The 144,179-nt window shown below is 43.6% G+C and overlaps 7 protein-coding genes and 1 pseudogene across 15 annotated transcripts; 3 read left to right on the forward strand and 5 right to left on the reverse strand.

The window, feature by feature from the left end:
- Nucleotides 1-27,156: 27,156 nt before the first annotated feature.
- Nucleotides 27,157-28,704, reverse strand: cenpx (centromere protein X). The gene is made up of 5 exons (XM_029645379.2): nt 28,620-28,704; nt 28,300-28,351; nt 28,110-28,163; nt 27,687-27,775; nt 27,157-27,581 (listed from the first exon to the last, which is right to left on the reverse strand). The coding sequence occupies exons 1-5, from the start codon at nt 28,653-28,655 to the stop codon at nt 27,567-27,569; spliced, it is 246 nt and encodes an 81-aa protein (XP_029501239.1). The 5' UTR covers nt 28,656-28,704; the 3' UTR covers nt 27,157-27,566.
- A 6,436-nt stretch (nt 28,705-35,140) lies between these two features.
- LOC115115696 (heterogeneous nuclear ribonucleoproteins A2/B1-like) lies at nt 35,141-37,484 on the reverse strand. The gene is made up of 5 exons (XM_029644186.2): nt 37,245-37,484; nt 36,891-36,976; nt 36,462-36,557; nt 35,935-36,090; nt 35,141-35,332 (listed from the first exon to the last, which is right to left on the reverse strand). The coding sequence occupies exons 2-5, from the start codon at nt 36,963-36,965 to the stop codon at nt 35,312-35,314; spliced, it is 348 nt and encodes a 115-aa protein (XP_029500046.1). The 5' UTR covers nt 36,966-36,976; nt 37,245-37,484; the 3' UTR covers nt 35,141-35,311.
- A 2,608-nt stretch (nt 37,485-40,092) lies between these two features.
- Nucleotides 40,093-103,859, reverse strand: LOC115128027 (transmembrane channel-like protein 6; annotated as a pseudogene).
- Nucleotides 74,117-78,981, reverse strand: LOC135564728 (heterogeneous nuclear ribonucleoproteins A2/B1). The gene is made up of 5 exons (XM_065010660.1): nt 76,222-78,981; nt 75,868-75,953; nt 75,439-75,534; nt 74,911-75,066; nt 74,117-74,308 (listed from the first exon to the last, which is right to left on the reverse strand). Exons 2-5 carry the CDS (start codon nt 75,940-75,942, stop codon nt 74,288-74,290), a joined length of 348 nt encoding a protein of 115 aa, XP_064866732.1. The 5' UTR covers nt 75,943-75,953; nt 76,222-78,981; the 3' UTR covers nt 74,117-74,287.
- Nucleotides 79,071-95,213, reverse strand: LOC115117786 (transmembrane channel-like protein 6). 6 transcript variants are annotated; one of them, XM_065010655.1, is made up of 10 exons: nt 94,900-95,210; nt 88,965-89,055; nt 84,133-84,230; nt 82,040-82,135; nt 81,783-81,858; nt 81,012-81,145; nt 80,330-80,506; nt 80,086-80,164; nt 79,804-79,984; nt 79,071-79,573 (listed from the first exon to the last, which is right to left on the reverse strand). In XM_065010655.1, exons 1-10 carry the CDS (start codon nt 95,094-95,096, stop codon nt 79,455-79,457), a joined length of 1,248 nt encoding a protein of 415 aa, XP_064866727.1. In that variant the 5' UTR covers nt 95,097-95,210; the 3' UTR covers nt 79,071-79,454. The 6 variants fall into 6 exon arrangements, 5 of the variants coding, with proteins under 5 accessions (XP_064866727.1, XP_064866728.1, XP_064866730.1 ...); XM_065010656.1 differs by having other exon boundaries at nt 94,926-95,209; XM_065010657.1 differs by having other exon boundaries at nt 79,481-79,573; nt 79,880-79,984; nt 94,900-95,206.
- A 1,189-nt stretch (nt 103,860-105,048) lies between the features above and the next one.
- syngr2a (synaptogyrin 2a) lies at nt 105,049-111,138 on the forward strand. The gene is made up of 4 exons (XM_065010663.1): nt 105,049-105,270; nt 107,665-107,902; nt 108,246-108,382; nt 109,061-111,138. The coding sequence occupies exons 1-4, from the start codon at nt 105,172-105,174 to the stop codon at nt 109,274-109,276; spliced, it is 690 nt and encodes a 229-aa protein (XP_064866735.1). The 5' UTR covers nt 105,049-105,171; the 3' UTR covers nt 109,277-111,138.
- Nucleotides 111,139-111,812: 674 nt separating this feature from the next.
- cant1a (calcium activated nucleotidase 1a) lies at nt 111,813-124,714 on the forward strand. 4 transcript variants are annotated; one of them, XM_065010661.1, is made up of 4 exons: nt 111,813-111,933; nt 121,489-122,151; nt 123,075-123,278; nt 123,432-124,714. In XM_065010661.1, exons 2-4 carry the CDS (start codon nt 121,500-121,502, stop codon nt 123,800-123,802), a joined length of 1,227 nt encoding a protein of 408 aa, XP_064866733.1. In that variant the 5' UTR covers nt 111,813-111,933; nt 121,489-121,499; the 3' UTR covers nt 123,803-124,714. The 4 variants fall into 4 exon arrangements, with proteins under 4 accessions (XP_064866733.1, XP_029513635.1, XP_064866734.1 ...); XM_029657775.2 differs by lacking the exon at nt 111,813-111,933 and adding an exon at nt 118,929-119,106; XM_065010662.1 differs by lacking the exon at nt 111,813-111,933 and adding an exon at nt 119,189-119,209.
- Nucleotides 124,715-131,874: 7,160 nt separating this feature from the next.
- Nucleotides 131,875-141,324, forward strand: LOC115117915 (cell adhesion molecule DSCAM-like). Its single transcript, XM_065010664.1, has 9 exons — nt 131,875-131,947; nt 132,138-132,198; nt 132,705-133,016; nt 133,293-133,604; nt 136,961-137,065; nt 137,321-137,464; nt 137,569-137,624; nt 140,627-140,710; nt 140,993-141,324. The coding sequence occupies exons 2-9, from the start codon at nt 132,150-132,152 to the stop codon at nt 141,113-141,115; spliced, it is 1,185 nt and encodes a 394-aa protein (XP_064866736.1). The 5' UTR covers nt 131,875-131,947; nt 132,138-132,149; the 3' UTR covers nt 141,116-141,324.
- The last annotated feature ends 2,855 nt before the right edge of the window (nt 141,325-144,179 follow it).

A 144,179-nucleotide genomic window follows, 5' to 3' on the forward strand; every position in this document is an offset into this window, starting at 1 on the left:
TGATAGTGCAGTGTGTTCATTAAAGGTAGACAGCGATATGATGTAGATGCATACAGGTGATGATCGTGCAGTGTGTTCATGCATTAAAGGTAGACAGCGATATGACGTAGATACATACAGGTGATGATCGTGCAGTGTGTTCATGCATTAAAGGTAGACAGCGATATGACGTAGATACATACAGGTGATGATAGTGCAGTGTGTTCATGCATTAAAGGTAGACAGCGATATGACGTAGATACATACAGGTGATGATCGTGCAGTGTGTTCATGCATTAAAGGTAGACAGCGATATGACGTAGATGCATACAGGTGATGATAGTGCAGTGTGTTCATTAAAGGTAGACAGCGATATGACGTAGATGCATACAGGTGATGATCGTGCAGTGTGTTCATTAAAGGTAGACAGCGATATGACGTAGATGCATACAGGTGATGATAGTGCAGTGTGTTCATGCATTAAAGGTAGACAGCGATATGACGTAGATGCATACAGGTGATGATAGTGCAGTGTGTTCATGCATTAAAGGTAGACAGCGATATGACGTAGATACATACAGGTGATGATAGTGCAGTGTGTTCATGCATTAAAGGTAGACAGCGATATGACGTAGATGCATACAGGTGATGATAGTGCAGTGTGTTCATGCATTAAAGGTAGACAGCGATATGACGTAGATACATACAGGTGATGATAGTGCAGTGTGTTCATGCATTAAAGGTAGACAGCGATATGACGTAGATGCAGAAAGTAAACAACATAGAGCGTCATTTTCTGCAACAACTGAGATCATTGAAGCGTGAGGCTCAACTTCTCCACTGTTTTGGTGCCCTGGCTACCAAGCGAACCTGTGCACATGCGCAGATACTGTGTGTGACTGTGCTAGAGCGAAGTCTTGCGTCTCGCTCATCTCAATATGTGCAGTGCTGCTTGTGTCAATGTCATTTCGCTGAGACTACCTTTAATGCAAACATCCACAACATTAATTGCTCTCAGGCATCTGCAATGTTTCCCCTATTAACCTGAACCCTGATATAGAGCTGGCATGTTACTCTAGTCAGGCATCCTGGTCTCAGCATTTCGTATCATTATTATTATTTGTTTACTATGTTACGTCTAGTCTATGAGACCAGGCTGAGTCAGGGGGGAAACTTTGATTTGAAGAAATATTGTAAAAGCCTGAAAGCACGGCATGACATTTTCCAATAGTGATAGACATCTGTCAGTCAGCTTCAAGCCATGTGTCCTTTTGCCCCTGAAATGAAAAGAGTGAGATATGACTGTTGTTTTGAACCATTCTTCTGGACACTGTAGCTTGTTAGGGTGAAAGTCTGACTTATTAGAAAGTCTGACTTCACTCAGATGCTCATGTCAAATTGTAAAATGTCCAAAATATTAAAAGGAGCTGGGTTGTTTTGCATATCCTTTTCTTCAAAGCACCGTGTCTGTGCTGACATGCAAATCGTCACCCAATGCGGAGACATTAGTTTCTGTCAGGATATGTTACGTATATGGGAAGGAACCTGACCACATCTACACAATACATCCACTGATGTCCTAACTTTATTATAAGGCCTATATCTGCATGTCTGATAGTTTGGATGTTCAGGAGGATCCGAAGGTGCAGATAGACAACCAGTCATGAATAATCTGGGAAAACCCAGAACAAACATGTTGCGTAATCACATCAGATGCTCAATTAGATTCTGGGAGGAGAGGTTGAGAGAAACATACTTATGCAACTAGCAAAGTCTGGACCCACCTAAACGGAAACTAACAGCTAAAGCTTATCCCCCCACCCCCTTCCAAAAACAACATTCTGCTTGAAATCATTGTTTGAAAGCCCCGCCCCCACTTTAAGAACCACCTTCACCCAATCATGATTGGTCCAAATGAACCAGTGATGGAAAATGTTTCTCAAAATGTGTCCTCCCTACTGACCACTACCCTGGTCCTGGTGTCTCTGACAGGTGGAGTGCTCAGACCAGGGTTCATATTCACAAGACATCTCAGTGTAGGAGTGCTGATCTAGGATCAGTTTGGCTTTTTATATCAAAATGAACAAGATCATAGATGACCAGCAGAAGAGGACTGGCCACCCCTCAGAGCCTGGTTCCTCTCTAGGTTTCTTCCTAGGTTCCTGCCTTTACTAGGGAGTTTTTCCTAGCCACCGTGCTTCCTCATCTGTATTGCTTGCTGTTTGGGGTTTTAGTATGGGTTTCTGTATAGCACTTTGTGACATCGGCTAATGTAAAAAGGGCATTATAACTACATTTGATTAAATTTGATTGATTACATAGACGCTCGTTCTGTTCCTTCTTTGAACACACAACACAGTGGGATTACTGCAGTGCGTTTGTAGAACTCACCACACAGGAAACCCTGAATGACACGACCACAACACTATGGTGTGACCTCTGACCCTTAAACCCCTGCTCTCTGACCTCTCCTGCAATCTCACATCAGCCCTCCTTGTCCACATGAAAGCTGTCCTAATGACTCACCACCAGGGCTAATCTAGAGTTCCGGTGCCACCCCCCCATCTCCCCCTCACCTCTCCACCCCCTTCATCCCCCCGTCAGCTCTCCACTTTGAAACCCCATCACCTCTCACCCCCTCATCTCCCCCTAACCTTTAAACTGTAGCTGCACCATCCCACATTATTGGGACCCCATCACCTCTCCACCCCCTCACCTCTCCAACCCTTCATCTCTCAACTCCCTTATCTCCCCCTCACCTCTCCACCCCCTCACCTCTCCAACCCTTCACCACTCCCTTATCTCCCCCTCACCTCTCCAACCCTTCACCTCTCCCTCATCTCTCCACTCCCTTATCTCCCCTCACCTCTCCAACCCTTCACCTCTCCCTCATCTCTCCACTCCCTTATCTTCCCCTCAGTTCTCCACCACCGCTCATCTCCCCTGACCTCTCATTTACATTTACATTTAAGTCATTTAGCAGACGCTCTTATCCCCAGAGCGACTTACAAATTGGTGCTTTCCCCTTATGACATCCAGTGGAACAGCCACTTTACAATAGTGCATCTAGGTCTTTTAAGGGGGGAAGGGGAGAAGGATTACTTTATCCTATCCTAGGTATTCCTTAAAGAGGTGGGGTTTCAGGTGTCTCCGGAAGGTGGTGATTGACCCACTGTCCTGGCGTCGTGAAAATAGGGAGTTTGTTCCACCATTGGGGGCCAGAGCAGCGAACAGTTTTGACTGGGCTGAGCGGGAACTGTACTTCCTCAGTGGTAGGGAGGCGAGCAGGCCAGAGGTGGATGAACTCAGTGCCCTTGTTTGGGTGTAGGGCCTGATCAGAGCCTGGAGGTAGTGAGGTGCCGTTCCCCTCACAGCTCCGTTGGCAAGCACCATGGTCTTCAGCGGATGCGAGCTTCAACTGGAAGCCAGTGGATTTAGCGGAGGAGCGGGGTGACGTGAGAGAACTTGGGAAGGTTGAACACCAGATGGGCTGCGGCGTTCTGGATGAGTTGTAGGGGTTTAATGGCACAGGCAGGAGCCCAGCCAACAGCGAGTTGCAGTAATCCAGACGGGAGATGACAAGTGCCTGGATTAGGACCTGCGCCGCTTCCTGTGTGAGGCAGGGTCGTACTCTGCGGATGTTGTAGAGCATGAACCTACAGGAACGGGCCACCGCCATTGATGTTATTTGAGAACGACAGGGTGTTGTCCAGGATCACGCCAAGGTTCTTAGCGCTCTGGGACGAGGACACAATGGAGTTGTCAACCGTGATGGCGAGATCATGGAACGGGCAGTCCAACCCCGGGAGGAAGAGCAGCTCCGTCTTGCCGAGGTTCAGCTTGAGGTGATGATCCGTCATCCACACTGATATGTCTGCCAGACATGCAGAGATGCGATTCGCCACCTGGTCGTCAGAAGGGGGAAAGGAGAAGATTAATTGTGTGTCGTCTGCATAGCAATGATAGGAGAGACCATGTGAGGTTATGACAGAGCCAAGTGACTTGGTGTATAGCGAGAATAGGAGAGGGCCTAGAACAGAGCCCTGGGGGACACCAGTGGTGAGAGCACGTGGTGAGGAGACGGATTCTCGCCACGCCACCTGGTAGGAGCGACCTGTCAGGTAGGACGCAATCCAAGCGTGGGCCGCGCCGGAGATGCCCAACTCGGAGAGGGTGGAGAGGAGGATCTGATGGTTCACAGTATCGAAGGCAGCCGATAGGTCTAGAAGGATGAGAGCAGAGGAGAGAGAGTTAGCTTTAGCAGTGCGGAGCGCCTCCGTGATACAGAGAAGAGCAGTCTCAGTTGAATGACTAGTCTTGAAACCTGACTGATTTGGATCAAGAAGGTCATTCTGAGAGAGATAGCGGGAGAGCTGGCCAAGGACGGCACGTTCAAGAGTTTTGGAGAGAAAAGAAAGAAGGGATACTGGTCTGTAGTTGTTGACATCGGAGGGATCGAGTGTAGGTTTTTTCAGAAGGGGTGCAACTCTCGCTCTCTTGAAGACGGGAGGGACGTAGCCAGCGGTCAGGGATGTGTTGATGAGCGAGGTGAGGTAAGGGAGAAGGTCACCGGAGATGGTCTGGAGAAGAGAGGAGGGGATAGGGTCAAGCGGGCAGGTTGTTGGGCGGCCGGCCGTCACAAGACGCGAGATGTCATCTGGAGAGAGAGGGAGAAAGAGGTCAGAGCACAGGGTAGGGCAGTGTGAGCAGAACCAGCGGTGTCGTTTGACTTAGCAACGAGGATCGGATGTCGTCGACCTTCTTTTCAAAATGGTTGACGAAGTCATCTGCAGAGAGGAGGGGGGGGAGGGGGAGGAGGATTCAAGAGGGAGGAGAAGGTGGCAAAGAGCTTCCTAGGGTTAGAGGCAGATGCTTGGAATTTAGAGTGGTAGAAAGTGGCTTTAGGCAGCAGAGACAGAGGAGGAAAATGTAGAGAGGAGGGAGTGAAAGGATGCCAGGTCCGCAGGGAGGGTTTTCCTCCATTTCCGCTCGGCTGCCCGGAGCCCTGTTCTGTGAGCTCGCAATGAGTCGTCGAGCCACGGAGCGGTAGGGGAGGACCGAGCCGGCCTGGAGGATAGGGGACATAGAGAGTCAAAGGATGCAGAAAGGGAGGAGAGGAGGGTTGAGGAGGCAGAATCAGGAGATAGGTTGGAGAAGGTTTGAGCAGAGGGAAGAGATGATAGGATGGAAGAGGAGAGAGTAGCGGGGGAGAGAGAGCGAAGGTTGGGACGGCGCGATACCATCCAGTAGGGGCAGTGTGGGAAGTGTTGGATGAGAGCGAGAGGGAAAAGGATACAAGGTAGTGGTCGGAGACTTGGAGGGGAGTTGCAATGAGGTTAGTGGAGGAACAGCATCTAGTAAAGATGAGGTCGGCGTATTGCCTGCCTTGTGAGTAGGGGGAAGGTGAGAGGGTGAGGTCAAGAGGAGAGGGTGGAAAGAAGGAGGCAGAGAGGAATGAGTCAAAGGTAGACGTGGGGAGGTTAAAGTCGCCCAGAACTGTGAGAGGTGAGCCGTCCTCAGGAAAGGAGCTTATCAAGGCATCAAGCTCATTGATGAACACTCCGAGGGAACCTGGAGGGCGATAAATGATAAGGATGTTAAGCTTGAAAGGGCTGGTAACTGTGACAGCATGGAATTCAAAGGTACACCCTCTCTCCTCAACACTAGGTTCAGGCGATAGACAGATGGGTAAGGGGAGAAAGAGAGAATGACCACTTGGGAGAGATGAGGATCCCGGTGCCACCACCCCGCTGACCAGAAGCTCTCGGGGTGTGCGAGAGCACGTGGGCGGACTCAAGAGAGAGCAGTAGGAGTACAGCGGTGTTGTCTGTGGTGATCCATGTTTCCGTCAGAGCCAAGAAGTCGAGGGACTGGAGGGAGGCATAGGCTGAGATGAACTCTGCCTTGTTGGCCGCAGATCGGCAGTTCCAGAGGCTACCGGAGACCTGGAACTCCACGTGGGTCGTAGGGCGCGCTGGGACCACCAGATTAGGGTGGCTGCGGCCATGCGGTGTGGAGCGTTTGTATGGTCTGTGCAGAGAGGAGAGAACAGGGATAGACAGACACATAGTTGACAGGCTAGAGAAGAGGCTACGCTAATGCAGAGGAGATTGGAATGACAAGTGGACTACACGTCTCGAATGTTCAGAAAGTTAAGCTTACGTAGCAAGAATCTAATTGACTAAAATGATTAAAATGATAGAGTACTGCTGGGGTAGGCTAGCTGCGTTGTTGACACTACCCTAATCAAGTCGTACCGTTGAGTGTGAAGTTTCTACAATGCTGCTTATCGGGAGCTAGCTGGCTAGCTAGCAGTGTTGGTTACGTTACGTTGCGTTAGGAGAACGACAATAGCTGGCTAGCTAACCTAGAAAATCGCTCTAGACTACACAATTATCTTTGAAACAAAGACGGCTATGTAGCTAGCTATGTAGCTAGCTCTCCACCCCCTTATCTCCCCCTCAGTTCCCCACCACCCTCATCTCTCCACCCCTCCCCCTCATCTCTCCACCTCATCCCCCTGGGGTGGCAGGGTGGCCTAGTGGTTAGAGCGTTGGACTAGTAACCGGAAGGTTGCAAGTTCAAATCCCCAAGCTGACAAGGTATCTGACAAATCTGTCGTTCTGCCCCTGAACAGGCAGTAAACCCACTGTTCCTAGGCCATCATTGAAAATAAGAATGTGTTCTTAACTGACTTGCCTAGTTAAATAAAGGTAAAATAAATTAAAAAATACCTCTCCATCCTCTTGTCCCTCATCTCTCCACCCCCCCATCTCCACCTCTCCAACCTCTCATCCTCCTCATCTCTCCAATCTCTCCACCACTGTGGAGGAGACCGTAAAGAACTGATTCTGAACCTCTTGTGTTGTTGGACAGATCATTTCACTCAGGGTTGTTTGGCGCATTACGAATTCTGTGAATATATTTATCTTAGTCCAGCAGATTGGTGATAACTTTGAAGTGTATGATACAAAATGAATGAATTCTGTCTGTGGGCTTGTCTGCCTCATGTGAATTGGGCCGGACAACGTCTTAAGATCTTGAAAAGTAACTGAAGAGTGAAAATTCTCAAATGTATTTCCTTATTTAAAGTTGTGTTTAGCCCTAGTCTCTGTTGCCACTGCTAGCCAAAGCCAAATTCCATTATGTCAGTGGAAGCAAGTGTGAGATCTGCTCCCATTCACCAATCTGCTGGACTATTCACAGAATTCACAATGTGCCAAACAAACCTGAGTGAAATGATCTGTCACAAGAGGTTCAGAATCAGTTCTTTACGGTCTCCTGCACAGTGGTGGAGAGATGAGGGGGTGGAACAATGGAGAATTGAGCTGCACCATCCCACATTATTGGGACAGTAGATCCCTAATATGTTACCGTAGTAGTAGCCCTTAGACTAGTCCTTCACTTACTGGTCCAGTGAACAGCAGCCACGCGCAGGGGATAACCATGACACCTGTGGATGCCAATCCTCTCCGCAGCCTAACCAAAGGCCAAACATCACACTGTGTCCGCCCCCCTGGCAGCTAAAGACATTTCGGTCATTACTTGCTCCTTTCGAAATATCATCAAACGTTTCCCCTGCTCATATTCCCAGCCCGCTATAAGCCTGATAGACAGGTACCCAGAGGGCCCGTGCAGCACTATTTTTATTTCAGGCCCTTTGATCGTTCCTAAAAATAGGTTGATCCGCTGACCTCTGGTCCCGCAGGGCCAATCAGCTCGTTTGGAGTACGACTTGATCCCCCCTTTTGACGTCATTTTAGACAAAGCAGCACTTTATTATTAGAGGGAGGCTTCCCGACATTAATTGAATGGTCTGCTCCCATTCAGTTTGTGCACTATGTGTGTTATGTAAGTGGATTTACTCTTGTTATCGTCGACCTGTACCCTGGCCATGCAGGCCACAGTACTGTGTGTGTGTGTGTGTGTGTGTGTGTGTGTGTGTGTGTGTGTGTGTGCACGCCAGTTCACAGTAGAGTGTATGTGCAGTGTCTACGATAGAATCCATGGCTCCCGAAATAGCCCCAGTCCTCCACCTAATTGTACATCCCTCCTCCTTCTGCTCCCCTCTTTCCCTCCTCTGCTGCATGCCAAGGTCGCTGACCCCATCATCCACCTCACTGGTTCCGGAAGAGTCCTTTCCGCCCCCTGCGTCGTTCAAAACCCCAGCCAATAGGGAGGGCACAGCAGCAGCCCATCCCCGGCCCAGGCCTAACAGCAAAGCGCCAAAACCAGTTAGGAGTGATCCCAGGCCGGCCCAGCCCAAGTAGCTCAAACTGCCAGGTATGTTCTAATCAGAACCACCCAGTGGGCCCAGTGGCTCCCTAACAAAGCCTGGCCTCAGGATGAGGGTCCTTCAGAGAGGCTCCGTCCGGGGCCCGTGGAACCCCCCACTGTGTTTGTGTCACGGCCGTGGAAACTGCAGGCAGAGCACACCGTCTGGGTATTTACATTCAGTGCACACACGCTAGGGCTAGGGTACACCCTCTCTCCTCAACACTAGGGTAGGGTACACCCTCTCTCCTCAACACTAGGGTTAGGGTACACCCTCTCTCCTCAACACTAGGTAGGGTACACCCTCTCTCCTCAACACTAGGGTTAGGGTACACCCTCTCTCCTCAACACTAGGGTAGGGTACACCCTCTCTCCTCAACACTAGGGTAGGGTACACCCTCTCTCCTCAACATTAGGGTTAGGGTACACCCTCTCTCCTCAACACTAGGGTTAGGGTACACCCTCTCTCCTCAACACTAGGGTTAGGGTACACCCTCTCTCCTCAACACTAGGGTTAGGTACACCTCTCCTCAACACTAGGGTAGGGTACACCCTCTCTCCTCAACACTAGGGTTAGGGTACACCCTCTCTCCTCATCACTAGGGTTAGGGTACACCCTCTCTCCTCAACACTAGGGTTAGGGTACACCCTCTCTCCTCAACACTAGGGTTAGGGTACACCCTCTCTCCTCAACACTAGGGTTAGGGTACACCCTCTCTCCTCAACACTAGGGTTAGGGTACACCCTCTCTCCTCAAAACTAGGGTTAGGGTACACCCTCTCTCCTCAAAAATAGGGTTAGGGTACACCCTCTCTCCTCAACACTAGGGTTAGGGTACACCCTCTCTCCTCAACACTAGGGTTAGGGTACACCCTCTCTCCTCAACACTAGGGTTAGGGTACACCCTCTCTCCTCAACACTAGGGTAGGGTACACCCTCTCTCCTCAACACTAGGGTTAGGGTACACCCTCTCTCCTCAACACTAGGGTTAGGGTACACCCTCTCTCCTCAACACTAGGGTAGGGTACACCCTCTCTCCTCACCACTAGGGCTAGGGTACACCCTCTCTCCTCAACACTAGGGCTAGGGTACACCCTCTCTCCTCAACACTAGGGTTAGGGTACACCCTCTCTCCTCAACACTAGGGTTAGGGTACCCCCTCTCTCCTCAACACTAGGGTAGGGTACACCCTCTCTCCTCAACACTAGGGTTAGGGTACACCCTCTCTCCTACACACTAGGGTTAGGGTACACCCTCTCTCCTCAACACTAGGGTTAGGGTACACCCTCTCTCCTCAACAGTAGGGTAGGGTCACCCTCTCTCTCCTCAACAGTAGGGTAGGGTACAACCTCTCTCCTCAACACTAGGGTTAGGGTACACCCTCTCTCCTCAACACTAGGGTTAGGGTACACCCTCTATCCTCAACACTAGGGTTAGGGTACACCCTCTATCCTCAATACTAGGGTTATGGTACACCCTCTCTCCTCAACACTAGGGTTAGGGTACACCCTCTCTCCTCAACACTAGGGTTAGGGTACCCCCTCTCTCCTCAACACTAGGGTTAGGGTACACCCTCTCTCCTCAACACTAGGGTTAGGGTACACCCTCTCTCCTCAACAGTAGGGTAGGGTACACCCTCTCTCCTCAACACTAGGGTTAGGGTACACCCTCTCTCCTCAACACTAGGGTTAGGGTACACCCTCTCTCCTCAACACTAGGGTTAGGGTACACCCTCTCTCCTCAACAGTAGGGTAGGGTACACCCTCTCTCCTCAACACTAGGGTTAGGGTACACCCTCTCTCCTCAACACTAGGGTTAGGGTACACCCTCTCTCCTCAACAGTAGGGTAGGGTACCCTCTCTCTCCTCAACAGTAGGGTAGGGTACACCCTCTCTCCTCAACACTAGTTCCAGAGGGGTACACCCTCTCTCCTCAACACTAGGGTTAGGGTACACCCTCTCTCCTCAACACTAGGTTAGGGTACACCCTCTCTCCACAACAGTAGGGTAGGGTACCCTCTCTCTCCTCAACAGTAGGGTAGGGTACACCCTCTCTCCTCAACACTAGGGTTAGGGTACACCCTCTCTCCTCAACAGTAGGGTAGGGTAGCCTCTCTCTCCTCAACAGTAGGGTAGGGTACACCCTCTCTCCTCAACACTAGGTTTAGGGTACACCCTCTCTCCTCAACACTAGGGTCAGGGTACACCCTCTCTCCTCAACAGTAGGGTAGGGTACCCTCTCTCTCCTCAACAGTAGGGTAGGGTACACCCTCTCTCCTCAACACTAGGGTTAGGGTACACCCTCTCTCCTCAACACTAGGGTTAGGGTACCCTCTCTCTCCTCAACAGTAGGGTAGGGTACCCTCTCTCTCCTCAACAGTAGGGTAGGGTACACCCTTTCTCCTCAACCCTAGGGTTAGGGTACACCCTCTCTCCTCAACAGTAGGGTTAGGGTGCACCCTCTCTCCTCAACACTAGGGTTAGGTTACACCCTCTCCTCAACACTAGGGTTAGGGTACACCCTCTCTCCTCAACACTAGGGTTAGGATACACCCTCTCTCCTCAACACTAGGGTTAGGGTACACCCTCTCTCCTCAACACTAGGGTTAGGGTACACCCTCTCTCCTCAACACTAGGGTTAGAGTACACCCTCTCTCCTCAACACTAGAGTTAGGGTACACCCTCTCTCCTCAACACTAGGGTTAGGGTACCCTCTCTCTCCTCAACAGTATGGTAGGGTACACCCTCTCTCCTCAACACTAGGGTTAGGGTACCCTCTCTCTCCTCAACAGTAGGGTAGGGTACACCCTTTCTCCTCAACCCTAGGGTTAGGGTACACCCTCTCCCCTCAACAGTAGTGTTAGGGTGCACCCTCTCTCCTCAACACTAGGGTTAGGTTACACCCTCTCCTCAACACTAGGGTTAGGGTACACCCTCTCTCCTCAACAGTAGGGTAGGGTACACCCTCTCTCCTCAACACTAGGTTTAGGGTACACCCTCTCTCCTCAACACTAGGGTCAGGGTACACCCTCTCTCCTCAACACTAGGGTAGGGTACCCTCTCTCTCCTCAACACTAGGGTAGGGTACACCCTCTCTCCTCAACACTAGGGTTAGGGTACACCCTCTCTCCTCAACACTATGGTTAGAGTACACCCTCTCTCCTCAACACTAGGGTTAGGGTACCCTCTCTCTCCTCAACAGTAGGGTAGGGTACCCTCTCTCTCCTCAACAGTAGGGTAGGGTACACCCTTTCTCCTCAACCCTAGGGTTAGGGTACACCCTCTCTCCTCAACAGTAGGGTTAGGGTGCACCCTCTCTCCTCAACACTAGGGTTAGGTTACACCCTCTCCTCAACACTAGGGTTAGGGTACACCCTCTCTCCTCAACACTAGGGTTAGGGTACACCCTCTCTCCTCAACACTAGGGTTAGGGTACACCCTCTCTCCTCAACACTAGAGTTAGGGTACACCCTCTCTCCTCAACACTAGGGTTAGGGTACCCTCTCTCTCCTCAACAGTATGGTAGGGTACACCCTCTCTCCTCAACACTAGGGTTAGGGTACCCTCTCTCTCCTCAACAGTAGGGTAGGGTACACCCTTTCTCCTCAACCCTAGGGTTAGGGTACACCCTCTCCCCTCAACAGTAGTGTTAGGGTGCACCCTCTCTCCTCAACACTAGGGTTAGGTTACACCCTCTCCTCAACACTAGGGTTAGGGTACACCCTCTCTCCTCAACACTAGGGTTAGGGTACACCCTCTCTCCTCAACTCTAGGGTTAGGGTACACCCTCTCTCCTCAACACTAGGGTTAGGATACACCCTCTCTCCTCAACACTAGGGTTAGGGTACACCCTCTCTCCTCAACACTAGGGTCAGGGTACACCCTCTCTCCTCAACACTAGGGTAGGGTACCCTCTCTCTCCTCAACACTAGGGTAGGGTACACCCTCTCTCCTCAACACTAGGGTTAGGGTACACCCTCTCTCCTCAACACTATGGTTAGAGTACACCCTCTCTCCTCAACACTAGGGTTAGGGTACCCTCTCTCTCCTCAACAGTAGGGTAGGGTACCCTCTCTCTCCTCAACAGTAGGGTAGGGTACACCCTTTCTCCTCAACCCTAGGGTTAGGGTACACCCTCTCTCCTCAACAGTAGGGTTAGGGTGCACCCTCTCTCCTCAACACTAGGGTTAGGTTACACCCTCTCCTCAACACTAGGGTTAGGGTACACCCTCTCTCCTCAACACTAGGGTTAGGATACACCCTCTCTCCTCAACACTAGGGTTAGGGTACACCCTCTCTCCTCAACACTAGGGTTAGGGTACACCCTCTCTCCTCAACACTAGAGTTAGGGTACACCCTCTCTCCTCAACACTAGGGTTAGGGTACCCTCTCTCCTCAACAGTATGGTAGGGTACACCCTCTCTCCTCAACACTAGGGTTAGGGTGGCCCCTCTCTCCTCAACAGTAGGGTAGGGTACACCCTTTCTCCTCAACCCTAGGGTTAGGGTACACCCTCTCCCCTCAACAGTAGTGTTAGGGTGCACCCTCTCTCCTCAACACTAGGGTTAGGTTACACCCTCTCCTCAACACTAGGGTTAGGGTACACCCTCTCTCCTCAACACTAGGGTTAGGGTACACCCTCTCTCCTCAACTCTAGGGTTAGGGTACACCCTCTCTCCTCAACACTAGGGTTAGGATACACCCTCTCTCCTCAACACTAGGGTTAGGGTACACCCTCTCTCCTCAACACTAGGGTTAGGGTACACCCTCTCTCCTCAACACTAGGGTTAGAGTACACCCTCTCTCCTCAACACTAGAGTTAGGGTACACCCTCTCTCCTCAACACTAGGGTTAGGGTACCCTCTCTCTCCTCAACAGTATGGTAGGGTACACCCTCTCTCCTCAACACTAGGGTTAGGGTACCCTCTCTCTCCTCAACAGTAGGGTAGGGTACACCCTTTCTCCTCAACCCTAGGGTTAGGGTACACCCTCTCCCCTCAACAGTAGTGTTAGGGTGCACCCTCTCTCCTCAACACTAGGGTTAGGTTACACCCTCTCCTCAACACTAGGGTTAGGGTACACCCTCTCTCCTCAACACTAGGGTTAGGGTACACCCTCTCTCCTCAACTCTAGGGTTAGGGTACACCCTCTCTCCTCAACACTAGGGTTAGAGTACACCCTCTCTCCTCAACACTAGGGTTAGTTTACACCCTCTCTCCTCAACACTAGGGTTAGGGTACACCCTCTCTCCTCAACTCTAGGGTTAGGGTACACCCTCTCTCCTCAACACTAGGGTTAGGATACACCCTCTCTCCTCGAGACATACGAGCTAGGTTATGTTAGGGGCATACACAAACATACACACACGTCCATGCGACTGTGTACAGTATGTATGAAGTGTACATGTTTGTTATACAGTGTTGTTCATGTTTGTGAGTAGCATATGTGTTTGTGAGTCTTCATTTACATTTACATTTAAGTCATTTAGCAGACGCTCTTATCCAGAGCGACTTACAAATTGGTGCATTCACCTTATGATTTGTGATTGACTGTTAGCATGTATTGCTAGTGTTTATGAAAATCCTACACACTATGAAGTGACCTATCAGATAGTGTTAATATTTTGAAATGGAAAAATACTCCATGTTTTATGTGCCTCCTAAACTGTATGTGGTACATCCAGTGGTTCAGCTACAGTACTGTTACAGCAGGCCAGACAGTCTGAGACAGAATCCTACAGGGTGTAGAACTGTAGCTCAAACTTATAGTCTGGGCCTGTGAAGAAAATAGTTGGAGGAGTGAAGACAGAATATTGGGAGGCTGAGTACAAGCTGACATGATCCTGACGTACCCTCAAAGGGACAATAAAGTGATGCTGACGTCCAGACTCACTCCACCCTAAAAACTGACATGATCCTGACCTCAAAGGGACAACACAGATTGATGCTGAAGTCCAGACTCACTCCACCCTAAAAAAGCGACATCAGCCAAGGCCCAACTCCATCACCCACTGTCACCACCACTATTATCACCAACGACACCTGTCGTTGATAGTCTTAGATTTGTGCATGCTGGCATAGGGTGTTACCATTATTCATTATTCTCTCAATGTGTTTTTATTTGCTGTTGTTTACAGAAAATGAGTGTTACTATCAAATTGTGTGTGTGTGTGTGTGTGTGTGTGTGTGTGTGTGTGTGTGTGTGTGTGTGTGTGTGTGTGTGTGTGTGTGTGTCAAACCTTGGTTACAATGAAGATTCTGTTTTGTTTGTTTCCTTTCAGGTAAGACAAGAGAAGACTAGCAGCCCAAGCATTAGAGTACGTGATGTACTCTAATGCTTGGGCTGCTAGTCTTCTCTTGTCTGAATATTGGATGAATATGAAGGAGACAACCTTAACTCAGAACCAGAACATACAGCATCACACATCAGAAGAACTTTCCAAGTGTCTCTTTACTGACCTCAACCCTTTTAACACAGTCAGAATGACTACCTTAATGATACGAAGGACAACATATTGTAGTGACCTCAACCATTGTAATTTCTGACTCTGTTGAAACAACATCCATCCTACCTTACTGAATGACATCAACCCTACCTTAATGAATGACATCAACCCTTCCTTAATGAATGACACCAACCCTTCCTTAATGAATGACATCAACAGTACCTTAATGAATGACATCAACCCTTCCTTAATGAATGACATCAACCCTTCCTTAATGAATTACATCAACAGTACCTTAATGAATGACATCAACAGTACCTTAATGAATGACATCAACCCTTCCTTAATGAATTACATCAACAGTACCTTAATGAACGACATTAACTCTACCTTAATGAATGACATCAACAGTACCTTAATGAATGACATCAAACCTACCTTACTGAATGACATCAACAGTACCTTAATGAATGACATCAACAGTACCTTAATGAATGACATCAACCCTACCTTAATGACTGACATAATACCTACCTTACTGAACGACATCAACCCTACCTTATTGAATGACATCAACAGTACCTAAATGAATGACATCAACAGTACCTTAATGAACGACATCAACAGTACCTTAATGAACGACATCAACCCTGCCTTAATGAATGACATCAACCCTGCCTGAATGAATGACATCAACAGTACCTTAATGAATGACATCAACCCTTCCTTAATGAAAGACACCAACCCTTCCTTAATGAATGACATCAACAGTACCTTAATGAATGACATCAACCCTTCCTTAATGAATGACATCAACCCTTCCTTAATGAATTACATCAACAGTACCTTAATGAATGACATCAACAGTACCTTAATGAATGACATCAACCCTTCCTTAATGAATTACATCAACAGTACCTTAATGAACGACATCAACCCTACCTTAATGAATGACATCAACAGTACCTTAATGAATGACATCAAACCTACCTTACTGAATGACATCAACAGTACCTTAATGAATGACATCAACAGTACCTTAATGAATGACATCAACCCTACCTTAATGACTGACATAATACCTACCTTACTGAACGACATCAACCCTACCTTATTGAATGACATCAACAGTACCTAAATGAATGACATCAACAGTACCTTAATGAACGACATCAACAGTACCTTAATGAACGACATCAACCCTGCCTTAATGAATGACATCAACCCTGCCTGAATGAATGACATCAACAGTACCTTAATGAATGACATCAAACCTACCTTACTGAATGACATCAACAGTACCTTAATGAATGACATCAACAGTACCTTAATGAATGATGTCAACAGTACCTTAATGACTGACATCAACAATACCTTAATGAATGATATCAACAGTACCTTAATGAATGATATCGAGCCTACCTTAATGAATGACATCAACCCTTCCTTACTGAATGACATCAACAGTACCTTAATGAATGATATCGAGCCTACCTTAATGAATGACATCAACCCTACCTTAATGAATGACATCAACAGTACCTTAATGAATGATATCGAGCCTACCTTAATGAATGACATCAACCCTTCCTTACTGAATGACATCAACAGTACCTTAATGAATGATATCGAGCCTACCTTAATGAATGACATCAACCCTTCCTTACTGAATGACATCAACAGTACCTTAATGAATGATATCGAGCCTACCTTAATGAATGACATCAACCCTACCTTGCTGAATGACATCAACCCTACCTTAATGAATGACACTGCATCTCAGTGCAAGAGGTGTCACTGCAGTACCTGATTTGAATTCAGGCTGCATCCGGCCATGATTGGGAGTCACATAGGGCGGTGCACTATTGGCCCAGCGTCGCCCGGGTTCGGCCAGGGTAGGCTGTCATTGTAAATAAGAATTTGTTCTTAACTCACTTGCCTAGTTAAATAAAGGTTCAATAAAAAAATAACTTAATAAATGACATCAACCCTACCTTAATGATACAAAGGACAACATATTGTAGCGACCTCAACCCAATGCCTAACAACCTCATCAAGAGGCTTGGATATCTTGGCGTGACAGCTAAGGTGTTGAGTTGACAGTTGCTGAACCTGGGTTTGTATCTTGGTCGGTCTACCCCCACATTCACTATAATATTTATTTAGTTATTATCATAGATATTGGATTTTGAGTACGTTATTCTGGAAAAAGCTTATTGAAATTCCTGTCTTTAAAGGCCCCTCTTGGGCCGGAGAAGAGGCCCTCAAACATAGCAGTCTGACGTTATCTCACTTAATATATATATCTCTCTCTGTCTCTCTTTCTCTTTCGCTACTTGTTTCTGTAGAGAACAGAGCTCGAGGAGAGGCCAGGCATGGCTACTGCTGCTTCCATAACGTCAGTACAGTTCATGACGACCACCATCACACCAATAGCCACAGCCACGAGCAGGTCCTTTATCTCACGTGTGTCCAAGAGCAGTCATCGGGATTGGAGACGGATCCGTGTGTGTCTCCTGGTAAAAGCCTCCTTGCTCCGGAGCTTCTCCAATGCGTCTGGAATGGGCTGTGTCTCAAATGGCACCACCTTATTCCCTACATAGTGCACTACTTTTGACCAGGGCCCAGTAGTGCACTGTGGAGGAAAGGGTGCCATTTGGGATACAGACATGGGCTGTCGACACTCCCTAGCCTTTAATGTACGATCTTGAAAACCTTCAACTCATTACTCTCTTCCACGATCCTCCCCAGTCTCGTCCTAACTGCTTTCAGATGTTTAGTAATGCTGCCTTCAGATGTCATTAGTTCCACTAAGATGCAGAAGGAGAAAAGTGGTGGGGTAGCGCCACTACTTCACTACCATTACAGAGCTCTTCCAAGAATACTTCAGTGGAGATTTGCAATAGTACTCAGTATTGGAGGTTGACCACAGTTAATGTTTATGCATCTCAAACATCTCTGGACAGTAGGCACAATCATTATATCAAAGGGAACTGTAAAGTTAACTGTCTCTGTGGAATCATGTCTTCTCATATAATACACACATTGTGAATTGACATCTTTATGATTAGTTACAGTATCTTTGTGACATATGTAATGCAATACTTTGAAATTGTTCAGTTACTTACACATTAGGAAACTAAATCATTAGTTTTACATATGCAGTGCATTGGGAAAGTACTCAGATCCCTTGACTTTTCCCACATTTTGTTTCGTTACAGCCTTATTCGAGTGGCTATAGAGTTACTCCCAGCGTCTGCCGACGTAACTCCCTCCGTTGTGCCCTCAACCGGCCTTTGCCGGACGTCGGAGCAGACGCTTCTACTAGCCCCGACCCTGCTAACATTCAACACCATGTCTCCTGCTTGCTAGCGTAGCAACGACTACCCTGTTTCATCTATTGCTGTTCACTGGACCCTATGATCACTTGGCTACATAGCTGATGCCTGCTGGACTGTTCATTAATCACGGTACTCTATTTAGTTTATTTTTTGTTTATCTGTTGGCCCCAGCCTCGAACTCAAGTCCTGTGTGTAGTTAACTGACACTCTCTGCCCATTGATCGCCATTTTACCTGTTGTTGTTGTCTTAGCTGATTAGATGTTGTTGTCTTACCCATTGTCTTAGCTAGCTCTCCCAATCAACACCTGTGATTGCCTTATGCCTCGCTTCATGTCTCTCAAATGTCAATATGCCTTGTATACTGTGGTTTAAGATAGTTATCATTGCTTTAGTTTACTGCGGAGCCCCTAGTCCCACTCAACATGCCCCAGATACCTCCTTTGTACCACCTCCCACACATGCGGTGACCTCACCCAGCATGACTAGTGCATCCAGAGATGCAATCTCTCTTATCGTCACTCAATGCCTGGGCTTACCTCCACTGTACCCACACCCTACCATACCACTGTCTGTACATTATGCCCTGAATCTATCCTACCACGCCCAGAAATCTACTCCTTTTATTCTCTGTCCCCAATGTACTAGATGACCAGTTTTGATAGCCTTTAGCCGTACCCTCATCCTACTCCTCCTTTGTTCCTCGGAAGATGTGGAGGTAAACCCAGACCCTGCGTGTCCCCATGCACTCTCATTTGTTGACTTCTGTAACCTAAAAAGCCTTGGCTTCATGCATGTTAACATCAGAAGCCTCCTCCCTAAGTTTGTTTTACTCACTGCTTTAGCACACTCCTCCAACCCCGATGTCCTTTCTGCGTCTGAATCCTGGTTCAGAAGGGCCACCAAAAATTCTGAGATTTCCATCCCCAACTACAACATTTTCCGTCAAGATAGAACTGCCAAAGGGGGAGGAGTTAGCCTGCAAAGTTCTGTGATACTTTCCAGGTCTATGCCCAAACAGTTCGAGCTTCTAATTAAAACAATTAATCTCTCCTGAAATAAGTCTCTCACTGTTTCCATCTGTTATAGACCCCCCTCAGCTCCCAGCTGTGCCCTGGACACCATATGTGAATTGATTGCCCCCCCATCTAACTTCAGAATTCGTTCTGTTAGGTGACCTAAACTGGGATATGCTTAATACCCCGGCAGTCCTACAATCTAAGCTAGATGCCCTCAATCTCACACAAATTATCAAGGAACCCACCAGCTACAACCTTAAATCCATAAACATGGGCACCCTCATAGATATTATCCTGACCAACTTGCCTTCCAAATACACCTTCGCTGTTTTCAATCAGGATCTCAGCGATCACTGCCTCATTGCCTGCATCTGCTATGGGTCCACGGTCAAACGACCACACCTCATCACTGTCAAACGCTCCCTAAAACACTTCTGCGAGCAGGCCTTTCTAATCGACCTGGCCCGGGTATCCTGGAAGGATATTGACCTCATCCTGTCAGTCGAGGATGCCTGGTCGTTCTTTAAATGTAATTTCTTTACCATCTAAAATAAGCATGCCCCTTTCAAAAAATGTAGAACTAAGAACTGATATAGCCCTTGGTTCACTCCAGACCTGACTTCCCTCAACCAGCACAAAAACAGCCTGTGGCGGACTACACTCGCATCAAATAGTCCCAGCGATACGCAACTTTTCAGGGAAGTTAGGAACCAAGCAAAGGCTAGCTTTTTCAAACAGAAATTTGCAACTTGTAGCTCTACTTCCAAAATGTTTTGGGACACTGTAAAGTCCATGGAGAATAAGAGCACCTCATCCCAGCTGCCCACTGCACTGAGGCTAGGAAACACTGTCACCACCAATAAATCCACGATAATCGAGAATTTCAATAAGCATTTATTTACGGCTGGCCATGCTTTCCTCCTGGCTAGCCCAAAAAAAGCCAACAACTCCGCAGCCCCGCAGCTACTTGCCCAAGCCTCCCAGCTTCTCCTTCACCCAAATCCAGATAGCAGATGTTCTGAAAGAGCTACAAAACCTGGACCCGTACAAATCAGCGGGGCTAGACAATCTGGACCCTCTCTTTCTAAAATGATCTGCCGCCATTGTTGCAACCACTATTACCGGGTTGTTCAACCTCTCTTTCATATCGTCCGAGATCCCTAAAGATTGGAAAGCTGCCGTGGTCATCCCTCTCTTCAAAGGGGGTGACACTCTAGACCCAAACTATTACAGAACTATATACATCCTGCCCTGCCTTTCTAAAGTCTTCGAAAGCCAAGTTAATAAAAAGATCACTGACCATTTCAAATCCCACCGTACCTTCTCCACTGTGCAATCCAGTTTCTGAGCTGGTCACAGGTGCACCTCAGCCACGCTCAAGGTACTAAACGATATCATTACCACCACCGATATAAGACAGTACTGTGCAGCCGTCTTCATCAACCTGGCCAAGGCTTTCGACTCTGTAAATCACCGTATTCTTATCGGCAGACTCAACAGCCTTGGTTTCTAAAATGACTGCCTCGCCTGGTTCACCAGCTACTTCTCAGACAGAGTTCAGTGTGTCAAATCGGAGGGCCTGTTGTCCAGACCTCTGGCAGTCTCTATGGGGGTACCACAGGGTTCAATTCTCGGGCCGACTCTTTTCTCTGTATATATCAACAATGTCGCTCTTGCTGCGGGTGATTTCCCTGATCCACCTCTACGCAGACGACACCATTCTGTATACATCTGGCCCTTCTTTGGACACTGTGTTAAAAACTTATTCGGGATAGGGGGCAGTATTCGGATGTTCGGGTGACTGAGGTGCCCAAAGTAAACTGCCTGTTAGGATATGCATATAATGGTATTGGATACAAAACACTCTGAAGTTTCTGAAACCGTTAAAATCATGTCTGTGAGTATAACAGAACTGATATGGCCGGTGTAAACCCGAGGAGAATCCATCTGGAATCTTTTTTTTTGAGCTGTCTGCCCATTAAAATGCTTGTTTATGGGAAAATCAAAGGAATACCTCCCAGATTGCAGTTCCTAGGGCTTCCACTAGATGTCAACAGTCTTTAGAAAGACTTTCAGGCTTGTTTTTTTTTTAAATGAGCTAGAATTTGTAGTTTTTCTAGGTGGCTTTCATTTTGACTGTAGTCTTGTGGCGCGCGTGGATGAGGGCGCGCTCTTCTTTATTTATCTCCGGTAATGTACATACTATTCTCCGTCTTAAATTTGATCGCTTATTTACATATTAGAGTACCTGAGGATTGATTAGAAACGTTGTTTGACTTGTTTGGATGAAGTTTATTGGTAACTTTTGGGATTCCTTTGTATGCATTTTGAACGAGGGGAACAGGTGGATTACTGAATCAAGCGCACCAACTTAACTTACTTTTTTGGGATATAAAGACGGACTTTATCGAGCAAAACGACCATTGTAGATGGGACCCCTGGGATTGCAAACAGAGGAAGATCTTCAAAGGTAAGTGATTTATTTTATCGCTATTTCTGACTTTCGTGACACCTCTGCTTGTTTGGAAAATGTTTTAATGCTTTTGTACGCGGGGCTCTGTCCTCAGATAATCGCATGGTGTGCTTTTGCCGAAGAGCCCTTTTGAAAAAACGGCTGGATTAAAAAGAAGTTAAGCTTTTAAACAATGTAAAACACTGATATTTTCATGAATGTTTAATATTACGATTTTTGTATTTTAAATTTCATTAGCGCCCCACCTATTCCAAAAAGGTTTTAACCTTTTCATTTTTGGAAAAATAACGTTCCCATAGTAAACGGGATATTTTGTCAGGACAAAATGCTAGAATATGCATATAATTGACAGCTTAGGATAGAAAACACTCTAAAGTTTCCAAAACTGTAATCCAAACGAGCTTCAATGCCATACAACACTCCTTCTGTGGCCTCCAACTCCTCTTAAATGCTAGTAAAACTCAACGCATGCTTTTCAACTGTTCGCCGCCCGCACCCCCGCCAAACATACCCTCGTAAAACTGACTATCCTACTGATCCTCGACTTCGGCGATGTCATTTACAAAATAGCCTCCAACACCCTACTCAGCAAACTGGATGCAGTCTATCACAGTGCCCTCCGTTTTGTCACCAAAACTCCATATACCACCCACCACTGCGACCTGTATGCTCTCGTCGGCTGGCCCTCGCTACATATTCGTCACCAGACCCACTGGCTCCAGGTCATCTATAAGTCTTTGCTAGGTAAAGCTCTGCCTTATCTCACCTCACTGGTCATGATAACAACACCCACCCGTAGCATGCACTCCAGCAGGTATATCTCACTGGTCATCCCCAAAGCCAACACCTTCTTTGGCCGCCTTTCCTTCCAGTTCTCTGCTGCCAATGAAGGGAACAAATTGCAAAAATTGCTGAAGCCTTATATTTCCCTCACTAACTTTAAACATCAGCTATCTGAGCAGCTAACCTTTTGCTACAGCTGTACATAGCCCATCTGTAAATAGCCCATCCAATCTACCTACCTCATCCCCATATTATTTTTATTTACTTTTCTGCTCTTTTGCACACCAGTATTTCTACTTGCACACTCCAGTGTTAATCTGCTCAATTGTAATTACTTCGCTACGATGGCATATTTATTGCCTTACTCCTCAATTGCACACATTATATAGACTTAATTTTTTTCTATTGTGTTATTGACTGTACATTTGTTTATCCCATGTGTGACTCTGTGTTGTTGTTTGTGTCGCACTGCTTTGCTTTATCTTGGCCAGGTCGCAGTTGTAAATGAGAACTTGTTCTCAACTAGCCTACCTGGTTAAATAAAGGTGAGATTTAAAAATTATATTCTAAAAGGTTTGCAGAAATTTTTGCAATTAAAGGAATAAGTGGTTTTGGGTGGATTTTTTCCTTTGACTAATCAATCAGGTGCAAGGAAGGAGTGAAAACCAACATACACTGCCTTCCATGGAATGAGTTGGACACCTGCACTTTAGGAGGATTGTCACCTATACCTACCAAAATGTGTGTGGCTGACCCTTTTCATCGTTTAGTTTAGTCTCTGCTGTGTGGTGCGCTGCAGACATACACTCAATAAACGCATCACCGGGGGCAAACTACCTGCCCTCCAGGACACCTACACCACCCGATGTTACAGGAAGGCCATAAAGATCATCAAGGACATCAACCACCCGAACCACTGCCTGTTCACCCCGCTATCATCCAGAAGGCGAGGTCAGTACAGGTGCACCAAAGCTGGGACCGAGAGACTGAAAAACAGCTTCTATCTCAAGGCCATCAGACTGTTAAACAGCCACCACTAACATTGAGTGGCTGCTGCCAACACACTGTCATTGACACTGACCCAACTCCAGCCACTTTAATAATGGGAATTGATGGGAAATGTTGTAAATATATCACTAGCCACTTTAAACAATGCTACCTTATATAATGTTACTTACCCTACATTATTCATCTCATATGCATACGTATATACTGTACTCTACATCATCGACTGCATCCTTATGTAATACATGTATCACTAGCCACTTTAACTATGCCACTTTGTTTACATTCTCATCTCATATGTATATACTGTACTCGATACCATCTACTGTATGCTGCTCTGTACCATCACTCATTCATATATCCTTATGTACATATTCTTTATCCCCTTACACTGTGTATAAGACAGTAGTTTTGGAATTGTTAGTTAGATTACTTGTTGGTTATCACTGCATTGTCGGAACTAGAAGCACAAGCATTTCGCTACACTCGCATTAACATCTGCTAACCATGTGTATGTGACAAATAAAATTTGATTTGATTTTTAAGTTGCTAAGTAAAAATGGTTCCATAAATGTGCAGTGCTGGACATGGAATTGTCTAGATCTAATTCACTACCTAAAAGGGGCTGGGTCATGTTATGTTCTATTAATTACTGATGCCCCTTTAAGAATGGAGCACCCATGGTCATGCCCAGTGTTGTTCTGTTATTCTGGTACTAACTTGCTTTAGTAAATGTGAAGCTCCAGTTCAACTCCTGGTATTCAGATTCTTTCTTATTATATAAATAAGTAATAAGAGCTAAGACACTACAGGTCAAATTCCAGGTGTTGTATCCTTGAGCACCCAGCAGGACTAGCTATGTCTCAAATCCCCCCACTTTACATCCAGCTGTATATGTTAGCAGCAGTTGTAAGCCCAGTGAGTCATTCATCAGCTCCATAAATAAAGTGTGAGGTGCTGTACAGCTATGCTGACTCACAGTGAAACCATGCTGGCTAGGGCCTGTCCCAAATGGCACCCTATAAAGCTCTCTCAGGTTAGAAAAACCCAGTCATCAGGCTCTCTCAGGTTAGAATAACCCAGTCATCAGGCTCTCTCAGGTAAGAATAACCTTAGTCATCAGACACTCTCAGGTTAGAATAACCCACAGTCATCAGGCTCTCAGGTTAGAATAACCCACAGTCATCAGGCTCTCTCAGGGTAAAATAACCCAGTCATCAGGCTCTCTCAGGTTAGAATAACCCACAGTCATCAGACACTCTCAGGGTAAAATAACCCAGCCCCCCCCCCATGCCTAATTTATTTACCATCACAATTACACCCTGCTCTTCCCCTGTGGGCCATGTCCCAATTCCTTCTGTTTTGCTTCTTCTTTTCAAATGGAAGATCTATGCGTGTGGTCTCTGCAATGGTTTGGCTGACACACACACACACACAGACAAAAACACACTGATGCACGCACACTCCATTCAACTTTCCCCTGGCCTGTACCTCGAAGTCCCATTCCTCCCCTCCTAACTAAACATCGCAGGACAGCAGAAGGGAACTTCAAAGTGTCCGGAGGGGGTACTCCTTTTTTCCTGCCACTTGTCATCATCCAAGGGCTTGGCTGCTCCCCTTATTACTCTAATTGCTTCCAACTGCTCCAGGATCCTTTGATGGGGGGGGGGGGGGGGGGGGGTGAAGCCAGCCAGAGAGCATGCTGCAACCACCTGTTGTTGCAGAGCCAGACACAGGTGGGCTGTAGTGTGGTGGCGGTGCTGTATAGAAGAGGACTGCACCACTGGGGTGTATTCATTTATGCAAAACTTTCTGGGGTGAAGGTTCCCAAAAACATAAAGATCATCTTTAGAGCTAAGATCATCTGAATTCAATTGATATGCAATGTACAAACAATGACCTTAATGCATAAGACAATCATATCTGTTCCGCATAGTTTCTATCTAAATGTTCTGTGATGTTTCTTAGTCCTGAACATGGCCCCTGGTTTCTGTTTCTATTGTATTAAATATAAACATATTCAATACACTCCGTAATTATTGTTGTTTTGGCTTTGTACTCCATCACTCTGAATTTGAAATGATACAATGACTACGAGGTTAAAGTGCAGACTGTCAGCTTTAATTTGAGGGTATTTTCCACATTAATGTGGACAATACCATGATTACGGATAGTCCTGAATGAATAGTGAATAATGATGAGTGAGAAAGCTGCACAAATATCACAACCCCCAAAAATGCTAACCTGCCATTATTGTAACGGTGTCGTATTATTATTGTTAGCATTTTTTGGGGGGGTTTATGATATTTGTGCAGCTTTCTCACTCATTATTCATGATTAATTCAGGACTATACGTAATCATGGTATCATCCACATTAATATGGAAAATACCCTCAAATGAAAGCTGACAGTCTGCACTTTAACCTCATTACTCACGATTCATTCAGGACCGTTGCATAATCATGGTCGCATCCATTAAAGTGTTAAGAAACATTCTATTCTTATTTACAATTAAAGGGACTCCAAATTAACCATTAAAGCGGCCCGTCTGCACCTTAACATTTACATTACATTTAAGTCATTTAGCAGACGCTCTTATCCAGAGCAACTTACAAATTGGTGCATTCACCTTATGACATCCAGTGGAACAGCCACTTTACAATAGTGCATCTAAATCTTTTAAGGGGGGGGGTGAGAAGGATTACTTTATCCTATCCTAGGTATTCCTTAAAGAGGTGGGGTTTCAGGTGTCTCCGGAAGGTGGTGATTGACTCCGCTGTCCTGGCGTCGTGAGGGAGTTTGTTCCACCATTGGGGGGCCAGAGCAGCGAACAGTTTTGACTGGGCTGAGCGGGAACTGTACTTCCTCAGTGGTAGGGAGGCGAGCAGGCCAGAGGTGGATGAACGCAGTGCCCTTGTTTGGGTGTAGGGCCTGATCAGAGCCTGGAGGTACTGAGGTGCTGTTCCCCTCACAGCTCCGTAGGCAAGCACCATGGTCTTGTAGCGGATGCGAGCTTCAACTGGAAGCCAGTGGAGAGAGCGGAGGAGCCCCTCTGCACCTTAACCATTAAAGCAGCCCGTCTGCACTTTAACCATTAAAGCAGCCCCTCTGCACCTTAACCATTAAAGCGGCCCCTCTGCACTTTAACCATTAAAGCGGCCCCTCTGCACCTTAACCATTAAAGCGGCCCGTCTGCACTTTAACCATTAAAGCGGCCCCTCTGCACCTTAACCATTAAAGCGGCCCCTCTGCACCTTAACCATTAAAGCGGCCCCTCTGCACCTTAACCATTAAAGCGGCCCCTCTGCACCTTAACCATTAAAGCGGCCCCTCTGCACCTTAACCATTAAAGCAGCCCGTCTGCACTTTAACCATTAAAGCGGCCCCTCTGCACCTTAACCATTAAAGCGGCCCCTCTGCACCTTAACCATTAAAGCGGCCCCTCTGCACCTTAACCATTAAAGCGGCCCCTCTGCACCTTAACCATTAAAGCAGCCCCTCTGCACCTTAACCATTAAAGCGGCCCCTCTGCACCTTAACCATTAAAGCAGCCCCTCTGCACCTTAACCATTAAAGCAGCCCCTCTGCACCTTAACCATTAAAGCAGCCCCTCTGCACCTTAACCATTAAAGCAGCCCCTCTGCACCTTAACCATTGTATAATTTCAATCCAAAGTGTCCCAATAAGGTCACCGTATATGTTTTATTGTCAAACACCAGATCCTCCCCCAATGCTGCTGGGGTACTAGGTGTGAATTCCTATCACACAACTGATTACAATAAAGTGCTTTTAGGTTTACAATACATGTTTCCCCAAGAAAATAGGTGTCACAGACTGATGTAATTAAAAAAAAAGAGCACACAACAGCTTTTATTAGTTAGCAATGGATTCAAATCATTTCAAACAACAAACGGAGGCAAAACCACAGGGCAAAATGTACAGAGTTCATTAGAGACCGTGTGCAATGTAACTGAAATAAAGGACTAATTACAATAGAATATCCTACATGGGGTGAGGTAGGACCGGTGGAAGGAATCCCTCCCTCTCTCCAACCAAGGTGCATGAATTAAGAAGTAGATTCAGGCACTCTTGGAGGCCAATAAAAGTAAATAAAGTGCTTATTTACATTTACAAACAAAACAGAAGTATTTTTCTTTATTTCCATTGTCCTCCAAGAGTTGGTCAATCTCTCGAATTCTGAATTGAGGACTGGATGGCTCTCTACCGCCATCTTCTGGCCTGAAGTCATACTAGAAATCCAACAGCTGGGGAAGAAATGAAATATGTTATGACTGTTGATTCTTATACTGTCATTCCTTGACAATAATAGGAGAGGATATTTAATAGAATTCATGGGTATATTTACACACCAGTTGAGGCAGGATCTTCTCAAAGTGTTCTATGTCCATTCTGTCACAGTCCTCTGCCTCAGCCTGTTTTATCGTTCTTTGTGCAGCTTCTGAGAAACAAAGAGTCAGGGTCTGTATTCCTAAAGCAACTCGGAGTAAAGACTGCTGATCTAGGCACAGTTTTGCATTCAGCATTTTAGATCATAATGAATAATATTATATGGATAGGGGGACACATCTGATCCTAGATCAGTATTCCTACTCTAAGATGCTTTACGAATCCTGGCCCTGATATCTTCATCTCATATTGAAGTTATATAAACACCATCTTCTCAGCCTGTATAAACACCTCCATTGATTTCCATGTACATTACAGCCACAATCAATCGTTTGAACTTACCTTGAACAAACACATGTAGCATCTCTGCCATAAGGTGAACTTACCTTGAACAAACACATGTAGCATCTCTGCCATAAGGAGGACAGCATCGGCACCGACTTGAGAAAAACAAAGGTCAAATGGCGATGACTTAGTTAACAGCCTACAACTGCTGCTTCATTTGACTAAACATGATCAGGTCCAACTCCTTTCCAGGATAGTTACATTAAACAACTCCACTAGCTAGCAACTCGCCTTTAGTTTTCTCGTCCTTGAAGAAGCTTGACAGGAGTTTGCTTACCGTCTCCTAAAAAGAAAGAGAAAACCCATGATTCTGAATAACAGTATGCACGACAACAGTACGTTAAAGTTACTGTAGTGAACTGCTTCCAAAAACAACTGCCAGTGTTGTCAAAAGTATCCAGTAGGCTGATGATTTAGCGCGCTACCCCGCTGAATTAGCTCCATACAGTCTGCTCAGTCTAATTTGAAAATGTGGCTTGTGATCTTGCTTTGGTCGACATTATGTGACTCACAACATATAACAATTAATAGTATTGGCTACTTTCTCTTACCTTTTTGAATGTGACTTCCGCGCTGCTTTCCGCCATTTTCAGTTTTTGTCGATCAACGCGCTCTCAGCAGTGATTGGCTGCATCGAGTCCGTGATTATTTACGTAAAACGCATCGCGCAACGCTTCTATTCCAAAGGAAAAATAGTACCAAATACAAATGTGGAAAATAGTAAATGTCTTAAGAAAATGTGTGTGCTTGCTAGTTTAAAGTGCATTTACAGTTTTAACAGATGAAACTATCCAAGCAGAAGATTAATCTCCTTCAACCAAACTCAATATCACTTTTGAAATACAATGAATAGCCTATTTTTATTTATTTTTTATAAATAGCCTATTAACTTTTCGACAAGTTAACAAATGACATGTTGGATTAACGTCTCCAACTCAACCAACAATAAAAGTTAAAGAATGCTATTAGTGGCTCAGATGGAACTATCCATGCAGTAGACACATCTCTTTCATATGTTGATATGTGGTTGCCTTGTCAACCAAACACAATTCAATAATACTTTTGTAATACAGTAAAGAGCCTAAAGTTAAGGCTATCTTCCAAACTAATGTAACAATAAACCTTAAATGAGTAACACACCCATAGTTATTGTAACTATACATTTCTTCTTATGTAATCATATAAAGCGTGCAGGTTGAAGATAGCATACATACAGTAGGTCGTTGAAGGTTTGTGGAGATCTTCACAAATGTGAAAAAAATCTGTGGAAATTTCAAATGGCATTGATCACGTGCACTTTTAATGTCATTTCAACTGCAATCCAGGTAATTTGGTTCTGCTAATAAATGAAGCACAGTGATAACACATTAATCTGTTGTATAAATTAATAAAATATCATTGTATTCCCATTTGAACTTTGCTGTGGTTTTAAATGGTTGAAAGCGCAGTGATAGATATTTGGGTGACAACTACACCAAAAATCAGACATTGTTTTTCCATTGGAATTTTGTTGTGCTTTTCGATGGTTGAAAGCAGTGATACAACATTGGAAATTCAACCCATTTTTAGCTGTCTTTTTGAGTGGGTAATCACATTGATTAACGTCTCAACCCAATACTACCCAATTATCCACATTGAAAATATGTGGTGATACCAGTGGGATACAGAAGTGAGTGTGTTTCAGTGTGTGTGTGTGTGTGTGTGTTACAGCAGCGGTTTTACCAGGTAGGTGTGACAGGGTTTGAATTGTATGTTTGCCCTTGACACCTCTTCTGACAGGTGAACCTTGTAGTGAAAGATCTTCATATCCACCTTCAGAGACACAGAAAAGTCACAGGGTTAGAGAAGAGAGAAAGAAAAGATGAGAGAGAGAGAGAGAGAGAGAGAGAGAGAGAGAGAGAGAGAGAGAGAGAGAGAGAGAGAGAGAGAGAGGCGAGGGATGGTTGAGTTTCATTTTACAGCCAGTAGGGGGTACAATGTCTCTACTCCTGTAAAGTCATAAAATAATCCACAAGACAGCTTTCCCAAGGACAACCAGTCAGATAAACATGCTGTATTAGAGGTAGGGAATTACACTGGCCAAAGAGATCACAGCAATCACAGCCACCAATTATCATACACCATCTAAAATATACACAGGAATCTAATTGTTTCTTGTTGTATTTGTTGCAAATTCATCAACTCAAAGTTCTCTCAACGTCCAAACTATTTTTTGTATGTAGCCTAGTTTTAATGTAGGCCCATGAAGCACTGTTGGCCGACTGGTAAGATATTTTGAGGATATTATAGCCTAGTGAAAATGGAATTCATTAGCTAATAACCCGCTAATTGTGTTGACTGGTGAATATCCCATGCATGTTGCGCTAAACAACCAGACAAGCAAATGACTGCTATAGTGGAGTTTCAGCACCATGGATAGAGGTCAATCAATTCCCCGCTAATCTGACTACAGTTAGACCTGTGCTCTCGCTTTTATTGGTAAATGTCTATTTCCTATTGTAGAGGAGAGTGGGGTAAGTCGAGCAACGTTTTTTGCATTCAGCATCACCCCATCAAGGGAAACATAGTATTCTTTCTAACAAATATATTTGCATATTTTTCAGGATGATGTGTATCCCTGGAAATAATCAGAATTATTGTAAATATTACAGTTTTGAAAATATAGCTTGTTGAGAGGGATAGGATGAAGTAATCCCTCTCACCCCCCTTAAAAGATTTAGATGCACTACTGTTCCACTGGATGTCATAAGGTGAAAGCACCAATTTGTAAGTCGCTCTGGATAAGAGCGTCTGCTAAATGACTTAAATGTTAAATGTAAATGTAAAAGTTATCGTGGCACAATATACCCCTTACCCAGGGAAAATTGACAGGGTAAATTGAGCTGCGGGACAGGGTAAATTGAGCTGCGGGACAGGGTAAATTGAGCTGCGGGACAGGGTAAATTGAGCTGCGGGACAGGGTAAATTAAGCTGCTTACTTGGTGAAAATCTGTTTTTAGGACACAATGTAAAAACAGAGCGCTGGAGCTCATCTGAGCGGTTGGTTTCTGTTTGATGTCATATTGATATGTTAAATAAATGTGTAATTAGTGATTCCGTCAAACCTACACATGAACCTGTTTTTAATTTGTTTTGTTTATTGTATATTAGCTGTGTTCTCCTTCACTTTAACCAGGCTAAAAATAGAGAATCTTGAATGATTAAGGTTTTATACTAATGGTGAAGGAGAAATAAAACATGTCAACTGTTATAGACTTGTTTATTTTGCCACTCAACCCAAACTTTAACAACCTGTATGTGTGTTAGGCAGAGCACCCCATGCTCTTGTATAAACCTGGGGTGGCGTAGTGTGGCAGTTTGACTTATGCATTTGGTCTTTCAAATTAGCCAACAGTGGCATTTTCTGATGTTTTCAACGTGATTCTTCTTTGCTTTCACCACAAATGGGAAGAGAACAAAAACATCTCTGCATGAACCAGAGAGCGCACATTGTTCAAAATAAATCTGGCTCTGCCCAAGTACACACAGGTGTGAAGAACTACATGTTAAGCTGTATCGGCCCTTACCCAGAATCACCAACCCACATGTTTAATGATCATGGTCACAGTATGGATAAGGTCCACATGGGGCAAAATACATTGATCCTTAGTGGTTTTGGAACAGTCAGCATTTCATTTAAACAAACATCTAGTAACATCTGAAAGCTAATATGCCCTTTCAACCAAAGCAGTAGAGCAGAGCTTCATATTTCACTACCTAACCAGTTTGTCCAGAACCCATAGCCTATGAAAACCCAATTAGTATCATGAGCATACCACCGTGCATCCCGCTGCTGGCTTGCCTATGAAGCCAAGCAGGGTCTTTCCTGGTCGGTCCCTGGATGCTGCTGAAAGTGGTGTTGGAGGGCCAGTAGGGGGCACTCTTCCTTCTAGTCTCAAAATCCCAATGCCCTAGGGGAAGTGATGGGGACATTTCCCTGCGTAGGAGGCTCTCTTTCGGATGAAACGTTAACGTGTGACCATACTCTCTGTCACTACATATCCCATGGCACTTATCGTAAGAGTGTTAACTCTGGTGTCCTGGCTAAATCCGGGCGGCAGTTAGCCTAGCGGTTAAGAACGTTGGGCCAGTAACTGAAAGGTTGCTGGTTTGAATCCCTGATGTTATATCTGTTGATGTGCCCTTGAGCAAGGCACTTAACCCTATTTGCGCCTGTTCTGGATAAGGGCATCTGCTAACATGTACATTTCCATCATGGCACACCTAACCTTCCCCTCATTTCTAGTTGGCATGTATCACCCCTCACCTCTCCAGCTGTGGTGAGCGTTCTGTCACAAATTATTGTCATCATCTGGAAAGGCACTATATAAATGTTGGGCCCTGTAAAATCTGTATTTTTTTGTTGTTGCCTGATTCCGATTGGTCTTTTTCCAAATTCCGTTTCCTCCATTTTGTTTAAGGTTTCCATTCTCCCGTTTTTTCCCTTCAGTTTATCAAGAAGAAAAAAACAACGTTTTAATAGAAGACAACTACATTGGACATGGTCCAAGCACACCAAGAGAGTCGTTAAGAGGGCACGACAAAACCTATCCCCCCTCAGGAGACTGAAAATATTTGTCATGGGTCCTCAGATCCTCAAAAGGTTCTACAGCTGTACCATCGAGAGCTGACTGGTTGCATCACTGCCTGGTATGGCAACTGCTCGGCCTCCATCCACAAGGGTAGTGCAAACGGCCCGGTACATCACTGGGGCCAAGCATCCTGTCATCCAGGACCTCTATACCAGATGGTGTCAGAGGAAGGTCCTAAAAATTGTCAAAGACTGTTCTCTCTGCTACCGCATGGCAAGCAGTACCGGAGCGCCAAGTCTAGGTCCAAGAAGCTTCTAAACAGCTTCTACACCCAAGCCATAAGACTCCTTAACATCTATTCAAATGGCTACCCAGACTATTTTCATTGCCCCCCCCCCTCTCTATACCACTGCTACTCTCTGTTGTCATCTATGCATAGTCACTTTAATAACTCTACCTACATGTACATACTACCTCAACTAACCGGTGCCGCCGCACGTTGACTCTGTACCGGTATACCCCTGTATATAGTCTCGCGTTTGTTATTTTACTGCTGCTCTTTAATTACTTGTTACTTATTTCTTATCTGTATTTTTTAAACTGCATTGTTGGTTAGGGGCTCGTAAGTAAGAATTTCACTCAAAGGACTACAACTGTTGAATTCGGCGCATGTGACTAATATAATTTGATGTTCTAAGTCCAAAGCAAAACAACATCAAGAGACCACTTTTGAGGTCTGGATTTCTTTTGCAAATGTTTGATTTTGGGGTGCGTTTACCCTTTAATTCCAGTGTGCACCTACAGTAGCAAGAGGCAGTTTAGAAGTGTTTTTGTAGTGCACACGTGATGGCAGAGTTTGCAAAACAAATACCCACTGATTGATTAGTAAGGTAAGCATAGGCTACTTTGTAGTTAACATCTAATTGCAAAGGTTTATGGGAAAGCCTTTCCATCTACCAGAATACTTTTCATTAGAATCCTCACTAACAGCTACACAAAGTGGCAGGCTTGCGCACCACACATACAGACAAGGAATTCAAATCAAATCAAATGTTATTGGTCACATACACATGGTTAGCAGATGTTATTGTGAAATGCTTGTGCTTCTAGTTACGACAGTGAAGCAATATCTGCAATAACAAGTAATCTAACAATTCCACAACAACTACCTTATGCACACAAATCTAAATAAAGGAATGGAATAAGAATATATAAATATATGGATGAGCAATGACAGAGCGGCATAGGCTAAGATGCAATAGATGGTATAGAATACAGTATATACATATGAGATGAGTAATGCAAGAGATGTAAACATTAAAGTGCCATTATTAAAGTGACTAGTGATCCATTTATTAAAAGTGGCCAATGATACCAAGTCTGCAGGTAGGCAGCAGCCTCTCTGTGCTAGTGATGGCTGTTTAACAGTCTGATGGCCTTGAGAAATAGCTTCTGTCTCCCAGTCCCAGCTGTGATGCACCTGTACTGACCTCGCCTTCTGGATGGTAGCGGGGGAACAGGCAGTAGCTCGGGTGGTTGTTGTCTTTGATGATCTTTTTGGCAAACCTGTGATATCGGGTGCTGTAGGTGGTGTCCTGGAGGGCAGGTAGTTTTCCCCCGGTAATGCATTGTACAGACCGCACCACCCTCTGGAGAGCCCTGCGGTTATGGGCGGTGCAGTTGCCGTACCAGGCGGTGATACAGCCAGACAGGATGCTCTCAATGGTGCATCTGTAAGAGTTTGTGAGGGTTTTAGGTAACAAGCCAAATTTCTTCAGCCTCCTGAGGTTGAAGAGGTGCTGTTGCGCCTTCTCACCCCACTGTCTGTGTGCATGGACCATTTCAGTTTGTCCGTGATGTGTACGCAGAAGAACTTTTAAAAACTTTACACCTTCTCCACTGTGGTCCCGTCGACCCAGGGCCTCAAGCTTAATGATGGGCTTGTAGAGTACCATGGTGTTGAATGCTGAGCTGTAGTCAATGAACAGCATTCTTACATAGGTATTTATCTTGTCCAGATTGGATAGGGCAGTGTGATGGCGAATTGCAATTCTCATTGCCCTCTAGAAGTTTGCAGAAAATATGAATCACTGATGCATTGTGTTAATTTCTTATGACATGATAAACTTGGGCAAATGTATACATTTTCAATAAGCAACATTTTGTGGATACTTACTAAGCTATATAAATTCTGTTTTAATGTCTGGATTCCGTCAGCGTTCTGCATATCACAGATTTACAGGGTCCTATAAATGCAATCAATCAATCAATCATTACTACTATTGCTGTCACTATCATAAATACTTCTAGCAAACACACATTTTCTTTAGGAAATGTCCCTTTCTAGTAATATCTTCAGTTATTCTACTAAAAGTTCATGCAACATAGGCCTTATAATGTTCACAGAATTGAAAACAATTGGCATTTCATTACAAATCAGTAAATCAAGGTACATAAGACATCTGAAAACAAATTGTTACAATCAAACCAAATCACAGAAAGAAATTATAATCTACATTTATTTTTCAACAAATAATCCATGTATCCCATCCAAAATTGCTTTAAAAATAACGTAGGTACAGTATCATCCGGCCTCTGATACATTCTCCAAGATGCTCAATTGATGAACAGACCCATGGTCACGTCTGCGGATAGACCTGGCTGGGATGACCTCAACCTTCTGGGTCATCCATCTATATGAAAGATTAGATTTTAGCATGGTAAAAGAGTTGCAAAAACAGTGACACTTCTGTTGGACTCTTTCTTGCATATGACTTTAGACTTGACTCTGTGTTTTAATAGTCAAGTATTGAATCAAAGTATATATATTTTTAAACAAATTGACCTTTGACCTAGAAGAGTCTAACCTGCAATGCAATGTTACCCTGCATGGATCAGAACACACATTTGTTTATGAAGAGAGAGACTTAAGATTAGACTCAGACTCGCCCTGTTGAGACTTAAGACTTGACTGGTGCTGAAAGACCTGTGACCCAGACAGTGACATATCGACCACACTGGCTGCATGTGCTGGATAAAAGCAGCCTACACACACAACCATGTCAACACAACACTCATTAAAACATGTTTCCAATGTGTAATCACAACAACAACAAAACGTCAGCGGATTGAAGTGAATAAATATGATATTCTCTTATGTTGATGACTTTTTGTAAATCCAATCAGTTTTCCACATTGATTCAACATCATCATATTTACTTTTTTGGTTGATATGACATAGAAACATTGCTGATTCATTCAACAAGTCTTTGCCCAATGCTCTGTTTTGATTTACCTTCAGACTGACAACTCTCTTGGCCTCCACTTCCATGCCTCCTATATAGTGAGGACCCGCCCAGTCTGCTGTATCTGCCTCCTCCTCAGAGGAAAAACTCACGTATCCCAACGCACTGGCACTCTTTGAGTCAGAGTCCTGTGGAGTCTTCTTGATCTGTTTTCAAAGGATGGACCATCACCATAACCAATACAAACACCATTAATCCAAGAAAATACGTTGTTTTAAAGGGGTCAATCTGTAATAGCATCCATTTATGCACTTTTAAATTACTGATATACAGCCATTGACTCTTGAGGAATATAACTTATAAATACCTTGTGAGATTAGTTCAACTGTCTTACTGTCTTGTCCCATTAGAATGCAAAATATAAGCTTGTTTTACTCCACTGACTGCAGTGTAAAAAAGGTGGAGGGGTGGATGCTATGTTGTTTAAAACTACAGATTGCCCCTTTAAAAGGTATAGTTTAGGCCTTATCCACGTGAGGCTAATATTACAATAATTGATATGACTTAATCAGCCTACCGTGCATGCTGTAATGCTGCCCCACTGTCGGAAGTAAGCTTGTAGGTATCCTTCATTTATGTTAGTGCTGAGATCCTTAATGACAAGCCCGTGATCCTGTCCAACAGATACAAAATAAAGACATTCATATTTTAAAATGTAATCATGGTAAAGTAACTATATTGTGTGTCTGTAATAGGAATACTATGAAAAATACACTACATCCATTCATAGGCTACTAAAAACTACAGATATCGAACCTTAATTTGATAACCCTGTTGTTGCAACAAATCAAAGACTTGATTTGGCATAACTAAAAATGTCCATTAATTATAATCCACATTTCCTGTTGCTGCAGGATTATTTTCATACTGTGATAAACAGGTCAAATTAAGATCCTACACCTGTAAGTGTGTTTTAGGATGGTCAGAAAAATAAGTTGTTGTTTACCAGTTTACACTTTTCGGCCAAAGCGGTCCTGTGTTTTTTAGGGAGAGATATGTACACTCTCCTTTGAGGCTCCATTTTCTCCAGAACTAGAGGGAAACAGAATAAATCAATATTTCATTTAATTTAACCCTGTGAAATGCTGTAGTCTTTGGATATTTGCTTCAGACAAAAACAAAATCGATCAGTGTAACTTCTTCTATGTTTTATAAAATATATTAAAAAATGTATCAGTCATAATTAACTTAAAATGAAAATGAAAATAACCTGAGAAGACTTTATTTTCTGCAATAAAAAGGCCAAAATGTGATCTTTCACTAGTAGTATAATGATATATATATATATCGTCTTACATACCAACAGAGGTCGTAGAGATGTTCTTCCACCTGTTCGTTTGGTAGCCCTAAGAGCATTGCATAGGAAAACCCATCATAAGATATAAATCAACAGGTGGATTCGGGGTGGGTACAAGGTTTCTCTTCCTGCTTCACAAGAAGATGATGCAATCCTACTCTTGGCTTTCTACAACTTCCATGTTACTCATCCTGCAGCATAACTCACATATTACTGGATTGAGTTCCACAGAAATGTCTGAGTAAAGGGCATTGTTCACCCCTCCTTCCCTTTGTGATATGTCGCCTCCTAGCAATGAATGTTAAGTAACAATCTAGGCAATGATGCGCGTCATCTTGGGGTCATGATAGGGGCTGCACAAAATTATTGATGTATTCTAATAATTGATAATGCTTATAGTGTTAATAGAAGGGGAAGGGCTATAAGACCCTCCCCCACTACATTTATAGGGTCCTGGACCACAGATTAGCAATATATGCATTGTAAGGTTTAACTTCTTATGGCTGGGGCAGTGTAGAGTATAACTTGGATGAATAAGGTGCCCAGAGTAAACGGCCTGCTCCTCAGTCCCAGTTGCTAATATATGCATATTAGCATTAGTACATTTGGATAGAAAACACTGAAGTTTCTAAAACTGTTTGAATGATGTCTGTGCGTATAACAATTGATGTGGCTCTCTGCAAAATCACTGTGTATGTTTTGGAACTACTGAACATAACACGCAAATGTAAAATGAGATTTTTGGATATAAAAATGCACTGTAGCGAACAAAACATACATGTATTGTGTAACTTGAAGTCCTATGAGTCATCTGTGAGTCATCTGATGAAGATCATCAAAGGTTAGTGATTAATTTTATTTCTGCTTTTTGTTACTCCTCTCTTTGGCTGGAAAAATGGCTGTGTTTTTCTGTGACTTGGTGGTGACCTAACAATCGTTTATGGTGCTTTCGCTGTAAAGTCTTTTGAAATCAGACACTGTGGCTGGATTAATGAGAATTTTATCTTTAAAATGGTGTAAAATACTTGTATGCTTGAGGAATTTTAATTATGAGATTTTTGTTGTTTTGAATTTGGCGCCCTGCACTTTCACTGGCTGTTGGCGGGGTGGGACGCTACCGTCACACATTTCCCAGAGAGGTTAAACTGATTAATCATATAACTGTAATTAACTAGGAAGTAGGGGCACCAAGGAAAATATTCAGATTACAAAGTTATAATTTTCCAAATATAACTTTTAGATATTTTAATATCTGATCAATCAGTCTTGATTAATGAATCATTATTTACCTCACGTTAGTCTCATTCCAAACGTCGTAAATTGTTGGTTATCTACACGAACCCAGTCTTCACTATGAGTCATCCATACATCAATTGTCTTCAAATATTTATTTACTAACTAAGTAATTCACAGAAATGCATAAACAAACAGTAGATCGTTACAAGGAAATAACGGAGGTTCCCTAGTGGGATAAACCGGTATCGCAGCTTGGTGTACAAAAGGGAAGTGGGGGTCAACTGAGACGAGACACTGCAAAGTAAAATATTATAACAATTGAAATGCTAATCCTTTGCACATGAACGCTCACTCATTCGGGAACAATTGCGATCAATATATAGATTTACGCTCAGTGTGTCGTCTTGATCTCTGTTAAAAAGTTTGTTTCTGTTGGAGAGTATGTCCGCCTTCTCTCTCTCTATCTGTCGTGGTTAGAATGGATAGTTCAGAGTGACATTCATTCATGTCGTTATAGAATAGATGTTTCGGCGGTTGTCGGTCTTCGTGTTCAATGATACCGAATTCCTAGCTGCAGACTAGTAATTAATATCAAAGACTTGTTCTTATTCTGTTGGTATCGATAGTCTTAAGAGTTTAATGTACTGTACTCGATACCATCTACTGCATCTTGCCTATGCTGCTCTGTACCATCACTCATTCATATATCCTTATGTACATATTCTTTATCCCCTTACACTGTGTATAAGACAGTAGTTTAGGAATTGTTAGTTCGATTACTTGTTGGTTATTACTGCATTGTCGGAACTAGAAGCACAAGCATTTCGCTACACTCGCATTAACATCTGCTAACCATGTGTATGTGACAAATAAAATAAAATTTGATTTAATGACGTGGGATGGTTAAAAGATTCAGTAGTCTGGTCTCAAACCTTGGCCCTCTTGTTATCGAGGTAAACTGGTCTGCAACCTTTGTCCTCTCGTAATTGAGAGAAATAGGGTCTGTTGAGAATTCTCAAGGTGGAGGTTTTATTCGGAAGAGCAGAAAAGGGCTGTCTCATGATGCCAGGTCCCAACTGTGTTCATGGGGGCGTGCCAGTGACTTAAGTGAAACTTTACACAAAAATACAATTCTCTCACATTACATCATTACATAGCATCCCACAAATAGTTTAATCTTTCCTCATTCATCCTGTACAGCAATTAGATGCAAGCCTCATAACTGAGGCTATTATATAAACGGCGTTATGGTAATGTGGCCGTATTGTCTCCCATGAGTTTCACAAAATTGTACCAAACAGACCAATTCATAGTTGGATTCTTCACCAATCTTTTATACCTTCTCCAGAACATAAATGTTGTTTGGACCTCAAGTTCTGTGAGGTGGAAGAAATTCCTTTGTTCTCTCTATGAAAACTCACTCTGTCTCTATACTGTGGCCATGAGGAGATAATCTCCTCCAGGAATTTACAACCTCTCTCTGACCACAGCAGCCTGGGTGTAGGAGACAGGGGGGTAGGGGGATGGTGGATAGAAAAGGGCTGGTGCAGAGGGAGGGGTGCTCTCTGTACCCAAAAAGGGCAACGTCATGACAAACTGTAACTCAGTAAAATCGTTGAAATTGTTGCATGTTGCGTTTATATTTTTGTTCAGTATACATTGAAGCTTGAAAGCGGTGACAGACAGCCCAGAGACAATAAATATATTTAAAAATATATAAACAAAAGGCAAATTAGACAGTTATGGCCCACATTGGAAATACCATACTAGTATAAAACAGACCTCGGATGGTCTTGAATATATATCAGTCTCAGTTACTTCACATTTTGATGGTCTAGAATACATATCAGTCTCAGTTACTTCACATTTTGATGGTCCAGAATACATATCAGTCTCAGTTACTTCACATTCTGATAGTCTTGAACACATATCAGTCATAGTTACATTCTACAAGAAATGGCTCAATGTCCTTCACCACACACATCACTCCACTTGGAGTTCACTTTGACTGGTTGATAGCAGCCAAATATCCTTGATGTGATGGGAGTCCAAAATGTAACATGCAGCATCCAATGAATACTCTGGAATAATTGAATCTTCCACTAAAACATATTAAACCTGAAATGACATAAGGGAAACCAATGTAACATTTAACAGAAATGACCTCAATCTGTTTAGACTAACACATCAACCTGAATCTGTGTTTGCAGAACAAGCCAGATCTGTCAGAAGACAACACCATGGTTTTGGTACAGACTAATCACAGCAGCAGCTCTTGGAGGTCATACAACAGGGTCATGTTCATTACGTACCAAACAGAAGAAAGCACACAAACAGGGAGGGCCTACCTGGACTTCCTTTTCTGTTGCTGAACATTTTCCTGTTGCGTCCGCTAATGAATACGGCGCAGTCAGGGTCACTCACCTCACTGCCCTGTGGCTGAGGCCTGGAGGAAGGGGACAGTGGATAATGTCTCTTCTCATGGATGGCCTGCAGACTAGTAATTAAGAACTTCTTGTCCTTCCCCTCCTGGTGATGAAAAAGAACAGATGAGTAACTATCAACACACAGATCAATCTTTGTAAGAATATTCAATGAAACAGAAGTGTTTTGTCTATACCTATACACACATTTTCTATTTGCTCCTGTAGCAGACTGATTATTTTCCTTTGGCCGTCTAAAACTTGGGTGTGAATGTAAATGACCATTCTGAAAAAAAAGAGAGGAAAAATGAACTGCCAGGTAGGTGAACATAACATACTTAAAACATACACTGTACTGTTAGTGGCTTTGCATAATAGTGTCAGCCAAACGGCACACAACAAGAAATATCCAGAGCAGTCCAAAGAATGTCCTTGTTGGATGCTGACTCACAGAAAGACACCTGCCAACAGGAACAGGAAGAAGGGGTTCTCCACCAAGCAGCTGTGTACCCAGTTGAGCCAGGCCAGCTTGGGGTTGGTACTCTTCAGCTCCTGGGCCCACTGTTTGCCTGAGTGGAACATGAAGGGAGGTTCCTGAAAGGACCACAGCCAGAGGAGGGCTTAATCCTATGGGGGGAGGCGAAGGGAAGAGTGGAAGAAACGTTAGGACCACAGCCAGAGGAGGGCTTAATCCTATGGGGGGAGGCGAAGGGAAGAGTGGAAGAAACATTAGGACCACAGCCAGAGGAGGGCTTAATCCTATGGGGGGAGGCGAAGGGAAGAGTAGAAGAAACATTAGGACCACAGCCAAAGGAGGGCTTAATCCTATGGGGGAAGGCGAAGGGAAGAGTGGAAGAAACATTTGGACCACAACATCCTTTTCATACTGCAGTGTCAACATGAAGAGTACTGTTCTGGCTGAAATATATTTTCTGTTCATGTTGTCCTTCCCAGCACAATTCCAGAGATGTGTACTTTTCAAGGGATGTTACATAGCAACATAGACTCAAAAGTGAAAAGGTGCATGTACTGTATGCATGCATACTTGCGCATACATTGGTATAGGTTGATATATTTGTGTGTGTGTGTGTGTGTGTCAGACACCGCTCGTGTGTGTGTTGGACAGACTCACGTCCATATGGTGTAGGTCACAGACACGATGGCCCCGAGGAAAGAGGGGAAACACAGCAGAGAGATGAAGAGGGTGCTCATCTGACTGGCTCTCCACGGCTTCCTGGATGCCTGGCAGTTCACCAGTAGGCTGCTCTGAGGAGGGAGAAAAGCAACAAGAGAGTTCACCAGTAGACTGCTCTGAGGAGGGAGAAAAGCAACAAGAGAGTTCACCAGTAGACTGCTCTGAGGAGGGAGAAAAGCAACAAGAGAGTTCACCAGTAGACTGCTCTGAGGAGGGAGAAAAGCAACAAGAGAGTTCACCAGTAGACTGCTCTGAGGGAGAAAAGCAACAAGAGAGTTCACCAGTAGACTGCTCTGAGGAGGGCAAACAGCAACAAAAGAAGAAAGACTAATGAGTCTAACACCGCTGGGGTTTCCACTGAGTGCGATAGCTGGCAACAAAATGGCGGATCCTATTCATTTTCAATTGAAGGAAGTGCCTCGGGTCAAAGTGAACAAGGTCAGAGAAGGCAGGCGAACAGAGCATGAGCGGGTGGGAATTAAGTTGGGGACCTTAAGTTTCTGGACGGGACCTTTACTTACCTAATCGTTTGTCAACACTTATTGGGCCTCTGGTTATGACAAGTGCAGAGTTTGGACATGATAGTTTGACCTCTTAAGGAGTGTACCACTGTCACTGAAATAGTCACACTGGTTGAGCTCTGAGCTGGGACCTACCTTTACTGTGTAATGGTTACATTGGTGGAGCTCTGAGCTGGGACCTACCTACCTTTTTCATATGGAACAACAACAACAGCTTGAGGATCTGCACAGCTGGCAGTAAAGGAGTGAAGAACAAGCCTAGCCTGTGGGAAACGATGACAGAGAAGGAGACATAAATACCACAGAAACCTCAATGACATTATCATCAAAAGAAAGACGACCCAGGGCTGACGGCACCTGCAGCATCTAACGAAGCATGACAAAACAATTATGTCACAGAGATACTAGGTGAGACGACTCGTGGCATGCGAACAGGCATTTTACCAGGTGAGGGTTTGCCCATAGATGAGCTCGAGTACGTTACGGGCGATATCAAACACTGGCTTCCTCCTTCTCCTCAGCACTCCTTGAGAAAACCGCCTATGGGGGAAACGGAGTGGAGTATCAGTACATTTTACAGGAATTCTAAAACAACATGTTCAGCAGGTCTGCCACGTACAACTTCTATTAAAAAAAGCTTATTTACACATTTCCATTTCACAAATACACTTTGGCAGTTACCACTTGAACATACTATACAGAATGACTGCTGATTTGACAAGAACAGAAATACAATCACATACAAATATTACAAAAACCTTTATTGGTTACTGTTGAGCTGTCTGACTAATGAAGGTAATGGACTCTAGAACCATCCTTCAAAAGACTGTAGAACACAGTCAACATTAAAATAGTAGTGTCAGTACCTCTCACAGTGAATGTGAAACAAACAAATGCTCAAGCAGTTCTGGCACTCACAACTTCACTACCGACTTCCTCACAAATTACCCAGAGAGCATGTCAAGCACAGTGAAAATAGAATACCAGTTACACTGCACATGAATTATCTACACAAACATCTTCAAAATATGCTCAGCTGGTTAGTCACTCAAATATTTCCAGATAGAATCTCCAAAGAGCAAGTAGAGTGAATATGAAAATAGTAGAATACACAGTACCAGTCAAAAGTTTAGACACACTCATTCTAAACCGACTCATTCAAGGTTTTTCTTTATTTTTACTAATTTTCTACATTGCATAATAATATTTTTTATTTTACATTTATTTAACTAGGCAAGTCAGTTAAGAACAAATTCTTATTTTCAATGACGGCCTAGGAACAATGGGTTAACTGCCTGTTCAGGGGCAGAACGACAGATTAGTACCTTGTCGGCTCGGGGGTTTGTTACTAGTCCAACGCTCTAACCACTAGGCTACCCTGCCACAACTATGAAATAAACACATATGGAATCATACAGTAATCAAAAAGTGTTTTAGATTCTTCAAAGCAGCCATCCTTTTTCTTGACAGCTTTGCACACTCTTGTTATTCTCTCACCCAGCTTCACCTGGAATGCTTTTCCAACAGTCCTGGAGGTGTTCCCACATATGCTGAGCACTTGTTGGCTGCTTTTCCTTCACTCCATGGTCCAACTCATCCCAAACCATCTCAATTGGGTTGAGGTTGGGTGATTGTGGAGTCCAGATCATCTGATGCAGCACTCCATCACTGTCCTCCTTGGCCAAATAGCCCTTACACAGCCTAGAGGTGTGTTGGGTCATTGTCCCACTAAGCGTAAACCAGATGGGATAGTATATCGCTGCAGAATGCTGTGGTAGCAATGCTGTTTAAGTTTATTTGGGCTGCAATTTCTGAGGCTGGTAACTCTCATGAACTTATTCTCTGCAGCAGAGGTAACTCTGGGTCTTCCATTCCTGTGGCGGTCCTCATGAGAGCCAGTTTCATCATAGCGCTTGATTGTTTTTGCGACTGCACTTGAAGAAACTTTCAAAGTTCTTAAAATTGACTGACCTTAATGTCTTAAAAAGTAATGATGGACTGTCGTTTCTCTTTGCTTATTTGAGCTGTTTTTGCAATAATATGGACTTAGTATTTTACCAAATAGGGCTATCTTCTGTATACGTCCCCCTACCTTGTCACAACACAACTGATTGGCTCAAACACACTAAGAAAATAAATTACAGAAATTAACTTTTTAATTGAAATGCATTCCAGATGACGACATATAGAATGCCAAGAGTGTGCAAAGCTGTAATCAAGGCAAAGGGTGGCTAAATATATTTAGATTTGTTTAACATTTTTTGGGTTACTACATGATTCCATATGTGTTATTGCATTGTTTTGATGTCTTCACTCTTATTCTACAATGTAGAAAATAGTCAAAATAAAGAAAAACGTGTCCAAAGTGGTAGGCGTGTCCAAACTTTACATTTACATTTAAGTCATTTAGCAGACGCTCTTATCCAGAGCGACTGACTGGTACTGTAGGTTAACACATACAAATCTCCACAACATGGGGTTACAGAGGGAGTGTCAGTACATCTTAAAGGAATTATTACCATAAAACACTTCTTACTTCCATATAAATTCTCCGAAGACTGTGTAGAGAACCGTGAATATGAAATCCACGAGCAGGAAACGATACAGCTCCTGACCAACAAAGCTCTCCCAGCACTGTAGCGACAGACCAAGATACCAAAGTCAAAATATACATTACAACAACTGTGGTGGGAACTCATTAACAGACTAATTGACATCTGAAAAGAGTCTATACTATCCCACTCATTTTGTGGGAGAGCAAAATTGCTCCACTTGCAAGGCCTATGGGGGGGGGGTCCAAAATAAGGGAGGGTTTTCCAACAAAAATAAAAAAGTGCTTTGGGGAGGGTTATGCATTTTATTTTGTATTGGGCACAGGGCGGGGTAGTGTGTTTTTTAAATATATTTTTGTATTGAGCACAGGGCGGGGTAGTGTGTTTTTTATACAGTGGGGCAAAAAAGTATTTAGTCAGCCACCAATTGTGCAAGTTCTCCCACTTTAAAAGATGAGAGAGGCCTGTTTCATCATAGGTACACCAACTATGACAGACAAAATGAGAAAAAAAAATCCAGAAAAATCACATGTAGGATTTTTTATTTATTTATTTCCAAATGATGGTGGAAAATAAGTATTTGGTCACCTACAAACAAGCAAGATTTCTGGCTCTCACAGACCTGTAACTTCTTCTTTAAGAGCCTCCTCTGTCCTCCACTCATTACCTGTATTAATGGCACCTGTTTGAACTTGTTATCAGTATAAAAGACACCTGTCCACAACCTCAAACAGTCACACTCCAAACTCCACTATGGCCCAGACCAAAGAGCTGTCAAAGGACACCAGAAACAAAATTGTAGACCTGCACCAGGCTGGGAAGACTGAATCTGCAATAGGTAAGCAGCTTGGTTTGAAGAAATCAACTGTGGGAGCAATTATTAGGAAATGGAAGACATACAAGACCACTGATAATCTCCCTCGATCTGGGGCTCCACGCAAGATCTCACCCCGTGGGGTCAAAATGATCACAAGAACGGTGAGCAAAAATCCCAGAACCCCACGGGGGGACCTAGTGAATGACCTGCAGAGAGCTGGGACCAAAGTAACAAAGCCTACCATCAGTAACACACTACGCCGCCAGGGACTCAAATCCTGCAGTGCCAGACGTGTCCCCCTGCTTAAGCCAGTACATGCCCAGGCCCGTCTGAAGTTTGCTAGAGAGCATTTGGATGATCCAGAAGAAGATTGGGAGAAAGTCATATGGTCAGATGAAACCAAAATATAACTTTTTGGTAAAAACTCAACTTGTCGTGTTTGGAGGACAAAGAATGCTGAGTTGCATCCAAAGAACACCATACCTACTGTGAAGCATGGGGGTGGAAACATCATGCTTTGGGGTTGTTTTTCTGCAAAGGGACCGGGACGACTGATCCGTGTAAAGGAAAGAAAGAATGGGGCCATGTATCGTGAGATTTTGAGTGAAAACCTCCTTCCATCAGGAAGGGCATTGAAGATGAAACGTGGCTGGGTCTTTCAGCATGACAATGATCCCAAACACACTGCCCGGGCAACGAAGGAGTGGCTTCGTAAGAAGCATTTCAAGGTCCTGGAGTGGCCTAGCCAGTCTACAGATCTCAACCACATAGAAAATCTTTGGAGGGAGTTGAAAGTCCGTGTTGCCCAGCAACAGCCCCAAAACATCACTGCTCTAGAGGAGATCCGCATGGAGGAATGGGCCAAAATACCAGCAACAGTGTGTGAAAACCTTTTGAAGACTTACAGAAAACGTTTGACCTCTGTCATTGCCAACAAAGGGTATATAACAAAGTATTGAGATAAACTTTTGTTATTGACCAAATACTTATTGTCCACCATAATTTGCAAATAAATTCATAAAAAATCCTACAATGCGATTTTCTGGATTTTTTTTCTCATTTTGTCTGTCATAGTTGAAGTGTACCTATGGTGAACATTACAGGCCTCTCATATTTTTAAGTGGGAGAACTTGCACAATTGTTGGCTGACTAAATACTTTTTTGCCCCACTGTATATATTTTTGTATTGGGCACAGGGGAGGGTAGTGTGTTTTTTATATATATTTTGTATTGGGCACAGGGTGGGGTAGTGTGTTTTTTTATATATATTTTTGTATTGGGCACAGGGTGGGGTAGTGTGTTTTTTATATATATTTTGTATTGGGCACAGGGGAGGGTAGTGTGTTTTTTATATATATTTTTGTATTGGGCACAGGGGGGGGTAGTGTGCTTTTTAAATATATTTTTGTATTGGGCACAGGGGAGGGTAGTGTGTTTTTTAAATATATTTTTGTATTGGGCACAGGGGAGGGTAGTGTGTTTTTTAAATCTATTTTGTATTGGGCACAGGGCGGGGTAGTGTGTTTTTTAAATATATTTTTGTATTGGGCACAGGGCATGGCACGGAGCCCCCAGCGACGGCCTCCATGACACGGAGCCCCCAGCGACGGCCTCCATGGCACGGAGCCCCCAGCGACGGACTCCAGTCCGGGGCCCGCAACAAGGTTGCCCAGTCCGGGGCCTGCAACGAGGGTCCCCAGTCCGGGGCCCGCAGAGAGGGTCCCAAGTCCGGGGCCCGCAACGAGGGTCCCAAGTCCGGGGCCCGCAGAGAGGGTCCCAAGTCCGGGGCCCGCAACAAGGGTCCCTAGTCCGGGGCTCGCAGAGAGGGTCCCAAGTCCGGGGCCCGCAACGAGGGTCCCAAGTCCGGGGCCCGCAGAGAGGGTCCTCACACCAGAGGCGCCACCAAAGCGGGGTGAGCCAGAGGTGGAGCGGGGTCTACGTCCCGCACCAGAGCCGCCACCGCGGATAGATGCCCACCCAGACCCTCCCCTATAGGTTCAGGTTTTGCAGCCGGAGTCCGCACCTTTGGAGCGGGGTAAGGTCACTCCCTGACCTTAGAGAGCCTTTTTAATGTCTCTTTTTGGTTTGGTCAGGGTGTGATTTGGGTGGGCATTCTATGTCCTTTATTTCTATGATTTGTGTTTCTATGTGTTGGCCGGGTATGGTTCTCAATCAGGGACAGCTGTCTAACGTTGTGTCTGATTGAGTATCATACTTAGGTAGCCCTTTTCCCTCCTTTTAGTGTGGGTAGTTGACTTTGTTAGTGGCACTATAGCCCTCTTAAGCTTCACGGTCGTTTTGTATTGTTTGTTTTGTTGGCAACATTAGATATAAAGTAATGTACACTCACCACGCTGCGCTTGGGTCCACTTATTCCTTCCAGGAAGACGGCCGTGACAATAGGCGTACGGAGGCCCATTATCAGCAGCTATCACTCCTGTGTTCCAATGGCACGTTGCGTTAGCTAATCCAAGTTTATCATTTTAAAAGGCTAATTGATCATTAGAAAACCCTTTTGCAATTATGTTAGCACAGCTGAAAACTGTTGTTCTGATTTAAAGAAGCAGTAAAAACGGGCCTTCTTTAGACTAGTTGAGTATTTGGAACATCAGCATTTGTGGGTTCGATTACAGGCTCAAAATGGCCTTCTTCTGAAACTTGTCAGTCTATTCTTGTTCTGAGAAATGACGGCTATTCCATGTGAGATATTGCCAAGAAACTGGAGATCTCGTACAACGCTGTGTACTACTCCCTTCACAGAACAGTGCAAACTGGCACTAACCAGAATAGAAAGAGTGGGAGGCCCCGGTGCACAACTGAGCAAGAGGACAAGTACATTAGAGTGCCTAGTTTGAGAAACAGATACCTCACAAGTCCTCAACTGGCAGCTTCATTAAATAGTACCAGCAAAACAACAGTCTCAACGTCAACAGTGAAGAGACAACTCCGGGATGCTGGCATTCTAGGCAGTGTTGCAAAGAAAAAGCCATCTCAGACTGGCCAATAAAAAGAAAAGATTAAGATGGGCAAAAGAACACAGACACTGGACAGAGGAACTCTGCCTAGAAGGCCAGCATCCACAGAGTCGCCTCTTCACTGTTGACGTTGAGACTGGTGTTTTGCGGGTACTATTCAATGAAGCTGCCAGTTGAGGACTTGTGACAAATAAAAAAAATATATCAATCCAAACATCAATCCAAACAGTGCAGCGGCCATTTGACAAATGGAAAGAGACATCTGTTACAAAACACCAAAATGACAGTTTTATGACAGTCGGAGATTGTCAACACAAGCCTTCAATACTGGGTAGGCCTACAAGGTAGGGAGGGATGTATTTCCAGTTGTCAGTCTATTTGTTGTGGTGCTGAAAACGTAAATCATGATATTGAGGTGCTTGGAATTGGTTGTGTGGTGCATTGGGACAGAAACCTGTTGGTGGAAAATGTGTCACATATTTCACATAGTTATACATATGGCATTAAAATGTTAAATCTGATTTCCCCCTATCTGATCATTGTCTGCATCCGGCTCTGATTGTAGAGTAATGAAATTAGGCAGGGAGAGTGAGCTCCTCTGTGGTGGTCGGCCAACCCTCAACCTGCACGGCATCAATCGTGCCACAAAAGCATGCCGAAGTTGATATCCATGTTTAGAAACACAGTGTTGCTACAGTTGTTATTTGTGGTCGTAAACATTATTTTGAGTTAATTCTATGAGGGGGGAGGGTGTGCAATTTATTTTACAGTGAAAAGGGGGGGGGGGGTCATCTATAAATAGTTAAGCTGAGAAGGGAGGTACATTTTTTGTATGACACCTTGAGTTGGACCAGCCTCCCCAGTAAATATAGAACTGTCCCCCCTACTACTACTACTACTACTACTACTACTACTACTACTACTACTACTTTGGGCCATTAATTCTTAGCTGCTAATGTTTCAATGAAAGGGGACCTTACTTTGAAGGTGACATCTTGTTTTATGACAGACAGCATGGTGACAAGTATCAGGTGTCTTACCTGCAGACCATGTTGCTCTGGTTCAGCTGCAATTTTCCCCAGCCAATGGTAGCACAGTATGCCAAGAATGCTCACCTTCAGCAATAAGTTCCTGTATAAAAACAGGATGTACAGTATCAAGTGTCTCAGAGTAAGAGTGCTGATTTAAGGTCAGTTTAGCCCAGCCATACTGAAATGGAGGACCGTGGTCCAGACCCAGAACGGGGTCAATACACACAGCGGGTCCTGACTTTTTGGGGGGGAACTTAGTCAGGCTTTCAACTTGCTGCTGTTGAGTTATAACAGAATGCACAAGGTGCAATTTGGAAATGTCTAAGTGCATGGACAGTTTTCTTCTTATGTCATTCACTGACTGACCTACAGCTATTTACAACTGACAAATGTTCAGTTGTTAAACTACTAGCCCATGTAAGCTAGACACAGTGCATTCAGAAAGTATTCAAACCCCTTGACTTTTTACACATTTTGTTACGGATTTATTCTAAAAATGGATTAAATGAATACATTTCGTCAATTTACACACAATTCCCCATAATTTACACAATACCCCATAATTTACACAATACCCCATAATGACAAAGTGAAAACAAGTTTTTACATAAATAATTTGAATTCGAAATTGAGCTCAGGTGCTTCCTGTTTCCATTGATCATCCTTGAGATGTTTCTAAAACTTGATTGGAGTCCACATGTGTTAAAGAGTCTATATAAAAGGTCCCACAGTTGGCAGTGCATGTCAGAGCAAAAACCAAGCCATGAGGTTAAAGGAATTGTCTGTAGAGCTCCGAGACAGGATTGTGTCGAGGAACAGATCTGGGGAAGGGTACCAACAAATGTCTGCAGCATTGAAGGTCTGCAAGAACACAGTGGCCTCCATCATTCTTAAAAGGAAGAAGTTTGGAGTTCTTCTGTGGAGATGGGAAAACCTTCCAGAAGGACAACCATCGCTCCAGCACTCCACCAATCCGGTCTTTATGGTAGAGAGGCCAGACGGAAGCCATTCCTCTGTAAAAAGGCACATGACAGTTTGCTTGGAGTCTGCCAAAAGGCTCTCAGACCATGAGAAACAACATTCTCTGGTCTGATGAAACCAAGAGTGAACTCTTTGGCCTGAATGAGAAGTTTCATGTCGGAAGGAAACCAGGCACCATCCCTACGGTGAAGTATGGTGGTGGCAGCATCATGCTATGGGGATGTTTTTCAGCGGCAGGAACTAGTCAGGATCAAGGGAAAGATGAACGGTGCAAAGAACAGAGAGATCCTTGATGAAAACCTCCTCCAGACCGCTCAGGACTTCAGACTGGGGTGAAGGTTCACTTTGCAACAGGACAACAAACCTAAGCACACAGCCAAGACAATGCAAGAGTGGATTCAGGACATCTTGAACCTGATCGAACATCTCTGGAGAGACCTGAAAACAACTGCGAAGCAACGCTCCCCATCCAACCTGACAGAGCTTGAGAGGATCTGCAGAGAAGAAAGGGAGAAACTCCCCATCCAACCTGACAGAGTTCCCCAAATACAGGTGTGCCAAGCTTGTAGCGTCATACCCAAGAAGAATCAAAGCTGTAATTACTGCCAAAGCTGCTTCAACAAAGTACTGAGTAAAGGGTCTGAATACTTATGTAAATCTGATATTTCAGTTTACATTTTTTTATACATTTCAAACAAATTCTAGAAACCTGTTTTTGCTTTGTCATTATGGGGTATTGTGTGTAGATTGAGGAGGGAAAAACAATTGAATCAATTTTAGAATAAGGCCGTAACGTAACAAATGTGTAAAAGGTCAAGGGGTCTGAATACTTTCCGAATGCACTGTATGTAAGTTAGGCTAACCAACTACATGTCAGCTAGATAACTGGTTAGCCTAATTTACCTATCTAAATCTTGCAGTTATCGTGGCTGGATTACATGCCCAGGGCCCCCCATTGATTTTGTTGAGTCACTAAGGTATCATATGAACACACATTAGACATGTAGAATTGCAGGAAATTGGCTTTACAAACAGCAACATTTTCTCTCTGCCAACAAGAGAGGTGTGAACAGTTTGGGGTCGCACTGTGAGGGGGTGTGTTACTATGGCAATAAATGACAATATCCATCCACTGGTTTAGCCTTTCAGATCACAAATAATAAGATTATATTTACAGGGAGGAGCTGAACCTAGATCAGCACTTCTACATTGAGAAGCTTGATACATGGCTCCAGATATTGGTAGAGGAAGGAACATTTGGTGAATTTGTTAGGGCACGCGTTTTAAAAACGTACAGCAACGTACAGCAAATATGAGCATTTCTTATTGGACAAGACCAAGTAGTCCCTCTGTTTCAGTTCATATCCTTCCGTTTGATGCCTAATGAACATGACCCTGCTGTACTATTTTGGCCATTGGGCCTCCCCCCTCCTATTGGGCCTCTGTTAACCACTTTGATAGGAGCATGTAAAAAGGTTTACTCTGAAGTTATGGTATCTGTAGTATAATATACTTTATTACACACAACACACACACACCCTCCTATTGGGCCTCTGTTAACCACTTTGATAGGAGCATGTAAAAAGGTTTACTCTGAAGTTATGGTATCTGTAGTATAATATACTTTTGTGAAGGGCTCCATCCCTTTGTTGGTCCATTGACAACACGCTCCCATTTGTACTTCTTGTTTACACATGGAGGGAGCATACTAGCTCACTAACTGTTGTCCAAACCAGTTGTTAGACCTATTTACCTAAGCTGTTGATGGTTTCTTTGTTGCTATCCCTAGTTTTGCTTAGCCCTGTTTATTTGCCAATATCCAACATGTATTTTATCAATTTCACCTACTGTGGTTGAAAAAAACCTTTCCCAGTTTTTCAATAGATTTTTACGTCTTCCACTTGTGTATTTCATCACTATTGACCATAGTAACCCACACCTTGAGTATCACCCTGTATGGACCACGGTCTCTTATTAACACCATCAGCTGAAGCAGGTCCTCCCTAATTGTCTTCCCCATGCCCTATATGAAACTTGTCCATTCCCTTTGTGATTATTTTAAAGGCCGAAATGTCAATATTTTAAACTTGCCTAATAAAACTAATAATTTTGAGTGGTGAGCCAGCGTTGCGCCTTTTCCTGTCCAATGGTGTTTACTCATTTCTAGGTTGCGCCTTGACTCATGTTGGTTGAGCACCCTCTACTCCTTTCCAAATTGTATCTTTTTTTTTAATATGGTGAAAAGTAAACAAGACTCAATGGTTGTGTCTGTGTGAAACATCTTGTGATTGTGTTATGGGCTCATGTACAGCGGGCGGCAGGGTAGCCTAGTGGTTAGAGTGTTGGACTAGTAACCAGAAGGTTGCAAGTTCAAATCCCAGAGCTGACATATCTGTCGTTCTGCCCCTGAACAGGTAGTTAACCCACTGTTCCTAGGCCATCATTGAAAATAAGAATTTGTAAAGGTTAAAAAAAACAAACAGGCGAGTTAACTTGACCACCGAAATAACCCCCCACTTAACTCAAGACGAAACTTCACAAGACATTCAGAATACCTCCCATTGGTTTCCACTGTGCAGGCACACTTGTTGGATTGGCTTTCTGTCCACGTAGGAGCCAACAAAATGTTCCCTGTGCTACTTGATTACATACATTTGAATGTTTGTTACATGCTTTGAATTAAAAAGGGAAATTACACTCGTCAGAAGTTTTTCTGTAGTCTAATGTCAAGATTTGTCCACATTCCACACTACCGGTTGCTATCAGTATGCTTCAACCCCAAAATTGTTTTAAAATGTAACCTTTATTTAACTAGGTAAGTCAGTTAAGAACAAATTCTTATTTTCAATGATGGCCTACACCGGCCAAACCCGGACGACGCTGGGCCAATCATACCCGGTTGTGATACAGCCTGGAATCGAACCAGGGTGTCTGTAGTGACGCCTCAAGCACTGAGATGCCGTGCCTTAGACCGCTCTGCCACTCGGGAGCCCGTTAATGTCACAATCCAAAATGAAATATAGGCTAAGCAACATGTAATTTACATATTTCCATTCATATTGGATTGTGACATTAGCTTTGGTAAGATAATTCACCAACTTAATTTGTTGGACAACCAGGGTTGTCATTTTCACCAAAATTCGCTGTTTTTCCAGAAATCCCAGTTGGAAGATTCCCAGAATCAGGAGGGAATAAGCAGGAAATCCAGAATCCTTCAACCAGGATTTCTGGGAAAAATGTTGGAACTCTGGAACTTACAGTGCCTTGCGAAAGTATTCGGCCCCCTTGAACTTTGCGACCTTTTGCCACAATTCAGGCTTCAAACATAAAGATATAAAACTGTATATTTTTGTGAAGAATCAACAACAAGTGGGACACAATCATGAAGTGGAACGACATTTATTGGATATTTCAAACTTTTTAACAAATCAAAAACTGAAAAATAGGGCGTGCAAAATTATTCAGCCCCTTTACTTTCAGTGCAGCAAACTCTCTCCAGAAGTTCAGTGAGGATCTCTGAATGATCCAATGTTGACCTAAATTACTAATGATGATAAATACAATCCACCTGTGTGTAATCAAGTCTCCGTATAAATGCACCTGCACTGTGATAGTCTCAGAGGTCCGTTAAAAGCGCAGAGAGCATCATGAAGAACAAGGAACACACCAGGCAGGTCCGAGATACTGTTGTGAAGAAGATTAAAGCCGGATTTGGATACAAAAATATTTCCCAAGCTTTAAACATCCCAAGGAGCACTGTGCAAGCGATAATATTGAAATGGAAGGAGTATCAGACCACTGCAAATCTACCAAGACCTGGCCGTCCCTCTAAACTTTCAGCTCATACAAGGAGAAGACTGATCAGAGATGCAGCCAAGAGGCCCATGATCACTCTGGATGAACTGCAGAGATCTACAGCTGAGGTGGGAGACTCTGTCCATAGGACAACAATCAGTCGTATATTGCACAAATCTGGCCTTTATGGAAGAGTGGCAAGAAGAAAGCCATTTCTTAAAGATATCCATAAAAAGTGTAGTTTAGTTTGCCACAAGCCACCTGGGAGACACACCAAACATGTGGAAGAAGGTGCTCTGGTCAGATGAAACCAAAATTGAACTTTTTGGCAACAATGCAAAACGTTATGTTTGGCATAAAAGCAACACAGCTCATCACCCTGAACACACCATCCCCACTGTCAAACATGGTGGTGGCAGCATCATGGTTTGGACCTGCTTTTCTTCAGCAGGGACAGGGAAGATGGTTAAAATTGATGGGAAGATGGATGGAGCCAAATACAGGACCATTCTGGAAGAAAACCTGATGGAGTCTGCAAAAGACCTGAGACTGGGACAGAGATTTGTCTTCCAACAAGACAATGATCCAAAACATAAAGCAAAATCTACAATGGAATGGTTAAAAAATAAACATATCCAGGTGTTAGAATGGCCAAGTCAAAGTCCAGACCTGAATCCAATCGAGAATCTGTGGAAAGAACTGAAAACTACTGTTCACAAATGCTCTCCATCCAACCTCACTGAGCTCGAGCTGTTTTGCAAGGAGGAATGGGAAAAAATTTCAGTCTCTCGATGTGCAAAACTGATAGACATACCCCAAGCGACTTACAGCTGTAATCGCAGCAAAAGGTGGCGCTACAAAGTATTAACTTAAGGGGGCTGAATAATTTTGCACGCCCAATTTTTCAGTTTTTGATTTGTTAAAAAAGTTTGAAATATCCAATAAATGTCTTTCCACTTCATGATTGTGTCCCACTTGTTGTTGATTCTTCACAAAAAAAATACAGTTTTATATCTTTATGTTTGAAGCCTGAAATGTGGCAAAAGGTCGCAAAGTTCAAGGGGGCCGAATACTTTCGCAAGGCACTGTACCACAATGCTAATGTACTAATATGTGTCAAACACTGAACATCTCTGAACGCAGTTCTAGTCGTATTTACCTGAAGATGGAAACATAGAGACGTACAATGGGCGAGTTGAAGTTCTCCATCCAAGACACGAGGTTGAAGAGACCAGGGAGGAGGAGGTTCCCACAGGACACAACCCCAGGCAGAGCCAGCAGATGAGCCTCATGCACCACACTGACCTCCCCCTCTGCATCCTCAAGTCTCCTCTGGTCACATTGAAGGAAAAACATTAAACAAAGGACTGTGTTGTCAAGAAGAGAGAGTAACAAAATAGCAGGAGTGTTGCAAAGGCCTACAGTAGAGACCAGGGGTGTTGCATAGGCCTACAGTAGAGACCAGGGGTGTTGCATAGGCCTACAGTAGAGACCAGGAGTATTGCATAGGCCTACAGTAGAGACCAGGGGTGTTGCATAGGCCTACAGTAGAGACCAGGGGTGTTGCATAGGCCTACAGTAGAGACCAGGGGTGTTGCATAGGCCTACAGTAGAGACCAAGAGTGTTGCATAGGCCTACAGTAGAGACCAGGAGTGTTGCATAGGCCTACAGTAGTGTTGCATAGGCCTACAGTAGAGACCAGTGGTATTGCATAGGCCTACAGTAGTGTTGCATAGGCCTACAGTAGAGACCAGGAGTATTGCATAGGCCTACAGTAGAGACCAGGAGTGTTGCATAGGCCTACAGTAGAGACCAGGGGTGTTGCATAGGCCTACAGTAGAGACCAGGAGTGTTGCATAGGCCTACAGTAGAGACCAGGGGTATTGCATAGGCCTACAGTAGAGACCAGGAGTGTTGCATAGGCCTACAGTAGAGACCAGGAGTGTTGCATAGGCATACAGTAGAGACCAGGGGTATTGCATAGGCCTACAGTAGAGACCAGGAGTGTTGCATAGGCCTACAGTAGAGACCAGGAGAATTGCATAGGCCTACAGTAGAGACCAGGGGTGTTGCATAGGCCTACAGTAGAGACCAGGAGTGTTGCATAGGCCTACAGTAGAGACCAGGAGTGTTGCATAGGCATACAGTAGAGACCAGGGGTATTGCATAGGCCTACAGTAGAGACCAGGGGTATTGCATAGGCCTACAGTAGAGACCAGGAGTGTTGCATAGGCCTACAGTAGAGACCAGGAGAATTGCATAGGCCTACAGTAGAGACCAGGGGTATTGCATAGGACTACAGTAGAGACCAGGGGTGTTGCATAGGCCTACAGTAGTGTTGCATAGGCCTACAGTAGAGACCAGGGGTATTGCAAAGGTCCACAGTAGAGACCAGGAGTGTTGCATATGCCTACAGTAGAGACCAGGGGTGTTTCATAGGCCTACAGTAGAGACCAGGAGTGTTGCATAGGCCTACAGTAGAGACCATGGGTATTGCATAGGCCTACAGTAGAGACCAGGGGTATTGCATAGGCCTACAGTAGAGACCAGGGGTATTGCATAGGCCTACAGTAGAGACCAGGGGTATTGCATAGGCCTACAGTAGAGACCAGGGGTATTGCATAGGCCTACAGTAGAGACCAGGGGTGCTGGAGGCATTATCCGTTGGGCACAATGTTCAGTTCTTTGTTGCTATGAATATTAGTTGGGTGGGCAGTGGACGCAGATCAGTCTTCTCAACTCCTATGGTCATTGTCAAACGTACAACCATAGGAGTTGGCTATACAGAACAAACAGATCTGTTACCTGGCTATAGAAACACTGCAGTGCAGACAGACATTAAGCTAAGAACAAGCAAAGGCTCTACATCGCGGACTATAGTCTGGTCCTCCCAGATCTGTTTGTGTTATTTGGCATGACAAAGTCCATAGGAGTGGGCTAAACACCACAGATCTGGGACCAGGCTTCTGACCTACTCCAACATTGAGAATGTTGCATTCCCTTTGAGTAGGCCCCGAGACATCTCCCCATCTTGTTTTGCAGGCAACAACATGTCTTAAGCTGCTTTCTGATTTCACAATGTGATTTCCTCTGTTGACTCACCAAAGTATAATTCTGCAACAAACAAAAAACGTTCCTGTCTGATTCTCAGAGAAACTCTGAAAAAACCTTATCCCCAAAAACTGTGGCAATACTTGAAAGTAAAGTGGCGATAGCCCTCTTCCAATATCCACCCACTAACTTACTTACTTAGAAGGAAGTTATGTATTGCCAATATCCACCCACCAATTTTCTACTTAAAAAGGAAGTTATGTACAGTGTTGGGCAGTGTATTCTATGTGGTATGCTAGTATGAAAATGGGAAGGTAGCCAATGGGCTGGTGTGCCAGCAGCAGTGGGTTAGTGAGAGTAAGCTCTCTCTCCTTCCTTGGTAAAGGCTCAGCTACCTTTGAGAGAGCAGCCACAAGAAACTCTGGCAGTAATACCCCTATTGTGCAAACCTGAACCGTACTGTGCTGGTCCGTATAGCCCATTTTCTTTCCACATTGTCCTCTCCAGCACAGTTCCAGCAGCTATAGAGGATGCCTAACCAGGCCACCCCCCACACACACTAACCAGGTGCATGTACTTGGCAAAGCAGTGGATGCCGAGTGCACAGAAGAAGGTGCTCCCCAGAGAAATGCTCCATGCTAGCAGGTGCACCGCCATCCCAGACAGCCTGCCCTTCTCCTCCTCTCCGCCTTTCACCTCCGACAACAGCTCCTGGAAAGAACGAAGAAACTGTTTATTTATTCAGCCTCTGACTGACTGACCGACCTTCAGCCTCTGACTGACTGACCGACCTTCAGCCTCTGACTGACCGACTGACCTTCAGCCTCTGACCGACTGACCTTCAGCCTCTGACCGACTGACCTTCAGCCTCTGACTGACTGACTGACCGACCTTCAGCCTCTGACTGACCGACCTTCAGCCTCTGACTGACCGACCTTCTGACTGACTGACTGACTGACCTTCAGCCTCTGACTGACTGACCGACCTTCAGCCTCTGACTGACTGACTGACCGACCTTCAGCCTCTGACTGACCGACTGACCGACCTTCAGCCTCTGACTGACCGACCTTCAGCCTCTGACTGACCGACCTTCTGACTGACTGACCGACCTTCTGACTGACTGACCGACCTTCTGACTGACTGACCGACCTTCTGACTGACTGACCGACCTTCTGACTGACCGACCGACCTTCTGACTGACTGACCGACCGACCTTCTGACTGACTGACCGACCGACCTTCAGCCTCTGACTGACCGACCGACCTTCAGCCTCTGACTGACTGACTGACCGACCTTCAGCCTCTGACTGACTGACTGACCGACCTTCAGCCTCTGACTGACTGACTGACTGACCTTCAGCCTCTGACTGACTGACTGACTGACTGACCTTCAGCCTCTGACCGACTGACCTTCAGCCTCTGACCGACTGACCTTCAGCCTCTGACCGACTGACCTTCAGCCTCTGACTGACTGACTGACTGACCTTCAGCCTCTGACTGACTGACTGACCTTCAGCCTCTGACTGACTGACTGACCTTCAGCCTCTGACTGACTGACCGACCTTCAGCCTCTGACTGACCGACCTTCAGCCTCTGACTGACCGACCTTCAGCCTCTGACTGACCGACCTTCAGCCTCTGACTGACCGACCTTCTGACTGACTGACTGACCTTCAGCCTCTGACTGACTGCCTCTGACTGACCTTCTGACTGACTGACTTGACTGACCTTCAGCTTCTGACTGACTGACTGACCTGACTGACTGACTGACCTTCAGCCCTCTGACTGACCTTCAGCCTCTGACTGACCTTCAGCCTCTGACCTGACTGACTGACTGACCTTCAGCCTCTGACTGACTGACTGACCTTCAGCCTCTGACTGACTGACTGACCTTCAGCCTCTGACTGACTGACTGACCTTCAGCCTCTGACTGACTGACTGACCTTCAGCCTCTGACTGACTGACTGACCTTCAGCCTCTGACTGACTGACTGACTGACCTTCAGCCTCTGACTGACTGACTGACCTTCAGCCTCTGACTGACTGACTGACCTTCAGCCTCTGACTGACTGACTGACTGACTGACCGACCTTCAGCCACTGACTGACTGACTGACCGACCTTCAGCCTCTGACTGACTGACTGACCTTCAGCCTCTGACTGACCTGACCTTCAGCCCTCTGACTGACTGACTGACTGACCTTCAGCCTCTGACTGACTGACTGACCTTCAGCCTCTGACTGACTGACTGACCTTCAGCCTCTGACTGACTGACTGACTGACCTTCAGCCTCTGACTGACTGACTGACCTTCAGCCTGACTGACCTTCAGCCTCTGACTGACTGACCTTCAGCCTCTGACTGACTGACTGACCTTCAGCCTCTGACTGACTGACTGACCTTCAGCCTCTGACTGACTGACTGACCTTCAGCCTCTGACTGACTGACTGACCTTCAGCCTCTGACTGACTGACTGACCTTCAGCCTCTGACTGACTGACTGACCTTCAGCCTCTGACTGACTGACTGACCTTCAGCCTCTGACTGACTGACTGACCTTCAGCCTCTGACTGACTGACTGACCTTCAGCCTCTGACTGACTGACTGACCTTCAGCCTCTGACTGACTGACTGACCTTCAGCCTCTGACTGACTGACTGACCTTCAGCCTCTGACTGACTGACTGACTGACCTTCAGCCTCTGACTGACTGACTGACTGACCTTCAGCCTCTGACTGACTGACTGACTGACCTTCAGCCTCTGACTGACTGACTGACTGACTGACCTTCAGCCTCTGACTGACTGACTGACTGACCTTCAGCCTCTGACTGACTGACTGACTGACCTTCAGCCTCTGACTGACTGACTGACTGACCTTCAGCCTCTGACTGACTGACTGACTGACCTTCAGCCTCTGACTGACTGACTGACTGACCTTCAGCCTGACTGACTGACTGACTGACCTTCAGCCTCTGACTGACTGACTGACCTTCAGCCTCTGACTGACTGACTGACTGACCTTCAGCCTCTGACTGACTGACTGACTGACCTTCAGCCTCTGACTGACTGACTGACTGACTGACCTTCAGCCTCTGACTGACTGACTGACCTTCAGCCTCTGACTGACTGACTGACCTTCAGCCTCTGACTGACTGACTGACCTTCAGCCTCTGACTGACTGACTGACCTTCAGCCTCTGACTGACTGACTGACCTTCAGCCTCTGACTGACTGACTGACCTTCAGCCTCTGACTGACTGACTGACCTTCAGCCTCTGACTGACTGACTGACTGGGAGTGGGCTTCAGCCTCTGACTTAGCATAGAATATGAGCTTGATCAGGCCTCTATCCCATCTGTTCTATTTTGTTTGTTATAGTCTACGCAGGATTGTGCTCCTGCCCATCACTAACATGCCTGATTCAAATGATCAGCAAATGATCAGCAAATGATCATGGCTCATCACACCTAAAACAAATGATCATGGCTCATCACACCTAAAACAAATTATCATGGCTCATCACACCTAAAACATATGATCATGGCTCATCACACCTAAAACATATGATCATGGCTCATCACACCTAAAACAAATGATCATGGCTCATCACACCTAAAACATATGATCATGGCTCATCACACCTAAAACAAATGATCATGGCTCATCACACCTAAAACAAATGATCATGGCTCATCACACCTAAAACAAATGATCATGGCTCATCACACCTAAAACAAATGATCATGGCTCATCACACCTAAAACAAATGATCATGGCTCATCACACCTAAAACAAATGATCATGGCTCATCACACCTAAAACAAATGATCATGGCTCATCACACCTAAAACAAATGATCATGGCACAAATGATCATGGCTCATCACACCTAAAACAAAGGGTCAGTGAATCATGGACCACATTTGGCTGAATAAGGTGTATTAGTGATGGACTTGTGCAAAAACTTGAACACCCGTTGACGTTAGTTCTACAGCACTAGAGTTGGAAACCCCTGGGTCGTGTTCATTAGGCACAAAATGGAATAAACAGACAGAAACAGGGAGGGACTACCTGGATTTGTCCAATAAGAAATGCTTATTTGAGTTTTTGGGCTGGAATTGTATTTTTATTTTTTCACTGTGAGCCCTAATGAACATGATCCTGTCCCGTACCTTGAGCTGGGTGGTGATGTTCTCCGACTGCAGCCTGACAGACATCTTCTTGCTGACTTTGAAATCCCAGGAGCAGAATACCTTTATGGCCATGTTTCCCTGAGACTTGAACACACGGAAACTCCTCCCAAAGGACTTGGACATGCTAAGACAAGTACAATGAAAACATTTTATTATTCCCATGAAAGACCAACAAGGAGAAAAACGTCACAGATCTGTCCTGCCAACTCTTATGGGCATTTTCACACCAACACGGACCATAGCAGTTGGCTGTAGAGCACAAACAGATCTTGGACCAGGCTAACAAAGAGATTCCAAATGAATAGATCAGGGTCATATTCACGTTATGATCAATGGTTGCGTTTACACAGGTAGCCCAATTCTGATATTTTGCTGGTAATTGGTCTTTTGGCCAATCAGATCAGATCTTTCGCCAATAATTGGGCAAAATATCAGAATTGGACTGCCTGTGTGAACGCAACTTAAAAATGATAATCTGATCCTATATCAGCACTTCAAAAGGTTTGAGAGGGTTGTTCAACCTGTAAACAAGGACGATGCCGGTGATAAAGAATGTTATGCCGATGGTGAAGCAGTAGGCTAAGGGAATGTTGTAGGCCATCATGTGAGGGTCACTGGTGGTGCCGCAGCCAGTCCCGGCGGTGGCTTCATCAGGTCTACAACTGGTGTTGATGGTGGAGTTGGTGTAGTAGCCATAAAACATTAGAGAGTTAGAGAGATAACCCTGAGAAGGAAGAGAGGTGATGTGGTTTCAGAAACAGACTGACAACACTGATGTAGTGTTTTGATATAGAAGTGCTCTTGCTGGTGCTTTACATTTGTATGGGTGGGCATTGCATTGTGACTTAGCTAGGTATGTCAGCAGCAGTTGTTTTGTTGGCGTAGGCTGGATTTAAACTCCACTAGGTGTACTCTGTAGAGGCTCAACAACCACGTCGTGCTTTCACCGCACACAGCAGAGATTTTGGTACATGCCAGAAATTGTAACTTAACCAATCGGTGACATTTCGCTGGACGATCAGTGGAGTTTAAACTTTAGAGTGAATCACCTTAAGGTCAAAACCTTGTGGATGAACATAATCAACCAATCAATCATAAACCTCATCTTACCGTGCCGGTGAACAGCTCCAGGCCTGTGACTCTGTGGGAGCTGGGGGTGTGAAGGGGCGGGTGGATGGCCTGGGGGAGGACCAGGAACAGGCCGTTGATGAGGAAGAGAAAGACGTTGAAGAGCAGAAGAGTCCTGATGAAGAGAAAGTAGGAGAGCACACCAGTGCCAAAGCGGCCACCCAGCCTCTTCAAAGCCACCTGCCACAACTGCAGGGAACTGAGGATGAAGAGACATCCGAACCAGATGTGATACAAAGCCTGTGGACACAGGACGCAGAGTAACTTTCATGCCTAACATCTCTGTGCAGAGATTAACCTCAGGATTGGAGCACTTTCCTCAGATTTTACATCTGAATGATAGTCGTGAAATGGCCAACAGCATGTTTTATGCTAGTGATAGCTTGGTTATACTCACTCGCTTAAGGAGGCTACAGCAGGGAACCTGGCTGCTCAAGAGGGACTGTCCAACTTTGTCACTGAATACAAGTTTCCTAAGGAGAGATGTTGACTGTAAAAGGGGTCTTTGAAGATTCAGCAATGATGAGAGAGAAGGGTTTAAGTAGCTTTCGTGTAATTTGTTTGTCAAACTTTACATTGGCATCATGTAAAGCAAATGGTGTCCTGGAACAATTAAGATAATCAATTACAAACAATGAAGAGAATATGGCACACACCTCAGTTTAGTCTTCTCAGCCAGACTAAGGGGCGTGGCACGCAGCATACGCACACGGTCACCGGCCGACAGACTCTGAAGATTGTTGACCAGCTCCTGTCTCTTGGTCTCTGTAATCCACACAAAGTTAAAAGGATACCATAAAACTTCAATTTAATAGCCCAGGCATTTATTTGCTTCAATCACTGAACACAACCACAAATATAAGAGACAGGCTTGTATTTGCCTGGCTATTAAGAGAGCATGCAACTGGCATGCTGACTGCAGAAATGCCAACAGAGCGGTTGCCAGATAATTTAATGTTAATTTCTCTACCATAAGCCGCCTCCAACATTGTTTTAGAGAATTTGTCAGTAGGTCCAACCGGCCTCAACCACAGATCATATGTAACCACAAAAGCCCAGGACCTCCACATCCGGCTTCTTCATCTGCGGAATGAAACTGGTCTCATCTGAGACCAGCCACACCGACAGCTGATGAAACTGTGGGTTTGCACAACTGAAAAATTTCTGCACAAACTGTCAGAAAACGTCTCAGGGAAGCTCATCTGTGTGCTCGTTGTCCTCACCAGGGTCTTGACCAGACTGCAGTTTGGCATCGTAACAGACTTCAGTGGACTAATGCTCACCTTCGATGGCCACTCGCATGCTGGAGAAGTGTGCTCTTTACGGATGTATCCCGGTTTCAACAGTACCAGGCAGATGGCAGATGTGAGGGAAAGCGTTTTGTTGATTTCAACGTTGTGAACGGAGTGCCCCATGGTCGCGGTGGGGCTATGGTATGGGCAGACATAAGCTATGGACAACAAACACAATTGCATTTTATCAATGGCAATTTGAATGCACAGAGATATCGTGATGGGATTCTGAGGCCCATTGTCGTGCCATTCATCCATCACCTCACGTTTCAGCATGATAATGCACAGCCCCATATCGCATGGATCTGTACACAATTCCTGGAAGCTGTACGTCCCAATTGTTCCATGGCCTGCATACTCACCAGACATTTCACCCATTGAGCATGTTTGGGATGCTCTGGATTGACATGTACGACAGTGTGTTCCAGCTCCCGCCAATATCCAGCAACTGCGCAGACATTGAAGAGTGGGACAACATTCCACAGGCCACAGTCAACAGCCTGATCAACTCTATGTGAAGGAGATGTGTCACGCTGCATGATGCAAATGGTGGTCACACCAGATACTGACTGGTTTTCTGAGCCACGCCCCTACCTTTCTTTTAAGGTATAGATGACCAACAAATCTGTAACTAACAAAAAAATGTGTTTGATACCATTCCACTTATTCCGCTCCGCCAATACCGCAAGCCCGTCCTCCCCAATTAAGGTGCCACAAACCTACCGTGGTTCCCAGTCATGAAATCCATAAATTAGGGCCGAATTAAATGCATTTCAATTGACTGATTTCTTTATATGAACTGTTACTCAGTAAAATCTTTGAAATTGCTGCATGTTGATTTATATTTTTGTTCAGTATAACATTTTCTAACCAAACCTTGATATCTTTAACTTTTAACAGCGGAGTCATTCTTGTTGGTACAGCCCATCTCAGCAGAGCACACAAAACAGTCACTGACTCTCAGCGGAGGGACAGTCAGGGAATGTTCACTCTGTTCAAAGGTTGATCTAAAAGATCTAAAACTGTCTGCTTTCAAATGCCATACACATTGTCCTGTGTCTGTAGTGAGGGTGGTAGAAGGCCCCTCAAAGCTGGTGAAAGACTATTGCCTTCAGGGGTGGATGGTGAAGTGGGTTTGGGGATTCACCTTCCTCACAGACATCCTCAGAGTCTGCCTCGATCCCATAGCCACGGATACTAGGTCTGGAGGAGAGGGAAACGTCTTGGGTCTGGCGGTGGTACCTGCGCAGCTGAGTAGAACGGATGTTGCACTGGGAGATGATTTCAAGACGACTCTGCTGCCCTGAGTGAGGAGAGACCATTTCCTGAGGTTTAAAAGGAGGAAGATTACATTTACTACCTGGGTGTATTCACTAGGAACCAAACGGAAACAAATGGCCGAAACATTTGTCTAACCTGAACTTGTCCAATAAGTATTCTGTTGCACAGCATACATGGTTCGCTACGGTGTGCACTAATGAATACACCCCAGAAGTTTATTCAAATGTCAACCACTTGTGAGGTCAGTGGCTTTTGCGTAGGCCATATTCTCCTCCAGTAGTTTTCTGAAACTTCTGACACAGTAAGACAAGAGACAGGAAACTCATCTAAGGACTTATTCATGTTCTTAGACCCCCCATTTTGACCATCCACATAGATGTAGATTTCCAAACCATTGTACATGTTTAAAATGTGTGTGGTGCATTTATACTTATCCAGAGCGACTTACAGTAGTGAGTGAATACGTTTTCATACTGATCCCCGGTAGGAATCGAACACACAACCCTGTGTGCTATGCTCTACCAACTGAGCCACATGGGTAACAGGGCAGATACAAGAGGAACTGCAACATTTTTGTATGCTCTCAAAATATCACCCATAGTCTCTTTATGAGTCACACAAAAGCCTTTGGCATGGGTCTTGTTCATTAGAGCACAACGTGGCAAAACCGTTTGCAACGTCAAACGAAAACAAGCATTTATTTGGACAAATTCAGGAAGTACCTCACGGTTTCAAGCCGTTTTCTTCCCTTCTGTGTCTATTAAACACAACCCTGAGGTTTCCCCTTAACAAACCGGCTTGTGACTGAAAGGATGGTCTCACCGATGCTGCGACTGGGCATGGAGGACAGGACCCTCAGGGTGGCGGTAGACCAGCACTTCCTGACCAGAAGGTTGGTCTGTATGGATTCCTCACTCCTCTCATCTGCCCGCTCTCTGACATCACTCATCTGGCTGGCCAGACTATCTGTGGGGAACATATGATTGAATATGATTAATCAGATGATAAAATATATTCAGTAAGACACACTGCACTGGCCTTGGTCATGCTCATTAGGGCATGCAATGGAAAATTATTTAAAAGAAATGTTCAACTGCAAACATTTCTTATTGAACAAGTCCAAGTAGCCTCTCCTTGTTTCATTCAGTTTTGTTACATTTGGTGCCTAATGAACACAACCCTGGTGGTAGTCTGCTTGTGCTTTATCCAACTCCTCTGTGTATTATGTTCTTTGTCATACATGTAGGCATGGCAATGATAAAGACAAGTTGGCTACAGTGAATGACATGTGTGGGAGGTGGTACAAAGGAGGTATCTGGGGCATGTTGAGTGGGACTAGGGGCTCCGCAGTAAACTAAAGCAATGATAACTATCTTAAACCACAGTATACAAGGCATATTGACATTTGAGAGACATGAAGCGAGGCATAAGGCAATCACAGGTGTTGATTGGGAGAGCTAGCTAAGACAATGGGTAAGACAACAACATCTAATCAGCTAAGACAACAACAACAGGTAAAATGGCGATCAATGGGCAGAGAGTGTCAGTTAACTACACACAGGACTTGAGTTCGAGGCTGGGGCCAACAGATAAACAAAAAATAAACTAAATAGAGTACCGTGATTAATGAACAGTCCAGCAGGCATCAGCTATGTAGCCAAGTGATCATAGGGTCCAGTGAACAGCAATAGATGAAACAGGGTAGTCGTTGCTACGCTAGCAAGCAGGAGACATGGTGTTGAATGTTAGCAGGGTCGGGGCTAGTAGAAGCGTCTGCTCCGACGTCCGGCAAAGGCCGGTTGAGGGCACAACGGAGGGAGTTACGTCGGCAGACGCTGGGAGTAACTCTATAGCCACTCGGAATAAGGCTGTAACGAAACAAAATGTGGGAAAAGTCAAGGGATCTGAGTACTTTCCCAATGCACTGCATATGTAAAACTAATGATTTAGTTTCCTAATGTGTAAGTAACTGAACAATTTCAAAGTATTGCATTACATATGTCACAAAGATACTGTAACTAATCATAAAGATGTCAATTCACAATGTGTGTATTATATGAGAAGACATGATTCCACAGAGACAGTTAACTTTACAGTTCCCTTTGATATAATGATTGTGCCTACTGTCCAGAGATGTTTGAGATGCATAAACATTAACTGTGGTCAACCTCCAATACTGAGTACTATTGCAAATCTCCACTGAAGTATTCTTGGAAGAGCTCTGTAATGGTAGTGAAGTAGTGGCGCTACCCCACCACTTTTCTCCTTCTGCATCTTAGTGGAACTAATGACATCTGAAGGCAGCATTACTAAACATCTGAAAGCAGTTAGGACGAGACTGGGGAGGATCGTGGAAGAGAGTAATGAGTTGAAGGTTTTCAAGATCGTACATTAAAGGCTAGGGAGTGTCGACAGCCCATGTCTGTATCCCAAATGGCACCCTTTCCTCCACAGTGCACTACTGGGCCCTGGTCAAAAGTAGTGCACTATGTAGGGAATAAGGTGGTGCCATTTGAGACACAGCCCATTCCAGACGCATTGGAGAAGCTCCGGAGCAAGGAGGCTTTTACCAGGAGACACACACGGATCCGTCTCCAATCCCGATGACTGCTCTTGGACACACGTGAGATAAAGGACCTGCTCGTGGCTGTGGCTATTGGTGTGATGGTGGTCGTCATGAACTGTACTGACGTTATGGAAGCAGCAGTAGCCATGCCTGGCCTCTCCTCGAGCTCTGTTCTCTACAGAAACAAGTAGCGAAAGAGAAAGAGAGACAGAGAGAGATATATATATTAAGTGAGATAACGTCAGACTGCTATGTTTGAGGGCCTCTTCTCCGGCCCAAGAGGGGCCTTTAAAGACAGGAATTTCAATAAGCTTTTTCCAGAATAACGTACTCAAAATCCAATATCTATGATAATAACTAAATAAATATTATAGTGAATGTGGGGGTAGACCGACCAAGATACAAACCCAGGTTCAGCAACTGTCAACTCAACACCTTAGCTGTCACGCCAAGATATCCAAGCCTCTTGATGAGGTTGTTAGGCATTGGGTTGAGGTCGCTACAATATGTTGTCCTTTGTATCATTAAGGTAGGGTTGATGTCATTTATTAAGTTATTTTTTTATTGAACCTTTATTTAACTAGGCAAGTGAGTTAAGAACAAATTCTTATTTACAATGACAGCCTACCCTGGCCGAACACGGGCGACGCTGGGCCAATAGTGCACCGCCCTATGTGACTCCCAATCATGGCCGGATGCAGCCTGAATTCAAATCAGGTACTGCAGTGACACCTCTTGCACTGAGATGCAGTGTCATTCATTAAGGTAGGGTTGATGTCATTCAGCAAGGTAGGGTTGATGTCATTCATTAAGGTAGGCTCGATATCATTCATTAAGGTACTGTTGATGTCATTCAGTAAGGAAGGGTTGATGTCATTCATTAAGGTAGGCTCGATATCATTCATTAAGGTACTGTTGATGTCATTCAGTAAGGAAGGGTTGATGTCATTCATTAAGGTAGGCTCGATATCATTCATTAAGGTACTGTTGATGTCATTCATTAAGGTAGGGTTGATGTCATTCATTAAGGTAGGCTCGATATCATTCATTAAGGTACTGTTGATGTCATTCAGTAAGGAAGGGTTGATGTCATTCATTAAGGTAGGCTCGATATCATTCATTAAGGTACTGTTGATATCATTCATTAAGGTATTGTTGATGTCAGTCATTAAGGTACTGTTGACATCATTCATTAAGGTACTGTTGATGTCATTCATTAAGGTACTGTTGATGTCATTCAGTAAGGTAGGTTTGATGTCATTCATTAAGGTACTGTTGATGTCATTCATTCAGGCAGGGTTGATGTCATTCATTAAGGCAGGGTTGATGTCGTTCATTAAGGTACTGTTGATGTCATTCATTAAGGTACTGTTGATGTCATTCATTTAGGTACTGTTGATGTCATTCAATAAGGTAGGGTTGATGTCGTTCAGTAAGGTAGGTATTATGTCAGTCATTAAGGTAGGGTTGATGTCATTCATTAAGGTACTGTTGATGTCATTCATTAAGGTACTGTTGATGTCATTCAGTAAGGTAGGTTTGATGTCATTCATTAAGGTACTGTTGATGTCATTCATTAAGGTAGGGTTGATGTCGTTCATTAAGGTACTGTTGATGTAATTCATTAAGGAAGGGTTGATGTCATTCATTAAGGTACTGTTGATGTCATTCATTAAGGTACTGTTGATGTAATTCATTAAGGAAGGGTTGATGTCATTCATTAAGGAAGGGTTGATGTCATTCATTAAGGTACTGTTGATGTCATTCATTAAGGAAGGGTTGGTGTCTTTCATTAAGGAAGGGTTGATGTCATTCATTAAGGTACTGTTGATGTCATTCATTCAGGCAGGGTTGATGTCATTCATTAAGGCAGGGTTGATGTCGTTCATTAAGGTACTGTTGATGTCGTTCATTAAGGTACTGTTGATGTCATTCATTTAGGTACTGTTGATGTCATTCAATAAGGTAGGGTTGATGTCGTTCAGTAAGGTAGGTATTATGTCAGTCATTAAGGTAGGGTTGATGTCATTCATTAAGGTACTGTTGATGTCATTCATTAAGGTACTGTTGATGTCATTCAGTAAGGTAGGTTTGATGTCATTCATTAAGGTACTGTTGATGTCATTCATTCAGGCAGGGTTGATGTCATTCATTAAGGCAGGGTTGATGTCATTCATTAAGGTACTGTTGATGTCGTTCATTAAGGTACTGTTGATGTCATTCATTTAGGTACTGTTGATGTCATTCAATAAGGTAGGGTTGATGTCGTTCAGTAAGGTAGGTATTATGTCAGTCATTAAGGTAGGGTTGATGTCATTCATTAAGGTACTGTTGATGTCATTCATTAAGGTACTGTTGATGTCATTCAGTAAGGTAGGTTTGATGTCATTCATTAAGGTACTGTTGATGTCATTCATTCAGGCAGGGTTGATGTCATTCATTAAGGCAGGGTTGATGTCGTTCATTAAGGTACTGTTGATGTCGTTCATTAAGGTACTGTTGATGTCATTCATTTAGGTACTGTTGATGTCATTCAATAAGGTAGGGTTGATGTCGTTCAGTAAGGTAGGTATTATGTCAGTCATTAAGGTAGGGTTGATGTCATTCATTAAGGTACTGTTGATGTCATTCATTAAGGTACTGTTGATGTCATTCAGTAAGGTAGGTTTGATGTCATTCATTAAGGTACTGTTGATGTCATTCATTAAGGTAGGGTTGATGTCGTTCATTAAGGTACTGTTGATGTAATTCATTAAGGAAGGGTTGATGTCATTCATTAAGGTACTGTTGATGTCATTCATTAAGGTACTGTTGATGTAATTCATTAAGGAAGGGTTGATGTCATTCATTAAGGAAGGGTTGATGTCATTCATTAAGGTACTGTTGATGTCATTCATTAGTTAGCCTAGCGGTTAAGAACGTTGGGCCAGTAACTGAAAGGTTGCTGGTTTGAATCCCTGATGTTATATCTGTTGATGTGCCCTTGAGCAAGGCACTTAACCCTATTTGCGCCTGTTCTGGATAAGGGCATCTGCTAACATGTACATTTCCATCATGGCACACCTAACCTTCCCCTCATTTCTAGTTGGCATGTATCACCCCTCACCTCTCCAGCTGTGGTGAGCGTTCTGTCACAAATTATTGTCATCATCTGGAAAGGCACTATATAAATGTTGGGCCCTGTAAAATCTGTATTTTTTTGTTGTTGCCTGATTCCGATTGGTCTTTTTCCAAATTCCGTTTCCTCCATTTTGTTTAAGGTTTCCATTCTCCCGTTTTTTCCCTTCAGTTTATCAAGAAGAAAAAAACAACGTTTTAATAGAAGACAACTACATTGGACATGGTCCAAGCACACCAAGAGAGTCGTTAAGAGGGCACGACAAAACCTATCCCCCCTCAGGAGACTGAAAATATTTGTCATGGGTCCTCAGATCCTCAAAAGGTTCTACAGCTGTACCATCGAGAGCTGACTGGTTGCATCACTGCCTGGTATGGCAACTGCTCGGCCTCCATCCACAAGGGTAGTGCAAACGGCCCGGTACATCACTGGGGCCAAGCATCCTGTCATCCAGGACCTCTATACCAGATGGTGTCAGAGGAAGGTCCTAAAAATTGTCAAAGACTGACTCTCTGCTACCGCATGGCAAGCAGTACCGGAGCGCCAAGTCTAGGTCCAAGAAGCTTCTAAACAGCTTCTACACCCAAGCCATAAGACTCCTTAACATCTATTCAAATGGCTACCCAGACTATTTTCATTGCCCCCCCCCCTCTCTATACCACTGCTACTCTCTGTTGTCATCTATGCATAGTCACTTTAATAACTCTACCTACATGTACATACTACCTCAACTAACCGGTGCCCCCCTGTATATAGTCTCGCGTTTGTTATTTTACTGCTGCTCTTTAATTACTTGTTACTTATTTCTTATCTGTATTTTTTAAACTGCATTGTTGGTTAGGGGCTCATAAGTAAGAATTTCACTCAAAGGACTACAACTGTTGAATTCGGCGCATGTGACTAATATAATTTGATGTTCTAAGTCCAAAGCAAAACAACATCAAGAGACCACTTTTGAGGTCTGGATTTCTTTTGCAAATGTTTGATTTTGGGGTGCGTTTACCCTTTAATTCCAGTGTGCACCTACAGTAGCAAGAGGCAGTTTAGAAGTGTTTTTGTAGTGCACACGTGATGGCAGAGTTTGCAAAACAAATACCCACTCATTGATTAGTAAGGTAAGCATAGGCTACTTTGTAGTTAACATCTAATTGCAAAGGTTTATGGGAAAGCCTTTCCATCTACCAGAATACTTTTCATTAGAATCCTCACTAACAGCTACACAAAGTGGCAGGCTTGCGCACCACACATACAGACAAGGAATTCAAATCAAATCAAATGTTATTGGTCACATACACATGGTTAGCAGATGTTATTGTGAAATGCTTGTGCTTCTAGTTACGACAGTGAAGCAATATCTGCAATAACAAGTAATCTAACAATTCCACAACAACTACCTTATGCACACAAATCTAAATAAAGGAATGGAATAAGAATATATAAATATATGGATGAGCAATGACAGAGCGGCATAGGCTAAGATGCAATAGATGGTATAGAATACAGTATATACATATGAGATGAGTAATGCAAGAGATGTAAACATTAAAGTGCCATTATTAAAGTGACTAGTGATCCATTTATTAAAAGTGGCCAATGATACCAAGTCTGCAGGTAGGCAGCAGCCTCTCTGTGCTAGTGATGGCTGTTTAACAGTCTGATGGCCTTGAGAAATAGCTTCTGTCTCCCAGTCCCAGCTGTGATGCACCTGTACTGACCTCGCCTTCTGGATGGTAGCGGGGGGAACAGGCAGTAGCTCGGGTGGTTGTTGTCTTTGATGATCTTTTTGGCAAACCTGTGATATCGGGTGCTGTAGGTGGTGTCCTGGAGGGCAGGTAGTTTTCCCCCGGTAATGCATTGTACAGACCGCACCACCCTCTGGAGAGCCCTGCGGTTATGGGCGGTGCAGTTGCCGTACCAGGCGGTGATACAGCCAGACAGGATGCTCTCAATGGTGCATCTGTAAGAGTTTGTGAGGGTTTTAGGTAACAAGCCAAATTTCTTCAGCCTCCTGAGGTTGAAGAGGTGCTGTTGCGCCTTCTCACCCCACTGTCTGTGTGCATGGACCATTTCAGTTTGTCCGTGATGTGTACGCAGAAGAACTTTTAAAAACTTTACACCTTCTCCACTGTGGTCCCGTCGACCCAGGGCCTCAAGCTTAATGATGGGCTTGTAGAGTACCATGGTGTTGAATGCTGAGCTGTAGTCAATGAACAGCATTCTTACATAGGTATTTATCTTGTCCAGATTGGATAGGGCAGTGTGATGGCGAATTGCAATTCTCATTGCCCTCTAGAAGTTTGCAGAAAATATGAATCACTGATGCATTGTGTTAATTTCTTATGACATGATAAACTTGGGCAAATGTATACATTTTCAATAAGCAACATTTTGTGGATACTTACTAAGCTATATAAATTCTGTTTTAATGTCTGGATTCCGTCAGCGTTCTGCATATCACAGATTTACAGGGTCCTATAAATGCAATCAATCAATCAATCATTACTACTATTGCTGTCACTATCATAAATACTTCTAGCAAACACACATTTTCTTTAGGAAATGTCCCTTTCTAGTAATATCTTCAGTTATTCTACTAAAAGTTCATGCAACATAGGCCTTATAATGTTCACAGAATTGAAAACAATTGGCATTTCATTACAAATCAGTAAATCAAGGTACATAAGACATCTGAAAACAAATTGTTACAATCAAACCAAATCACAGAAAGAAATTATAATCTACATTTATTTTTCAACAAATAATCCATGTATCCCATCCAAAATTGCTTTAAAAATAACGTAGGTACAGTATCATCCGGCCTCTGATACATTCTCCAAGATGCTCAATTGATGAACAGACCCATGGTCACGTCTGCGGATAGACCTGGCTGGGATGACCTCAACCTTCTGGGTCATCCATCTATATGAAAGATTAGATTTTAGCATGGTAAAAGAGTTGCAAAAACAGTGACACTTCTGTTGGACTCTTTCTTGCATATGACTTTAGACTTGACTCTGTGTTTTAATAGTCAAGTATTGAATCAAAGTATATATATTTTTAAACAAATTGACCTTTGACCTAGAAGAGTCTAACCTGCAATGCAATGTTACCCTGCATGGATCAGAACACACATTTGTTTATGAAGAGAGAGACTTAAGATTAGACTCAGACTCGCCCTGTTGAGACTTAAGACTTGACTGGTGCTGAAAGACCTGTGACCCAGACAGTGACATATCGACCACACTGGCTGCATGTGCTGGATAAAAGCAGCCTACACACACAACCATGTCAACACAACACTCATTAAAACATGTTTCCAATGTGTAATCACAACAACAACAAAACGTCAGCGGATTGAAGTGAATAAATATGATATTCTCTTATGTTGATGACTTTTTGTAAATCCAATCAGTTTTCCACATTGATTCAACATCATCATATTTACTTTTTTGGTTGATATGACATAGAAACATTGCTGATTCATTCAACAAGTCTTTGCCCAATGCTCTGTTTTGATTTACCTTCAGACTGACAACTCTCTTGGCCTCCACTTCCATGCCTCCTATATAGTGAGGACCCGCCCAGTCTGCTGTATCTGCCTCCTCCTCAGAGGAAAAACTCACGTATCCCAACGCACTGGCACTCTTTGAGTCAGAGTCCTGTGGAGTCTTCTTGATCTGTTTTCAAAGGATGGACCATCACCATAACCAATACAAACACCATTAATCCAAGAAAATACGTTGTTTTAAAGGGGTCAATCTGTAATAGCATCCATTTATGCACTTTTAAATTACTGATATACAGCCATTGACTCTTGAGGAATATAACTTATAAATACCTTGTGAGATTAGTTCAACTGTCTTACTGTCTTGTCCCATTAGAATGCAAAATATAAGCTTGTTTTACTCCACTGACTGCAGTGTAAAAAAGGTGGAGGGGTGGATGCTATGTTGTTTAAAACTACAGATTGCCCCTTTAAAAAGGTATAGTTTAGGCCTTATCCACGTGAGGCTAATATTACAATAATTGATATGACTTAATCAGCCTACCGTGCATGCTGTAATGCTGCCCCACTGTCGGAAGTAAGCTTGTAGGTATCCTTCATTTATGTTAGTGCTGAGATCCTTAATGACAAGCCCGTGATCCTGTCCAACAGATACAAAATAAAGACATTCATATTTTAAAATGTAATCATGGTAAAGTAACTATATTGTGTGTCTGTAATAGGAATACTATGAAAAATACACTACATCCATTCATAGGCTACTAAAAACTACAGATATCGAACCTTAATTTGATAACCCTGTTGTTGCAACAAATCAAAGACTTGATTTGGCATAACTAAAAATGTCCATTAATTATAATCCACATTTCCTGTTGCTGCAGGATTATTTTCATACTGTGATAAACAGGTCAAATTAAGATCCTACACCTGTAAGTGTGTTTTAGGATGGTCAGAAAAATAAGTTGTTGTTTACCAGTTTACACTTTTCGGCCAAAGCGGTCCTGTGTTTTTTAGGGAGAGATATGTACACTCTCCTTTGAGGCTCCATTTTCTCCAGAACTAGAGGGAAACAGAATAAATCAATATTTCATTTAATTTAACCCTGTGAAATGCTGTAGTCTTTGGATATTTGCTTCAGACAAAAACAAAATCGATCAGTGTAACTTCTTCTATGTTTTATAAAATATATTAAAAAATGTATCAGTCATAATTAACTTAAAATGAAAATGAAAATAACCTGAGAAGACTTTATTTTCTGCAATAAAAAGGCCAAAATGTGATCTTTCACTAGTAGTATAATGATATATATATATATCGTCTTACATACCAACAGAGGTCGTAGAGATGTTCTTCCACCTGTTCGTTTGGTAGCCCTAAGAGCATTGCATAGGAAAACCCATCATAAGATATAAATCAACAGGTGGATTCGGGGTGGGTACAAGGTTTCTCTTCCTGCTTCACAAGAAGATGATGCAATCCTACTCTTGGCTTTCTACAACTTCCATGTTACTCATCCTGCAGCATAACTCACATATTACTGGATTGAGTTCCACAGAAATGTCTGAGTAAAAGGGCATTGTTCACCCCTCCTTCCCTTTGTGATATGTCGCCTCCTAGCAATGAATGTTAAGTAACAATCTAGGCAATGATGCGCGTCATCTTGGGGTCATGATAGGGGCTGCACAAAATTATTGATGTATTCTAATAATTGATAATGCTTATAGTGTTAATAGAAGGGGAAGGGCTATAAGACCCTCCCCCACTACATTTATAGGGTCCTGGACCACAGATTAGCAATATATGCATTGTAAGGTTTAACTTCTTATGGCTGGGGCAGTGTAGAGTATAACTTGGATGAATAAGGTGCCCAGAGTAAACGGCCTGCTCCTCAGTCCCAGTTGCTAATATATGCATATTAGCATTAGTACATTTGGATAGAAAACACTGAAGTTTCTAAAACTGTTTGAATGATGTCTGTGCGTATAACAATTGATGTGGCTCTCTGCAAAATCACTGTGTATGTTTTGGAACTACTGAACATAACACGCAAATGTAAAATGAGATTTTTGGATATAAAAATGCACTGTAGCGAACAAAACATACATGTATTGTGTAACTTGAAGTCCTATGAGTCATCTGTGAGTCATCTGATGAAGATCATCAAAGGTTAGTGATTAATTTTATTTCTGCTTTTTGTTACTCCTCTCTTTGGCTGGAAAAATGGCTGTGTTTTTCTGTGACTTGGTGGTGACCTAACAATCGTTTATGGTGCTTTCGCTGTAAAGTCTTTTTGAAATCAGACACTGTGGCTGGATTAATGAGAATTTTATCTTTAAAATGGTGTAAAATACTTGTATGCTTGAGGAATTTTAATTATGAGATTTTTGTTGTTTTGAATTTGGCGCCCTGCACTTTCACTGGCTGTTGGCGGGGTGGGACGCTACCGTCACACATTTCCCAGAGAGGTTAAACTGATTAATCATATAACTGTAATTAACTAGGAAGTAGGGGCACCAAGGAAAATATTCAGATTACAAAGTTATAATTTTCCAAATATAACTTTTAGATATTTTAATATCTGATCAATCAGTCTTGATTAATGAATCATTATTTACCTCACGTTAGTCTCATTCCAAACGTCGTAAATTGTTGGTTATCTACACGAACCCAGTCTTCACTATGAGTCATCCATACATCAATTGTCTTCAAATATTTATTTACTAACTAAGTAATTCACAGAAATGCATAAACAAACAGTAGATCGTTACAAGGAAATAACGGAGGTTCCCTAGTGGGATAAACCGGTATCGCAGCTTGGTGTACAAAAAGGGAAGTGGGGGTCAACTGAGACGAGACACTGCAAAGTAAAATATTATAACAATTGAAATGCTAATCCTTTGCACATGAACGCTCACTCATTCGGGAACAATTGCGATCAATATATAGATTTACGCTCAGTGTGTCGTCTTGATCTCTGTTAAAAAGTTTGTTTCTGTTGGAGAGTATGTCCGCCTTCTCTCTCTCTATCTGTCGTGGTTAGAATGGATAGTTCAGAGTGACATTCATTCATGTCGTTATAGAATAGATGTTTCGGCGGTTGTCGGTCTTCGTGTTCAATGATACCGAATTCCTAGCTGCAGACTAGTAATTAATATCAAAGACTTGTTCTTATTCTGTTGGTATCGATAGTCTTAAGAGTTTAATGTACTGTACTCGATACCATCTACTGCATCTTGCCTATGCTGCTCTGTACCATCACTCATTCATATATCCTTATGTACATATTCTTTATCCCCTTACACTGTGTATAAGACAGTAGTTTAGGAATTGTTAGTTCGATTACTTGTTGGTTATTACTGCATTGTCGGAACTAGAAGCACAAGCATTTCGCTACACTCGCATTAACATCTGCTAACCATGTGTATGTGACAAATAAAATAAAATTTGATTTAATGACGTGGGATGGTTAAAAGATTCAGTAGTCTGGTCTCAAACCTTGGCCCTCTTGTTATCGAGGTAAACTGGTCTGCAACCTTTGTCCTCTCGTAATTGAGAGAAATAGGGTCTGTTGAGAATTCTCAAGGTGGAGGTTTTATTCGGAAGAGCAGAAAAGGGCTGTCTCATGATGCCAGGTCCCAACTGTGTTCATGGGGGCGTGCCAGTGACTTAAGTGAAACTTTACACAAAAATACAATTCTCTCACATTACATCATTACATAGCATCCCACAAATAGTTTAATCTTTCCTCATTCATCCTGTACAGCAATTAGATGCAAGCCTCATAACTGAGGCTATTATATAAACGGCGTTATGGTAATGTGGCCGTATTGTCTCCCATGAGTTTCACAAAATTGTACCAAACAGACCAATTCATAGTTGGATTCTTCACCAATCTTTTATACCTTCTCCAGAACATAAATGTTGTTTGGACCTCAAGTTCTGTGAGGTGGAAGAAATTCCTTTGTTCTCTCTATGAAAACTCACTCTGTCTCTATACTGTGGCCATGAGGAGATAATCTCCTCCAGGAATTTACAACCTCTCTCTGACCACAGCAGCCTGGGTGTAGGAGACAGGGGGTAGGGGATGGTGGATAGAAAAGGGCTGGTGCAGAGGGAGGGGTGCTCTCTGTACCCAAAAAGGGCAACGTCATGACAAACTGTAACTCAGTAAAATCGTTGAAATTGTTGCATGTTGCGTTTATATTTTTGTTCAGTATACATTGAAGCTTGAAAGCGGTGACAGACAGCCCAGAGACAATAAATATATTTAAAAATATATAAACAAAAGGCAAATTAGACAGTTATGGCCCACATTGGAAATACCATACTAGTATAAAACAGACCTCGGATGGTCTTGAATATATATCAGTCTCAGTTACTTCACATTTTGATGGTCTAGAATACATATCAGTCTCAGTTACTTCACATTTTGATGGTCCAGAATACATATCAGTCTCAGTTACTTCACATTCTGATAGTCTTGAACACATATCAGTCATAGTTACATTCTACAAGAAATGGCTCAATGTCCTTCACCACACACATCACTCCACTTGGAGTTCACTTTGACTGGTTGATAGCAGCCAAATATCCTTGATGTGATGGGAGTCCAAAATGTAACATGCAGCATCCAATGAATACTCTGGAATAATTGAATCTTCCACTAAAACATATTAAACCTGAAATGACATAAGGGAAACCAATGTAACATTTAACAGAAATGACCTCAATCTGTTTAGACTAACACATCAACCTGAATCTGTGTTTGCAGAACAAGACAGATCTGTCAGAAGACAACACCATGGTTTTGGTACAGACTAATCACAGCAGCAGCTCTTGGAGGTCATACAACAGGGTCATGTTCATTACGTACCAAACAGAAGAAAGCACACAAACAGGGAGGGCCTACCTGGACTTCCTTTTCTGTTGCTGAACATTTTCCTGTTGCGTCCGCTAATGAATACGGCGCAGTCAGGGTCACTCACCTCACTGCCCTGTGGCTGAGGCCTGGAGGAAGGGGACAGTGGATAATGTCTCTTCTCATGGATGGCCTGCAGACTAGTAATTAAGAACTTCTTGTCCTTCCCCTCCTGGTGATGAAAAAGAACAGATGAGTAACTATCAACACACAGATCAATCTTTGTAAGAATATTCAATGAAACAGAAGTGTTTTGTCTATACCTATACACACATTTTCTATTTGCTCCTGTAGCAGACTGATTATTTTCCTTTGGCCGTCTAAAACTTGGGTGTGAATGTAAATGACCATTCTGAAAAAAAAGAGAGGAAAAATGAACTGCCAGGTAGGTGAACATAACATACTTAAAACATACACTGTACTGTTAGTGGCTTTGCATAATAGTGTCAGCCAAACGGCACACAACAAGAAATATCCAGAGCAGTCCAAAGAATGTCCTTGTTGGATGCTGACTCACAGAAAGACACCTGCCAACAGGAACAGGAAGAAGGGGTTCTCCACCAAGCAGCTGTGTACCCAGTTGAGCCAGGCCAGCTTGGGGTTGGTACTCTTCAGCTCCTGGGCCCACTGTTTGCCTGAGTGGAACATGAAGGGGAGGTTCCTGAAAGGACCACAGCCAGAGGAGGGCTTAATCCTATGGGGGGAGGCGAAGGGAAGAGTGGAAGAAACGTTAGGACCACAGCCAGAGGAGGGCTTAATCCTATGGGGGGAGGCGAAGGGAAGAGTGGAAGAAACATTAGGACCACAGCCAGAGGAGGGCTTAATCCTATGGGGGGAGGCGAAGGGAAGAGTAGAAGAAACATTAGGACCACAGCCAAAGGAGGGCTTAATCCTATGGGGGAAGGCGAAGGGAAGAGTGGAAGAAACATTTGGACCACAACATCCTTTTCATACTGCAGTGTCAACATGAAGAGTACTGTTCTGGCTGAAATATATTTTCTGTTCATGTTGTCCTTCCCAGCACAATTCCAGAGATGTGTACTTTTCAAGGGATGTTACATAGCAACATAGACTCAAAAGTGAAAAGGTGCATGTACTGTATGCATGCATACTTGCGCATACATTGGTATAGGTTGATATATTTGTGTGTGTGTGTGTGTGTGTCAGACACCGCTCGTGTGTGTGTTGGACAGACTCACGTCCATATGGTGTAGGTCACAGACACGATGGCCCCGAGGAAAGAGGGGAAACACAGCAGAGAGATGAAGAGGGTGCTCATCTGACTGGCTCTCCACGGCTTCCTGGATGCCTGGCAGTTCACCAGTAGGCTGCTCTGAGGAGGGAGAAAAGCAACAAGAGAGTTCACCAGTAGACTGCTCTGAGGAGGGAGAAAAGCAACAAGAGAGTTCACCAGTAGACTGCTCTGAGGAGGGAGAAAAGCAACAAGAGAGTTCACCAGTAGACTGCTCTGAGGAGGGAGAAAAGCAACAAGAGAGTTCACCAGTAGACTGCTCTGAGGGAGAAAAGCAACAAGAGAGTTCACCAGTAGACTGCTCTGAGGAGGGCAAACAGCAACAAAAGAAGAAAGACTAATGAGTCTAACACCGCTGGGGTTTCCACTGAGTGCGATAGCTGGCAACAAAATGGCGGATCCTATTCATTTTCAATTGAAGGAAGTGCCTCGGGTCAAAGTGAACAAGGTCAGAGAAGGCAGGCGAACAGAGCATGAGCGGGTGGGAATTAAGTTGGGGACCTTAAGTTTCTGGACGGGACCTTTACTTACCTAATCGTTTGTCAACACTTATTGGGCCTCTGGTTATGACAAGTGCAGAGTTTGGACATGATAGTTTGACCTCTTAAGGAGTGTACCACTGTCACTGAAATAGTCACACTGGTTGAGCTCTGAGCTGGGACCTACCTTTACTGTGTAATGGTTACATTGGTGGAGCTCTGAGCTGGGACCTACCTACCTTTTTCATATGGAACAACAACAACAGCTTGAGGATCTGCACAGCTGGCAGTAAAGGAGTGAAGAACAAGCCTAGCCTGTGGGAAACGATGACAGAGAAGGAGACATAAATACCACAGAAACCTCAATGACATTATCATCAAAAGAAAGACGACCCAGGGCTGACGGCACCTGCAGCATCTAACGAAGCATGACAAAACAATTATGTCACAGAGATACTAGGTGAGACGACTCGTGGCATGCGAACAGGCATTTTACCAGGTGAGGGTTTGCCCATAGATGAGCTCGAGTACGTTACGGGCGATATCAAACACTGGCTTCCTCCTTCTCCTCAGCACTCCTTGAGAAAACCGCCTATGGGGGGAAACGGAGTGGAGTATCAGTACATTTTACAGGAATTCTAAAACAACATGTTCAGCAGGTCTGCCACGTACAACTTCTATTAAAAAAAGCTTATTTACACATTTCCATTTCACAAATACACTTTGGCAGTTACCACTTGAACATACTATACAGAATGACTGCTGATTTGACAAGAACAGAAATACAATCACATACAAATATTACAAAAACCTTTATTGGTTACTGTTGAGCTGTCTGACTAATGAAGGTAATGGACTCTAGAACCATCCTTCAAAAGACTGTAGAACACAGTCAACATTAAAATAGTAGTGTCAGTACCTCTCACAGTGAATGTGAAACAAACAAATGCTCAAGCAGTTCTGGCACTCACAACTTCACTACCGACTTCCTCACAAATTACCCAGAGAGCATGTCAAGCACAGTGAAAATAGAATACCAGTTACACTGCACATGAATTATCTACACAAACATCTTCAAAATATGCTCAGCTGGTTAGTCACTCAAATATTTCCAGATAGAATCTCCAAAGAGCAAGTAGAGTGAATATGAAAATAGTAGAATACACAGTACCAGTCAAAAGTTTAGACACACTCATTCTAAACCGACTCATTCAAGGTTTTTCTTTATTTTTACTAATTTTCTACATTGCATAATAATATTTTTTATTTTACATTTATTTAACTAGGCAAGTCAGTTAAGAACAAATTCTTATTTTCAATGACGGCCTAGGAACAATGGGTTAACTGCCTGTTCAGGGGCAGAACGACAGATTAGTACCTTGTCGGCTCGGGGGTTTGTTACTAGTCCAACGCTCTAACCACTAGGCTACCCTGCCACAACTATGAAATAAACACATATGGAATCATACAGTAATCAAAAAAGTGTTTTAGATTCTTCAAAGCAGCCATCCTTTTTCTTGACAGCTTTGCACACTCTTGTTATTCTCTCACCCAGCTTCACCTGGAATGCTTTTCCAACAGTCCTGGAGGTGTTCCCACATATGCTGAGCACTTGTTGGCTGCTTTTCCTTCACTCCATGGTCCAACTCATCCCAAACCATCTCAATTGGGTTGAGGTTGGGTGATTGTGGAGTCCAGATCATCTGATGCAGCACTCCATCACTGTCCTCCTTGGCCAAATAGCCCTTACACAGCCTAGAGGTGTGTTGGGTCATTGTCCCACTAAGCGTAAACCAGATGGGATAGTATATCGCTGCAGAATGCTGTGGTAGCAATGCTGTTTAAGTTTATTTGGGCTGCAATTTCTGAGGCTGGTAACTCTCATGAACTTATTCTCTGCAGCAGAGGTAACTCTGGGTCTTCCATTCCTGTGGCGGTCCTCATGAGAGCCAGTTTCATCATAGCGCTTGATTGTTTTTGCGACTGCACTTGAAGAAACTTTCAAAGTTCTTAAAATTGACTGACCTTAATGTCTTAAAAAGTAATGATGGACTGTCGTTTCTCTTTGCTTATTTGAGCTGTTTTTGCAATAATATGGACTTAGTATTTTACCAAATAGGGCTATCTTCTGTATACGTCCCCCTACCTTGTCACAACACAACTGATTGGCTCAAACACACTAAGAAAATAAATTACAGAAATTAACTTTTTAATTGAAATGCATTCCAGATGACGACATATAGAATGCCAAGAGTGTGCAAAGCTGTAATCAAGGCAAAGGGTGGCTAAATATATTTAGATTTGTTTAACATTTTTGGGTTACTACATGATTCCATATGTGTTATTGCATTGTTTTGATGTCTTCACTCTTATTCTACAATGTAGAAAATAGTCAAAATAAAGAAAAACGTGTCCAAAGTGGTAGGCGTGTCCAAACTTTACATTTACATTTAAGTCATTTAGCAGACGCTCTTATCCAGAGCGACTGACTGGTACTGTAGGTTAACACATACAAATCTCCACAACATGGGGTTACAGAGGGAGTGTCAGTACATCTTAAAGGAATTATTACCATAAAACACTTCTTACTTCCATATAAATTCTCCGAAGACTGTGTAGAGAACCGTGAATATGAAATCCACGAGCAGGAAACGATACAGCTCCTGACCAACAAAGCTCTCCCAGCACTGTAGCGACAGACCAAGATACCAAAGTCAAAATATACATTACAACAACTGTGGTGGGAACTCATTAACAGACTAATTGACATCTGAAAAGAGTCTATACTATCCCACTCATTTTGTGGGAGAGCAAAATTGCTCCACTTGCAAGGCCTATGGGGGGGGGGTCCAAAATAAGGGAGGGTTTTCCAACAAAAATAAAAAAGTGCTTTGGGGAGGGTTATGCATTTTATTTTGTATTGGGCACAGGGCGGGGTAGTGTGTTTTTTAAATATATTTTTGTATTGGGCACAGGGCGGGGTAGTGTGTTTTTTATACAGTGGGGCAAAAAAGTATTTAGTCAGCCACCAATTGTGCAAGTTCTCCCACTTTAAAAGATGAGAGAGGCCTGTTTCATCATAGGTACACATCAACTATGACAGACAAAATGAGAAAAAAAAATCCAGAAAAATCACATGTAGGATTTTTTATTTATTTATTTCCAAATGATGGTGGAAAATAAGTATTTGGTCACCTACAAACAAGCAAGATTTCTGGCTCTCACAGACCTGTAACTTCTTCTTTAAGAGCCTCCTCTGTCCTCCACTCATTACCTGTATTAATGGCACCTGTTTGAACTTGTTATCAGTATAAAAGACACCTGTCCACAACCTCAAACAGTCACACTCCAAACTCCACTATGGCCCAGACCAAAGAGCTGTCAAAGGACACCAGAAACAAAATTGTAGACCTGCACCAGGCTGGGAAGACTGAATCTGCAATAGGTAAGCAGCTTGGTTTGAAGAAATCAACTGTGGGAGCAATTATTAGGAAATGGAAGACATACAAGACCACTGATAATCTCCCTCGATCTGGGGCTCCACGCAAGATCTCACCCCGTGGGGTCAAAATGATCACAAGAACGGTGAGCAAAAATCCCAGAACCCCACGGGGGGACCTAGTGAATGACCTGCAGAGAGCTGGGACCAAAGTAACAAAGCCTACCATCAGTAACACACTACGCCGCCAGGGACTCAAATCCTGCAGTGCCAGACGTGTCCCCCTGCTTAAGCCAGTACATGCCCAGGCCCGTCTGAAGTTTGCTAGAGAGCATTTGGATGATCCAGAAGAAGATTGGGAGAAAGTCATATGGTCAGATGAAACCAAAATATAACTTTTTGGTAAAAACTCAACTTGTCGTGTTTGGAGGACAAAGAATGCTGAGTTGCATCCAAAGAACACCATACCTACTGTGAAGCATGGGGGTGGAAACATCATGCTTTGGGGTTGTTTTTCTGCAAAGGGACCGGGACGACTGATCCGTGTAAAGGAAAGAAAGAATGGGGCCATGTATCGTGAGATTTTGAGTGAAAACCTCCTTCCATCAGGAAGGGCATTGAAGATGAAACGTGGCTGGGTCTTTCAGCATGACAATGATCCCAAACACACTGCCCGGGCAACGAAGGAGTGGCTTCGTAAGAAGCATTTCAAGGTCCTGGAGTGGCCTAGCCAGTCTACAGATCTCAACCACATAGAAAATCTTTGGAGGGAGTTGAAAGTCCGTGTTGCCCAGCAACAGCCCCAAAACATCACTGCTCTAGAGGAGATCCGCATGGAGGAATGGGCCAAAATACCAGCAACAGTGTGTGAAAACCTTTTGAAGACTTACAGAAAACGTTTGACCTCTGTCATTGCCAACAAAGGGTATATAACAAAGTATTGAGATAAACTTTTGTTATTGACCAAATACTTATTGTCCACCATAATTTGCAAATAAATTCATAAAAAATCCTACAATGCGATTTTCTGGATTTTTTTTCTCATTTTGTCTGTCATAGTTGAAGTGTACCTATGATGAACATTACAGGCCTCTCATATTTTTAAGTGGGAGAACTTGCACAATTGTTGGCTGACTAAATACTTTTTTGCCCCACTGTATATATTTTTGTATTGGGCACAGGGGAGGGTAGTGTGTTTTTTATATATATTTTGTATTGGGCACAGGGTGGGGTAGTGTGTTTTTTTATATATATTTTTGTATTGGGCACAGGGTGGGGTAGTGTGTTTTTTATATATATTTTGTATTGGGCACAGGGGAGGGTAGTGTGTTTTTTATATATATTTTTGTATTGGGCACAGGGTGGGGTAGTGTGTTTTTTATATATATTTTGTATTGGGCACAGGGGAGGGTAGTGTGTTTTTTAAATATATTTTTGTATTGGGCACAGGGGAGGGTAGTGTGTTTTTTAAATCTATTTTTGTATTGGGCACAGGGCGGGGTAGTGTGTTTTTTAAATATATTTTTGTATTGGGCACAGGGCATGGCACGGAGCCCCCAGCGACGGCCTCCATGACACGGAGCCCCCAGCGACGGCCTCCATGGCACGGAGCCCCCAGCGACGGACTCCAGTCCGGGGCCCGCAACAAGGTTGCCCAGTCCGGGGCCTGCAACGAGGGTCCCCAGTCCGGGGCCCGCAGAGAGGGTCCCAAGTCCGGGGCCCGCAACGAGGGTCCCAAGTCCGGGGCCCGCAGAGAGGGTCCCAAGTCCGGGGCCCGCAACAAGGGTCCCTAGTCCGGGGCTCGCAGAGAGGGTCCCAAGTCCGGGGCCCGCAACGAGGGTCCCAAGTCCGGGGCCCGCAGAGAGGGTCCTCACACCAGAGGCGCCACCAAAGCGGGGTGAGCCAGAGGTGGAGCGGGGTCTACGTCCCGCACCAGAGCCGCCACCGCGGATAGATGCCCACCCAGACCCTCCCCTATAGGTTCAGGTTTTGCAGCTGGAGTCCGCACCTTTGGAGCGGGGTAAGGTCACTCCCTGACCTTAGAGAGCCTTTTTTAATGTCTCTTTTTGGTTTGGTCAGGGTGTGATTTGGGTGGGCATTCTATGTCCTTTATTTCTATGATTTGTGTTTCTATGTGTTGGCCGGGTATGGTTCTCAATCAGGGACAGCTGTCTAACGTTGTGTCTGATTGAGTATCATACTTAGGTAGCCCTTTTCCCTCCTTTTAGTGTGGGTAGTTGACTTTGTTAGTGGCACTATAGCCCTCTTAAGCTTCACGGTCGTTTTGTATTGTTTGTTTTGTTGGCAACATTAGATATAAAGTAATGTACACTCACCACGCTGCGCTTGGGTCCACTTATTCCTTCCAGGAAGACGGCCGTGACAATAGGCGTACGGAGGCCCATTATCAGCAGCTATCACTCCTGTGTTCCAATGGCACGTTGCGTTAGCTAATCCAAGTTTATCATTTTAAAAGGCTAATTGATCATTAGAAAACCCTTTTGCAATTATGTTAGCACAGCTGAAAACTGTTGTTCTGATTTAAAGAAGCAGTAAAAACGGGCCTTCTTTAGACTAGTTGAGTATTTGGAACATCAGCATTTGTGGGTTCGATTACAGGCTCAAAATGGCCTTCTTCTGAAACTTGTCAGTCTATTCTTGTTCTGAGAAATGACGGCTATTCCATGTGAGATATTGCCAAGAAACTGGAGATCTCGTACAACGCTGTGTACTACTCCCTTCACAGAACAGTGCAAACTGGCACTAACCAGAATAGAAAGAGTGGGAGGCCCCGGTGCACAACTGAGCAAGAGGACAAGTACATTAGAGTGCCTAGTTTGAGAAACAGATACCTCACAAGTCCTCAACTGGCAGCTTCATTAAATAGTACCAGCAAAACAACAGTCTCAACGTCAACAGTGAAGAGACAACTCCGGGATGCTGGCATTCTAGGCAGTGTTGCAAAGAAAAAGCCATCTCAGACTGGCCAATAAAAAGAAAAGATTAAGATGGGCAAAAGAACACAGACACTGGACAGAGGAACTCTGCCTAGAAGGCCAGCATCCACAGAGTCGCCTCTTCACTGTTGACGTTGAGACTGGTGTTTTGCGGGTACTATTCAATGAAGCTGCCAGTTGAGGACTTGTGACAAATAAAAAAAATATATCAATCCAAACATCAATCCAAACAGTGCAGCGGCCATTTGACAAATGGAAAGAGACATCTGTTACAAAACACCAAAATGACAGTTTTATGACAGTCGGAGATTGTCAACACAAGCCTTCAATACTGGGTAGGCCTACAAGGTAGGGAGGGATGTATTTCCAGTTGTCAGTCTATTTGTTGTGGTGCTGAAAACGTAAATCATGATATTGAGGTGCTTGGAATTGGTTGTGTGGTGCATTGGGACAGAAACCTGTTGGTGGAAAATGTGTCACATATTTCACATAGTTATACATATGGCATTAAAATGTTAAATCTGATTTCCCCCCTATCTGATCATTGTCTGCATCCGGCTCTGATTGTAGAGTAATGAAATTAGGCAGGGAGAGTGAGCTCCTCTGTGGTGGTCGGCCAACCCTCAACCTGCACGGCATCAATCGTGCCACAAAAGCATGCCGAAGTTGATATCCATGTTTAGAAACACAGTGTTGCTACAGTTGTTATTTGTGGTCGTAAACATTATTTTGAGTTAATTCTATGAGGGGGGAGGGTGTGCAATTTATTTTACAGTGAAAAGGGGGGGGGGGGTCATCTATAAATAGTTAAGCTGAGAAGGGAGGTACATTTTTTGTATGACACCTTGAGTTGGACCAGCCTCCCCAGTAAATATAGAACTGTCCCCTACTACTACTACTACTACTACTACTACTTTGGGCCATTAATTCTTAGCTGCTAATGTTTCAATGAAAGGGGACCTTACTTTGAAGGTGACATCTTGTTTTATGACAGACAGCATGGTGACAAGTATCAGGTGTCTTACCTGCAGACCATGTTGCTCTGGTTCAGCTGCAATTTTCCCCAGCCAATGGTAGCACAGTATGCCAAGAATGCTCACCTTCAGCAATAAGTTCCTGTATAAAAACAGGATGTACAGTATCAAGTGTCTCAGAGTAAGAGTGCTGATTTAAGGTCAGTTTAGCCCAGCCATACTGAAATGGAGGACCGTGGTCCAGACCCAGAACGGGGTCAATACACACAGCGGGTCCTGACTTTTTGGGGGGGAACTTAGTCAGGCTTTCAACTTGCTGCTGTTGAGTTATAACAGAATGCACAAGGTGCAATTTGGAAATGTCTAAGTGCATGGACAGTTTTCTTCTTATGTCATTCACTGACTGACCTACAGCTATTTACAACTGACAAATGTTCAGTTGTTAAACTACTAGCCCATGTAAGCTAGACACAGTGCATTCAGAAAGTATTCAAACCCCTTGACTTTTTACACATTTTGTTACGGATTTATTCTAAAAATGGATTAAATGAATAAATTTCGTCAATTTACACACAATTCCCCATAATTTACACAATACCCCATAATTTACACAATACCCCATAATGACAAAGTGAAAACAAGTTTTTACATAAATAATTTGAATTCGAAATTGAGCTCAGGTGCTTCCTGTTTCCATTGATCATCCTTGAGATGTTTCTAAAACTTGATTGGAGTCCACATGTGTTAAAGAGTCTATATAAAAGGTCCCACAGTTGGCAGTGCATGTCAGAGCAAAAACCAAGCCATGAGGTTAAAGGAATTGTCTGTAGAGCTCCGAGACAGGATTGTGTCGAGGAACAGATCTGGGGAAGGGTACCAACAAATGTCTGCAGCATTGAAGGTCTGCAAGAACACAGTGGCCTCCATCATTCTTAAAAGGAAGAAGTTTGGAGTTCTTCTGTGGAGATGGGAAAACCTTCCAGAAGGACAACCATCGCTCCAGCACTCCACCAATCCGGTCTTTATGGTAGAGAGGCCAGACGGAAGCCATTCCTCTGTAAAAAGGCACATGACAGTTTGCTTGGAGTCTGCCAAAAGGCTCTCAGACCATGAGAAACAACATTCTCTGGTCTGATGAAACCAAGAGTGAACTCTTTGGCCTGAATGAGAAGTTTCATGTCGGGAGGAAACCAGGCACCATCCCTACGGTGAAGTATGGTGGTGGCAGCATCATGCTATGGGGATGTTTTTCAGCGGCAGGAACTAGTCAGGATCAAGGGAAAGATGAACGGTGCAAAGAACAGAGAGATCCTTGATGAAAACCTCCTCCAGACCGCTCAGGACTTCAGACTGGGGTGAAGGTTCACTTTGCAACAGGACAACAAACCTAAGCACACAGCCAAGACAATGCAAGAGTGGATTCAGGACATCTTGAACCTGATCGAACATCTCTGGAGAGACCTGAAAACAACTGCGAAGCAACGCTCCCCATCCAACCTGACAGAGCTTGAGAGGATCTGCAGAGAAGAAAGGGAGAAACTCCCCATCCAACCTGACAGAGTTCCCCAAATACAGGTGTGCCAAGCTTGTAGCGTCATACCCAAGAAGAATCAAAGCTGTAATTACTGCCAAAGCTGCTTCAACAAAGTACTGAGTAAAGGGTCTGAATACTTATGTAAATCTGATATTTCAGTTTACATTTTTTATACATTTCAAACAAATTCTAGAAACCTGTTTTTGCTTTGTCATTATGGGGTATTGTGTGTAGATTGAGGAGGGAAAAACAATTGAATCAATTTTAGAATAAGGCCGTAACGTAACAAATGTGTAAAAGGTCAAGGGGTCTGAATACTTTCCGAATGCACTGTATGTAAGTTAGGCTAACCAACTACATGTCAGCTAGATAACTGGTTAGCCTAATTTACCTATCTAAATCTTGCAGTTATCGTGGCTGGATTACATGCCCAGGGCCCCCCATTGATTTTGTTGAGTCACTAAGGTATCATATGAACACACATTAGACATGTAGAATTGCAGGAAATTGGCTTTACAAACAGCAACATTTTCTCTCTGCCAACAAGAGAGGTGTGAACAGTTTGGGGTCGCACTGTGAGGGGGTGTGTTACTATGGCAATAAATGACAATATCCATCCACTGGTTTAGCCTTTCAGATCACAAATAATAAGATTATATTTACAGGGAGGAGCTGAACCTAGATCAGCACTTCTACATTGAGAAGCTTGATACATGGCTCCAGATATTGGTAGAGGAAGGAACATTTGGTGAATTTGTTAGGGCACGCGCGTTTTAAAAACGTACAGCAACGTACAGCAAATATGAGCATTTCTTATTGGACAAGACCAAGTAGTCCCTCTGTTTCAGTTCATATCCTTCCGTTTGATGCCTAATGAACATGACCCTGCTGTACTATTTTGGCCATTGGGCCTCCCCCCTCCTATTGGGCCTCTGTTAACCACTTTGATAGGAGCATGTAAAAAGGTTTACTCTGAAGTTATGGTATCTGTAGTATAGTATACTTTATTACACACAACACACACACACACACACCCTCCTATTGGGCCTCTGTTAACCACTTTGATAGGAGCATGTAAAAAGGTTTACTCTGAAGTTATGGTATCTGTAGTATAATATACTTTTGTGAAGGGCTCCATCCCTTTGTTGGTCCATTGACAACACGCTCCCATTTGTACTTCTTGTTTACACATGGAGGGAGCATACTAGCTCACTAACTGTTGTCCAAACCAGTTGTTAGACCTCTTTACCTAAGCTGTTGATGGTTTCTTTGTTGCTATCCCTAGTTTTGCTTAGCCCTGTTTATTTGCCAATATCCAACATGTATTTTATCAATTTCACCTACTGTGGTTGAAAAAAACCTTTCCCAGTTTTTCAATAGATTTTTACGTCTTCCACTTGTGTATTTCATCACTATTGACCATAGTAACCCACACCTTGAGTATCACCCTGTATGGACCACGGTCTCTTATTAACACCATCAGCTGAAGCAGGTCCTCCTAATTGTCTTCCCCATGCCCTATATGAAACTTGTCCATTCCCTTTGTGATTATTTTAAAGGCCGAAATGTCAATATTTTAAACTTGCCTAATAAAACTAATAATTTTGAGTGGTGAGCCAGCGTTGCGCCTTTTCCTGTCCAATGGTGTTTACTCATTTCTAGGTTGCGCCTTGACTCATGTTGGTTGAGCACCCTCTACTCCTTTCCAAATTGTATCTTTTTTTTTTTTAATATGGTGAAAAGTAAACAAGACTCAATGGTTGTGTCTGTGTGAAACATCTTGTGATTGTGTTATGGGCTCATGTACAGCGGGCGGCAGGGTAGCCTAGTGGTTAGAGTGTTGGACTAGTAACCAGAAGGTTGCAAGTTCAAATCCCAGAGCTGACATATCTGTCGTTCTGCCCCTGAACAGGTAGTTAACCCACTGTTCCTAGGCCATCATTGAAAATAAGAATTTGTAAAGGTTAAAAAAAACAAACAGGCGAGTTAACTTGACCACCGAAATAACCCCCCACTTAACTCAAGACGAAACTTCACAAGACATTCAGAATACCTCCCATTGGTTTCCACTGTGCAGGCACACTTGTTGGATTGGCTTTCTGTCCACGTAGGAGCCAACAAAATGTTCCCTGTGCTACTTGATTACATACATTTGAATGTTTGTTACATGCTTTGAATTAAAAAGGGAAATTACACTCGTCAGAAGTTTTTCTGTAGTCTAATGTCAAGATTTGTCCACATTCCACACTACCGGTTGCTATCAGTATGCTTCAACCCCAAAATTGTTTTAAAATGTAACCTTTATTTAACTAGGTAAGTCAGTTAAGAACAAATTCTTATTTTCAATGATGGCCTACACCGGCCAAACCCGGACGACGCTGGGCCAATCATACCCGGTTGTGATACAGCCTGGAATCGAACCAGGGTGTCTGTTGTGACGCCTCAAGCACTGAGATGCCGTGCCTTAGACCGCTCTGCCACTCGGGAGCCCGTTAATGTCACAATCCAAAATGAAATATAGGCTAAGCAACATGTAATTTACATATTTCCATTCATATTGGATTGTGACATTAGCTTTGGTAAGATAATTCACCAACTTAATTTGTTGGACAACCAGGGTTGTCATTTTCACCAAAATTCGCTGTTTTTCCAGAAATCCCAGTTGGAAGATTCCCAGAATCAGGAGGGAATAAGCAGGAAATCCAGAATCCTTCAACCAGGATTTCTGGGAAAAATGTTGGAACTCTGGAACTTACAGTGCCTTGCGAAAGTATTCGGCCCCCTTGAACTTTGCGACCTTTTGCCACAATTCAGGCTTCAAACATAAAGATATAAAACTGTATATTTTTGTGAAGAATCAACAACAAGTGGGACACAATCATGAAGTGGAACGACATTTATTGGATATTTCAAACTTTTTTAACAAATCAAAAACTGAAAAATAGGGCGTGCAAAATTATTCAGCCCCTTTACTTTCAGTGCAGCAAACTCTCTCCAGAAGTTCAGTGAGGATCTCTGAATGATCCAATGTTGACCTAAATTACTAATGATGATAAATACAATCCACCTGTGTGTAATCAAGTCTCCGTATAAATGCACCTGCACTGTGATAGTCTCAGAGGTCCGTTAAAAGCGCAGAGAGCATCATGAAGAACAAGGAACACACCAGGCAGGTCCGAGATACTGTTGTGAAGAAGATTAAAGCCGGATTTGGATACAAAAATATTTCCCAAGCTTTAAACATCCCAAGGAGCACTGTGCAAGCGATAATATTGAAATGGAAGGAGTATCAGACCACTGCAAATCTACCAAGACCTGGCCGTCCCTCTAAACTTTCAGCTCATACAAGGAGAAGACTGATCAGAGATGCAGCCAAGAGGCCCATGATCACTCTGGATGAACTGCAGAGATCTACAGCTGAGGTGGGAGACTCTGTCCATAGGACAACAATCAGTCGTATATTGCACAAATCTGGCCTTTATGGAAGAGTGGCAAGAAGAAAGCCATTTCTTAAAGATATCCATAAAAAGTGTAGTTTAGTTTGCCACAAGCCACCTGGGAGACACACCAAACATGTGGAAGAAGGTGCTCTGGTCAGATGAAACCAAAATTGAACTTTTTGGCAACAATGCAAAACGTTATGTTTGGCATAAAAGCAACACAGCTCATCACCCTGAACACACCATCCCCACTGTCAAACATGGTGGTGGCAGCATCATGGTTTGGACCTGCTTTTCTTCAGCAGGGACAGGGAAGATGGTTAAAATTGATGGGAAGATGGATGGAGCCAAATACAGGACCATTCTGGAAGAAAACCTGATGGAGTCTGCAAAAGACCTGAGACTGGGACAGAGATTTGTCTTCCAACAAGACAATGATCCAAAACATAAAGCAAAATCTACAATGGAATGGTTAAAAAATAAACATATCCAGGTGTTAGAATGGCCAAGTCAAAGTCCAGACCTGAATCCAATCGAGAATCTGTGGAAAGAACTGAAAACTACTGTTCACAAATGCTCTCCATCCAACCTCACTGAGCTCGAGCTGTTTTGCAAGGAGGAATGGGAAAAAATTTCAGTCTCTCGATGTGCAAAACTGATAGACATACCCCAAGCGACTTACAGCTGTAATCGCAGCAAAAGGTGGCGCTACAAAGTATTAACTTAAGGGGGCTGAATAATTTTGCACGCCCAATTTTTCAGTTTTTGATTTGTTAAAAAGTTTGAAATATCCAATAAATGTCTTTCCACTTCATGATTGTGTCCCACTTGTTGTTGATTCTTCACAAAAAAAATACAGTTTTATATCTTTATGTTTGAAGCCTGAAATGTGGCAAAAGGTCGCAAAGTTCAAGGGGGCCGAATACTTTCGCAAGGCACTGTACCACAATGCTAATGTACTAATATGTGTCAAACACTGAACATCTCTGAACGCAGTTCTAGTCGTATTTACCTGAAGATGGAAACATAGAGACGTACAATGGGCGAGTTGAAGTTCTCCATCCAAGACACGAGGTTGAAGAGACCAGGGAGGAGGAGGTTCCCACAGGACACAACCCCAGGCAGAGCCAGCAGATGAGCCTCATGCACCACACTGACCTCCCCCTCTGCATCCTCAAGTCTCCTCTGGTCACATTGAAGGAAAAACATTAAACAAAGGACTGTGTTGTCAAGAAGAGAGAGTAACAAAATAGCAGGAGTGTTGCAAAGGCCTACAGTAGAGACCAGGGGTGTTGCATAGGCCTACAGTAGAGACCAGGGGTGTTGCATAGGCCTACAGTAGAGACCAGCAGTATTGCATAGGCCTACAGTAGAGACCAGGGGTGTTGCATAGGCCTACAGTAGAGACCAGGGGTGTTGCATAGGCCTACAGTAGAGACCAGGGGTGTTGCATAGGCCTACAGTAGAGACCAAGAGTGTTGCATAGGCCTACAGTAGAGACCAGGAGTGTTGCATAGGCCTACAGTAGTGTTGCATAGGCCTACAGTAGAGACCAGTGGTATTGCATAGGCCTACAGTAGTGTTGCATAGGCCTACAGTAGAGACCAGGAGTATTGCATAGGCCTACAGTAGAGACCAGGAGTGTTGCATAGGCCTACAGTAGAGACCAGGGGTGTTGCATAGGCCTACAGTAGAGACCAGGAGTGTTGCATAGGCCTACAGTAGAGACCAGGGGTATTGCATAGGCCTACAGTAGAGACCAGGAGTGTTGCATAGGCCTACAGTAGAGACCAGGAGTGTTGCATAGGCATACAGTAGAGACCAGGGGTATTGCATAGGCCTACAGTAGAGACCAGGAGTGTTGCATAGGCCTACAGTAGAGACCAGGAGAATTGCATAGGCCTACAGTAGAGACCAGGGGTGTTGCATAGGCCTACAGTAGAGACCAGGAGTGTTGCATAGGCCTACAGTAGAGACCAGGAGTGTTGCATAGGCATACAGTAGAGACCAGGGGTATTGCATAGGCCTACAGTAGAGACCAGGGGTATTGCATAGGCCTACAGTAGAGACCAGGAGTGTTGCATAGGCCTACAGTAGAGACCAGGAGAATTGCATAGGCCTACAGTAGAGACCAGGGGTATTGCATAGGACTACAGTAGAGACCAGGGGTGTTGCATAGGCCTACAGTAGTGTTGCATAGGCCTACAGTAGAGACCAGGGGGTATTGCAAAGGTCCACAGTAGAGACCAGGAGTGTTGCATATGCCTACAGTAGAGACCAGGGGTGTTTCATAGGCCTACAGTAGAGACCAGGAGTGTTGCATAGGCCTACAGTAGAGACCATGGGTATTGCATAGGCCTACAGTAGAGACCAGGGGTATTGCATAGGCCTACAGTAGAGACCAGGGGTGTTGCATAGGCCTACAGTAGAGACCAGGGGTATTGCATAGGCCTACAGTAGAGACCAGGGGGTATTGCATAGGCCTACAGTAGAGACCAGGGGTGCTGGAGGCATTATCCGTTGGGCACAATGTTCAGTTCTTTGTTGCTATGAATATTAGTTGGGTGGGCAGTGGACGCAGATCAGTCTTCTCAACTCCTATGGTCATTGTCAAACGTACAACCATAGGAGTTGGCTATACAGAACAAACAGATCTGTTACCTGGCTATAGAAACACTGCAGTGCAGACAGACATTAAGCTAAGAACAAGCAAAGGCTCTACATCGCGGACTATAGTCTGGTCCTCCCAGATCTGTTTGTGTTATTTGGCATGACAAAGTCCATAGGAGTGGGCTAAACACCACAGATCTGGGACCAGGCTTCTGACCTACTCCAACATTGAGAATGTTGCATTCCCTTTGAGTAGGCCCGAGACATCTCCCCATCTTGTTTTGCAGGCAACAACATGTCTTAAGCTGCTTTCTGATTTCACAATGTGATTTCCTCTGTTGACTCACCAAAGTATAATTCTGCAACAAACAAAAAACGTTCCTGTCTGATTCTCAGAGAAACTCTGAAAAAACCTTATCCCCAAAAACTGTGGCAATACTTGAAAGTAAAGTGGCGATAGCCCTCTTCCAATATCCACCCACTAACTTACTTACTTAGAAGGAAGTTATGTATTGCCAATATCCACCCACCAATTTTCTACTTAAAAAGGAAGTTATGTACAGTGTTGGGCAGTGTATTCTATGTGGTATGCTAGTATGAAAATGGGAAGGTAGCCAATGGGCTGGTGTGCCAGCAGCAGTGGGTTAGTGAGAGTAAGCTCTCTCTCCTTCCTTGGTAAAGGCTCAGCTACCTTTGAGAGAGCAGCCACAAGAAACTCTGGCAGTAATACCCCTATTGTGCAAACCTGAACCGTACTGTGCTGGTCCGTATAGCCCATTTTCTTTCCACATTGTCCTCTCCAGCACAGTTCCAGCAGCTATAGAGGATGCCTAACCAGGCCAGTGCAGTACAGCTCATGCTTGGCTCAGCAGTATGAAAAAGGTGCAACAGTTTAGCTGGGGTTGGATTTGCATAGCGTTCTATGGTGTGATACGAGCCCCCCCCCCACACACACTAACCAGGTGCATGTCCCAGACCTTCAGCCCTTCAGCCTCCTCCTCTCTGACCCCGGCCGACCGACCTTCAGCCTTTCGACCGACTCCCAGCCTCTGGCAAAGCAGTGGATGCCGAGTGCACAGAAGAAGGTGCTCCCCAGAGAAATGCTCCATGCTAGCAGGTGCACCGCCATCCCCAGACAGCCTGCCCTTCTCCTCCTCTGACCGACCTTCAGCCTGACCTTCACCTCCGACAACAGCTCCTGGAAAGACCGACCTTCAGCCTCTGAAGAAACTGTTTATTTATTCAGCCTCTGACTGACTGACCGACCTTCAGCCTCTGACTGACTGACCGACCTTCAGCCTCTGACCTTCAGCCTCTGACTGACCTTCAGCCTCTGACTGACCTTCAGCCTCTGAGCCTCTGACTGACTGACCTTCAGCCCTGACTGACTGACCGACTGACCTTCAGCCTCTGACTGACCTTCAGCCTCTGACTGACCGACTGACCTTCAGCCTCTGACTGACTGACCGACCGACCTTCAGCCTCTGACTGACTGACCGACCGACCTTCAGCCTCTGACTGACTGACCGACCGACCTTCAGCCTCTGACTGACCGACCGACCTTCAGCCTCTGACTGACTGACCTTCAGCCCTGACCTGACCTTCAGCCTCTGACCTGACTGACCTTCAGCCTCTGACTGACCGACTGACCTTCAGCCTCGACTGACTGACTGACTGACCTTCAGCCTCTGACTGACTGACTGACCGACCGACCTTCAGCCTCTGACTGACTGACTGACCTTCAGCCTCTGGCCGACGACCTTCAGCCTCTGACCGCCGACCGACCTTCAGCCTCTGACTGACCGACCGACCTTCAGCCTCTGACTGACCGACCGACCTTCAGCCTCTGACTGACCGACCGACCTTCAGCCTCTGACTGACCGACCGACCTTCAGCCTCTGACTGACCGACCGACCTTCAGCCTCTGACTGACCGACCGACCTTCAGCCTCTGACTGACCGACCGACCTTCAGCCTCTGACTGACCGACCGACCTTCAGCCTCCTGACTGACCGACCGACCTTCAGCCCTGACTGACCGACCGACCTTCAGCCTCTGACTGACCGACCGACCTTCAGCCTCTGACTGACCGACCTTCAGCCTCTGACTGACCGACCGACCTTCAGCCTCTGACTGACCGACCGACCTTCAGCCTCTGACTGACCGACCGACCTTCAGCCTCTGACTGACCGACCGACCTTCAGCCTCTGACTGACCGACCGACCTTCAGCCTCTGACTGACCGACCGACCTTCAGCCTCTGACTGACCTTCAGCCTCTGACTGACCGACCGACCTTCAGCCTCTGACTGACCTTCAGCCTCTGACTGACTGACCTTCAGCCTCTGACTGACTGACTGACCTTCAGCCTCTGACTGACTGACTGACCTTCAGCCTCTGACTGACTGACTGACCTTCAGCCTCTCTGACCTTGACTGCTGACTGACCTTCAGCCTTCCTGACTGACCTTCTCTGACTGACTGACTGACCTTCAGCTCTGACTGAGCCTCTGACTGACCTTCAGCCTCTGACTGACTGACTGACCTTCAGCCTCTGACTGACTGACTGACCTTCAGCCTCTGACTGACTGACCTTCAGCTCCTGACTGACTGACTGACCTTCAGCCTCTGACCTGACTGACTGACCTTCAGCCTCTGACTGACGACTGACCTTCAGCCCTGACTGACTGACCTTCAGCCTCTCTGACTGACCTTCAGCCTCTGACTGACTGACTGACTGACCTTCAGCCTGACTGACTGACCTTCAGCCTCTGACTGACCTTCAGCCTCTGACTGACTGACTGACCTTCAGCCTCTGACTGACTGACCTTCAGCCTCTGACTGACTGACCTTCAGCCTCTGACTGACCTTCAGCCTCTGACTGACTGACCTTCAGCCTCTGACTGACTGACTGACTGACCTTCAGCCTCTGACTGACTGACTGACTGACTGACCTTCAGCCTCTCTGACTGACTGACTGACCTTCAGCCTCTGACTGACCTTCAGCCTCTGACTGACTGACCTTCAGCCTCTGACTGACTGACTGACTGACTGACCTTCAGCCTCTGACTGACTGACTGACCTTCAGCCTCTGACCTTCAGCCTTCAGCCTCTGACTGACTGACCTTCAGCCTCTGACTGACCTTCAGCCTCTGACTGACCTTCAGCCTCTGACTGACTGACCTTCAGCCTCTGACTGACTGACCTTCAGCCTCTGACTGACTGACCTTCAGCCTCTGACTGACTGACTGACTGACCTTCAGCCTCTGACTGACTGACTGACTGACCTTCAGCCATGGGACCAGGCTAACACTGTTATGGACGTAGTGGTTATCAGAGGAAGTTAGAAGATATCAGTCCTCACCTCAATGAGCATATCAGTTCACTGGAAAACATTCTCTTGTAACAAACTGGCTACGTCCTAAAAGGCAACCGATTGCCCACATAGTGCACTACTTTTGACCAGGGCCCATAGGGAATAGGGTGCCACTTGGGATACAACCACATATAGAAGTACCTCTGCCTTCTGTTGTAAGGACCTCCATTTCCAGGGTTTCACGACTGCCACTCTCCAGACCTGTTCCCGTCATAGAGTCCTGGGCCGTATCATCACCCCTAAGACTCCTGGTGAACGTTGAGCAATGGAATAGAAGAGGTTTATACCAGACAGAGGGCTATGGTACACGTGTATGCATCAACAGATGGCTGTACAGATGAATGGACAAATACTTGTAAATGCGTAAACAAATGCACACACACACAGCAGTGTTATTCTGGTGGTTAGAGCATTGGGCCAGTAACCGGAAGGTTGCTGAATCGAATCCCCGAGCTGACAAGGTAAAAATCTGTCATTCTGCCCCTGAGCAAGACAGTTAACCCACTATTCCCCCGCACCGCTCTGATTCAGAGGGGTTGTGGTAAATGCGGAAGACACATTTAAGTTGGACAACTGACTAGGTATCCACCTTTCCCTTATTCTTGGTTTTATCTACATATAAAAACACATTCAATATGAATTATGCAACGATTGAGGAAAAAATAGCCAGTGCTTGTCGTTGTTATGATTTCCTATTCTCAGGACAATGATTAATCGAACAAAAGGCTCCAATGTTGCCAAGGCAACTGGGGTCACTGGAACATATCCAAAAGAGAGAAACAGACCAGAGGACAAATAACTGCTTCTAAATGCTAGTAAAACTAAGCACATGCGCTTCAACCGATCGCTGCCCGCACCCGCCCGCCTGACTAGCATCACTACTCTAGACGGTTCTGACTTAGAATATGTGGACAACTACAAATACCTAGGAGTCTGGTTAGACTGGAAACTGTCCTTCCACTCACATTAAACATCTCCAATCCCAAATTAAATCTAGAATCTGCTTCCTATTTCGCAAAACAAACTCCTCCTTCACTAATTCTGACAAACTTACCCTCATAAAACTGACTATACTACAGATCCTTGACTTCGGCAATGTCATTTACAAAATAGCCCCCAACACTCTACTCAGTAAATTGGATGGAGCCTATCATAGTGCCAACCGTTTTGTCACCAAAGCCCCATATACTACCCACCACTGCGACCTGTACGCTCTCGTTGGCTGGCCCTCACTACATATCCGCCGCCAAACCCACTGGCTCCATGTCATCTACAAGACCCTGCTAGGTAAAGTCCCCCCTTATCTCAGCTCACTGATCACCATAGCAACACCAAACTGTAGCACGCACTCCAGCAGGTATATCTCACTGGTCATCCCCAAAGCCAACACTTACTTTGGCCGCCTTTCCTTCCAGTTCTCTGCTACCAATGACTGGAACGAATTGCAAAAATCTCTGAAACTGGATTCTTACATCTCCCTCTCGAACTTTAAGAATCAGCTGTCAGAGCAGCTTACCGATCACTGTACCTGTACACAGCCAATCTGTAAATAGCACACCCAACTACCTCATCCCCATATTATTACTTACCCTCTTGCACCCCAGTATCTCTACTTGCACATCATCATCTTTACATCTATCACTCTAGTATTAATCCTCAATTGTGATCATTTTGCCTCTATGGCCTATTTATTGCCTACCTCCCTAATCTTCTACATTTGCATGCACTGCACATAGATTCTTCTATTATTTTTTTCTATTGTGTTATTGACTGTACGTTTGTTTATGTGTAAGTCTGTGTTGTTTTAGTCGCACTGCTATGCTTTATCTTGGCCAGGTCACAGTTGTAAATGAGAACTTGTTTTCAACTGGCCTACCTGGTTAAATAAAAGGTGAAATAAAAATAAAATAAATCAATCGAAAATCATTTCTGTAAAAAAAGATTCTGTGTACACTTTAACTACTAACACCACGTATAACGTATGTAGAACAGATAATGGAGCTATATATTTTAAATAAGATTGTCTTTGAGAACTAACATTCACTAAACAAACACTAGACAGTCTGGGAGAAACTAAAATTCCTAAATGTCACTGCAATAAAGAAGCACTTTTTTTTTAATCAACTTCCACTGTCCTCCAAAAGCTCTTTGCTTCAGTTTCTCCTCAAAACAACCTTGGTTAGAGAGCGGCAGTGTTCCCTTCCCTTACAACCATACAGTAGTTGGACAGCGTTAAAGGAGCTTTTGAATGGGATGTTTAGACCTTGACTAATCTCACATGAACAGACTGCATAAACATAAATGGTACCATCATCCAGCATCTGACCAAATTACGCAATAATGTTGTTCTGGGTTAACTGAGATTAAACCTTGACCTATTCCAAACTAATGATGTCCTATGCACCAACTATGTACAACCAGACAGAGAGAGTGTTTGTGAAACTAGAACTAACAACGAGGAACAACAATGCACACACAATAATGCAGTATCTCCTGCAGAATATGCAACTGTGGACAGACATGGGCTACAAAACACAGCTCTACTCAAACATCCCGCCATTAACAGAGAGATGAGAGTAAAGAGCAACTTACTCGAATTCAAGCTCCATTATAGGTCTCAGATTGAAGTCCACACTGTATGCCATCCTCCTGGTCTTCACTCTGCGGGGCCACACCTGTCTGTCTGTATCATGGACTTACCCTTTTCCAATCACAGACAGAAGCATAGGGGAGCACACCAAGAAGAAAGGATTGGTGGTACAGAGGTACTGTTGCGGTATATACTGTAGTTAGTGCATCGTCCCAGTCTTGTCTTCCAGTTCCCAGGAGTAGGAACTATTAGGAGCTCTTAGTAGGTGGGTTTAGGAGTTAGGACTTCGTCTGACCAACTTACACTCTCAACTCATTATCTACCAAACCCAAAATATGAAGAAGAAAAAAAGACTGAAGGAAGGGTTGTGTCACAATCAAAAGAAGACTATAGAGGAAGTGGTCCCTCCCACAGACCACTAGTGTACTGTTTCCTCCGTCCTCCATCCTCCCAAAGATCTTTATCACAGGCAATGTGCCATGTTCACATGTTATCAGGAACTTATTCAATAGGAATTGAGAGGAACTTGTGGAGGTTAAAGAAAATAAAACAATCAAGGACTGACCATCCATTATATGAACATTATTGTTGTAAGCATACATTGTTTACATTTAATTCATTTACAAACTGAGTAAAAGAAGCTTTCGGGTTCTGACGGGGTAGTACAGTTGAGCTCAGCCCATGAGGCATTTAAGTTCTATTCTGCAAAAATGGATGTAGAAATTGCTTACTGCCCCTTTAAGCTCCCTCTTGGATCTAGTTGAGTTCATTTTACTAAAGAAAAACAACAACACAGTATGTATATTTCTAATAACTAGTTTCTGGAATACCTTTGGATTTGATATAAAGCTATCCAACAAAATGTATTAAATAAATTCATCCAGCGTTTCTAAGTGATTGACAGCAGTGGAGGCTGGTAGGAGGAGCTATAAGATGACAGCTCATTGTAATGGCTGGAATGGAATCGTTGAAACAGTATGAAACATATGGAAACCTCATGTTTGAGTCCGTTCCAATAACTCCATTCCAGCCATTACACAGAGCCCGTCCTCCTATAGCTGTTCCCAACAGCCTCCACTAATTAACAGCTGTGAATTGATTCAATGTGTTAGTTCCATTTCCACAGGTTTCCAGATGGAAACACAATAGAAACAACACCAGTCAATACACTAAACGTCTGAATCATTATTCATAGGCAGTAGCCTATGACTTAGCAAAACTGCATATGTATTGTAACTGCAAAAATAAACTTCAAATTGAATAGGTTGATGCATAAGACTTGCACTATCGATGTATGTTCTACCCCTCACCATTTCTGAAGACTTCATTTTTTCAAGACTGCCATGCACAGCCCCAAATCACCAATCAACTTTCAGCTCGAGCGGCTTTCTCTGGCGCAGACTCAACCAATGAAATACATTCTCCTCATTAGAGGTGTGTTCATTATGCGAAAAGTTTCGAAAACGTTAATAAAATATTTCCAAATGAATGTCAAGTTTATTCTAGACAGTTTGAATACATTTTGTAAGTCAATGTAACATTCTAATTGCAATCCTGCATTACAGTGGTGCACAACTAAAATGCATTGGCACATCACTAAAGAATAAAATGAAGTGAATATATAATTCATAATAAACGGTCTGTCTCTCACAGCAGGAATCCCTTGTGTGCTACTGCTGCCCTCTAGTGGTAAACCTACATTATGAATGGAGTTTAGTGGGATATGATAGCAGTTGTTTGAGACGATATTAATTAGAGAATCTAAAATATTGAAGTGAATAACAGTGATATGCAGACCTCACAACAACACCAATAAATGTTTTATATTTGGTGGTCAATGTGCAATGTTTTCATGTCCAAAGCACATTACACAGCCTGTGTCCCAATCAAAAGGCAGCATCCTTGCTGATTGGGAGGCCAGTCGAGGCTGCTGAGGGAAGAACGGACCATAATAATGTCTGGAACGGAGCAAATGAAATGGCATCAAACACATGGAAACCATGTGTTGGATGTATTTGATACCATTCCACTAATTCTGCTCCAGCCATTACCATGAGCCTGTCCTCCACAATGAAGGTGCCACCAACCTCCTGTGGATGCCACCATCATAGCCTATGGAAGGTGGTTGTTCCTAGGGGTATCATTGCAAATACTGCCTTCATCATGAGCTATAGCCTTGACAATAACGATGAATTATATATTATACACTATAGCCAGAATTATACTTTATCTTGCTCTCTTCCACACCATAATGTCAGCCATTAGGCTACATAAGGCTACATTAGGCTACATCTATTATTCTCAAAGCTTGTGAAAATGAAGTTGATAACAAGTTAATAAAGATACAAGCCATTGTGTACACAATGGGGTGTGTGTAAGGGGACACAGACACATAGAGACAGGATAGATGCTTATTTATTTTGTACAAACCCTTTGAAAATGTGTGATAATGTGACAATACTGAACACTATGGTCAAAAGGTCACTGTGAGAGTAGCAGTACGCCCATTTATTTGAAGCAATTATTAGTCCTATGAAGAAAAAACATCCTAGAGATGACGTGGTCATTGTCCGGGGCGGTTCTTTAACTTTTCAGGAAATGAGAGTGAAAACAAAACCACAGATCTGCAACTTCACAAATGAGACCTGCGCATAGTCATTTTCTAGCTGAAGTTGGGACATATTAATCGACATAAAAATATATATATAAAAAATGGAATCTGGTGCCTATGGGGCCTCGCTGGCCGGAGGTGACTTCGATTTTATGAGCTTTGTTAAACAACCTCAAACCATAGTCCGCATCTTGAGCTGGGTGAGTGATTTACTCTAGGTTGACAGCCAGCTAAGCGTGTTATCTTAGGAAACTTTTGAACTAGCTAACGTTAGCTAGCAACCATAGCTAGCTGTCTGTTTAACTACAGTGCACATCACAGTTGTATTCTTTTTATGGAAAAGCTTTGCGCATCAAGGCAAGAAGACAACATGAAAGAGTTGTTGACCTGTTTTCTAGTTTGTGATGTTGTGGAAAAGTTGCGAATGACACTTGGCTAATGCTAGCTAACAGGTTATCCAGCTGTGTTCTAGTAGGGAACTTTTACTCGTGACCAGTTTAGCTGTGTCAACCAAACTAAGCGTTTTGCCAACTGTTGATGATAGTTGTAAGCCTGCCAACGGCCAGCTTTTGAGCTACAGATGTTAGTAGCTTGCTGCTGTAACTTTAGCTCGCTGGCATGACGTGGAAGAGGTTTGTTTAGCTACTATCTGATCAACTGTCAGTCTGACAGATCCACCACACCACACGGTCATCCCATCAACTTCCGTACCCCTGTAAAAGTTCTGCAAGGATAGCTGTGATGGCAATTTGTTTGCATGCAACTATCTATATTATTATAAGATGGACAATATGTTTAGTTTAATGGGGAAAAACATGTTCATTGATGTTGCATTACACTTCAATGACAAGAAGAGATCTTGGATGCACTGAGCTAGCTAACCAAAAGCTGAAGCCCTTATGGAAAAGTCCCATTGGATACCAATCAGAAATCATCATGGGATACAGGTCATGGGGCCCCAGTTTGGTTGTTTTCACTTAAAACCCCAATGGGGTGACCGAGGAGCAAGCTCAATGCAACTTGCAACTGCTCAGTTCACTTGCCCCAGGCAACCCAAAAAATGTACCCAGAAAAAATATACATTTATTTTTTGTGTCTCTGTTTCACAATTTTCCTTCAATTCGCAAGTGGCTGATGTGTCTCACCGGAGAAAGCATCCGATCGAGTGAAACAGGCTACACATACAGGAGACAGAGGAGCACTATCTATCTGATGCTGTCTGGTCAAAAGGAGCATGACATTGTTGCCGCCTGTAGCATTGAATGCAAGGGAAGCCAGCAAGCATTTGGCTTCCCTTGATACCATTAAAATAATAACCAATCAGCGTTGCGCTAAACTGAGTGAGCCCACACATTTCACCCACACACTGCTATAGCTGTCCAAAGGGTTTCAGTGGGAATTCCAATAGAATGCACATTTTGTGGTTGATAGAGTAGCGGGTGGGTGTGGGCTGTCCACACCCACTACAGGTCGGCTTCATAAGGCTGTCCACATCCACTACAGGTCGGCTTCATAAGGCTGTCCACATCCACTACAGGTCGGCTTCATAAGGCTGTCCACATCCACTACGGGTCGGCTTCATAAGGCTGTCCACACCCACTACGGGCCGGCTTCATAAGGCTGTCCACATCCACTACGGGTCGGCTTCATAAGGCTGTCCACATCCACTACGGGTCGGCTTCATAAGGCTGTCCACATCCACTACGGGTCGGCTTCATAAGGCTGTCCACATCCACTACGGGTCGGCTTCATAAGGCTGTCCACATCCACTACTGGTCGGCTTCATAAGGCTGTCCACATCCACTACGGGTCAACCCCTGAAATCATACCAAACATACACAATGGCTTGAAAGTTAAGCACTGTACTTGTGCATGTGATGACAAAACTTGAACACACTCCCCTTGAAGTTATCCTCTACCGTTACACATCCCTCCAGACATATTACCTTTCATGTTTTTTTCCCAGGACGTACTGTATGTCCTCGTGTGATTGGTTACAGGTTGTTTAACACACCTACACCTGTCTTATATGATAACAGGCCTATGTGATAATATGATAACAGGCCTATGTGATAATATGATAACAGGCCTATGTGATAATATAACAGTCTTCTATGATAACAGGCCTATGTGATAATATGATAACAGGCCTATGTGATAATATGATAACAGGCCTATGTGATAATATACCAGTCTTCTATGATAACAGGCCTATGTGATAATATGATAACAGGCCTATGTGATAATATGATAACAGGCCTATGTGATATGATAACATGCCTATGTGATATGATAACAGGCCTATGTGATATGATAACAGGCCTATGTGATATGATAACGGGCCTATATGATAACAGGCCTATGTGATAATATGATAACAGGCCTATGTGATAATATGATAACAGGCCTATGTGATAATATGATAACAGGCCTATGTGATAATATGATAACAGTCTTATATGATAACAGGCCTATGTGATAATATGATAACAGGCCTATGTGATAATATGATAACAGGCCTATGTGATAATATGATAACAGGCCTATGTGACGGACCCCAAGGTGTTCTAACCGACATGTTGTTGTCTCTTCAGATCTTTTCCATAGTGGTGTTTGCCACCATCACTGGAGAAGGCTATGTCAACCCTTCACTCCTGCCTGACACCAAATGCATGTTCAACAGGAATGACAGCGCGTGCGGCTTCGGAGTGGGTATCGGAATTTTGGCCTTTCTCGCCTGCGTCGTCTTCATCATACTGGACGCCTACTTCCCTCAGATCAGCAACGCCAAAGAGAGGAAGAACATTGTCACTGTTGACTTGGTCTTCTCTGGTTAGGAGAAAACATTTGTGATACTCCAATGCTAAATCTGTAAGGCTGTAGTTTGGCACCCAGAACTGACACTTATGGACAGATTTTTCAACGATAATCTTGGCAACACTTCATATGAATAGCTTCCTTACAATGCATTACAAGCAGGTTTATAATGCCTTATGTCATGCACAATTCACTATACTTAACAAGTTAGGTACTAAAGGTGCACTGCTTATAAACATCTATAACTACACTCACAGTGTAGTTGCTCATATGGCGTTAGGAATGCACTTCTAATGCATTAGGAAGAGGGAATTGGTAGGGAATGTTACCATAAACTGTACTTTCCCTCCTCTGTCAGGAGTGTGGACGTTGTTCTGGTTCATCTGCTTCTGTGTCCTGACCAATCAGTGGTCTCACACCACCGAAGTAGCAGGCATCCCTGTCGACGCCGCCCGAGCCGTAGTGGCCTTCTCCTTCTTCTCCATTGTCACTTGGGTGAGTCAGTCTTTCTCTCTCTCTCTCTCTCTCTTTTGTCTCTCAACTGTCATGTTACTATTTGAAACTGCTAGCTGCAGCTGGTCTGAGCGGTCGACAGTGAATGCCCTAACCCGCTAGTAATTAATGCTGATTGTTAGCGTTCTGACTTGCTACAGGCTGTCAGGCAAGAACAAGGCAGATGTGTCCTTTTCCAGAGTATTTATATCTCTTGGTCACCACCACACACACACACACACACACACACACATAGAAGTAATCTTTGTGGTTCTATAAGGAAAGGAGAATACATGTACATATTAACTGTGATAATGCAGCTATATAATTTGAAATGTATATAGATAGTGTAGCACAGCATTTCAGACCCATATTCACATATAACTACAGTTGGGGAGAGGCTAATCACTGATGAGGCTGCCAGTCAGGATTCATAGCTCTGTCTCTTGTCCAGCTAGAGGTTTTCTAAATCAAGTGTGCAAGCGCCAGCGCACCAGGCATTCTAGAATCTTCTACTTATCTTACACACAACACTCTCTGGCAGTAATTATAACATGCACATAATGCTCTACATCTGCATTACTTGCTGTTTGGGGTTTTAGGCTGGGTTTCTGTATAAGCACTTTGTGACACGTGTTATGGGATTTTTTAAAAAGTATTTACCAATATTTCCTCTCACAGGCTCTATTGACTACATTTGCTTATACAAGATATCGCCAAGGAGTGAGTGACCTTGACCAGGGCTACACAGACCCAGCCAAAGACTACAGCACTCCTTACCCATCCACCTCTGCCTATCCCCCGTACCCCACCAGTGGGCCAGAGGGCTACCAGCAGTCCCCTTTCACCCCCCAAAACCAAGAGCATCCAGCACCATACCAGCCCCCGTCTTACTGAGGGACTGGACCATTGACCAGATTTGGGGGGGGGGGTTGAGTTTTTAAGTTGCCATTGGTGCCTGTAGCCTGGTCCCAGATCTGTTTGTGCTGTCTTGCCAACTCCTACGGTCATGCCAAACACAAAAAGATCTGGGACCAGGCTATGTTGCCTCAGCTATGTGGACTGATCTCAGCACTCCACTGGTCCTCTCCTTTCACCTAACTGTTTAAGTCTTAGCTGGTGTTGCGCTTACATAATGAAGGGTGTGTTGACATGATTTCAGGTGGTATTCATATTGTAGTTTAGGTTGTGAATGGATATTTTGCTGCATTTTTATACATACAACTAGAGTGCCTGAGCTGAGCTTCAGAATCTAAGGAAAACTGTTACTAGGGTAAAACCTAGAATGCCATGTAAAAATATGAGATTCAGAGTGCCATCACCACTTGAGGTAACTGCCATATGTTCTTTCTGCTGTTCTCTGCACTGTTTGTCTTGTAACATATGTAATGCAGTCATGTGGACACTGAAGTTCAGATCAAACCACTAAAACATATGTCGCTGTCGCTGGAAACATTGCTTTGTATTGCAAATAATGAGGCTATGCTATGCTATGCTATGCTATGGACACACTGTATTTTTCTATGCTGCCTAATCCAGTTATATGGTATAGTGCCTATACAAATACCTTCTGATCATTTCAATGTATTTCAACATTCTAGCCAGCCAGGATATCAGAACTTATTGCCATATATCTAGAAATCAAATGTATTGCTAAATTATTGACAAACGAAGACTGTTTTTGTTTTTCTCTGCAAACCCATACTTTTATTTGTCCCAATAATGGGTGCACTGTCTGAAAAATGCTACCTTTAACGACTACTGTATATCAGTGCTTTTAAAAACCACCACTGAATTCACTCAGAGCCTATTTCCTGTACCCAGTTTAAACCTACTTCTGGACTGAAACTCACGCTTAATGGAAAAGCTCCATTGCAAGTAGATTTTCGTCCAGGAATAGGTTTATTAATCTTGGTCTGGGAAACCAGCCGTACATTTTTGGGGGGTAAATTGGATAACACGTTATCTTTCTGTCATTTGTAGTACATGCTCCCAAGTCATATTAACCCTTTCATTTGATCTTTATTGTAGTTTCAAACGAGTCTGTAATATATTTGGTAAACGAGGGTGTGTGTTTAGTATCAGGAACGCCCTCTCCTCAACTTGTTTGTCTCCTACCTTCATCTATTCCGAACGTGCCTGGGAACGGTTTTATTCAGTTCTGGTGTGTTCTTGTCCATGACACACACCTTTTCAGACAAACTCATATCAGAATTCTCATAGATGAGTTTAACAAAATACCATCTAGTAGGTAATATATACAGTATATTGAATTGTAATGGTATTCCATTGAAAAAAAATGAGTAGGCTGCCAGTACGTTTCAATAAACTAGTGAACTATTAACAAAATATATTTACAAAATAATACATATGGGAGCAGTCAGCATACTACACACAACTGCAATGTGTTTTGACTACTAGTCTTCCTCAGGCAGCGTTGTGATATTAGATTGAAAATAGTTTTGTAAATGACCTATGCCTTTTAATCCTCCTGGGCATGACAATGAATTCCATACAGTACCAGAGTAAGAACCTTCATCAAAAACGACATATGGTCCTGCCTTTGTTCTTGGTATATCTTTGGTACAAGCTCATTTATTTACGTTATCTCTGATGAAGTGATCTCACCAATTATTATGCCCTCTGTCTTGGGTTTCAAGATTGCACTGAGTTGTGTAGTCTGTTGCACAAAGTGCCTTATAAAAGCCTACTACACCACCAACCGAACCTTTGCCAAATAAAGGCTTTTCCTGTTTGGAGACTGGCCCATTTTTTTTATTTTTAAGAAGGGTGTATTCCAAAGGCAAATATTTGAGCAGCCGCTAAGGAGGGAGAGTAAAGGAGCCGGTGAAAAGTAGATAAGGTTTACAACTATAACTAGTAAGGCTATTTGTGCTCTCTCTGGGTGGGCCCTGTGTGTCACCTCTAGTTATTATGTTTCACATTGGACGCGGAGCTTACTGAAAACACAGACATTGTGCAACATAAACATCCCATGACTCTTGTCAATTTTTCAATGTATGCCAATGCCAGGAACCTTTCACTACTAACATAGTGTGTGGTATTTGAAGTCTAGCGCCGTCACTGCTATCATGGACATGAGTTTGTTCGACATTGCATGCGATTACGTTACCGACTGACTGATCTACAAGAAACCTTGCATCATAAATAACTACTGATCAGTCAGTTACTCTTTACCCTGATACATTACGTTTTTTTTTTATCCTCTCGAACACGGCAAATTATTTCAGGTGTGCTGTTGCACCTGCATTGCAATGAAAGTCACATTTTAGATATGTTTCAACGTTACAAACAACAAACAGTTTACGCAAGCAGCGCATAGTAATCCAGAATACTTTTCAATTCGTAGGCTAGGTAGATTTCGTTGCCTGGGCGGGACTTATTTTATACTGTCACTGAACAAGGAAGTAGCCCATGGTTTCCCCAATGATGCAAACGATGGAGACTAAACACTGTATCCTAGATTTAAACGAAGCGGTGTTGTCGCCAATCAAACCATTATCGGACTGTTATTTGGCGGCATATCACTTGTAGTGAGTATCGTTCTAACATTATTTGTAACAGTTGCGCATCCATGAAGCTTTGTGTCGCCTTTATTTAATATTATCCGACAATTCTAGAGCATATCCTAGTTAAACGGGAGCACTCATTGTTGTCACATGTACGTCCCCTGTTCATGTTCGAATTAGGCCTACTCACTAATCTGTCAGTAGTGTGATGATGGGGGCTCGAGTTGGCATGTTTTAAAATGCACTATATATATACATAAAGATATGTGGACACCTTCAAATTAGTGGATTCGGCTATATCATCCATACCCGCTGCTGACAGGTGTATATAACATTGGCAGTTGATTGGCCTTACTGAAGAGCTCAGTGACTTTCAACTTGCACCGTCATAGGATGCAACCTTTCCAACAAGTCAGTTGTCAAATTTCTGCCCTGTCAGAGCTGTCCCTGTCAACTGTAAGTGCTGTTACTGTGAAGTGGAAACGTATAAGAGTACGGCGCAGCTGAAAGTGGTATTTTTAAGCACATAGCGTGTAAAAATAGTCTGTCCTGGTTACAAAACTCCACACCAAGTTCCAAACTGCCTATGGAAGCAATGTCAGCACAATAACTGTTAGTCAGGAGCTTCATGGAATGGGATTCCATGGCCGAGCAGACGCATACAAGCCTAAGATCACCATGTGCAATGCCAAGTGTCAGCTGGAGTGGTGTAAAGCTCACCGCCATTGGACGCTTCACCATCTGGCAGTCCGAAGGACAAATCTGGGTCAGGAGAACACTAACTCAACCCCATTGAACACCTTTGGGATGAATTGGAACTCTGACTGCGAGCCAGGCCTAAGTGCCCGACCTCACTAATGCTCTTGTGGCTGAATGGAAGCAAGTCCCCGCAGCAATGTTCCAACAGCTAGTGGAAATCCTTCCCAGAAGAGTGGAGGCTGTTATAACAGCAATGTTCCAACATCTAGTGGAAAGCCTTCCCAGAAGAGTGGAGGCTGTTATAACAGCAATGTTCCAACATCTAGTGGAAAGCCTTCCCAGAAGAGTTGTTATAACAGCAATGTTCCAACATCTAGTGGAAAGCCTTCCCAGAAGAGTTGTTATAACAGCAATGTTCCAACATCTAGTGGAAAGCCTTCCCAGAAGAGTGGAGGCTGTTATTACAGCAATGTTCCAACATCTAGTGGAAAGCCTTCCCAGAAGAGTGGAGGCTGTTATCGCAGCAAAGGGGTGACATACAGGCTCAATGCCAGTAGAAGTCTGCCAGTCTAACACTGCTGTAAAACCCATTATAAACCAACCACATGATCACACAGCACTGTAGGTAGAAGCAGTATCTAGTCTTGTCTTTCATAACTGTGGGGATGTAAAAGACAAGGTCATACATCAGTAGGAAGATAGGCCTACTTTGAATAGTGACTGCTTGTATGTGAATATTGTCATTCAACACCATTTATCTACAGCAGAACATATTCAAAACAATTAAAATGCATAAACTATTGCAATCAAAAATAACTTGAAACAACTAGGCCTAGAGACCTATTATAGTGACCTTAACCTGTCACCTAGTAGTCTCTAGACAGCTGGGATGCCTCCCACAATGTTGCTACCCGAGGTTAATCACCTGGCAACATTGTCAAGAGGTTCGGATCTCTTGGCCTAACAGCTAAATTATTGAGTAGCTGGACCCGAGTTCGAGTCCCGGTCAGGGCTACCCCTGAATTTGCTAGCAGCAGGTACCATCACATGGTATGCTCAGTTGAAAGACATAAAACAGTTAGTCTATGCTCATTCTGCAACCCCTGCCCAACAGCAGTCACTGTGGACCACTTATTGTCTTGACACACGTGTCCTTTAATGACATATAACCTTTGTAGCGCCAAAGTCCATTATATGGGGCGGCAGGGTAGCCTAGTGGTCAGAGCGTTGGAGCCTAGTGGTTAGAGCGTTGGACTAGTAACCGAAAGGTTGCAAGTTCATATCCCCGAGCTGACAAGGTATCTGTCGTTCTGCCCCTGAACAGGCAGTTAACCCACTGTTCCTAGTTCTTAACTGACTTGCCTAGTTAAATAAAGGTAAAATAAATATATGGCTGTTGTAGACCGTTTCTGCAGATGTTGCCTTTCTTTGAAAATTTGTTAAGAGACAGTGGTTTACAATTAAAACCGATATCTGCGTGTAACTAACTTTCTCCTTTTCATCCTGACATGGATGAAATTCTCAAAATCATATTTATTTAAAGTAACTGTCCACTGAAAATCACTTTTAAAAGTTCATATTCTATTACCTCATAAGTAAATAATGTTGTTGACTCATCCTGTACTCGTATTTGTGGCCAAAGCATAAATTGGAGAATAAGAAAAAAAAAATATATATATATATATTTATACCCACCTCAAACAGATTGTTTCATATATGCTGGCTATATCCTCATAGAGGATAATGTAGCTGGCCAATCAGCAGTCTACTCATGTGAATATTTTTAATGACCAGCATACGCCCACACCATTCTGTTGTTGAGGTACGCCCACACCATTCTGTTGTTGAGGTACGCCCACACCATTCTGTTGTTGAGGTACGCCCACACCATTCTGTTGTTGAGGTACGCCCACACCATTCTGTTGTTGAGGTACGCCCACACCATTCTGTTGTTGTGGTACGCCCACACCATTCTGTTGTTGAGGTACGCCCACACCATTCTGTTGTTGAGGTACGCCCACACCATTCTGTTGTTGAGGTACGCCCACACCATTCTGTTGGTGAGGTACGCCCACACCATTCTGTTGTTGAGGTACGCCCACACCATTCTGTTGTTGAGGTACGCCCACACCATTCTGTTGTTGAGGTACGCCCACACCATTCTGTTGTTGAGGTACGCCCACACCATTCTGTTGTTGTGGTACGCCCACACCATTCTGTTGTTGTGGTACGCCCACACCCCACACCATTCTGTTGTTGAGGTACGCCCACACCATTCTGTTGTTGAGGTACGCCCACACCATTCTGTTGTTGAGGTACGCCCACACCATTCTGTTGTTGAGGTACGCCCACACCATTCTGTTGTTGAGGTACGCCCACACCATTCTGTTGTTGAGGTACGCCCACACCATTCTGTTGTTGAGGTACTCCCACACCATTCAAAAACAGAAAAGCTGCTTTTTAACATACTATTTTTTTTAAATACTCATATTGTAATTAATTATGAGTCAAATTGAATAGACATCTAGACACAATGGGCAATTACTTTAAAGTGCATTGGTGTGCAGGGAAACATATCATAAAGTCTTTAAAATGACACAAAGACCATTCAAATGGATGATCAGAGTGGGTGGATAACAACGTAGACCTATTATAACGATATAAAACATGTTATAGTCCATGCATTGCAGACTTCCACTGTGGGTTTACCAGTCAACACTCCGCAGGTAACCTATTTCAGTAATATAGCCTGCTCCCAGGTCTGTTTTTTCTGTCTTGCTAACTGCTATTGTCATTGTCTTGGTAGCACGAACAGATCTAGGGCAAGGCTACTTTGAAGACACCGCCATCATGACATGCTGTAATTGCATCGCAGACACACCTTGGTGTGTTCTCAGGTCTAAAGTTGTCATAGTGATAGGAGGTTGTCTTTTTGGTAATGGCTGATACTAGATCAGTGAATTTTCAACCTTGACCTTTGTGCATGTGTGCACTGCAAGCATAGGTAAAGTCAACAGATTGTGCCTCTAGTCTGGCCTCATCCCATACTGTCTGTTCTGTAGCCTCTAGTCTGGGATCGTCCAATACTGTATGTTCTGTAGTCTGGCCTCATACTGTATGTTCTATAGCCAACTCTTTAGCCTATCATTCGTTGTCATGTTGAAAAGTTCAACGATATAAACCTTTTCAGCAGAACATACAGTATGGAACGAGGCCAGACTACAGGCTACAGAACATACAGTTTGGAACGAGGCCAGACTACAGGCTACAGAACATACAGTTTGGAACGAGGCCAGACTACAGGCTACAGAACATACAGTATGGAACGAGGCCAGACTACAGGCTACAGAACATACAGTATGGAACGAGGCCAGACTACAGGCTACAGAACATACAGTATGGAACGAGGCCAGACTACAGGCTACAGAACATACAGTATGGAACGAGGCCAGACTACAGGCTACAGAACATACAGTTTGGAATGAGGCCAGACTACAGGCTACAGAACATACAGTTTGGAACGAGGCCAGACTACAGGCTACAGAACATGCAGTATGGAACGAGGCCAGACTACAGGCTACAGAACATACAGTATGGAACGAGGCCAGACTACAGGCTACAGAACATGCAGTATGGAACGAGGCCAGACTACAGGCTACAGAACATACAGTATGGAACGAGGCCAGACTACAGGCTACAGAACATACAGTTTGGAATGAGGCCAGACTACAGGCTACAGAACATACAGTTTGGAACGAGGCCAGACTACAGGCTACAGAACATACAGTATGGAACGAGGCCAGACTACAGGCTACAGAACATACAGTTTGGAATGAGGCCAGACTACAGGCTACAGAACATACAGTATGGAACGAGGCCAGACTACAGGCTACAGAACATACAGTATGGAACGAGGCCAGACTACAGGCTACAGAACATACAGTATGGAACGAGGCCAGACTACAGGCTACAGAACATGCAGTATGGAACGAGGCCAGACTACAGGCTACAGAACATGCAGTATGGAACGAGGCCAGACTACAGGCTACAGAACATACAGTATGGAACGAGGCCAGACTACAGGCTACAGAACATACAGTATGGAACGAGGCCAGACTACAGGCTACAGAACATACAGTATGGAACGAGGCCAGACTACAGGCTACAGAACATACAGTATGGAACGAGGCCAGACTACAGGCTACAGAACATACAGTATGGAACGAGGCCAGACTACAGGCTACAGAACATACAGTATGGAACGAGGCCAGACTACAGGCTACAGAACATACAGTATGGAACGAGGCCAGACTACAGGCTACAGAACATACAGTATGGAACGAGGCCAGACTACAGGCTACAGAACATACAGTATGGAACGAGGCCAGACTACAGGCTACAGAACATACAGTATGGAACGAGGCCAGACTACAGGCTACAGAACATACAGTATGGAACGAGGCCAGACTACAGGCTACAGAACATACAGTATGGAACGAGGCCAGACTACAGGCTACAGAACATACAGTATGGAACAGGGCCAGACTACAGGCTACAGAACATACAGTATGGAACGAGGCCAGACTACAGGCTACAGAACATACAGTATGGAACGAGGCCAGACTACAGGCTACAGAACATACAGTATGGAACGAGGCCAGACTACAGGCTACAGAACATACAGTATGGAACGAGGCCAGACTACAGGCTACAGAACATACAGTATGGAACTAGGCCAGACTACAGGCTACAGAACATACAGTATGGAACGAGGCCAGACTACAGGCTACAGAACATACAGTATGGAACGAGGCCAGACTACAGAACATACAGTTTGGAACGAGGCCAGACTACAGGCTACAGAACATACCGTTTGGAACGAGGCCAGACTACAGGCTACAGAACATACAGTATGGAACGAGGCCAGACTACAGGCTACAGAACATACAGTATGGAACGAGGCCAGACTACAGGCTACAGAACATACAGTATGGAACGAGGCCAGACTACAGGCTACAGAACATGCAGTATGGAATGAGGCCAGACTACAGGCTACAGAACATGCAGTATGGAACGAGGCCAGACTACAGGCTACAGAACATACAGTATGGAACGAGGCCAGACTACAGGCTACAGAACATGCAGTATGGAACGAGGCCAGACTACAGGCTACAGAACATACAGTATGGAACGAGGTCAGGCTACAGAACATACAGTATGGAATGAGGCCAGACTACAGGCTACAGAACATACAGTATGGAATGAGGCCAGACTACAGGCTATAGAACATACAGTATGGAACGAGGCCAGACTACAGGCTACAGAACATACAGTATGGAACGAGGCCAGGCTACAGAACATACAGTATGGAACGAGGCCAGACTACAAGCTATAGAACATACAGTATGGGACGAGGCCAGACTACAGGCTACAGAACATACAGTATGGAACGAGGCAAGACTACAGGCTACAGAACATACAGTATGGAACGAGGCCAGACTACAGGATACAGAACATACAGTATGGAACGAGGCCAGACTACAGGCTACAGAACATACAGTATGGAACGAGGCCAGACTACAGGCTACAGAACATACAGTATGGAACGAGGCCAGACTACAGGCTACAGAACATACAGTATGGAACGAGGCCAGACTACAGGCTACAGAACATACAGTATGGAACGAGGCCAGACTACAGGCTACAGAACATACAGTATGGAACGAGGCCAGACTACAGGCTACAGAACATACAGTATGGAACGAGGCCAGACTACAGGCTACAGAACATACAGTATGGAACGAGGCCAGACTACAGGCTACAGAACATACAGTATGGAACGAGGCCAGACTACAAAACATACAGTATGGAACGAGGCCAGGCTACAGAACATACAGTATGGAACGAGGCCAGACTACAGGCTACAGAACATACAGGTTGGAATGAGGCCAGACTACAGGCTACAGAACATACAGTATGGAACGAGGCCAGACTACAGGCTACAGAACATACAGTATGGGACGAGGCCAGACTACAGGCTACAGAACATACAGTATGGAACGAGGCCAGACTACAGGCTACATAACATACAGTATGGGACGAGGCCAGACTACAGAACATACAGTATGGGACGAGGCCAGACTAGAGGAACAATATGTTGACTTTACCTAGGCTTGCAGTCTATACATGCACAAAGGTCAAGCAAGACAAGAGTGGTGAAGAGTAGTTGTCAATTACCTTGCTAGGTTTTCCCCTTTGGACTTGCGGTGGTTAATCAATACTAATCCCCCAAGTCTAGTTAAAGTTCACCACCGTTGTTGTTACCCTTAGTCACGGTTGCACAGCCAATCCCTTTCAGCTGATAACTAAGGAGTTCACTGCTCAGCATTCAATTAACTCTGGGCAACGGAAGAGTGTAGCTGGTCCATTGGTGCGGTTGTGGAATTGAGATGACAGTCGGCCAGCATTCAGGAAGGAGGAGGAGGAGAAGAAGAAAGGGTAACTCCATACTACCAGAGCTCTTGTTTGTTTCAGTGACAGCAGATCCTGCATGGACTCTGTGATTTGAGGAGTTTGTTGTGAGGTACTATATGGAGAAGAGGTAACTAGGTCCCAGATCAGTTTGTGCGTGCTTGCTTATACCTCACCTACTCCTATGTATGGCATGACAATGACCATAGTATTTGCTCTAGAGCCCGAACAGATCTGGGACCTGGCTTGAGGAGAGACATGTTGGAGATATGTACTATAGTGTGTGATGTCTAGTTGGGATTCCATCCATCACAGATACTTTACCCTGTAATTGATGCTGTGTGTTTGAGGACCTACATGCTCACACCTCAGGCACTTCTTAGTGTGGGTGCACAAACAACAATCTGTTTTCTGGTGATTTAGTTTGAACCAGCTGATGTGTGCGTGCCTGTGTGTTAGACTAGCATGCCGGAGAGGGAAGGCTGCCACAGAGCAGAGAGTCTCAGGGTGTCATAATGGACTTCTGTTTGGCTGGGGGCCCTGGCCACAGTCCTGGTATAAAAGAGCCTTTGAGCAGAAGAGGGGCTGCTGCTGTTGGCTTTAGAGACATCATACCCTGGTCACAGGATGTGTCGCTCCTGGAACCGACTCAAAGTGAGGTCACAAAGATTTTCTTGAGGGTGTACATGTTGGTGTATTTCTGAGAGCGCATTTCAAATGGATGCTTCATTCGATTTAGATACTGCCTTTCACCCCGATTCACATTTGAGATTTTTTCAGTTAACATTTAGGCTATGCCACATGTATTTGTTTCTTCTCCGTAATGAATCTAGATCTGAATACCTCCATGACGATATCAAGAATAGAAAAAAATTCTAACAGTACTGATTGGTCTAATTAATTCTACACTCAACCAATGAGTTGAGCCAGAGTCAGATTACTTGAAAATTCGTCATTGGTTTTGCTTCCCTGATTGGTTAGAGATTATCCAATTACTGATTACTATGTTTTGTACAATACCCATCATTTTGACATTACCACAAATGACTTCAACGATGGCGGTCTCAGACTGAAGTATGTATGAAACATAGAGAAGCTAAAGATTTCAGTTTGAATCATCAGCCAACATTTAGGCTACATTGAGTGTAGAATACATTTTTTCAGATGTATGGAGACCGATAATGCTGTGGCAAACCGTTTCTTATTTAGATGTACCAAAACGTAGGCAGGATTGCATTTCCTTATTCTTTCGCCTGTTGGCTTTCTCTCTCACGAGTGATGTTGATTGAGTATCTGATAAGCAGAACACATGAACACATGAGATTTGCTACTGAGGTTAGGTCCCTCTGGGATAATGAATCCAAATGAAATTTTATTGGTCACATACACGTGTTTAGCAGATGTTATTGCGGGTGTAGCGAAATGCTTGTGTTAATAAAGACTACTCTACCTGTTCACCACTTGTTAGCTTAGCCAAATCCTAAAAGTAAGCTAGTTTTTGAACATCCTCATCTGACTGAGAGTTTTGAATGACAAGGTTTTTGGGTGGTTTCCGGGTGTCTACTTGCTACCTTTCCTGCTTTACCTGTTCACAACGACATATTGTCCCATTTTATGTCACTGACTGGGCCACTCCCAGGCTCCACGTCGACACACTGCCTGCACACCTGTGGCCAGCTTCTATTGGTCTCACCTGTAGCTACCGCTTCTTCCTCCTTCACAGCAGAACTGAGCTGTGGGATGCTCATTGGTTGTACATAGACATTCTCTTCAGGATCTGCAAGCTAGTGTTCTTTCAGTGGTCTGATATATGGACAGACGTGAGCCTTAAAGAAGAACGTCCTTGTGAGCAGAGATTCTATCATTATTTTCAGTTTTTTACAAGCAACCTGGATCTGAATGAAGCTGGTGTGTATTGTATACTGTTGTCTGGTGTGAAATCTCACACATTATTTATTTGAATGTTTGTGTTCTGATTTGGTGTTTCAATGATATTAGTCTCTTGTGAAAGACTTAACAAATGTTAAATCAAAACACCTAATCCATGTGACATCTTCAAGGAGTTCTTCAGCGGTTGTGGGGTTGTTATAGTGCCGTCAGATTCTAAAGATGCTATAATTCTCTCAAAATTGCACTGAGATACACATGATGATTGAGAGTCATGAGACTTGTGAAATATTCTGCAACACTGATTGTCTATAGGATCGAGGCCAAAGTCATAACAACAATACATGGTTATCTAACGACTGGTGAGAGTGAGTGCGTTGAGTGAGTGGGTGAAAAGGAGGCGAGGAGAGGAATCAAGGAAATACAATTGAGATTCTACCTGTGTACTGTAGCTGAGGAGGGCAGCCTTTCCCTCAAATCAGACCTCTGACCCCTCCATTCTCCTCTCCTTAACCTTTTCAGATCCCTCCCCCATGCCTGTTTCTCCAGGCTACACCCAACTGGAGCAGAATGATCCGTCTATGAACCCCCTGCGCATCTCAGTCGGAGGACTTCCCATGTTGGCCTCCATGACCAACACCCCAGACCCCCGATTCCGCCTCAATTTGAGGGCCATCGTAGCCCTGGTCCTGGCCATTGCCCTGGTCCTCCTCTACATGCACCTGAACCCGGGCTCCTACTCCGAGGTCCCCAGCTCCCGTAACTGGAAGTCTGGCCACACGGGGCTGGCGGTGGACGAGGTGGCCGACCGCTACAATGACACTTACCCGCTCAGCACCCCCGAGCGGACGCCGCAGGGCACGCGCTACCGCATCGGGGTCATTGCCGACCTGGACACGGACTCGCGCAGCGACAAGAAGCTGACGTGGTTCAGCTACATGCGCCGGGGCCACCTGCTGGTGTCGGAGAGTGGCACCAAGGTGGCCGTGGAATGGGACGCGGAGAGGGTCCTGCTGGAGAGCCACCTGGCGGAGAAGGGCCGGGGCATGGAGCTGTCAGAGCTGGTGGTGTTCAACGGGAAGCTGTACAGCGTGGATGACCGAACGGGCGTGGTCTACCACATCGACGGCAGCAAGGCTGTGCCCTGGGTCATCCTGCCTGACGGGGACGGCTCCGTCTCCAAAGGTCAGTGAGGTAGATGAGCCAAATTCAAGTGCAGAATCGATTCCTAGGCACTCCTGTAGATCTGAAAGGATTGAATAAGTATAAATTCTATGGTAAATGCTTAATCTTGCCTTCTAATAGGGTAGATAGAATTTTCACCATATTGCTGACACCTATTTAATCGCTCTCAGTGAATATGGAGTAGGGGTTAGGGGTCGATTTGGGATTGTGTGAGTGTCTCACTGTGTAGACCAGGCAGGCAGATTTGGAACTTCATCTGTTTATTTACTCTAAGGGGTCTGTTGAAGAACCACAACCATGGAAATGGAATTTGTTGGATCTCATTCTCATTTGTAAACACTTGAGTGTACAAAACATTAAGAACACCTTCCTAATATTGAATTGCACCCTATTTTGTCCTCAGAGCAGCCTTAATTCGTCGGGGCATAGACTCTACAAGTTGTTGAAAGTGTTCCACAGGGATGCTGGCCCATGTTGACTCCAATGCTTCACTGTTGTGTCAAGTTGGCTGGATGTCCCTTGGGTGGTGGACCATTCTTGATACACACTGGAAACTGTTGATCATGAAAAATGTCTTGTCCATTCACCCCCTGAATGGCACACATACACAGTCCATGTCTCAAGGCTGAAAAATCCTTCTTTAACCTGTCTCCTCCCCTTCAGCTACACTGATTTGAAGTGGATTTAACACAGGACATCAATAAGGGATCATAGCTTTCACCTGGTCAGTCTATCTCATGGAACAAGCAGGTGTTTCTAATGTTTTGTTCACTCAGTGTATGTGTCCTTTATATGCCAAGTGGGAGAGTATATTTCTCTTAAATACTTTTTTACTCTTTGGTGCATTCAAAAGGTCTGTACAGTAGTTCAGTGAATCATAAAATCTTGATGTGTGTCCCAATGACCCTCTTTCCCTCTTTCAGGGTTCAAAGCGGAGTGGCTAGCGGTAAAGGACGAGCACTTGTACGTGGGTGGCCTGGGGAAAGAGTGGACAACCACCACGGGGGAGGTGGTCAACAACAACCCTGAGTGGGTAAAGGTGGTGGGCCATCGGGGGGACGTGCTGCACCAGAACTGGGTCCCCAAGTACAACCTCCTAAGGTCCGCAGCTGGGATCGAACCTCCAGGTGAGAGCTGCAGGGTTGAAAATGATAACCATGCTAACGCTAACTGCAAAGGCTATGCTGACTGTGTTAGCCTAGCATATACAGTTAGAGTTACCCTTGCAAACTATTAGCATTCTCTATGATATTAAGATTCTCATGACATTCTCTCCCCAGGTTACCTGATCCACGAGTCGGCCGCGTGGAGCGACAGCCTGCAGCGCTGGTTCTTCCTCCCACGCCGCGCTAGCAAAGAGCGCTACGACGAGACGGCCGACGAGCGTCGTGCTGCCAACCTCGTCCTCAGCTGCTCGCCGGACTTCAAGGACGTCACCGTGAACCGGGTTGGCCCGATTAACCCCACACACGGCTTCTCCTCTTTCAAGTTTGTCCCCAACACGGACGATCAGATCATGGTGGCTCTCAAGTCGGAGGAGGACGCTGGGAAAATCGCCTCGTACATAATGGCATTCACACTGGACGGCCAGATCCTGTTACCTGAAACCAAGATAGGAGACGTGAAGTATGAGGGTCTGGAGTTCATTTAGGAAACAAGGACATATAGTAGCTATGTGGAACATAGTTGTTGACATTCCTTGCACTCAAAAGTTAACTTGCTGCTTGTTAATTGACTGTGAAGACGACACGCAGCCCAATCGACCAATCACGGATCAGAAGCCATTTTGGTGTGACCTGAGGTATGCATCAAACGGAAGAAAACAGACTGAAACAGGGAGGGGCTACCTGTCATTTTTTCATTTTATGTTGCAAAACATTTAAAAGAATAATTTAGTCGCATTCCCTAATGAACTCAACTCAAGGTTTCAGGGCCAAGACATTCTGTTCAGTAAATGGGAGCCGAGAGTAGCCTAGGCTACCGGAACAAAGTCCTCTAGTTGAGGATGTCCTCTTGATGGCCATCCTCTTCCTAGGCCAACGGCTGTCTTGTAAAGTAATGTAGACTTTGTCAGAATGAATGTACAAATGATCAATTCATCTTAAACTGTGATTTAACTCATAAAATGCAGATACTGTACATCCAGGAACTAATGGATTTGTTGTATTTCCCCCCCAATGTATATCACAGTTTCGTCTTAGTTTTTACGACATAAAATCATATACTTCAGGACACTATACCCTACTACGTCAGGGATCATCAACTAGTTCAGCGGTGGGATGATTTTGTTCTTGAGCGGATGGTCGGTGGGCCGGAACATAATTACAAATCATTTGTAGACTGGAAATTGACCACATGAAGTCCAAACAGATATATTTGACTAAAACGTGATCATTTCAAACCGTGCTTACATTTGTATATGATCACGTGTCTCTCTATTGTGCGGGGGAATACCTGGGAACAGATTTCCACAATGAAAATCACTTGGAGATGATTTGCTGGTGTTTTTAGTCTTTTATGTCCAACAATGAAAATACAAAAAATAAAAACGTGCTTTATGTGACTCCATTGACCTTTATGAAAATATGTTTTTTAAAGGAATATAGAACAAGAGCAGAATCTCACATCATCCTGTTTTGTTTTACTGGTGTTTGTTGAGTAAAATCTATCTTGATACACCCGGAGTCTTTTATTGGGTGAGGTTGGAAAACATACAAAATCAAAGAAGATGACTATTTGTCTGCATTATGTAACTATCACATCATTTAGGTTGGGTATTATGAATATACCTTGTTATTAATTAGCACGTGTGTGTTATTATCATGTCATGTGGATGTGCACTTACAAAGCATTTGTCATTTGTTCAATGCTGTTTATTCTGAAAATTGATTGAACATAATACAAATGTATTAAATCATTTTACATTTAGGTTAGGATTAGGATTTAGGGTTAGGATTAGGATTTAGGGTTAGGGTTAGGATTTAGGGTTAGGATTTAGTGTTAGGATTTAGGGTCAGCCATTGTTTTTTCTTGTCCAAGGTTGATGAGATTAGGCTTGACCTAATCCTTGATCTCTCTTGGTTTAGTCAGTCTTATCTATTGGGGATCAAACTAAAACAATATCTACAAGCTGTGCAACCAGCCCCCCTGTGAGGTCACACTAAATCTAGAGAATCCAGTTGCACGCGTGCAGTTTTGATTACGTTAGTAAATACTTTCACCCCTGTGGCTATAGCCTAGTTTAATAAAGGTTCAATAAAAATCTAATATATATCTAAGCTGTGTCATTTTACAAGCGTTTTAAAAGAACCACGACGCGCACAGCAAGACACCAAGAGGTAAGGTATTTAAGAATCTGAATGTCAAATGTCTCTGAAAACTCTAGATTAACTATTGTCCTTAGTGCTGAATATAATGTTTGCTTTTATATTGGATTATATTGGATATACTTGATTGTCTGTTGTACACAAATGTACTTTATGTACAGAAAATGGATTTTGTTAAATCAGCTAAATGTGCTATGGGTTCTTATCAATACACTGTCTGGAGTGAGAAAAGCACGGTCACTAGATACAGTGATCCAGCATGGTCATTTTTGTGTAGAATACAATTGTGCTACTTTTTTACGAATAAAACACATTTGAGTTGTAATTCATTTATTGCATCAGCTAAACCTATTCATGGTGGTTGTTATTGTTGGGGAAGATGGTATAATATTGTAATGACCTGACTAGATCATAAAGGAACAATTGTCCAGACAGAGGTTTGAGTTTTACGAATTGACGGTTTATTACCAACTTTACACAGGCTACTGTTTGGCCGTAGCCCACTCCAAATAAATGAAAGATAACCCACAAGCCAATCGTGACCTTCTCTTTTGAAGCCCAGACATAAGAGAGAGAACAAAGGCTAAACTTGGTCTTAACTTCCAATGCTCCATCCCCCTGCCCAACCCCCCTCCACGCCACTTCACCAACCGCCAGGATGCCCGGCATCAGAACATTCCAGGCATTCCCGTGATTGGCAGATAGCAGGTTGATTGGCATGTCGGACCCCGCGAACACTGGGTACTGGTAAGTACATCACAACCACCTACTAGCCTAACACATAACACACTGTCTGTGCGGGTCGCTACAATATATAGACATTAAAGCTTTAGGCCAATGGTTTTGCTCCTGGATGTGGGGAGATGGGCCTATATAGAAGACCCCTTTTGGCTCAAGAGCACCCCTAGAGGCAAAATATAATATGGTTAATACCATGAGGCAAAAACACGTGGGCTAGACTGTGAGAACCCTCACTCTATTGCTTGTCTGTTTGTCAGTTTCTCAAGCTGGTTGGTGAAAATGCTGAGGCCTTGAATCACTCCTCTGTGGCTGCTGTTGCTTCTCCATGTCCCTGGACTCTACAACATGGAATCTATTCAGTGAGTTCCCTGTAGCCTGGATTGTACTGTCTAGTCAACTCCTATGGTTATTGTCATGCCACATGCCATGGCCATACAACACAAACAGATCTGGGACCAGGATAAGTTCAGTTGGCCAACGACACAATGAAATCTGATATTTCCATTTCTCTATTCATCACACATAAGTCATGTTAATTTGTGAATTACATTGTTAGTAGGACAATGACATGATTTATATTTTTGGGAGTAGACTTCCCTATGATCAGGCATCAGCCAATCATGTGGTGTACTCCTCAAGCTCAAGTTCCACTCCAGCCCCAGACTATGTCAACTCATTCACAACACCAAACCACAATAGTGTGATTTACCAGACCAAGGAAACCAACCCCATCAGTTGGTCAGCAAGAGTCTTTAAGAACCAACGAGAATGTTCCAGGTGTATTTCCTTCCCCACTGCCAGTCTCTCTCTCCAAAGCAGCCTCAGACAAAACCAGACCAACAGTGTTCACTTCAGCAACCGACTGCTCCTAACATGTGAGGGCAGGTATGTCTTTCACGTCCAGGACTTCAAGAACGACATGGCCCAGATCCCTACTAACAGCAGTCTGGCCCTGTCCTACCCCTGTCCTGAAGGCCCGTTCGCTTTGTGGTGAGACCAGAATACATCTGATAGCACTGCCTGGCACAGATGCAATAATGTTCCTAACACACATCCACAAATCTAATAATTCTGCCCTGCTGCCAATCGGTTTTTAATAAGAGTTTGAAATGACAGTACTGTAGTTTTGGAAATACAATATCTGATTGATTTGGTTACATATGCTGAAATCATATCCAAATGTATCACTGTTCGTAGATCAAAATTATGCAAAAAACTATATTAACATGAAATGTGTGCATGCACTTGAATAAAATGCATTTGAACATACAGGGATGAGGATTATGTTTTTTTCATGTCTATTATTCCTCCACTAGATGGGGTCATTCCTTCAATCATATTCAGTTGTAAATACTCCTTGTGGAGGCTGAAAGAGGAATTGGGTTAAAAAGTATGAGTTCCTCTTTGACCAAACTACTCTCTGACACTATATGAGACCTTCAGTTTCTATGAGCACATAATTATCACAGTACTGGATGCCTGGATACTCTAAAGGATTAGAACCATACAATTACTGGAACAGACATTTACATTTAAGTCAACGACCCATGATGGGTGGCCCGGCGGCCATATTAAGTGTACCAGTCAAATTGCTGTGGTCTAAGGGCATTTATCCTATTTACTAATTACATTTATTTTATTGTAACCTTATCCACTCCAGCAGCTGTGATTCGTCCAGACTGACTGTGATCGCTGCAGGTCAAGCAAACATCTGTCAATATGACGTCAGTCATAGATGCTGTTCAGTGCTCCAGCAGGGTTGGTTAGCTCAGCATCACAGAGCAACTCTGATGTATATTTAACTGTTGTGGGAACAAAGTAGTACATCTGTTTATTACAGAACCAATGAATAAGGGTGGAGGCTTGACCACTTGACCACTTGACAGCATTGGCATTATGTGGCATTATGGGGCATTATGTGGCATTATGTGGCATTATGTGTGATCTGTGGAAAGAGACAGTAGCTCTGCTGTACAATATTTTTATAATGGGGAATTTGTTTTTGTTTTTATAGACATTCATAAAAACACGTTAGGCTCTTTGTATACTTGGTAGTCATGAAGTCAAACACGGACCCAAGAGACGGACACGTTATGGCATGTGTGCATGGAAACAACTATCTTCACATTTTCGGGTAAGTGACCATATTCTTAGGGCAACAGAAAAATACTGCTGACCAGGGCAAAGTGAAAGTGCTTTTCAGACCTTAAAGAATCTCTGAGTAGGGTATGACATAGTGATTGATCAGCATTTTTGCCCCAGGTGATTTAAAAAAAAAAAATAATAAAACGGTAAGGAATTTCAGAAGGCGTAGCCTAAAACGGATCTTCTGGTTCATCCCTTTTGGGGCTCCCGAGTGGTGCAGCGGTCTAAGGCACTGCATCTCAGTGCTATTGGTGTCTCTACAGACCCTGGCTCAATTCCAGGCTGTATCACAACCGGCCGTGAATGGGAGTTCCATAGGGCAGCTCACAATTGGCCCAGTGTCGTCCGGGTTAGGGTTTGGCCGGAGTACGCCATCATTGTAAATAAGAACTTGCCTAGTTAAATAAAGGTTAAATACAAATAAAAATAAAACCTTTTTTTTTTAAAGTTGAGCCTGGTCTGTGGTTGTTGCAATAGGCAGGGGATTTTAAAAAGTTGAGCCTAGTCTGTGGTTGTTGCAATAGGCAGGGGATTTTAAAAAGTTGAGCCTAGTCTGTGGTTGTTGCAATAGGCAGGGGATTTAAAAAGTTGAGCCTGGTCTGTGGTTGTTGCAATAGGCAGGGGATTTAAAAAGTTGAGCCTGGTCTGTGGTTGTTGCAATAGGCAGGGGATTTAAAAAGTTGAGCCTGGTCTGTGGTTGTTGCAATAGGCAGGGGATTTAAAAAGTTGAGCCTGGTCTGTGGTTGTTGCAATAGGCAGGGGATTTAAAAAGTTGAGCCTGGTCTGTGGTTGTTGCAATAGGCAGGGGATTTAAAAAGTTGAGCCTGGTCTGTGGTTGTTGCAATAGGCAGGGGATTTAAAAAGTTGAGCCTGGTCTGTGGTTGTTGCAATAGGCAGGGGATTTTTAAAAAACTGAAAACAACCAAATTGCTAAGAATTCCAGTAGGGGTCCGCAAAATATGTAGGTTTTTTAACCTGCTATACTGGAAGTGTAACTTTTAGTCAGGGGGAGCAGAGCTGAGCCACTTTATCCTATTGCTCTGGCTGAGATACACTATATAGGGGTAACTTGCTTAGCCATGCTAGCTTCGCCCTTATGTGGGTGCTAACAAACATGCTGAGTAGTGATTACATATCAGCAGCCTTTGTCAGCCAATCCAGCAGGGGTTGGAAGCTCTGGTGAGCTTCGATTGGCTACTCACGTGTCATATAACCGAAGATTTGCATAAAGTTCAGCTGTGCCCAACTTTAGCCCAGCTATGTTCAGCTCCCGCAGCCATGCTTGCATTGCCCAATGGTCCCCTCGCGGCTCTAGCTTTTGGGGGCCCCAAGCGAGATTGGTTGAGGGCCCCCCATCTCGCAGCAAAACAATTTAGTCCTTTTTTTGCAGTTCTATACGTTTTGTCATGAGAAAACGTTGCAGTTATATTACAAATGTAATTGCAATTCCACTCATTTTGCCATGGGGCAGTTTTTTTCCTCAGTTTTACAGCAAATCAATGGCAATTCAATTTGCCATTGAGAAGAGATCATTTTTGTTGCACTTTTAAAGATACACATTTTGCCATGACTTATGCCATGTTAATGATATTGGAGTGAGAATGACAAACACAATCAATGCACACACACACATACTTCATTTTCTATCCTCGTGGGGACCTCAAATGTATTTCCATTCAAAATCCAATTTTCCCTAACCCTTACTCTAAACCAAATCCTTACACCTAACCCTAACCTTAACCCTGACTCTACACCAAGTCCTTACACCTAACCCTAACCCTAACCCTAACCCTGACTCTACACCAAGTCCTTACACCTAACCCTAAACCTAACCCTGACTCTACACCAAGTCTTTACACCTAACCCTAACCCTGACTCTACACCAAGTCCTTACACCTAACCCTAACCCTAACCCTGACTCTAAACCAAATCCTTACACCTAACCCTAACCCTAACCCTAACCCTGACTCTACACCAAGTCCTTACACCTAACCCTAAACCTAACCCTGACTCTACACCAAATCCTTACACCTAACCCTAACCCTGACTCTACACCAAGTCCTTACACCTAACCCTAACCCTAACCCTGACTCTAAGTCCTTACACCTAACCCTAAACCTAACCCTGACTCTAAGTCCTTACACCTAACCCTAAACCTAACCATGAGTCCAACCCTAAGGCTGCTATCTACAACCTAAATAGGAGAACCCTTTGAAGAACCATTTTTGCTTCCAGGTTGAACCCTTTTGGGTTCATACAGGGCACCCAAAAGGGTTATCCTGAAACCAAAAAGGGTTCTGCTATGGGGACAGCCAAATAACACTTTTTACTAAGTGTAACTTCAAATATAATTTTACTTTTTTCACTATCTTTGTAGGGACTTTTGGGGATTTCAGGTCCCTACGAGGATAGAAGAACAATTCCACACACACACACACACACACACACACACACACACAAACACACACACACACACACACACACACACACACACACACACACACACACACACACACACACACACACACACACACACACACACACACTGTACTTCTCTTACGCGCACGCGCATGCGCACATACGCACGCGCGCACATACGCACGCGCGCACACACACGCACACACACGCACGCACAGGAAAGGGACTGATTAAGGGTACGAGTAACTCTCATTACATTACATCATACTACGCATACTACACAGATAATCATCTCCTACATAGACACATTTCAGTCTGAGAATAGCTGACTCTAATGAGAGTAATAGGACTATTTAGAGAAAAGGAGAAGCAGAGAGGCCTGTTAGAGAGGCCTGGAACCGGTTGTGGGTTGAGAGTCAGGAAGTGAGGAGGACGGCCTTCACACATTCAGAAATACCATTAGCAGTCAACACTCAGGGGGAGAAGTGTGTCAAATTCAGTCCCTTAAAGGCCCAGTGCAGTCAAAAACGTAATATACCTGTGTTTTATACTTCCACACTATGAGGTTGGAATAATATTGTAGAATTGTGAAAATGATGATAATGCCCTTTTAGTATAATAGCTATTTAAAAGGCTGCCTGAAATGTCAGTCTGTTTTGGTGGGTTGGCGTTTTGGCCTGCCTGGTCACCAGGCAGTAAATTAGTTAATAGACCAATGAGAAATATAGTTCCCAACCTCTCTGCCTATAACACCTATTTTTCAGTGTTTCCCTCACAACTCAGACCACTCCCAGACAGTCCTTGCAAATTCAAGCAAGAATTTTGCTTGAGAAATTGCTCTTTTGCTAAAAAGCTATTTGTGTCTTTTTGACCATTTTAATTGAAAACAATTTCAGTAAAAACATGATGTTTGCTTAATCCAGCAATGTGATGCGGAGGCTCCGTATGGAGGGTGTGACGTAATTGCGGAGCCTCCGGAGGCTTGCAGAGGCCAAATCAAGTTCTGTACCGCATCGTCGTGCGCCTCCCAAATTGTGTAACACTGCAGAGGGCTCTGCACATTGACATGATTGGTTGACAGTAGGGGGGGGGGTACATCCAGTAAAAACATAAACTCAGGTCCTTCACAACTTCCTTCACAACGGCTCTGCTCCGTGAAGCTGAAGGTATGAATACCCTGACTTCTGTGGAGGCTGCTTCGCTGTAAATGCTGTGTGGCCACTTCAGACGCCAGATTTGTACTTTAATTGTTACCCAGAAATGATTTGATAAAAACAGCTGCAATGAACGTTTTTGCATAATAAACACTGAACAAACAGTCTTTATCTTGGTTTACATCATATCGCTCAACATCAGTGGACAGTCACCATGTGGATCTCTGTGTGTCTGATCAGCTCTTTACTTCATATCACTGCAGGTGAGTCCTACAATCTCCTAACCTGTAGATAATTGCATATGTATAGCAACGATAACCTCCTACCTACCCTGCATAAGTAAAAGTGTCAGATAAATGTATTCAAACAACATCTGGCATGTGTTGAAAATATAAAGTTAGCAGAATATCTTGCAGCTTAAAAATACATACTGTACTCTTCAGTAAACAGTAAACACAGAAAATGTTGCTGGTTGATTTTTGTTCAATACAGATTTGAATGTGTTTCTTGGTTGTATGGTTTAATAACAATGTTTTATAGCATCGATTTAAAACTATTCAAATGCTGATGAAATCTCAGATCTGTCGATGTTCCAAAGTCAACATAAGTGGATTGCTGTTTAAAGTACGAGCAAAATGAAAAATGACAAAATAATCTGTTGGTACAGTTACATACAGATCTCATATTTGATGGTGTTTTGTTAATGGAGCTCTGTAATCCTGCAATGACATTAAAACATTATGGCTTATGTTGCTTTGTGTTTCAACAGGCTGCACTATATTAGTCACTAACTATGGTAAGATCACTGTCTACTCAGGCCAGTCTGTTCTCCTGCCCTGCTCCTGTAGTAATACCCAGGCTAAACCTCCCAGCTTCACATGGACTAAACTCAGAGGTCAACAGACACCTGAGATAATACCAACCCAGAGTGATCTGTACAGAGGCAGAGTGGAGATGTTTAATAGCACCTCTCCTGGGAACCTCTCTGTCCTCCTCTCACACGTCACCGAGGACGATCAGGGGTGGTACAGGTGCCAAATCAGCCATGAAAAATACAGCGACGTCGAACTCACTGTTGAAGGTAAGAGATGCAGCTAATATCAAGCTTACATCGCTGTGTATATAAAAAGTAAAACAGGAAACACACTTAAATAAAACTATCTATACACAATTAATGATATGGCCCATCTTAAAATATATCAGCCATTTCAAGGTATAAGACAGGGAGCAGTAGTATTGTTTGTAATGTTTGTTGTAATTGTTTGTTAAGTGTTTATGGTAGTAGTTGTAGAGATCTATGATTTTCTGTAATCAGAAAAAGAAGTATCCAATAACACATTGCTTTGTGTTTCAACAGGCTGCACTCTGTCAGAACCTCGATCAAGGGTGGTCAATGCATCCCCAGGCCAGTTTGTTCTCCTGCCCTGCTCCTGTAGTAATACCCAGGCTAAACCTCCCAGCTTCACATGGACTAAACTCAGAGGTCAACAGACACCTGAGATAATATCTCCCCAGAGTGATCTCTACAAAGGCAGAGTGGAGCTGTTTAATAGCACCTCTCCTGGGAACCTCTCTGTCCTCCTCTCACACGTCATCGAGGACGATCAGGGGTGGTACAGGTGCCAAATCAGTGAGACTCAAATGACAGACGTCAAAATTGATATTCAAAGTAAGACAGACAATTCTTATTAATCACTTCAATCTTTTTGAACATCATTATTTATATTATCTACTCACTTTGGAAATCATCTGTAAATATTGTAACAGCATACCGTAGATATTGTAACAGCATACCGTAGATATTGTAACAGCATACTGTGATATTGTAACAGCATACCGTAGATATTGTAACAGCATACCGTAGATATTGTAACAGCATACTGTGATATTGTAACAGCATACCGTAGATATTGTAACAGCATACCGTAGATATTGTAACAGCATACCGTAGATATTGTAACAGCATACCGTAGATATTGTAACAGCATACTGTGATATTGTAACAGCATACCGTAGATATTGTAACAGCATACCGTAGATATTGTAACAGCATACTGTGATATTGTAACAGCATACTGTAGATACTGTAACAGCATACCGTAGATATTGTAACAGCATACCGTAGATATTGTAACAGCATACCGTAGATATTGTAACAGCATACCGTAGATATTGTAACAGCATACCGTAGATATTGTAACAGCATACTGTGATATTGTAACAGCATACCGTAGATATTGTAACAGCATACCGTAGATATTGTAACAGCATACTGTGATATTGTAACAGCATACTGTAGATACTGTAACAGCATACCGTAGATATTGTAACAGCATACCTTAGATATTGTAACAGCATACTGTAGATATTGTAACAGCATACTGTAGATATTGTAACAGCGTACTGTGATATTGTAACAGCGTACTGTAGATATTGTAACAGCATACTGTAGATATTGTAACAGCATACTGTGATATTGTAACAGCGTACTGTGATATTGTAACAGCATACTGTGATATTGTAACAGCATACTGTGATATTGTAACAGCGTACCGTAGATATTGTAACAGCATACTGTGATATTGTAACAGCATACTGTGATATTGTAACAGCGTACTGTGATATTGTAACATCATACTGTAGATATTGTAACAGCATACTGTAGATATTGTAACAGCATACTGTAGATATTGTAACAGCATACTGTAAATATTGTAACAGCATACTGTGATATTGTAACATCATACTGTAGATATTGTAACAGCATACTGTAAATATTGTAACAGCATACTGTGATATTGTAACATCATACTGTAGATATTGTAACAGCATACTGTAGATATTGTAACAGCATACTGTAAATATTGTAACAGCATACGGTAGATATTGTAACAGCATACTGTAAATATTGTAACAGCATACTGTAGATATTGTAACAGCATACTGTAGATATTGTAACAGCCTACTGTGATATTTTAACAGCGTACTGTAGATATTGTAACAGCATACCGTAGATATTGTAACAGCATACCGTAGATATTGTAACAGCATACCGTAGATATTGTAACAGCATACTGTGATATTGTAACAGCATACCGTAGATATTGTAACAGCATACCGTAGATATTGTAACAGCATACTGTGATATTGTAACAGCATACTGTAGATACTGTAACAGCATACCGTAGATATTGTAACAGCATACCATAGATATTGTAACAGCATACCGTAGATATTGTAACAGCATACCGTAGATATTGTAACAGCATACCTTAGATATTGTAACAGCATACTGTAGATATTGTAACAGCATACTGTAGATATTGTAACAGCATACTGTAGATATTGTAACAGCGTACTGTGATATTGTAACAGCGTACTGTGATATTGTAACAGCATACCGTAGATATTGTAACAGCATACTGTAGATATTGTAACAGCATACTGTGATATTGTAACAACATACTGTGATATTGTAACAGCGTACTGTGATATTGTAACAGCATACTGTGATATTGTAACAGCGTACTGTGATATTGTAACAGCATACTGTGATATTGTAACAGCATACCGTAGATATTGTAACAGCATACTGTGATATTGTAACAGCGTACTGTAGATATTGTAACAGCATACTGTAAATATTGAACAACATACTGTGATATTGTAACAGCATACTGTAGATATTGTAACAGCATACTGTAAATATTGTAACAGCATACTGTGATATTGTAACATCATACTGTAGATATTGTAACAGCATACTGTAGATATTGTAACAGCATACTGTAAATATTGTAACAGCATACGGTAGATATTGTAACAGCATACTGTAAATATTGTAACAGCATACTGTAGATATTGTAACAGCATACTGTAGATATTGTAACAGCCTACTATGATATTCTAACAGCGTACTGTAGATATTGTAACAGCATACTGTGATGTTGTAACAGCATACCGTAGATATTGTAACAGCATACTGTGATATTGTAACAGCATACTGTGATATTGTAACAGCATACTGTAGATATTGTAACAGCACACTGTGATATTGTAACAGCATACTGTGATATTGTAACAGCGTACTGTAGATATTGTAACAGCATACTGTGATATTGTAACAGCATACTGTAATATTGTAACAGCATACTGTGATATTGTGACAGCATACCGTAGATATTGTAACAGCGTACTGTAGATATTGTAAAAGCATACTCTGATATTGTAACAGCATACTGTAGATATTGTAACATCATACTGTAGATATTGTAACAGCATACTGTAAATATTGTAACAGCATACTGTAGATAATGTAACAGCATACTGTAGATATTGTAAAATCATACTGTAGATATTGTAACAGCATACTGTAAATATTGCAACAGCATACTGTAGATAATGTAACAGCATACTGTAGATAATGTAACAGCATACTGTAGATATTGTAATAGCATACTGTAGATATTGTAACAGCATACTGTGATATTGTAACAGCATATCATAGATATTGTTAAAGCATACCGTAGATATTGTAACAGCATACTGTAAATATTGTAACATCATACTGTAGATATTGTAACAGCATACTGTAGATATTATAACAGCATACTGTAGATATTGTAACAGCGTACTGTAGATATTGTAACAGCATACTGTAGATATTGTAACAGCATACTGTAAATATTGTAACATCATACTGTAGATATTGTAACAGCTTACTGTAAATATTGTAACATCATACTGTAGATATTATAACAGCATACTGTAGATATTGTAACAGCATACGGTAGATATTGTAACAGAATTTTTTTTTAAATTTAAAACTAGATTGTAACAAAATACTGTAAAACGAGGGCCCTTCCAGGCCAACAGCACTGCAGTATGTAGATTACCCGACCTGACAGACTGAGTTGACTGAAATTGATAACACATTTCACCAAATGTTCTACTCATTAGACTTAGGTACATAATATAGTTTTGTAATGTGCCTTTGCTCTGGCTAATGTTCCTCTTGTCTGTTAGGGAAATACCATCCTCTCACAACCACTACCACCAAACATCCACCATTAACTCAACCAAATGGACGAGACATTACAACATTCCTAATACCAACAACGTCACCTAAAGGTCAGTGAATGTTTGTCATGAAATTCTTCTCCATTAAAATAATATTGAAATGAAATCATTTAAACGTATGTCTCTGTTTATATAACCCATATTCCCATCAAAGGGCCAGTACATTTACAGAACTTTGAACAAAAATCAGTAGTCAAGCTGACCCCATAACCTCTTGTATTGGACTGTACTGGAAGAGTTCTCTTTTGCAAACAGCCAAGCTATCTGTTACACTGTAGATTGACAGAACACTGTCATGTCCTTTAGGGGCAGACACAGTGGGGACTTCAGAAGAAGATCCATCTGCTTCCCCTCAACAATACAATACAATCCAATACACCTTACTGGCTGTTCTACCAGTCATACTGATCATCACTGGAGTGGCTTGGTACATATACAAGAGAAACAAAGGTACAGTATGTATTCCATAATTGCAACCACTCAGAAAAGCAATGACTTCAGTGGAATGTGGAAATGATTTGTTTTGTGTATTAAACTCTGTTTTTAATCACCAGGAAAGAAAAACACAGGAGAGAAAAGTAGTGGGAGCAAAACAGAAGGAGAGAAAAAGGTAAATAAATCATTTAAAAGCTCTATCACATTGAGAGTGATGGGAAAGGAAGATAGATAGAACAATCAATCAATCAAATGTATTTACAAAGCCCTTCTTACATCAGCTGATGTCACAAAGTGCTGTACAGAAACCCAGCCTAAAACCACAAACAGCAAGCAATGCAGGTGTAGAAGCACGGTGGCTAGGAAAAACTCCCTAGAAAGGCCAGAACCTAGGAAGAAACCTAGAGAGGAACCAGGCTATGAGGGGTGGCCAGTCCTCTTAAGGCTGTACCAGGTGGAGATTATAACAGAACATGGCCAAGATGTTCAAATGTTCATAGATGACCAGCATGGTCAAATAATAATACTTACAGTGGATGTCGAGGGTACAACAAGTCAGCACCTCAGGAATAAATGTCAGTTGGCTTTTCATAGAGGATCATTCAGAGTATCTCTACCGCTCCTGCTGTCTCTAGAGAGTTGAAAACAGCAGGTCTGGGACAGGTAGCACGTTCGGTGAACAGGTCAGGGTTCCATATCCGCAGGCAGAACAGTTGAAACTGGAGCAGCAGCACGGCCAGATAGACTGGGGACAGCAAGGAGTCATCACGCAGGTAGTCCTGAGGCATGGTCCAAGGGCTCAGGTCCTCCGAGAGAGAGAAAGAAAGAAAGAGTTAGAGAGAGCATACTTAAATTCACACAGGACACCAGATAAGACAGGAGAAATACTCCAGATATAACAGACTGACCCTAGCCCCCCGACACATAAACTAATGCAGCATAAATACTGGAGGCTGAGACAGGAGTGGTCGGGAGACACTGTGGCCCCATGACGATAACCCCGGACAGGGCCAAACAGGCAGGATATAATCCCACCCACTTTTCCAAAGCACAGCCCCCACACCACTAGAGGGATATCTTCAACCACCAACTTACCATCCTGAGACAAGGCCGAGTATAGCTCACAAAGATCTCCACCACGACACAACCCAAGGTGGGGCGCCAACCCGGACAGGAAGATCATGTCAGTGACTCAATCCACTCAAGTGACGCACCCCTCCTAGGGACGGCATGAAAGAGCACCAGTATGCCAGTGACTCAGCCCCTGTAATAGGGTTAGATGCAAAGAATGCCAGTGGAAAGAGGGGAACCGGCCAGGCAGAGACAGCAAGGGTGGTTCGTTGCTCCAGTGCCTTTCCTTTCACCTTCACACTCCTGGGCCAGACTACACTCAATCATATAACCTACTGAAGAGATGAGTCTTCAATAAAGACTTAAAGGTTGAGACCGAGTCTGCGTCTCTCACATGGGTAGGCAGATCATTCCATAAAAATGGGGCTCTATAGGAGAAAGCCCTGCCTCTAGCTGTTTGCTTAAAAATTCTAGGTACAGTCAGGAGGCACGGCGTCTTGTGACCATAGCGTATGTGTAGGTATGTACGGCAGGACCAAATCGGAAAGATAGGTAGGAGCTAGCAATGTAATGCTTTGTAGGTTAGCAGTAAAACCTTGAAATCAGCCCTTGCCTTAACAGGAAGCCAGTGTAGAGAGGCTAGCACTGGAGTAATATGATCATATTTTTTGGTTCTAGTTAGTAGTCTAACCTAGAAGTGACAAAAGCATGGATTAATTTTTCTGCATCAAGTTTCTGATTTTTGCAATGTTACGTAGATCTGTCCTTGAAACAGTCTTGATATATTCGTCAAAAGAGAGATCAGGGTCCAGAGTAACGCCGAGGTCCTTCACAGTTTTAATTGAGACGACTGTACAACCATCAAGATTAATGGTCAGATTCATCAGAAGATCTCTTTGTTTCTTGGGACCTAGAACAGGCATCTCTGTTTTGTCCGAGTTTAAAAGTACAACATTTGCAGCTAACCACTTACTTATGTCTGAAACACAGGCTTCCAGGGAGGGCAATTGTGGGGCTTCACCATGTTTCATTGAAATGTACAGCTGTTTGTCATCCGCATAGCAGTGAAAGTTAACATTATGTTTCTGAATGACATCACCAAGAGGTAAAATATATAGTGAAAACAATAGTGGTCCTAAAAGGGAACCTTGAGGAACACCGAAATTTACAGGGATTTGTCAGAGGACAAACCATCCACAGAGTCAAACTAATATCTTTCCGACAGATAAGCTCTAAACCAGGCCAGAACTTGTCCGTGTATACCAGTTTGGGTTTCCAATCTCTCCAGAAGAATGTGATGATCGATGGTATCAAAAGCAGCACTAAGGTCTAGGAGCACGAGGACAGATGCAGAGCCTCGGTCTGACGCCATTAAAAGGTCATTTACCACCTTCACAAGTTCAGTCTCAGTGCTATAATGGGGTCTAAAACCAGACTGAAGCGTTTCGTATACATTGTTTGTCTTCAGGAAGGCAGTAACAGCGCAACAGCCTTTTCAAAATCTTTTCAGAGGAATGGGAGATTCGATATAGGCCGATAGTTCTTTATATTTTCTGGGTCAAGGTTCGGCTTTTTCAAGAGAGGCTTTATTACTGCCACTTTTCACATCCCACTTATCATTGTGGTATTATATGGTTAACGGGACAAGGTTACTGTAGGTGTGTCTTATTTTCTTTCTCCTGGGATGATTCCTCTGCAATGTGTTCCATGATTGCAGACAGAAACACTGGTTTAAGCGACAAGACAACAATACCGCTCAGTGCACCAGTAAGAGACAGTGTGTTTGTATGTGTCTTAAAGACTGTTACTGGATCAATTCATGTCAAATTCAGTGGCCAAATTAGGGTCTCAAGAAAGATAACGTCTCGATCATTGTGCAATTTCTCTGCTGTGGAAGTCACTGTTTTGTCTCAAACAGGAGGCTGCTGAGAGGAAGATGGCTCATAATAACAGCTTGAATGAAGTGAATGGAATGGCATCAAACACATAGAAAACGGGTTTGATACCATTTCATTGATTCCATTCCAGCCATTACTATGAGCCCATCCTCCCCAATTAAGGTGCCACCAGCCGCCTGTGGTGTGTCATTGTATCTCTCCTCTCTAGGATGATCCCTCTGTAATGTATGATACGGTTCAAGAACCCAGAAACAACAACCAAGAGGAGACAACAACACCCCTCAGTGCTCCAGTAAGAGAAGTACAGTGTGTGTGTGTGTGTGTGTGTGTGTGTGTGTGTGTGTGTGTGTGTGTGTGTGTGTGTGTGTGTGTGTGTGTGTGTGCGTGTGCGTGCGCGTGCGCGTGCGCGTGCGCGTGTGTGTGTGTGTGAGAGAGAGAGAGAGAGAGTGAGCGTGAGAGAGAGAGAGTGTGTGTTTGTTAGTATAAACATTATCTATAGTGTAAATGAGTGTAAATCTGTGCATCCCTAGATGTCAGCAGCAGTGCCTGTGTCTCTTACTGTCCCTCTCTACAGGAGGATCCCTCAGTGACATACTCCACCATCGTCTACATGAAAGGAAAAAGGAACGCAGCAGTGAGTCTGGAGAGCGGTGGAAAAACAGAGTATGCCACTATCAAGACAGGCACGTTCTCCTAGAGCCACTGTACTGTATGGCCTACTGTCATCTCACAGCCTTTTCCTGCAGAGTGATCTCATATTGGGCCCAGTATCAAGAGGTTTGGTATGGCACACATGACTACAAATATATTTCACTCTCTACTAAGACATGTTAAGTGGTTATCACAGGAAATCAGATGTTAACCTACAACCAAAATAATAAAGTCCCAGAGATATAGGCAAGATGATTGGTGAAGCAATAAGATACCATTTTATTTTTGTGTGGCTGAGACAACCAAAGCACCTTATATGGCTTAAAGTTCAGCTAGTTCTCTTTTTATATCGTTGTTGTGCATTTATTTTTAAATATGTGAACTTTTTGAAATAGAGACAGATGCTTTCAGACATGTTTGAGAAAAAGGAAAATGTGGTTTGATGTGTCAAAGCAAAAAAACACAGATTTCACAATCAGTTTTGCAAGAGGTTGCTTGGGTGACTATCATCCATCTTCATTTTGTAAGGGGTGCGTGACTGGCTGCAGGGAAGTCAGGCACAGGAGAGCAGAACTGGGTAAAACCCGAAGCAGTTTAATATGAAAAAAAACAACTGAACCCAGAACAACAAAATCTGGGTACAAAATAACCCGCCGCGAACCAGTCAGATGCGAACCAGTCAAACACTTTACAATAAACAATTTCACACACAGACATGGGGGGAACAGAGGGTTATATACACGACAAGTAATGAGGGAATGTAAACCAGGTGTGTGGAAAAACAAGACAAAACAAATGGAAAATGAAAGGTGGATCGGCGATGGCTAGAAGACGGGTGACGTCGACCGCCGAACGCCGCCCGAACAAGGTGAGGAACCGACTTCGGCGGAAGTCGTGACAATGTATATACTGTACTTCTTATTTTTCTGCCAAGAAGCTGGTACACGCTGAGCATTTCATCATTCTCGAAGTTGACAAAAAAAATGTAAAGGATACAAATGTTTGGCACAGAAAACAACCTCTACCTAATGTCAGAACTTTGTCACAGACAACAATCTTTGTGAAAACAACCTCAAACTTTTGTCAAATTCTGTTAGTTAGCTACAGTACTTCCTCTTTCGTGTAATGGACAAATCACACATTGTGGTCTTCCTGAACAGGGAAAGCAGTCTAACAATGTCATCAACTGAAGCATTCACTTTTGGAGTGCACAACTAACAGGGAATTACATGTTTTAGTGCCTCGTTTTCTTCGTCATTTGACAAAGTCAGGTTTTCCAATCATGACTGTAAATACACTGAACAAAAATATATACGCAACATCTAAAGTGTTGATCCTACAGTATGTTTCATGAGCTGAAATAAAAGATCACAGAAATGTTCCATACGCACAAAAAGCTTATTTCTCTCCCAGGCCCAACCATGCCTGTACCCCTGCCAAGTCATGTGAAATCCATAGATTAGGGCCTAATTTATTTATTTAAATTGACTGATTTCCTTATATGAACTGTAACTCAGTAAAATCTTTGACATTTTTGCATGTTGCATTTATATTTTTGCTCAGCATACATATGAGAACACAGAGATCCGGACCTCTGTAATTTTATCTAATTTGACAAATAAATGAATAACGCAAATGTATATTTTGTACACAATAAAGAGAATAAATGACGGGTCAACATCTAAATATTGCTTCCAGTGTTGATCAAAACTCGCTAGAGAAGTAGGCAAAACTAGAAACGCTGCTTGGCTGCTGACAGTGTGTTTGCAAGGTGCTGGACAAAAGGCCATTTTAAAACCCTTCTCCTGCCATGTCTACAGACATCCCCAAACAAACAAAAACACAGTGGTGGAAAAACTACTCAATTGTCATACTTGAGTAAAAGTAAAGATGCCTTAATAGAAAATGACTCAAGTAAAAGTGAAATACTACTTGAGTAAAACTCAAAGTGTAAGGTTTTAAATATACTTAAGTGTTAAAAGTAAATGTAATTGCTAATATATACTTAGTAATCAAAGTAAAAGTATAAAGAACTTGAAATTCCTTATATTAAGCAAACCAGACGGCATAATTGTATTACCTTATGGATAGCCAGGGGCACACCCCAACACTCAGACATAATTTACAACAAAGCGTCTGTGTTTAGTGAGTCCACCAGATCAGACGCAGTAGAGATGACCAGGGATGGTCTCTTGATAAGTGCGTGAATTGGACCATTTTCATGTCCTGCTAAGCACTCAAAATGTAACAAGTAGTTTTGGGTATCAGGATAAATGTATGGAGTAAGAAGTACAGTATTTTCTTTAGGAATGTAGTGAAGTAAAAGATGTCCAAAATATCAATAGTAAAGGAAAGTACATATACCCCAAAAACCGACTTAAGTAGTATTTTAAAGTATTTTTACTTAAGTACTTTACACCACTGTAAAAACGGCTCTCGGGGAATGAGTGCACAACTGGTAAATAGTCACTTATAGATATGTCAGGCAGTCAGGTGGCTAGCTCTATTACAGTAACGTTGGGCTCTGGTTATTACTTAGCCAACTAGAGGGATGAAGTAAGACGCCAACATTAAAACAGAGCATTCCTCAGCAGGAGAAACTATTGGCTACTAAATTCTCACAATAACTTTGCATTACAGTGAGTAGGACAGACAGTGATGTGGTGCGATGAGCGGTGAGGCGGAGGCAGGCTGCAATGTATGCAGGAGGGAGCAGGAGGGAGTAGGAGGGAGCAGGAGGGAGCAGGCGGGAGCAGGAGGGAGGGAGCAGGAGGGAGCAGGAGACAGGGAGAGAGAGAGAGCAGAGAGAGGAAGCAAACAGAGAGAGAGTTTAGTACAGTGGTTCCAAACTAGGCGTTGGGGCCCCACGTGGGATCCCCAGAGATAATCTGTAATAATCTTTAAAACAAGTTAGGATTCATTTTTATTTTTTACACTGTATGTTTCAATATGAACATCTGGACATGGCCTATCTTCCCTATAAGTGTAACAATTGTCCTCTTCTTCTGACGAGGAGTACGAGATGTCGGACCAATGTGCAGTGTGGTAAGTGTCCATTTTAATATAAATACTGAACACTACAAAAATACAAAATAACAACGTGAATGAAC

Source organism: Oncorhynchus nerka, linkage group LG26 (genome assembly GCF_034236695.1).
Source record: "Oncorhynchus nerka isolate Pitt River linkage group LG26, Oner_Uvic_2.0, whole genome shotgun sequence".
Lineage (NCBI taxonomy): Eukaryota > Metazoa > Chordata > Actinopteri > Salmoniformes > Salmonidae > Oncorhynchus > Oncorhynchus nerka.

Coding starts and splice junctions, on each gene's coding strand:
- LOC115117786 (XM_065010655.1), bottom strand. CDS start 95,096: ATGTTTTTCCTTCAATGTGACCAGAGGAGACTTGAGGATGCAGAGGGG. Junction 79,985..80,085: donor TACAGGAGCAAATAGAAAAT/GTGTGTATAGGT, acceptor TTTCATCACCAG/GAGGGGAAGGACAAGAAGTT. Junction 79,574..79,803: donor CAACAGAAAAGGAAGTCCAG/GTAGGCCCTCCC, acceptor ATGTCATTTCAG/GTTTAATATGTTTTAGTGGA.
- LOC115115696 (XM_029644186.2), bottom strand. CDS start 36,965: ATGGAGCCTCAAAGGAGAGTGTACATATCTCTCCCTAAAAAACACAGG. Junction 36,558..36,890: donor TGGCCGAAAAGTGTAAACTG/GTAAACAACAAC, acceptor TCTGTTGGACAG/GATCACGGGCTTGTCATTAA. Junction 35,333..35,934: donor AGAGAGTTGTCAGTCTGAAG/GTAAATCAAAAC, acceptor TCTTTCATATAG/ATGGATGACCCAGAAGGTTG.
- LOC135564728 (XM_065010660.1), bottom strand. CDS start 75,942: ATGGAGCCTCAAAGGAGAGTGTACATATCTCTCCCTAAAAAACACAGG. Junction 75,067..75,438: donor GCAGCATTACAGCATGCACG/GTAGGCTGATTA, acceptor CTTTGAAAACAG/ATCAAGAAGACTCCACAGGA. Junction 74,309..74,910: donor AGAGAGTTGTCAGTCTGAAG/GTAAATCAAAAC, acceptor TCTTTCATATAG/ATGGATGACCCAGAAGGTTG.
- cant1a (XM_029657774.2), top strand. CDS start 120,609: ATGACAAGGTTTTTGGGTGGTTTCCGGGTGTCTACTTGCTACCTTTCC. Junction 120,988..121,488: donor CCTGGATCTGAATGAAGCTG/GTGTGTATTGTA, acceptor TAACCTTTTCAG/ATCCCTCCCCCATGCCTGTT. Junction 122,152..123,074: donor GGACGGCTCCGTCTCCAAAG/GTCAGTGAGGTA, acceptor TCCCTCTTTCAG/GGTTCAAAGCGGAGTGGCTA.
- LOC115117915 (XM_065010664.1), top strand. CDS start 132,150: ATGTGGATCTCTGTGTGTCTGATCAGCTCTTTACTTCATATCACTGCA. Junction 137,625..140,626: donor AAACAGAAGGAGAGAAAAAG/GTAAATAAATCA, acceptor TCTCCTCTCTAG/GATGATCCCTCTGTAATGTA. Junction 140,711..140,992: donor CAACACCCCTCAGTGCTCCA/GTAAGAGAAGTA, acceptor CCCTCTCTACAG/GAGGATCCCTCAGTGACATA.
- cenpx (XM_029645379.2), bottom strand. CDS start 28,655: ATGGCGGAAAGCAGCGCGGAAGTCACATTCAAAAAG. Junction 28,164..28,299: donor CAAGGACGAGAAAACTAAAG/GCGAGTTGCTAG, acceptor GTTTTTCTCAAG/TCGGTGCCGATGCTGTCCTC. Junction 27,776..28,109: donor GCTACATGTGTTTGTTCAAG/GTAAGTTCACCT, acceptor TTTGTTTCTCAG/AAGCTGCACAAAGAACGATA.
- syngr2a (XM_065010663.1), top strand. CDS start 105,172: ATGGAATCTGGTGCCTATGGGGCCTCGCTGGCCGGAGGTGACTTCGAT. Junction 107,903..108,245: donor TGTTGACTTGGTCTTCTCTG/GTTAGGAGAAAA, acceptor CTCCTCTGTCAG/GAGTGTGGACGTTGTTCTGG. Junction 108,383..109,060: donor TCTTCTCCATTGTCACTTGG/GTGAGTCAGTCT, acceptor TTCCTCTCACAG/GCTCTATTGACTACATTTGC.